General features: G+C 40.5%; 8 protein-coding genes and 1 long non-coding RNA gene across 15 annotated transcripts; 5 read left to right on the top strand and 4 right to left on the bottom strand.

Moving 5' to 3' along the window:
• The first annotated feature begins 14,064 nt into the window (after positions 1 to 14,064).
• lyz (lysozyme) lies at positions 14,065 to 16,100 on the top strand. Its single transcript, XM_046375873.1, has 4 exons — positions 14,065 to 14,273; positions 15,158 to 15,316; positions 15,706 to 15,784; positions 15,871 to 16,100. The coding sequence occupies exons 1-4, from the start codon at positions 14,147 to 14,149 to the stop codon at positions 15,935 to 15,937; spliced, it is 432 nt and encodes a 143-aa protein (XP_046231829.1). The 5' UTR covers positions 14,065 to 14,146; the 3' UTR covers positions 15,938 to 16,100.
• A 4,678-nt stretch (positions 16,101 to 20,778) lies between these two features.
• mbd2 (methyl-CpG binding domain protein 2) lies at positions 20,779 to 43,387 on the bottom strand. 2 transcript variants are annotated; one of them, XM_046374993.1, is made up of 7 exons: positions 43,255 to 43,387; positions 39,035 to 39,194; positions 36,068 to 36,208; positions 35,372 to 35,462; positions 35,116 to 35,293; positions 29,793 to 29,920; positions 20,779 to 21,538 (listed from the first exon to the last, which is right to left on the bottom strand). In XM_046374993.1, the coding sequence occupies exons 1-6, from the start codon at positions 43,365 to 43,367 to the stop codon at positions 29,803 to 29,805; spliced, it is 801 nt and encodes a 266-aa protein (XP_046230949.1). In that variant the 5' UTR covers positions 43,368 to 43,387; the 3' UTR covers positions 20,779 to 21,538; positions 29,793 to 29,802. The 2 variants fall into 2 exon arrangements, with proteins under 2 accessions (XP_046230949.1, XP_046230950.1); XM_046374994.1 differs by having other exon boundaries at positions 29,784 to 29,920.
• A 235-nt stretch (positions 43,388 to 43,622) lies between these two features.
• On the top strand, positions 43,623 to 53,133 carry c20h18orf54 (chromosome 20 C18orf54 homolog). 4 transcript variants are annotated; one of them, XM_046374990.1, is made up of 16 exons: positions 44,003 to 44,375; positions 44,804 to 44,923; positions 45,242 to 45,377; positions 45,861 to 46,017; positions 46,541 to 46,708; positions 46,849 to 46,996; positions 47,102 to 47,171; positions 48,828 to 49,032; positions 49,980 to 50,068; positions 50,586 to 50,694; positions 50,786 to 50,908; positions 51,643 to 51,745; positions 51,841 to 51,895; positions 52,160 to 52,339; positions 52,509 to 52,564; positions 52,920 to 53,133. In XM_046374990.1, exons 3-16 carry the CDS (start codon positions 45,243 to 45,245, stop codon positions 53,068 to 53,070), a joined length of 1,749 nt encoding a protein of 582 aa, XP_046230946.1. In that variant the 5' UTR covers positions 44,003 to 44,375; positions 44,804 to 44,923; position 45,242; the 3' UTR covers positions 53,071 to 53,133. The 4 variants fall into 4 exon arrangements, with proteins under 4 accessions (XP_046230947.1, XP_046230948.1, XP_046230946.1 ...); XM_046374991.1 differs by lacking the exons at positions 44,003 to 44,375; positions 44,804 to 44,923 and adding an exon at positions 43,623 to 43,730; XM_046374992.1 differs by lacking the exon at positions 44,804 to 44,923 and having other exon boundaries at positions 43,999 to 44,375; positions 47,108 to 47,171.
• A 2,884-nt stretch (positions 53,134 to 56,017) lies between these two features.
• LOC124051997 (sperm-associated antigen 16 protein) lies at positions 56,018 to 58,692 on the bottom strand. Its single transcript, XM_046375844.1, has 3 exons — positions 57,678 to 58,692; positions 56,922 to 57,026; positions 56,018 to 56,805 (listed from the first exon to the last, which is right to left on the bottom strand). Exons 1-3 carry the CDS (start codon positions 58,629 to 58,631, stop codon positions 56,158 to 56,160), a joined length of 1,707 nt encoding a protein of 568 aa, XP_046231800.1. The 5' UTR covers positions 58,632 to 58,692; the 3' UTR covers positions 56,018 to 56,157.
• A 439-nt stretch (positions 58,693 to 59,131) lies between these two features.
• wdr91 (WD repeat domain 91) lies at positions 59,132 to 70,428 on the top strand. Its single transcript, XM_046374560.1, has 19 exons — positions 59,132 to 59,250; positions 59,387 to 59,447; positions 60,195 to 60,331; positions 60,459 to 60,638; positions 60,721 to 60,928; positions 61,034 to 61,116; positions 61,491 to 61,600; positions 65,189 to 65,360; positions 65,772 to 65,969; positions 66,686 to 66,882; positions 67,009 to 67,063; positions 67,192 to 67,287; positions 67,535 to 67,629; positions 68,250 to 68,403; positions 68,497 to 68,605; positions 69,281 to 69,393; positions 69,571 to 69,678; positions 69,814 to 69,903; positions 70,074 to 70,428. The coding sequence occupies exons 3-19, from the start codon at positions 60,209 to 60,211 to the stop codon at positions 70,236 to 70,238; spliced, it is 2,256 nt and encodes a 751-aa protein (XP_046230516.1). The 5' UTR covers positions 59,132 to 59,250; positions 59,387 to 59,447; positions 60,195 to 60,208; the 3' UTR covers positions 70,239 to 70,428.
• On the bottom strand, positions 70,180 to 71,511 carry LOC124051314. Its single transcript, XR_006841802.1, has 3 exons — positions 71,279 to 71,511; positions 70,430 to 70,472; positions 70,180 to 70,318 (listed from the first exon to the last, which is right to left on the bottom strand). It is a non-coding gene; the product is annotated as an uncharacterized LOC124051314 (long non-coding RNA).
• Positions 71,512 to 71,733: 222 nt separating this feature from the next.
• On the top strand, positions 71,734 to 76,437 carry ccdc82 (coiled-coil domain containing 82). The gene is made up of 2 exons (XM_046374561.1): positions 71,734 to 72,614; positions 72,992 to 76,437. The coding sequence occupies exons 1-2, from the start codon at positions 72,069 to 72,071 to the stop codon at positions 73,178 to 73,180; spliced, it is 735 nt and encodes a 244-aa protein (XP_046230517.1). The 5' UTR covers positions 71,734 to 72,068; the 3' UTR covers positions 73,181 to 76,437.
• Positions 76,438 to 77,400: 963 nt separating this feature from the next.
• thap1 (THAP domain containing, apoptosis associated protein 1) lies at positions 77,401 to 81,412 on the top strand. Its single transcript, XM_046374563.1, has 3 exons — positions 77,401 to 77,574; positions 78,644 to 78,836; positions 79,479 to 81,412. The coding sequence occupies exons 1-3, from the start codon at positions 77,504 to 77,506 to the stop codon at positions 79,878 to 79,880; spliced, it is 666 nt and encodes a 221-aa protein (XP_046230519.1). The 5' UTR covers positions 77,401 to 77,503; the 3' UTR covers positions 79,881 to 81,412.
• A 28,487-nt stretch (positions 81,413 to 109,899) lies between these two features.
• june (JunE proto-oncogene, AP-1 transcription factor subunit) lies at positions 109,900 to 121,741 on the bottom strand. Of its 3 annotated transcripts, none has more exons than XR_006841909.1 (2): positions 116,124 to 119,631; positions 109,900 to 115,484 (listed from the first exon to the last, which is right to left on the bottom strand). XR_006841909.1 is itself a non-coding variant. In XM_046375868.1 (2 exons), the coding sequence occupies exon 2, from the start codon at positions 118,204 to 118,206 to the stop codon at positions 117,166 to 117,168; it is 1,041 nt and encodes a 346-aa protein (XP_046231824.1). In that variant the 5' UTR covers positions 118,207 to 118,361; positions 121,688 to 121,741; the 3' UTR covers positions 109,900 to 117,165. The 3 variants fall into 3 exon arrangements, 2 of the variants coding, with proteins under 2 accessions (XP_046231824.1, XP_046231825.1); XM_046375868.1 differs by adding an exon at positions 121,688 to 121,741 and having other exon boundaries at positions 109,900 to 118,361; XM_046375869.1 differs by adding an exon at positions 121,688 to 121,736 and having other exon boundaries at positions 109,900 to 118,293.
• Positions 121,742 to 125,576: the final 3,835 nt, after the last annotated feature.

Here is a 125,576-nt window from a genome sequence, read left to right on the forward strand (position 1 = left end):
TATGGCTTAGAGTTTGAATTTGAAAACTATATAAATGGACCCCCCACTTCAGCCATTCAGGGGACTGAAACCAAATGGATATAGCATTATGTTATCAGCATCACACCTCTTCTCATCCCACACAGACAGAGACAGAGATGCAAATATTGACAAAAATAATAATAGTAATAATAATAAGAATAATGATGCCTATAATAACAACAATAAAGTAGAAATATTACTAATAATGATAGTAGCACCATATAGTCAGTCTGAAGAAGGAGATGGAATACCTCACAGGTGTGCCTTGAAGGCTCTGTCACGCTGATGGTTCTCTTTGTTTGGACATTGGCCCAGTAGATTGAGGATTTGTGTAGCGTATCTATAGACTAATGTTTTTGTCTTGTCTATGATGACAGGGGGTATTCACATCTAAATCTACCCTCTCTGACTTAGGATCATCACCTCCTTGTTTAGATCAAAGGTCACTTGCCTGTGGGCTTTCTTTCCCCCTCTGCACATCAACAGGGAGAGGGAGAACCTTCACATTTTGTACCCTCTGTGTTCCCTCTGCTTTCTGGTGGAAAGCACAGTGGTTTTCAAGGGGTCCAGCCAGTTGTTCTTCTGCCGTCTGTGCAACACCTCCCTGACTGGATTTGAAATGCAATCAGTAGGAGTTATGAGGTTGTGTATCGTGCTCCTCCAGCTAGCGTAACGACATACACCACGAGGGGTTTTACGTCCTTCATGGTACTTTTCAAGTTTGACTCAGTGGAGGACATCTGTATCATCTTCTCCTTTGACCTTTGGGTAGTCATGTCTCATGGATATAACCACTGGGGTCTTATTTGTTGTTTGTTGGACTCTTGGACCTCATCTACAGCACACTAGGGTTCTTTTTGATCCAACATCCAGCTTTTGTTGGCATTTTTCAGCCCAATGCAACAGACAGCCTTGCTCTGTTGTTGAGTTTCAAAAGTAGATAAGCAGTACATGCTCTGGTGTTTTATGGAGGTGGGTGCTACCCCTGACTGGGCAGTGAGTGTAAAAATCTTTGCCAAGCTTCAAGCAGGGCAAACCAATAGCAAAGGATGTCCTAGGATGCACAGACTGTAAGGAGAAGAGAGAGATGTAATTATGGATTGTAAAAATAAAAATGACATATTTTGTTGTATTTGTACAGATAGCTAAATGAGATGAGACTAATTCAACAGCAGCTCAGCAGAAAAAGCCTTTTCTTCATTGCAGAAATGTGAAACACTGGAAATTTACAGTTGTATCGAGAACCTGAATCCCTGCTCCATTATTGTTTACTCTGTTTTCAACACCTCCTCAGGCTCTCTCTCTCTCTCTCTCTCTCTCTCTCTCTCTCCCTCTCTCTCTCTCTCTCTCTCTCTCTCTGACTCAGATGAATCTCTCCCCTCTTTGTGCCACTTAATTGATCCAACTGCCTTCACTCGGCGAGTTGATTAATTGCATTCTCTGCCTGTGTTTCAGGTTTGAGATGAGGCAGAGAAAGAGGAGAGCCAGTGAGGACATTTTGATGATGAAGAGTCTGAAAAACAGTGCAGTGAGAGAATGGAGAAAGTTCAGTGCAGTAAATGGAGTTCAGGAACTCCATTATGAGTGTGATTACAGTTCTGTATGATAAAATGTCTCACAATGGAATGTGTAGTGACAGGCAGCTCCTGTCCCTTTCTAACTTTGTGTAAAGTGTTGATGCCAGTTGAAGCTCTGGAGAACAAGCAGCACGGCTCACAATAAGAGATAAAAACAAGTTAATGAAAGTAGAATTGAAATCATCTTTGATTCAGTAAACAGTGATATCACTCTGCACATTCACACACATGCACGCACAGACTTTTGTGCTTTTAGGTGCAAACAACATAACAATATTTCTCCTCACAAAGTTACAGTTCCTCTAACATCCAATATCCAAGAAAACGGTTTGTATTGAAGAAGAAGGAGGAAATCTCCAACCTCTCGCTACAAAATCACTTATTCATGACCAGTCCAAGTGTCATATCCAATACTTTCTTTTAATGTGAGTCTGAGGAGAAATGTTCCGTTAAGGTTGGTTATTGAAGGTTAGAATTATTACAACTATATACCAAAAGCAAGCAGTGAATGCATCCTGCAAATCACTCGTGAAGTCTCAGACTGACATTCCTCTATGTCTGATCAGGACCACTTAAATAACTATATAACTGTACACAGTTCAGGTAAAATCCAGCATGAGGTATCTGTTGTTCAGTCCAGCAGAAATGATTGCGGCTACTTTCTCTATCATATTTATTCAGCATGCTACTTGTTTTGAATGTCAGCCAGTTAGAATAAATATTATGAAAGAGTGGAGTTTTCACTTTTTCACCATAACAGCCTGGTAAAATGAAAAAAAACTCTGGCATTTCTCTGCATGATTTAACCCATCTACCATAGATGCTGTGAATTTAAAGTTTACATGTTTAAGTGGTGTTATTGTTAGTGCAGCTGTCAGAAAGCCAGTCAGATGTCTTTCCATTTTAATCAGAGTAGCAACTCCTAACTAAAAATACAGGATAAACATGTCATTTTAGTCTACGGAGACATGATAGCAGGTAGAAATGGAACCAGGCTGGGAAATCGACTGCATCATCAGTCAGCCCTCATTTTCCTGGGTGATTTCATGCCCTGTGGCAGACAACACTGCATTAACATTTCTTTGTAAAAGCAAGGTTTATAGGGAATCAATCTGAGGCATCGTTATTTTTTAGCTATTACATTGTGCAATAGACATTTACCTCATAATGATATATTAATGCAAAAAACTTGTCTGGCAGTTTATGTTTTAAGACTGATCTCAATTCATTTCTATGAAAATCAACCCACGGCTTTGAAACTGCAGAAAGATCATTTATAATCACCATCTTAATTTAGCAAGTTAGCATGGTAACATTTGCTAATTAGTGCTAAATCCAAAGTGAAGCTATTGCTGAGGGAATGTCAATCATGTAGATAAAAGTTAAGGGACCATTTATTTCAGTTCATCATCCAGAGAACATAATTGATTGCACAAAATTTAATCTGGACCAAAGTGTTAGACCAAGTGACTGACTGACATTGCTGCGTGTATGGAAACTTTTTCTGTAAAGTCAGCTTTAAATTCTGCAGTGGGGGAATGGAACAAGAAGTAACAGTTACAGAAACACACTGAGCAGCAGGTCTTCATTTTGCCTGGATTGTGCACAGTTTGGGGGCAAGTTACTCACAAAGTGCATTTAACTACTCTTTCCAAAATTAACTCATGTAAAAACAGTGCGGTACTAATTGCTCAACAGCAAAAAAAAATTCTTACATTTTTAAACACTTTACTTCTGACACTGCTATAACTGAGTGGTACCTTTAAACTGCATGTCCTACACACCTACACATCTTCTGTACTAAACAGATGTTTAATAGGGTTCACATTACGTCCATTTCTTCACAGGAAAACAAAAGACATTATCATTTAACAAGCAGTCAGCCTACAGTTTGGATGTATTTACTGACAATCAACATCTACCTTAACCTAATTTTCCCTCGGGGATGAATAAACTCATCTATCTATCTATCTATCTATCTATCTATCTATCTATCTATCTATCTATCTATCTATCTATCTATTTACCCAGACGTCCTGTCTTCACAGTGAATTTTTGGTGTTTCAGGAATATTTCAGCTCTGAACAAAATGACTCTTGAGTGTAACAGCGGTATACATTATCAAGCTGGCCAAGGAGATGCAATAGATAACTAGAACTACTTTGAACTTACTGAGAGTTTCCTCAAGTCCATTGCCCAGCACCAATGACACACATCCACACAATCTGGGGCATCACCCTCATTTGAAGGAAAACAAATAAGCCAAATGAATCATTAAATTGACAGGAAGTGAAAGTCGTTTAGATACAATCACCTCTCTCTTCTGTGTCAAAGAACACGCAGACAACTTCTTTGAGACAAATGAGGACATTCATTTATAGCTAATAACTGAATTCTTGAACTCTTAATTGATCTTAAAAATTCATCTTAACCTTATAACAACTGATTTAAAAACAAATCTTCAGGGTACAAGCTTCTTCTAGAGTCCGACAGGTTTTATTAGCGAACAAGCCTATTATGGAAATAGCTGGCTGCTACCTCGCAGGTTTTGATGCTCGAAGTTGACATTTCAGACAAAGGTCATCCGTTCCGTGGGTTTTGGTGCTCAGTGTTATCAGTTTTGTTTCCCCTGCAAGAGAGTGTCTGTCCAAGAGAGAGTCATCCTACAACACTAGAGCTTCCAAACACATCACTTACTACAGCATCTTCCAGATCTGCTAATTTGGAGTGATTAGATCTTGCAGGTTTGGTGAAGGAAAATCACTTCCCCAGCCCTTTTACCAAGCTGAACCACTGAAGGCCGAGCACACTGACTGACCTCCATCTGACTTCCATTAAGACAGCAAACAAGCAGGCACTAACTTGTTGAAACTACAAACCATCACTTGGATTAGTGACTGAAATGTGAGTGCTGAATTTCAAATCAGAATTCTTTATACTACTTGAAAAATGTATTCACATACACTGCCAACACCAATGACACACATGCAAACAGGATACACATGTCTGTCAGTTTCACGTTATTCTACTGGTTGACAGTGGTGATAATACACACAAAAAAACAATAGTGGCAACAAAGGTAGTGAAGATGAAGACTTGCAGAGAATAAAAAACAAGTCAGGTTGGACATTTAGACCAATCATGACTGTAATTTCCCATCAGCTTTTCTTTCTGGACTTGACCTAGCAAGATCAGTTTGTATTAACTGATAACACACTCTGCCTGGAAACAAACAAATCAAGGTTCAAACACAAAAACAGGATAAAGAAAACTTAGCAGCGGTGGTGAAAACGAAAGAAGAGTCCATCATGAGGAGTCTGGTGTTTGTGTTCTCTGTGGCTTTAGCGAGTGCTAAAGTCTACCAGCAGTCGTTAAAGTTAACAGGAATGTCATAACAGCAGGGTCATTTAGGAGCATTACTGTGCACACAGAAGCTCCAGATAAGACTCTAATTACTCAAGTAAATAATAAATGGAAGTGACAGTAATAATGAAGAAAATTTTGTTTGAAGGAATACTGAAATCTCCTTAGGATTGTCTGGTTCCAGGATTATTGCTACCTCAGTGGCTTGTCTGATAGGTCAGATGAGAAAATGCAGACGTTCCAGTCAAATTCTTGATTATTTCATAGAGACAGGATAACAAACGATGGTAATCTACACATCATAAACTAAATCAAACAAAATCTTGAATCTAGAAATGTAGAAATAACTTTGCAACTACGGCTTCTGTTATTACTTGCTGCTTCATTGCATAGCTGTGTTCTTGTACCCTAGCTGAATTTAGGCTTTTACAGTCTGTGTTTCTGAATAAGTATTAAACCTAAAAGCAAATGTCAAGTCAGTGAGATCCAAAATGTGAGCCAAACTCCATGCAGATTTACAACTAATACCGTGTCCTGTCTTACAGAAATTATGTTTATATACAGCTAACTTGCAACATCAAACAAGTTTACATGGAAAACATAATACCGACCAATTATGTTTTCTGAAATGGGGAACTGTAATTGATTGGCAAGTCACTAAACTTGCTACAATATTCCCTGTCAAAATATTTCCTTAGTTTTCTATAATATTTCATTTTCTCCTAACCTTAACCAAAGTGTTTTTGTTACCTAAACCTAACCACAGAACAGAGTCTAGAGGGAGCCCCTCCAGGTGTCAGAGTCCTGCATTTTGTATGCCCACTATCCACCCCGTCCTCCTTGTGAATATGATGCTGCACATAAACATTTTTATCCAGTCAAATAATTGTCTCAGAACATAACTCAAGCAGCAATTACTTTTCCCTGATAAATGTATCTGCTGTTGCAAATATGAGCACGATTTCTAAGGGTTGCATATTGTGTTTGCCAGAGTGGTACCTTTAAACTCCATGTCCTACACAACCACACATCTTCTGTACTAAACAGATGTTTAATAGGGTTCGCATTACGTCCATTTCTTCACAGGAAAACAAAAGACATTATCATTTAACAAGCAGTCAGTCTACAGTTTGGATGTATTTACTGACAATCAACATCTACCTTAACCTAATTTTCCCTCGGGGATGAATAAACTCATCTATCTATCTATCTATCTATCTATCTATCTATCTATCGATCTATCGATCTATCGATCTATCTATCTATCTATCTATCTATCGATCGATCGATCTATCTATCTATCTATCTATCTATCTATCTATCTATCTATCTATCTATTTACCCAGACGTCCTGTCTTAACAGTGAATTTTTGGAGTTTCAGGAATATTTCAGCTCTGAACAAAATGACTCTTGAGTGTAACAGCGGTATACATTATCAAGCTGGCCAAGGAGATGCAATAGATAACTAGAACTACTTTGAACTTACTGAGAGTTTCCTCAAGTCCATTGCCCAGCACCAATGACACACATCCACACAATCTGGGGCATCACCCTCATTTGAAGGAAAACAAATAAGCCAAATGAATCATTAAATTGACAGGAAGTGAAAGTCGTTTAGATACAATCACCTCTCTCTTCTGCGTCAAAGAACACACAGACAACTTCTTTGAGACAAATGAGGACATTCATTTATAGCTAATAACTGAATTCTTGAACTCTTAATTGATCTTAAAAATTCATCTTAACCTTATAACAACTGATTTAAAAACAAATCTTCAGGGTACAAGCTTCTTCTAGAGTCCGACAGGTTTTATTAGCGAACAAGCCTATTATGGAAATAGCTGGCTGCTACCTCGCAGGTTTTGATGCTCGAAGTTGACATTTCAGACGAAGGTCATCCGTTCCGTGGGTTTTGGTGCTCAGTGTTATCAGTTTTGTTTCCCCTGCAAGAGAGTGTCTGTCCAAGAGAGAATCATCCTACAACACTAGAGCTTCCAAACACATCACTTACTACAGCATCTTCCAGATCTGCTAATTTGGAGTGATTAGATCTTGCAGGTTTGGTGAAGGAAAATCACTTCCCCAGCCCTTTTACCAAGCTGAACCACTGAAGGTCGAGCAAACTGACTGACCTCCATCTGACTTCCATTAAGACAGCAAACAAGCAGGCACTAACTTGTTGAAACTACAAACCATCACTTGGATTAGTGACTGAAATGTGAGTGCTGAATTTCAAATCAGAATTCTTTATACTACTTGAAAAATGTATTCACATACACTGCCAACACCAATGACACACATGCAAACAGGATACACATGTCTGTCAGTTTCACGCTATTCTACTGGTTGACAGTGGTGATAATACACACAAAAAAACTATAGTGGCAACAAAGGCAGTGAAGAAGAAGACTTGCAGAGAATAAAAAACAAGTCAGGTTGGACATTTAGACCAATCATGACTGTAATTTCCCATCAGCTTTTCTTTCTGGACTTGACCTAGCAAGATCAGTTTGTATTAACTGATAACACACTCTGCCTGGAAACAAACAAATCAAGGTTCAAACACAAAAACAGGATAAAGAAAACTTAGCAGCGGTGGTGAAAACGAAAGAAGAGTCCATCATGAGGAGTCTGGTGTTTGTGTTCTCTGTGGCTTTAGCGAGTGCTAAAGTCTACCAGCAGTCGTTAAAGTTAACAGGAATGTCATAACAGCAGGGTCATTTAGGAGCATTACTGTGCACACAGAAGCTCCAGATAAGACTCTAATTACTCAAGTAAATAATAAATGGAAGTGACAGTAATAATGAAGAAAATTTTGTTTGAAGGAATACTGAAATCTCCTTAGGATTGTCTGGTTCCAGGATTATTGCTACCTCAGTGGCTTGTCTGATAGGTCAGATGAGAAAATGCAGACGTTCCAGTCAAATTCTTGATTATTTCATAGAGACAGGATAACAAACGATGGTAATCTACACATCATAAACTAAATCAAACAAAATCTTGAATCTAGAAATGTAGAAATAACTTTGCAACTACGGCTTCTGTTATTACTTGCTGCTTCATTGCATAGCTGTGTTCTTGTACCCTAGCTGAATTTAGGCTTTTACAGTCTGTGTTTCTGAATAAGTATTAAACCTAAAAGCAAATGTCAAGTCAGTGAGATCCAAAATGTGAGCCAAACTCCATGCAGATTTACAACTAATACCGTGTCCTGTCTTACAGAAATTATGTTTATATACAGCTAACTTGCAACATCAAACAAGTTTACATGGAAAACATAATACCGACCAATTATGTTTTCTGAAATGGGGAACTGTAATTGATTGGCAAGTCACTAAACTTGCTACAATATTCCCTGTCAAAATATTTCCTTAGTTTTCTATAATATTTCATTTTCTCCTAACCTTAACCAAAGTGTTTTTGTTACCTAAACCTAACCACAGAACAGAGTCTAGAGGGAGCCCCTCCAGGTGTCAGAGTCCTGCATTTTGTATGCCCACTATCCACCCCGTCCTCCTTGTGAATATGATGCTGCACATAAACATTTTTATCCAGTCAAATAATTGTCTCAGAACATAACTCAAGCAGCAATTACTTTTCCCTGATAAATGTATCTGCTGTTGCAAATATGAGCACGATTTCTAAGGGTTGCATATTGTGTTTGCCAGAGTGGTACCTTTAAACTCCATGTCCTACACACCCACACATCTTCTGTACTAAACAGATGTTTAATAGGGTTCGCATTACGTCCATTTCTTCACAGGAAAACAAAAGACATTATCATTTAACAAGCAGTCAGTCTACAGTTTGGATGTATTTACTGACAATCAACATCTACCTTAACCTAATTTTCCCTCGGGGATGAATAAACTCATCTATCTATCTATCTATCTATCTATCGATCTATCGATCTATCGATCTATCGATCTATCTATCTATCTATCTATCTATCGATCGATCGATCTATCTATCTATCTATCTATCTATCTATCTATCTATCTATCTATCTATCTATCTATTTACCCAGACGTCCTGTCTTAACAGTGAATTTTTGGAGTTTCAGGAATATTTCAGCTCTGAACAAAATGACTCTTGAGTGTAACAGCGGTATACATTATCAAGCTGGCCAAGGAGATGCAATAGATAACTAGAACTACTTTGAACTTACTGAGAGTTTCCTCAAGTCCATTGCCCAGCACCAATGACACACATCCACACAATCTGGGGCATCACCCTCATTTGAAGGAAAACAAATAAGCCAAATGAATCATTAAATTGACAGGAAGTGAAAGTCGTTTAGATACAATCACCTCTCTCTTCTGCGTCAAAGAACACACAGACAACTTCTTTGAGACAAATGAGGACATTCATTTATAGCTAATAACTGAATTCTTGAACTCTTAATTGATCTTAAAAATTCATCTTAACCTTATAACAACTGATTTAAAAACAAATCTTCAGGGTACAAGCTTCTTCTAGAGTCCGACAGGTTTTATTAGCGAACAAGCCTATTATGGAAATAGCTGGCTGCTACCTCGCAGGTTTTGATGCTCGAAGTTGACATTTCAGACAAAGGTCATCCGTTCCGTGGGTTTTGGTGCTCAGTGTTATCAGTTTTGTTTCCCCTGCAAGAGAGTGTCTGTCCAAGAGAGAATCATCCTACAACACTAGAGCTTCCAAACACATCACTTACTACAGCATCTTCCAGATCTGCTAATTTGGAGTGATTAGATCTTGCAGGTTTGGTGAAGGAAAATCACTTCCCCAGCCCTTTTACCAAGCTGAACCACTGAAGGCCGAGCACACTGACTGACCTCCATCTGACTTCCATTAAGACAGCAAACAAGCAGGCACTAACTTGTTGAAACTACAAACCATCACTTGGATTAGTGACTGAAATGTGAGTGCTGAATTTCAAATCAGAATTCTTTATACTACTTGAAAAATGTATTCACATACACTGCCAACACCAATGACACACATGCAAACAGGATACACATGTCTGTCAGTTTCACGTTATTCTACTGGTTGACAGTGGTGATAATACACACAAAAAAACAATAGTGGCAACAAAGGTAGTGAAGATGAAGACTTGCAGAGAATAAAAAACAAGTCAGGTTGGACATTTAGACCAATCATGACTGTAATTTCCCATCAGCTTTTCTTTCTGGACTTGACCTAGCAAGATCAGTTTGTATTAACTGATAACACACTCTGCCTGGAAACAAACAAATCAAGGTTCAAACACAAAAACAGGATAAAGAAAACTTAGCAGCGGTGGTGAAAACGAAAGAAGAGTCCATCATGAGGAGTCTGGTGTTTGTGTTCTCTGTGGCTTTAGCGAGTGCTAAAGTCTACCAGCAGTCGTTAAAGTTAACAGGAATGTCATAACAGCAGGGTCATTTAGGAGCATTACTGTGCACACAGAAGCTCCAGATAAGACTCTAATTACTCAAGTAAATAATAAATGGAAGTGACAGTAATAATGAAGAAAATTTTGTTTGAAGGAATACTGAAATCTCCTTAGGATTGTCTGGTTCCAGGATTATTGCTACCTCAGTGGCTTGTCTGATAGGTCAGATGAGAAAATGCAGACGTTCCAGTCAAATTCTTGATTATTTCATAGAGACAGGATAACAAACGATGGTAATCTACACATCATAAACTAAATCAAACAAAATCTTGAATCTAGAAATGTAGAAATAACTTTGCAACTACGGCTTCTGTTATTACTTGCTGCTTCATTGCATAGCTGTGTTCTTGTACCCTAGCTGAATTTAGGCTTTTACAGTCTGTGTTTCTGAATAAGTATTAAACCTAAAAGCAAATGTCAAGTCAGTGAGATCCAAAATGTGAGCCAAACTCCATGCAGATTTACAACTAATACCGTGTCCTGTCTTACAGAAATTATGTTTATATACAGCTAACTTGCAACATCAAACAAGTTTACATGGAAAACATAATACCGACCAATTATGTTTTCTGAAATGGGGAACTGTAATTGATTGGCAAGTCACTAAACTTGCTACAATATTCCCTGTCAAAATATTTCCTTAGTTTTCTATAATATTTCATTTTCTCCTAACCTTAACCAAAGTGTTTTTGTTACCTAAACCTAACCACAGAACAGAGTCTAGAGGGAGCCCCTCCAGGTGTCAGAGTCCTGCATTTTGTATGCCCACTATCCACCCCGTCCTCCTTGTGAATATGATGCTGCACATAAACATTTTTATCCAGTCAAATAATTGTCTCAGAACATAACTCAAGCAGCAATTACTTTTCCCTGATAAATGTATCTGCTGTTGCAAATATGAGCACGATTTCTAAGGGTTGCATATTGTGTTTGCCAGAGTGGTACCTTTAAACTCCATGTCCTACACAACCACACATCTTCTGTACTAAACAGATGTTTAATAGGGTTCGCATTACGTCCATTTCTTCACAGGAAAACAAAAGACATTATCATTTAACAAGCAGTCAGTCTACAGTTTGGATGTATTTACTGACAATCAACATCTACCTTAACCTAATTTTCCCTCGGGGATGAATAAACTCATCTATCTATCTATCTATCTATCTATCTATCTATCGATCTATCGATCTATCGATCTATCTATCTATCTATCTATCTATCGATCGATCGATCTATCTATCTATCTATCTATCTATCTATCTATCTATCTATCTATCTATTTACCCAGACGTCCTGTCTTAACAGTGAATTTTTGGAGTTTCAGGAATATTTCAGCTCTGAACAAAATGACTCTTGAGTGTAACAGCGGTATACATTATCAAGCTGGCCAAGGAGATGCAATAGATAACTAGAACTACTTTGAACTTACTGAGAGTTTCCTCAAGTCCATTGCCCAGCACCAATGACACACATCCACACAATCTGGGGCATCACCCTCATTTGAAGGAAAACAAATAAGCCAAATGAATCATTAAATTGACAGGAAGTGAAAGTCGTTTAGATACAATCACCTCTCTCTTCTGCGTCAAAGAACACACAGACAACTTCTTTGAGACAAATGAGGACATTCATTTATAGCTAATAACTGAATTCTTGAACTCTTAATTGATCTTAAAAATTCATCTTAACCTTATAACAACTGATTTAAAAACAAATCTTCAGGGTACAAGCTTCTTCTAGAGTCCGACAGGTTTTATTAGCGAACAAGCCTATTATGGAAATAGCTGGCTGCTACCTCGCAGGTTTTGATGCTCGAAGTTGACATTTCAGACGAAGGTCATCCGTTCCGTGGGTTTTGGTGCTCAGTGTTATCAGTTTTGTTTCCCCTGCAAGAGAGTGTCTGTCCAAGAGAGAATCATCCTACAACACTAGAGCTTCCAAACACATCACTTACTACAGCATCTTCCAGATCTGCTAATTTGGAGTGATTAGATCTTGCAGGTTTGGTGAAGGAAAATCACTTCCCCAGCCCTTTTACCAAGCTGAACCACTGAAGGTCGAGCAAACTGACTGACCTCCATCTGACTTCCATTAAGACAGCAAACAAGCAGGCACTAACTTGTTGAAACTACAAACCATCACTTGGATTAGTGACTGAAATGTGAGTGCTGAATTTCAAATCAGAATTCTTTATACTACTTGAAAAATGTATTCACATACACTGCCAACACCAATGACACACATGCAAACAGGATACACATGTCTGTCAGTTTCACGCTATTCTACTGGTTGACAGTGGTGATAATACACACAAAAAAACTATAGTGGCAACAAAGGCAGTGAAGAAGAAGACTTGCAGAGAATAAAAAACAAGTCAGGTTGGACATTTAGACCAATCATGACTGTAATTTCCCATCAGCTTTTCTTTCTGGACTTGACCTAGCAAGATCAGTTTGTATTAACTGATAACACACTCTGCCTGGAAACAAACAAATCAAGGTTCAAACACAAAAACAGGATAAAGAAAACTTAGCAGCGGTGGTGAAAACGAAAGAAGAGTCCATCATGAGGAGTCTGGTGTTTGTGTTCTCTGTGGCTTTAGCGAGTGCTAAAGTCTACCAGCAGTCGTTAAAGTTAACAGGAATGTCATAACAGCAGGGTCATTTAGGAGCATTACTGTGCACACAGAAGCTCCAGATAAGACTCTAATTACTCAAGTAAATAATAAATGGAAGTGACAGTAATAATGAAGAAAATTTTGTTTGAAGGAATACTGAAATCTCCTTAGGATTGTCTGGTTCCAGGATTATTGCTACCTCAGTGGCTTGTCTGATAGGTCAGATGAGAAAATGCAGACGTTCCAGTCAAATTCTTGATTATTTCATAGAGACAGGATAACAAACGATGGTAATCTACACATCATAAACTAAATCAAACAAAATCTTGAATTTTAATCTTGAATTATGTTTATATACAGCTAACTTGCAACATCAAATAAGTTTACATGGAAAACATAATACCGACCAATTATGTTTTCTGAAATGGGGAACTGTAATTGATTGGCAAGTCACTAAACTTGCTACAATATTCCCTGTCAAAATATTTCCTTAGTTTTCTATAATATTTCATTTTCTCCTAACCTTAACCAAAGAACCACAGAACAGAGTCTAGAGGGAGCCCCTCCAGGTGTCAGAGTCCTGTATTTTGTATCCCCACTCTCCACCCCGTCCTCCTCCTTGTGAATATGATGCTGCACATAAACATTTTTATCCAGTCAAATAATTGTCTCAGAACATAACTCAAGCAGCAATTACTTTTCCCTGATAAATGTAGTTGCTGTTGCAAATATGAGCACGATTTCTAAGGGTTGCATATTGTGTTTGCCAGAGTGGTACCTTTAAACTGCATGTCCTACACACCCACACATCTTCTGTACTAAACAGATGTTTAATAGGGTTCGCATTACGTCCATTTCTTCACAGGAAAACAAAAGACATTATCATTTAACAAGCAGTCAGCCTACAGTTTGGATGTATTTACTGACAATCAGCATCTACCTTAACTCTACTGTAAAATCAGTTTATCTTAACTGTTGACACACTTTTCCTAAAAACAAACAAATCAAAGTTCAAACACAAAGATAAGATAAGAAAATCCTTTATTAGTCCCATAACTGTGAAATCACAGACCCAATTGGAACAGTTTCAACTGAGCTTCTCAGCTATAAAAGGACATTTAGCAGCAGTGGTGAAAACAAAAGAAGAGTCCATCATGAAGAGTCTGGTGTTTCTGCTCTTGGTGGCTTTGGCAAGTGCTAAAGTCTACCAGCGCTGCGAACTGGCCCGAATTTTGAAGCGCAATGGGATGGATGGCTACCGAGGCAACAGCCTAGCTGACTGTAAGTACCAGTGTGCAGATACTGTATGTGGAGTAGAAAATATTTCTGATTACCAGTATTTTTTCAGCAGAACAACCTAACACCAGTCTTAAGGACCATACCAGCAGCGATAGTTTCAGCATCTGTTGTATTTTCTCGATGTGGCGGGAAAAACACTGATAATCTTTTAGAAACAGCATCACTGTTCTTTGTGATTGTGTTTTTACGTCCCACATATTTGTCAGTTGTGTCTCCCTCCAGACCATCATGTAAGGCGACGGTCCTTTTCACTTCATTGTTGCAGAAGAAGCAATTCACCACTCATCCAGGAGGACATTGAAAGACTATGAGTTATAAAGTCACAGTCACCCTTCTGCTTGAGCGTGACTGCAGCACTTTGCAATGCTTTTACATTTCTGGTTATAATTCTGTCTTTGCACTCATTAAGTCTGAGGCGCCATCCTCATTTAAAGGAAGACAAATAAACCAAATTAATCTGGTTGATTTGATGAGGCTCATTAAAGAAAGTGGAATTATTTTAGATACATTGCCCTCTCTCTTCTGCTTCAAAGAAAGTGGAGACAATTTCTCTGAGATAAACGAGGACATTAATTTATAACTAAATGTCTAATAACTGATGGAGGCTGCAGGTTATTTCCAGGTAACCAGCTGAAACCAATAGATTATGCATCTCAAACTTTTAATTTTAAAAAAGTACCTTAATTGATCTTAACTTTGTAACAATGGACAAAAGAAATCTTGTTTTGTTCTATAGTTTTTAGTCACATCTGACAGGTTTTCTTGGCAGAAGAAGACGTTGCAGTTACCACATGGGTCATGTGTGAGGTTTGATGTCCAGTCCTTTCACATGATTTATGTATTAATCAGTTCTGTTTTCCCTGCAGGGGTTTGTCTGGCCGAGCATGAATCAAGATACAACACCAGAGCCATCAACCGAAACACTGACGGATCCACTGACTACGGCATCTTCCAGATCAACAACCGCTGGTGGTGTAGTGATGGTCAGATTCAATCATCAAATGGGTGCAACATCAGGTGCAGCGGTCAGTAAAGAACCACCACACCCAAAAAAAGCAGCAATATTAAAAATAAAAAAGTCCTTTTACACTACCTGCCAAGCATAGTAGAGCATTTAGTAGCTTAAGAGACAGATATTCCCCTCATGAAAGCATTAAAACTGAACTTTTGAGATACTTGTTTTTCACATATTAGGTTTTACATGCTTTTCTCGCAGTTCCATTGATGTTCACACTGTAAAAATCCATTCATCATTCAATTTTCTATATCGCATATCCGTCTGGGTCACGGGAGGGCTGGAGCCTATCCCAACTGACCACGGGCAAGATGCAGGGTACACCCTGAACTGGTTGTCAGTCAATCACAGGACTTGAATTCCCATTCAAAGACAGTTTTTTTCTTTCTTTTTTCGCAGAACTTCAGACTGATGATATCACGGTGGCGATCAATTGTGCAAAACGCGTCACTAGGGATCCGAACGGCATTGGTGCCTGGTAAGATCTGATCATGTTACTCAGATACAGACTGATGAGATCAAAAACCTTCGCAAGATGAGTTACATCCTTCTGTTTGTTTTCAGGGTGGCCTGGCGCCGTTATTGCCAGAACAGGGACCTGAGCTCCTACGTTGCTGGATGTGGTGTTTAATTAACAGATGGATGTGGGATATTGCAACCAGCATGAAAAAAATTCCACTTCACCTGCAGTAGCAAAATGTTTCTATTGTGTGTCTGACGTGACAGGAGTGAAACACACAGACGTACAGAAGCTTCAGGCAATTCTTTTCAAATAAAATGAACTCAAATCTTCACTTTCATTATATTCAGTTTGTGATTTATGTGATTCAACAGAGCTAGTTAGTGAGAATTGTGACAATTTCAGCTTTTGTTGTTACTGTGTTCGTTTTAAAACCTGATTAAAACATTCACTAATAACAGTGGTTAAGTTGAAAGGAATGTCAAAACAGCGGGGTCATTTGGGGGCATTACTGTGCACACAGAAGCTCTAGAAATGTAGAAATAACTTTGCAACTACAGCTTCTGTTATTACTTGCTGCTTCATTGCATAGCTGTGTTCTTGTACCCTAGCTGAATTTAGGCTTTTACAGTCTGTGTTTCTGGATAAGTATTAAACCTTAAAGCAAATGCAGAGTCAGTGAGATCCAAAATGTGAGCCAAACTCCATGTAGATTTACAGCTAATACCGTGTCCTGTCTTACAGAAATTATGTTTATATACAGCTAACTTGTAACATCAAATAAGTTTATATGGGAAACATAATACCAACCAATTATGTTTTCTGAAATGGGGAACTGTAATTGATTGGCAAGTCATTAAACACTGATACAGAAGATATCAGTACAATTCAATTCAATTCAATTCAGTTTATTTATATAGCGCCAATTCACAACAAAAGTTATCTCATGACACTTTCCAATTTGAGCAGGTCTAGACCAAACTCTGTAATTAAATTGTAAAATACAGAGAGCCCAACATTCCCCCTTGAGCAAACACTTGGCGACAGTGGTGAGGAAAAACTGCCTTTTAGAAGACAGAAACCTCGGAGCAGACCCCGGCTCAAGATGGGCGGCCATCTGCCTTGACCGGTTGGGTTGAGAGAGAGGGAGAGAGAGAGAGAGAGAGAGAGAGAGAGAGAGAGAGAGAGCAGGAGAGCGAGAGAGAGAGGCAGAGGGGGGTGGGGTGTGAGAGAAGGAGCACACAAGCAGAGATGCATAGCAGCAGTAATAATACCAGAAGGATCGGAATGTAGATAATGATAATGACAATGAAGTATACAGAAGGTATTATGGTGATTTTGATAACAATAGTAGTAACAATAATGGTAGTAGCTGTACTGAGTCGTAACAGATTTAAATCAGATTATGACTAAACAGTAGTAATTGCAGTAGGTTTTGGGCAGGACGACAGCAGGACCGCAGCAGGAGGTCCAGTCATGATCGCTAGGAATCTGCGGGACAAGAAAGCACAGGGACTCCAGGGAAGAAGTTGGGTTAGTAATATGCATTAATGGGACATGAATGTGTGCAGAAGGAGAGGGAGAGGAAGAAAGAGCTCAGTGCGTCATGGGAGGACCCCCGGCAGTCTAAGCCTATAGCAGCATAACTAGGGGCCGGTCTAGGCCAGCCCTAACTATAAGCTTTATCAAACAGGAAAGTTTTTAGTCTACTCTTAAATAGGGTGTCCGCCTCCTGGACCGAAACCGGAAGTGTACCGGAAATGTATTTGCTGTTGCAAATAAGTTGTGTATGAACACAATTCCTAAGTTTGTTTTGATGGAACCAGAGGTGGAAGAGGAACTCAGCTCCCTTGCTTAAGTAAAAGCAGCAACACCACAGGATAGAATTCATCATGCAGAATGGCATTTTTCAGAATAATGTATGTTATGTGATTGGATTATACTGATGCATAATGTGTTTGTCACTTTAATACTGAAGCTAATAAAAGGTGGTTTAACTAGCTGATGTAGTGTATCTGCTCTGCTATGATTTCCCCCTCAGGGATCAATGAAGTTTTATCTTCATCTACAATATTACATCATGATTCATTTGTTGATTATATTTTGCATAATTAACTAAATCTGTAAAATGACTACTCACTTAAATTTTAAAATAAATGTAGTGGAGTAAAACCACTATATTTGCCACTGAAGAACACAGAAGTATAGAGTAGCAATAAATAAAACTACAAGTACTTAAGTACAGTCCTTGATTCCTTTCCAACACTGGATGAAACCAAACAGATGTGACGTCTGAAAATAACAAAAAGAACAAATTATAGTTACATACACAAACACAGTGTTTGTCTCATGTTTTGAAACCCTAACCGGACCTTTAAAGCTGCTCTAACAATGGTTGAACAGGGGTGACTCACAGTGAACCATCACATGGATAATTGGCTCAGTTCTTCTACGCTTTGTATTACGTTTTAGTGTTAGCTAGTTTTTGCTTGGCTATCATTACCTTCGTCAAGGAGGTTGTGTTGGCTTATTTGTTCTTCTGTCAGCAGGATTATGAAAAACTACTTAACTTCACTAATTTTCATGACATTTCTCGGAAGCGTGTCAGAAGAACCCATTCAATTTTGCAGCGCTTCTGAATGTGAATTTGAAGCAGATCCTTCATTAACATTGTGAGATAAGGCATTTGGCCTTTGAATAAATGGTGGAATAAAAACCATGCAGTTTTAATTCAGCAAATGAGCGGAAAGTTTAATAGTGATAAAACAAAGACTCCTGTAGAAATACCATGGCTTCATATCACAGTCCAAATTGAGCTTAAAAAGAAACAGCTGATCATTATTACCAATATTAGAGTGCAAATGGAGTTGGACTTAACCCAGAGATCAAGTGTAAGATCACTCTTCGGAAAAGATTTCATGATCAGCAGATGGATTTCTTTATAGCTTATTTTTTGAAATTGTGATAAAAATGTACTGTCAACACATCCTGTAGTTGGTTTGTTTGCTTTCACACCACTAAAGCAGAGCTCGGTTAGAAGTGGAGACCCGTCCTTTCAAGCAGTCTCATTCGGAATGTGTGGTCCACACCAGGGTTTGAAACAATGCAGTCAAGCTCCAGTCTGCAGAGCTATTGCCTCCACCAGCTCTTCCAATATGCCTTAACTTAGTCGTGGTGCATAATTAAATCTAAATAAAGTTGATTAAGTTTTTGGTAGTTTTTTTCAGGATCTCTATTGCTGCTTGGACTCTAAGAGCCTGCTTAAAGGTTGACGCTTTTTAACAAAATGTATAACTGTCAATTCCATGATGCAAGTTTCTCTGACTTCTTGTATTTAAAAGAGAAAAATCTTGACAGTCAGGAATCCAAAATCTGGTGGAATGTCTGAAACCAGAAAAGTAGCAGTGGTAATTAGAATGACATGTTTGCAAATAAATCTAAAAGCTTTATTATGACCAAGTAGAGCATCGTTACCAGCCTCATGTCTCCGGTTTAAACTCAGCTGGTGCATTCTGATGCAGAACACGAACAGAGCTGCTGTTTCAGGATGGAAACAGGAATCCCCGGACAAGAGAGAGAGAGAGAGGGAGAGACAGAGAGAGAGAGAGAGAGAGAGAGAGAGAGGGAGAGACAGAGAGAGAGAGAGAGAGAGAGAGAGAGAGAGAGGGAGAGACAGAGAGAGAGAGAGAGAAAGGGAGAGACAGAGAGAGAGAGAGAGAGAGACAGAGAGAGAGAGAGTACTGTGGGTGGTGGTGGGGCATCTGGCAATGAAGCTAGGAATTTAAATGTGTAGTTGCAGTGATCAGAAACTGGCATCATAGAGCCATTAGCAGATGCAAATGAGGGCAGAGCTGGCAGGCTGGTTTGTCTCATTCTGTCTTTAACACACACAGATACACAAAAACATCACACACACAGTGCACACTAAGTCATACAATCACACGTACAGAGTCCAACATCTGGACTGAGCCCTATCTGTGCCAAGTATCTGACAGAATAAAGAACATACTGATGGTTTAGCTATTCATAGAGACTTACCAACAGTGGCAACAAAGTCTGTCCTGAGCATGGCACTAAAAAGACAGCTCATGTGGGGACCAGGAATAAGATCAAGAATTTATACAACAATCTGGACAGTAGATGTTGAGATGGCCAGATGTATGTGGACAGTCTAACATTCAAGCCAAATGTGACTGCTGAACATGTCATCTCAAATCCATGGTTAGTTTTCTTCTGCTATCTACAGACAGCTCAACACAATGCAACTTACAAGTTTGGGTGTTCAGTTGTGAAGGCTTGAGTAAACCTTTACCTCTGCCAGTGACATGGACATTCCACCTCTGGGGATTTTTTTTTAATTATTTTTATTAGTATTATTATTTCAAAAATTGTCCTGCATTGTCCTTTACATTTTGATGAAATTTTCTTTCTTGGTTTTCCTCTCAGATGTTGTAGTGATTGATTATAAAGAACATAAATTTAAACTCCTATTAATCTGTGTATAAATCAGTATAATGAAGGTCTTCGTTGTACCTGCTGCCCTTTGGCCACATAACTCCTTGCTTTGATATTGGTTATTTTTGCTACACATAAATACATGCATTTATTATTCCAGCTCAGAACGACTGTGCTCCTTAAGGAAACCTACAAAGGCTAAATTCCCTTTCCAAGTTCTTGTTAACTTTGACAGAGAAGCAATAGAAAGCACCTTGACTTGAAACATCACAAACTGGCATGGTTTATGCACAGCCCAGAACAGGACAGCACTGCAGCAGCTTTTAACTACCCAGAACACAACTGGTACGTATCCACGAAGCGTGAGTGATGTTCTGACTCCAACTCCAAATTCAAAACACAGACATAAGACTGATGGTGATCTCATTCTCAGAAAAAGAGCAATGAAGTGTATTTCCCAAAATGTTGTTAAGCTGTGTGTAGAGTAGTGATGGTCAGCTTTGTCAGAGCCACAGTCATCTCTCAGCAATTTTTTTTTAAAAAGCACCAAAGGACGATTGTGAATATAATCATTTATTTACTCCAGTCCAAGAAATGTACACGTATGTTCTCTCAAGGTATAAAATTTGTCTTAAATAAGCAATTATTCTATTTCATATTTATGTAAATTCTCATTATTTAATTAAAACCCCTGAAGACTTCTTTAAAACCGACGACAATTTGACACCACAAACAACCAAAATCGTCAAAGAGCTCATTAAGAGTTAGTAGAGTTAGCAAAAGCCGTCCAGCAGTTTGCAACCTGACTTTGGGTTCAATGAGGGCATTGTTCTTTAGTATGTTTTTTAAATTATTATTATTACCTTTATCACATTTATATTGAAAAGAAAAGTGACACAAGATAAGCACCTGCTGTAAAGTTTGTACAGATGACAGATCACAGAGATGATTAAAGGCTTTGGTTGCTGTTAGAAACTGGAAGGTGTTCAACTTATTGCTGCTGTTATATTGCTGTGTTGCAGAGTCTGTCATTGCAGATGTTACTGCAAGAGTTGTTTGTTGTCATATTGTACATGTTGCTGGTGTTTTTGTCATTGCTTATGCCATTATTGCTGTTGCCATTGCTTCTGTGGTTGTTGTGGGGAATCACTTTTAGTTTCCAGATGTTGACAGATGTCCAGTGTGATGTCATCCTGAAAATGGTTTCTGTAACAGGAAGGTTGAAGCAATCGCCCACTTAGTCTTCAGTCTCTGTGTCATTTGCTTTTTTGGTTTGTTGTCTGGATTTAGATGAAGATGATGATGATAAACCTGAGGCTGGTGAGCAAACAGAGAGAGGGAGAGATATAATCACTGATAACGGTTACACTTACAGATTCACAGTTTGTTCCAACAATGAACACAGGAGACACTTTTAACAACCTTTTATTATTCAGCAGACCATCTGAACTGGAAACTCAAGGTTCATCTACTAGTTTGTTCTTTCAGTGGTATCACATGGAGCTTGCTCAGCTGTCAGTGCGATGGCTTTGCTGACATGCAAGCACAGTGATTTATTCCAAAGCACTTTTAGACCTTCCTGTCTGCCTTGGTTTAAAAGTAAACTCCATCACCCTGTGAAGATCATGTGATATCGCTGAAAGCTTGGATAAAGTGAGTAACTGGACCTTGAGTTTCCATCCGTCCATTCATCCGTCTTCTATACTGCTTATCCATCAGGGTCCCGGAGGGCCTGGAGCCTGTCCCAGCTGACTGCGGGTGAGAGGCGGGGTACACCCTGGACTGGTCGCCAGTCAATCACAGGGTTGACACATAAAGGACAATCACACATGCACACATGCACACCTCAGGGCAATGTAGACTAGTCAGTTCACCCCACGTTTTTGGGATTGTGGGAGGAAGCTGGAGAACTCGAGAGAACATGCAAACTCCACACTGAAGGGCCCAGACCGGAATTCATACCACCATGACTTGAGTTTCCATAGTCAAGAATGAGCAGTTTGCATTATAAAAGCTTTTTGCTTTCATGAAAAAGCACTTGAGTTACCGCATCAAAATTGCATGCCTCTGTGCACCAGTTAAGTTTGCATCCACGTCTGTCTAGACTCATATGATATACTATATAGACAAAAGTATACAGACACATCTCTTTATGGGGCTGTCTTTCAGTGGTTGGGCTCGGCCCCTTAATTCCAGTGAAGGGAAATCTTAATGCTTCAGCATACCAACACATTTTTTATATTTGGCATTTGGCATTTTGGACAATGCTGTGCTTCAAACTTTGTGGCTGGAACAAAGATTGCAAGCCAGTCCTTTTTTGTCCAATATCAGTGTCTGACCTCACTACTTCTCTCTCTTCTCATAAACAGACAAAAAACAACATCTTGTGGAAAGCTTTCCCAGAAAGCTGTTATAGCTGCAAAGCTATACCTGCAAAGGTGACCCATTACTTTTGTCTGTGTAATGTATGTGGTGACAATGTTGCAAATAACAATCACATGAAGCTCATTATCATTATAACCATTGAGCTTGTGGTGGACTACAATGCTTCAGATATGGATGTTGATGCAAAGAAGTTACAAATTCTAAAACATGGATGTTTCACACACACCTTCAACCTGGAAGCACAGGAAGATCTATACAATCAGTCTGAGGATGGACACTCAAAATTAGTGTCATCAATTCAGTATCTGATCAAAGGTGAAATATAGTCACAATCTACCCTTCTGTTCATGGGTTTTAGTCTTAAATAACAGACAGAAAACATTACATTGCATTACATTATATCAGAGTGAAGTTGACCTTCGAACTTTTGGACATAGAGTGTCAGCATTTATTCTGTTAAACAACAGTGAAAATTTTTGCCACAATTAGTACATGAATTCTTGAGTTATCACTCAATCACTTCATTCATTTTCAAGTGTATTTCTGTGCTAAATTTGAAGAAATGCCTTCAAAGTGTCCCTGACATATCATATTCACAAGATGGATGGACGGATGGATGGATGAAAAACCATAATACCTGTAGAATGGCTTTCACAAGAATGGAAACATAAAAAGCCAAAAGCCAAACTTCATCAGTGTTTAATGTAGACAAACTGAGTTTTAGATATTTTAATTTTAGAGTTTTGACTTCTGAGTTTAGGTTGTTTTAGTTTTGCTTCTCACTTTACGATTCATGTGGTGGTCTCACCTCCTTTGTCCAGCTTCAGACTGTGACAGCTTTTTTGAAAAAGGAGAAGATTTTTTAAAATTAGGACTTGATTTTAGGGTTAAGGTCAGATTTAGTGTTAGTGTTAATGGATTATATTAAAATGTGTATTCATAAGTAAAGATGTACCAACATCCATGTTAATGATCACTCACGTCTGCACTGATGTCTTCTCCTAATAGACACAGTGTGAACATAATTGTGACACACCCTGCAGAAACCTCTGAATAAAAACCCGCCCCCTACCGCCTTCCCCTATTAAACTCAAATTGACTAAACTTGTCTTAATAAAACCCACTTAATGAAACACTCCACAGAACAAACTGTCTTCTTCCAGCTCCCACAGAACAATAAACATCAGCCTTTGGACCACAAAATGTCCAATTAATGTGGAAAGCCTCCATGCTAATCATTAGCTTCTCCATTAACCCCTCGACACCTCCTCCTTCCTGGTGCATTAATGAGGTAGGCGTGGCTACAATTAGGAACGCTCATCTGCAGAGGCCTTTCGTTTGCACAGAAAACATTTTAATTATACATAAAACACCAGAGTGATGCGTTCACACAGGAAGAGAGCGGGAGTGATACATAATGTTACCATGTTCTCCTCCTCTCAGCTGCACAGTATTTCTCTAATATACATCCATTTTCTAAACCGCTTATCCGCCAGGGTCGCGGGGGAGCTGGAGCCTATCCCAGCTGACTACGGGCGAGAGGCGGGGTTCACCCTGGACTGGTCGCCAGTCAATCGCAGGGCCAACACACAAAGACAAACAACCACACACTCTCACACTCACACCTAGAGGCAATGTAGAGTAGCCAATTAACCTAATGTGCATGTTTTTGGTATTGTGGGAGGAAGCTGGAGAACCCGGAGAAAACCCACGCAGGTACAGGGAGAACATGCAAACTCCACATAGAAGGGCCCAGACCGGGATTCGAATCTGGAACCCTCTTGCTATGAGGCGACAGTGCTAACCACTGCACCACCATGCCACCTATTTCTCTAATATTTAAAACAAATACCACCATAATGAAAATGTCAGAATCAACATTTAAAACAGGCAAGGTTTCGTCCAAATGGCTTTGAAATGTCAGTTATTACGGTAGTCAAATAAAATGAGATGTTATGAATCTGTCTTTCCATTTTCTGTGTGCCATTTTCAGTCCTCCCCTTTCCATTTTGAAAATGTAATTGTGCCATTTTTAATCTATTGTAATATCATTACATTCTGAATCTCTCACCCATTTTCTTTCAATTTTAAGTCTTTATTATTTATTATTATACATATTGTTTTTTATTCCCCCTCCTATCTATTTTTCACCTTTATTTAAACAAATCTTCCCATGTGTCATTTGAATCTTTCATTGTGCCATTTTGAATCCCTTCTTTCTGATTACCGTATTTTTCGGACTATAAGTCGCACTTTTTTTCATGGTTTGGCTGGTCCTGCGACTTATACTCAGGTGCGACTTATATAATAAAATATATACGGTAATTTCACATGTTCACGCTGACAGTCGCGAGGGGGCGCTCTAGGCTGGTGTGCCAGTATCTGCTACGCTCCTGTACCACCGAAAAATTTAAATTTAAACATAAACTTATAAAGACAACTGAGAAAGACTGAACACAAATGCCCCAAAAAGAAAATCATACCCTGCAGATTACAAGCTGCAAGTAGTGAAATATGCAGCCAAAAACGGTAATGGAGCAGCTGAAAGAAAGTTTGTAGTTAGCGAGAAACTTGTGAGGGACTGGCGAAAAGCGGAGGATACTCTAACTGCAATGAAGAAAACCAAAAAAGCTAATCGTGGGCTAAAAGCTAGGTGGCCACAGCTAGAGGAACAGGGTTTGGTAAACTTATGTTGTTTATGTTATAGTTATCTGAATATCTGTTGATGTGTTACATTAACATACCAGACACCCATTCAGCCCGTTGTTCTCTAATCTATTGTTATTACTATAATTTACCGTTCAAGATGTAATGTCTGTTCTTGATCTCTGATTTTATAAAATAAATTTCCCCCCAAAAATGCGACTTATAGTCCAGTGCGACTTATATATGTTTTTTTCTTCTTCATTATGCATTTTTTGGCTGGTGCGACTTATACTCCGGAGCGACTTATAGTCCGAAAAATACGGTAAATCCTGGGAAACTCCATTTTGATCATCCTTTTTTTTTTGCAATTTTCTTCTCTCCTTCTTTTGATGTTGAATCACTCCATCTGTGCTAAAAGCACCCATTTTTTTCATTTTCGTTTCAGTTCCTCATTGTGCCATTGTGAATCCCTTAGTCTTGCACTAGGAGAAGGCAGGTGTTCCTAAACCCACCAAACAGATTTAGTAATAAACTCCTTCACTGTTTCTTGTGCTTTATTGTTTTAGTGTTCCAGTGTATTAATGTGTCTGTATATCAATGTTTTCTTCCTTCAGTGTTCCTTCAGCATTTTCATGTTTCAGTCTGATAATCCTCAGCTCAGTCTTAATTACTCCCTAATAATTAGAAAATCCTGATAATCTGCTGCTTAATCGGGGCAATTCAGCTGACTGACAGCACGCACACACACACACACACACACTCAGCAGTTATCAGCCTGGTGAATGACTTTGAAGCAGATAATTCTCTGTGTCTCAACATCCACTAATTACCAGCAGTTGAAAAATGCTGCAGGAGTCTGAATCAACTCCTCTGGAAATTACAAGCTAATAATCTCACACACACACACACACACACACACACACATTGTGTTTGCATGTATCAAGCAGTCAGAGTCTTTTCTCAGTCAGCCATGTGAATCTTTAGTCTCGATCAGATAAAAACATGTCTGCACCTTTAAAGGAACAGTCCATATTTAGTGAAATCCTCTTATTCCCTTATTCCCCCATTGTGCTGCCAAAACAGCTCTGAAAGGCCACAGGACCTCTAAGGATATTTTGTGGTCACCGGCATCGGTATGTTTCCTCAGAGAATATTGCATTGTGGAGATATGATTAATTTTATTCACTTCACCTGTCAGTGGTTTTAATGTTGTGGCTGATCAGTGCAGACCCAGCATTCCACTATGAGCAAGCGCTTGGCAGTAGTGGAGGGGAAAAACTGATGATGCTAAATTTTCCCAATTCCAATTTTTACTTTACCAAAGGCTCTAAACATTTCATCTACTACTGATGAAAATTAATTTTAACAACAAAAAAATTGTGCTGGACCGGCTTTCCCTGTCTTGTTTTATGTCTCAGTGCAGAAGTAGTGGAAGGAGTGTTACTGCCACTTTTTGTGTCGTGTTCCTAAAGAAAGAGAAGAACATAGAGTCACGGAATAGAAAGAGAATGAAAGAATTTAACTCAGACGTAAAACCAACATGAATAAATTAGCAGGAAACAGCAACAGGAGTCACAGCGGCAGAAAACAAACTAAACACTGAGATTTCCGCAAAGATTTATAACGGTTGTTTCAACAGCTAGAAAGCAGCCCAGGAGACACACACACACACACACACACACACACACACACACTATGTGCTGGTCGCTGCCTTCTCTGGTCCAGCTATAAAAACCCATTAGTAATCACTCCTCGACTCTCAGCGGCTTTTTTCGCCCAAACGACTTCCATCCAGCCAATCTGCATAAATCTGCATTAATGGCCGATTTTCTCTCCGCAGAAAACAAATGTGCTTTAAAAAACGTCTCCTTATCCGTCAGCAGTTAGAGGAAACATCAGAGTGCAGAGACACAAACACACACACACACAATTGCAGCCTGTGTTAACAACAGATATATCATGACAGATATATCAGTACAGCAGCACTTACAAAGAAACTGTGAGTGCTTGACTTGACAAACAAATGCTGATGACTTAGCTATTCTGAGACTCTTGCCAGCGCTGGAGTGGTTCTTGCCAATTTTGCTCAATCAGCCCCCCCAGTATAGCCTCTGTGCATCCTCGTACATTATTGAAAACAATTTGCGAATTCATGCAAATGTCCCTGTAATTTTTTTAAATCTGCTTTTCCTCCCCTCTCGAAATTCAGCTCACAGAGACTTGCTCAGTATAGCTAATGCAGTCCTAATGAAAATTATTTTTTGCTGACTTGGTTATTGAACTCAGATGTGCACTCTCATTGGACGATCAGGGCTGGAAGACACACACACACACAAGTTGGAAAACAAAGTGGTTGTTAGAAAAGAAGTCATGCATTCACTAAAAGATGTCACACAGTGAAAATCATAAGATGAGGAGCTACTGCAAGAAGACAGTTATACTTTATGCAGAAAGACTGTTCATCAGTTTCAGGAGCCAGACTACAGTGGGGAGGAAACGGTGCAGAGGAGGGTGCGAGGTGGTGTGAGGAGACACTGCTGCTACATCATCTGATCAACCAGAACCAGAACGCCAGTCTCTGGAACCTCTGGAGAGCTTGTCCTGCTTTGAATGGGACATTTGGAGCTTCTGTCTGAGGACACAGCGATGCAGTGAATGAACCTACACGTTTGACAAACCATCCTGATTTCAGTGCTGTCTCGTAAGGAAGCAGTAAGGTTAGCAAAGTTCTTTATCTCTTTCATCCAGAATGAATTGCTCAAACACATCCAATCAGAAATATGTGTTAGCCGCCCAGTCTGAATTACCACTATATAAACGAGTCGTAGAATGAAATGATTTTTACATAAGCAAAATTATAGTTACCATGAATTATAATTGTCAACATGTGTTTTACTGGGCTAAGCACTGAATTTTATGATGGATGCTTCACTTGAACATTTTATTTTGAAAATTCTAAAGTCATATGGCAGCAAAAGCTAATGCAGGTAGCAGTCCATCAGATTTGACTTTGAGATGACTTTGTGGGGGAAAAAGAAAAAATACTTTTGCAATGTATTTTATGTAGATTTTGAAGTGTCACATTGGAAACGTTTGATGGAAATGGCATAATCCTTCAAAATCCCAGTTTGGTTTGGTCCCCCCCCCCCCCCCCCTTTTGGCAACATTTCAAGAGTTCATTTCAGGTTTGCTTAACAATTAGATGGAAACCCAGCAACTGAAAGTAGTCTGTAGCCTGCTGCGCCGCCCTGTTACCACAGCAGCCCTGACCTGGATAAGTGGCTGGGAAATAGAGGGATGACGGTTGGATATGTGAACTTCTGAAAGTAAATATTTTTAAATTTGGTTTTGTTTACGAGCTCTGCAGAGTGAAATGTGAGCAATAACCAAACAAATGGTTATACAACACACATATGTGCACACATATCACATTAACCATTAACACACACACTCACAACAACAAGTCCACAGCTCATCAATCACACACACACACACACACACATAGTCTGCTGCATGGCTGAGTTTCAATCAGATGCCAACAATTCCATAAGCATTCACAACAAGTCCGTCCCCTCACACACACACGCAAATGCACACACACGTATACACACACACACACACACACACACACACACACACACACACGGTCAGATTGGTTGTACTTTTGCATGATTCAATCTGCAGCCCAGACATTGAGTAACTCGTGTCCTATCAGTGGTACATTAGGAGTTCAGTAGTTCTGCTCTTAGTTGAGTAGTTAAGTAGTAAACTGATTCAATAGTTTGGTACTTGTTGCGTGTTACTCTCTCTTCCCATTTCCTGTCTGCCTCGTCGTCTCACTCTGTCCGATAAAAGCAAAAAAAGTTCCCAAAAAATGTTAATCTTAGCTAATATTAAGATTAATCTTAAAATCAAAGAAAACGTGAAGCAACAATCTCATTTCCTGAAGAGACCCCTTGTCTAAAGTTATGAATTATGTAACTACGTCCATATACTTCAGGACTGAAGCCCTGCACTCCCATAGAAAGCAATGGTCCCTGTGGTCCACATATCCAGGTACTGGATCTGTCTGTGCACGAAGCTGCTGTGTGGTTAGTAAATGTGCGTGGCATGATGTCAGTTGTGTGCTACTCTGATAATAAAACCAAAACTAGAACCCTTTTGTTATATTATTGTAGTATTGTAGTGAACTGTAGAGGCAGACTTTTCAAACCACCTGCTCTTTTCTTTTTCGTCCTTACTCTGACAGATTGTGTTTCTGACTGATGTGCGCCTCATCTCCGCCCGCCTGAAAGCAGGTTGTGTTACCATGACAACCAGCTAATGTTAGCTATCATATCTCCAAACCCATCTGCAGCTCAGTACAAAGTACAAATCTTGTGGAACACCTGTCCGGCCTTGTCAGCAGGCATGAAGAATTAACTGAAGTCGAAGCCAAAGAAAGTGCAGAGGCCTCTATTTGAACAATAAAACTAAAAATAGATGTGTCTTTGCACTGCTTATAGACACACTTAATAATAATGCAGTTCACCTGTCCCACCTGTCCATCTTTAAGCCGTCTTCCCCTCCAGCAGCTCTCGGGTGTTTTCGGCGGCCCGCGCCAAACTGTCTGCCATCAGTGCCTCCTCTAGACTCCTCCTGGCCTGGTAAACTTTCAGCTCCTGTTCCCTGCACACACACACACACACACACACACACAGGTGGGAGGGAATGTCTTATTATGAGCCCAATATCCACAGTCTACTGATACACTGTCTGCACAACTATTTTAGATTTTTTTCACAAATCAATATATTAGTAAAGTATTGCTTAATGCCAAGGCCAAGCACAATATAACCATTTCTCAGTCAATGGAAATTAAATTCTGGTTAGCGTGTGTCATTTAATGTCAGTTTTGTTTAACAGTAAAAGACTATAGCCAATAAACATGAGAAGAAAGAAACATAAACACCAACAAAGACTCTTTCCTTTACAATCTTAATTATATTGAATGTTCAAAATAATAAATACATACAGTCTGTAAAATGCACAGTTTATCAGGTGGGTGGTGCTAGAGGGGTGGTGTCATTTAAATCTCATACAGATTCCATCCACCTTTTTTCTGGATTGGGCCCCTTAGCTTAAGTTAAGGGAGATTTTAATGTTATAACATGCAACTTTTATCTGTAATAGAGTACTTTTACTCTGTAGTATTGCTCTTTTTACTTAGGTGAAAGATCTGAGGACTTCTTCCACTACGGCAGGAAACAAATTAAACTTATCATGTCTGCTTTTAAGGTTATTTAGTTTCACACTGATGTGTTCATCTATAAGAGGAACCCAGAATAGCAGGGTGTCCACATACTTTTGGCCACATGGTGTATTTGCAGTGAACTCAGACGACTCCCTAAGAGTCAACATTAGTCGGGTGTTTGTTTCTCCTTGCTGTCACAGACTCACAGAAGACGTCTGCCGTCTCTTCTCAAAACCAATGAAAGACAAAGACGCACAGAGAAGAGACAGAACTGGCTCTGTCATCTCAGACAGAATCTGGATTAACCAACAGCCTGACAGGGATGCAATCAGACTCGGTCATGTTATACAAGGCTGTCTGCTTCTTTTAAGAAAACAAACATAAAAGTGAAAAATTTAGAGGTTAAATCATGAAATTGAAATCATGAACACAGGAAAAGGGAAATTAGAAACAAAATAAAAAGAGACATGCCAGTGTGATGTGACAGAGGAGCGAAAAGGAGGAGGGAGAATGAAGTGGAGGTGGAGGGAGAGGAGAGGAGAGGAGAGGAGAGGAGAGGAGAGGAGAGGAGAGGAATGAGAGCGATTTAGGATGACAAGCACATTCAACTGGAGAGAGAGGGGGAAGAGAGAGAGAATTGGAAATTAATGGAGGGGAGAGATAAGAAAAGACGGAGGAGGAGGAGAGGAGGGAGATAGGCTGGAGGGAGGGAGGGAGGTATCGGAGGTATAGAAGAGGAGAGGAGACACAGGGAGGAAGAGTAGGAAGGGGTAAAATGAAATGAAAGAGAAAGAAGGAGATGGGAAACAAAGGAAGGAAAAAGACAAGAACGCAGTACTGGAACATCGGAGCAATGAAGGAGGGATGGGAAAAGAAGAGGATGAAAGAAAGACTAAACTATTAAAGGAAGGAGGAAAGGGTGAATGGAAGAACACAACAAGGAAGGAATGAAAATAAATGGGATGAAAAGGAAACTGAATAGGAGGGGAGGAGATATTAAATGAGAGCGAGGTGGATGGAAGAAAGGAGAGGACTGAGTAATAAGGGAATAAGATAGGGAAGGAGGAAAGGAAATAATAGAAGAGAAGACAAAAGTAAGGATGGAGGGAAGGAAGAAAAAAATACGGACACGTGACCGAAAAAGAGACAAAAGGTGAGGAGACAGACCTACGGGAGAGGAGAAAACAGGGGGACAAAAAAAGGAAATGAGGGAGTAAAGAAGAGAAGCAATAGAAAGGAAGGTCAGGAGAGGAGAGGGAGGATGTAGTGATGTATTCCAGTGATTCTGCTGTAATGGCTTCGGCCAGCTGTTCTCTACTCAGTTTTATACTGGACCCACACACACACACACACACACACAGTCAGTCAGTGTGTGTCCCCACAGTGCCTCCTGCTGTCAGGTTGTGGTAACTGCCTCTGCTTACGGTGGTTTATTCATTTAATTAGAGACGAGAGAAGAGTGGAGAGCACTGAAAAAACAACAACACTGGACAGGATTATCAGCTCTTAAACATTTCTTCTGTCCTTTGTGGAAACAGACATGATGTCAATTCATGTTGGAAGAGTTCTATCATGTCCTTCATTACTTCTCAAAAGGGGCAACACAAAACATGCCAAAAAGTATTGGTTATACACACTTTAGCTCTTTAGTTGTACATTTTAAAAACAACATAGTAAAGTTACAATCCATAACCAGTTCACTAATCATCTTTGAGTCCAGGTGGGCGTTTGAGCCAAATTTGAAGAAAATTCCCTCAAGGCGTTCCTGAGATGTCGCATTCATGAGAATTGGACAAACGGATGTATGGACAACCCCCAAAACCCCCAGAGCTACTCCAGCACAGAGTAGCAGCAATAATAACATAATATCAACAACGGCTGTCCGGAAAAGCAAAATCAATCTTAAAGCTGATTGGATAATTGAGGTAAATGTAACCTGTAGCTTGTGTGTCCTCTGATGTCTGTAAATAACAATCATTTTTGACTAACTACTGACTCAGCAGCTGTTTCAGCAGCCACCTGGATGTTATTTTGAATCACAAGTTTGTTGTAAATCCCCAAATGTGACTGTGGTGACGGCTGCTTTTCTTCATCCTCCTCCTCCTCCTCCTCCTCCTCCACTTTCATGCAACATTAGTCATCATCTCTCATCGTCTGTCTCCTCTCTCATCACACTCCCGTCCTCCTCTCTTCCCTGTAACTTATGACTTCCACTACCCAGCATGCATCAGTCATATGCACACATGTAATTTGTCCCAGGCTGAAGAGGGAGAGGCTGGATTCATCAATTCAGGGTTTTATCAAGGGGGGGGAAGACATGTCTTTTTACGTGTTTCTGTGATATTAAATTGTTTATACACGCAACACTGCTTAGATACTCATGACAATTTGAAAAGAAATATATGTCTGTAGCTGTTGGTGAGCTCCGAAACACATGGAAGCCACAGCAACAAGGCCAGACGCGTCCTGTTCTAATTATGGAGATGGTAGCTCTTAAACTAAAACAAAAGTATTTTTAGGAGGACACCAAAGAAGTCATTTTGGCGTTACACCCATTGCTCAGCCTTACAGCCTGCCTGACTGGCCAATAGTAGTCAACATGTGGCCTTGTTTCTGTTGTTTACGGCCATATTGAGAATTCAAAATCGTTTGGGCTCATAGAATCTTGGGGGGTTGTGTTCTTTCAAGAGATGTGTAGTTAGTCACAGTGATGTGAGTATGCTACGGGGTACTGTGCAGTTTGCGTTGACCAAACTTGGACTGTTTCACATTAAAAGACAATGTCATTTCGCTTTTGAGGGCATAAGTGGCAATAACATGATACTGCTAAAGGCTAAGTCACAGTGCAATAATGGCACAAGTAAAGAAGAGTCATTAAGTCAGTGAACTGAGCCCTGTTTTGCACCGAATATCATGGCGTTTCATGGCTTATGAATTTGATTGTCTTCATTGTTTTTTTTTAGAAGTGAAACAGTTTCACACAGGTTAAAAGTTTAAGAAACCATGAGTTTCAAAGCCATCCGATGCAACACGATGTAATGTACTGGTATGAATACTTCTGAAGAAGTTACAGGGACAGCTATACCACCAAAGATTAGTCCAAATCATACTGCACAATACAAAGGTTCAAGGCTCACAGTAAGAATCTCCAGAGCAAAACAGCTGAGAGTTACAGCAGAAACCCAGTTACATCCTGTTAAACTTAATAGTTTGGGAAAAAACAAATGCGACTGAAGGTGCTGATGCCACCCATTAAGCAAGAGCTTGAGATGAATAGACAATTTCTTGTGATAATTGGCAGCAGTGGTGGCAAAACAACATCAGTACTGTTCATTAACATACTAATGATTACTTTGGTCAGAAGGAGGAGGGTAGTTAAAAAGACCAAAGGGACAGCACACTAGCCTCATTAGCTAGCACTGCATGTCATCATCAGGCTCTTACGCAGTCTGTTCTTAACAGGACTGTTGGGCTGTTGTTTCGCTTAGCTGTCTAGCAGAAAAGGTACAACCATGGAACTGGGGGACAGGGGATACAGTTCCTCCTCTGATCTGACAGTGGAGGTGGTAATAGGGCCTAATTCATGTCTGCGTAACAGTGTGAGCGTGTCATGTGTGTGACAAACCACTGGGGGGAAAGCAGCTAGCAATTAGCAGCTAATTCAACAGCAACCAAAAATGGCAGCAAAATGGGACAACAGCGAGGTCAGGGAGCTCCTTACCCTCAGAGCAGAAGACGAAATCAACCGAAACACAAAAGGGACAGCAAATGACTGTTATTGGCAGGTTAGGCTTTTGTTACTGTTGAGAAAGTGCTGCCCTTTATGTATGCCATACATCCCACTACATCATGCATCTTTTGCTTTCAGAACGCTGACATGTTACCTAAAAACACACACTGGGGTGGCATTATGCTGCTTTTTGGTTAAGCGTAAAAATACAAAGCCAGTGTAGCAAAGGCTCCTCAATCGCTGCAAAAAATAAATAAATAAATAAAATAGAATAAAAGAGCTACAGTCATCCAATTGGCACCATTAAAAGCATGCCGAATTACCAATTAGTAGTTCCAGATTGCAGTGTAGACGGACTGGATTACTTTAAGACTGAAGAAGACTTCAAAAATGTGATGATTAGCAGATAATAAGGAGAAGTACAAATTTTGGCCGAAACTGCGACAATCGTGCAATAAGAGTTTTAAATTACGAGTCGATATGTGGAACAAACTACAATAACTGACTTCCTGTCGTTTCACATCCCCCCATGTTGATGTCCCATACCCCTCAGAGAGCTCACCCACAGTTTAAACAGCCCTGCTTTAAATTCATTCCGAGAGCTCAAACCTAACAGTTTCAGCTGTTATAGGTCACAGCTCCTCCTACTTGGTTGAACTATGAAAGTAACATTCATTGCAATATGTTCCAAGATTGCCATAAAGAGTGACAACACAAACACCAAACTCTCCCAGAATGTTTACATCAACATATTAACATGCATTCAGCCCTGAAGTTTCTTCTTTAGGTTAAAACACCACTACATGCTGAAGTGAGTTTCAAAATAGTCACTTTTCAAATAAAGCAGTGAAAATAGTGACCGTGGGACAAAAACGTAAATACGAAGGCCGCGTCTCTCACCGGATGTGTTCGTCAGTGACGGTGAAAGCTTTGCAGAGCGGCTGGGATGTGTTCAGCCAGATGGCTGGGTTCTTCTCAGCAGCCACAGACGTCTGTCCCGTTATTGGAGCAGAGCTCATATGCAGAGCGCTAGCGATGGCCGAGAGCAGAGTGTCGTCGCTGGAGTCTGGACCGACACCTGCAGACAGAGAGAGGCCAGAGGTCAGACGGCAGAGCTGGAGCAGGGTGTGCATTCAGGTCGATGATGGAGACTCACTCTGCAGTCCTTTGGGCAGGTCCATGGTCCGCAGGACTTCCTCTGTGACGTCTGATGACCGTAGACCTTTCAATCTCCTCTCCCAGAACAGCTGCAGGCAAACAGACAGTTACGTAGTGTGTTGACGGGTTACACTGTGCCTGCAGCAGCTGCATGTGTTGATATGCCCTTTAACATCTGTCTGCATACCAATACTTGTACCCACTCCATCTTTTATTAGACCTGTCAGTGAAAAGAACAGCGTAGAACACCTGCACCACTAATTCATTACATGCACCTGCAGACCATCATTACTGTATGATTACTGGCATACACAGTCGCAGTCATTAATTTACAGAGCTCATACTGAAACAGATTTCACTTCACTTTTTCTCTCCTTTTGACAACATCCTCCACTTCCTCCTTGTTTCCATTCGGGGTTTTTTTCTCATTTCTCTTTTTCACTGTATTCACACTGTCTTTCATACCTATACAGAACTAGCAGTGCGCTGCATGTGAATGTGTGTGTGTGTGTGTGTGTGTCATGTGCTTTTCCCATGACATCTCAGCACCCTCTAGTGGCCACAGTCACTATGACAACTTGATTATTTTCCATCATTGCTTGTGTAACAGACTGACCTCAGCCTCAGGTATTACTATGCTGATACCTGTGTATGTGTATGTGTGTGTGTGTGTGTACGTGTGAGTGCTTCTCACCTGTCTAGGCTGCTCGGACCCTCTCTGAGGGTCTGACTTCACCTTGTTGCCGGGGTGACTCGTAACCTTGGTAACGGGCTGTTTAAAGATGGATGCCGTCTGTCTGATTGGCAGAGCTGTGTTCAGGTCTGGTTTACCTCCCTGGAGAAGACAGAGACAGTGTGTTGTTGACATGTTCTCTTATACTTTCCTTTTAATTGCACCTCATTGCATCATTGCATCCATCTTTCTTTCCTTCCTTCCTCAAAATGAGACAGAGAGTGATATGCAGTTGAGCTTAAAGGGTTAACTCTAAGCTGAGGTTTCACAAATAACAACAGGAGTTGTGTGTGTGCGTGTGTGTATATGTGTAAGTCTGTCTGTACTCCCAAGTAATGATGTGTGAAGAGCAGCAGCGCAGAGTTACAAACCGTGTCAATAAAGCATGCACACATACACATACACACATACACATACACACACTATCACATTATTTCTGACCTACTGAAGCATGTTGATGTTGGTTGTATTTAAAATAACGCATCTCAACAGCTATTCAGCTCTGATGGGGCTGGTGGAGCTGGGAGGATATTAGTTAAGCTTAGCGCAAAGACTGGAACCTGGAGGAAGCCACAAGCCTGACCCTGTACCTAAGTGACAATCCACTGTATCTTGTTTGTTTAATCCATACACAAATAGAAATGTAAACACAGCAGTTCAGTTTGTGGGGAAGTTTTGTGCCCGAAGAACATCGCTCACTTTGGATTGAGCCATGCTAACAGTTTGACCCTGCATTCAGTGTTTAGGAGAAGCTAGGTTTAACACACCCTGACTCTTTCTCCATACAAATACGTGAACACACAAATTAACCTCAACTCAAAGTCCACTTCGTAACTTTCCTGAACGTCCAGCCGTATCTTACGTTTTCGTCAGCGACATTTGGTAACACCAGATATCCTGTGCTGCTGGTCACACCAGACTGAGTAAGGCTGCAAAAAGCACCAAAGCCCTGAGTGTGCTGAACCAAGCAAGGATGCATGTTATTAGTTTATTTTTATTTGAATTCAGCCCAAAATGAACCCGTCAGCTGGTTTGCCAAATGCAAATAAGTCCAAAGATGAAGAATGTGACTTTTCATTTATAGCAAGAACGTGTTATTTTTTTTTAAAGGTTTCAAACTCTCGCCTGGACTATAAGTTTGCACTGGTTATAAATAAACATTGACAAACCGCTTGGTGGCCTAAAGCATAAGTCCATATATAATCCTTTAGCAGAAGTGTCTGGAGCTGTCCTAAATATGTAAACAGATAGGGATATTTTCCACAGGTTACCAAAGTTCAGCAAGCACTCTTACTTCTAAAAGCATCACTTTGAAACTTTTTGGCCTTTGAAGATTGATTTTTCTGTTGTGAGACATTTCGTACCCAGGGGATGAACTCTTTAAGATTTGAATGAACCCGTGACCTTTCCTCAGAACAAACGTTACATTTTCATCAGTGTGTTGTTCTTCCTGTCCAGTACTTTCATATTGTGGCTGTAATGTTCCACAGATGTTCTGTGTTCCTTATGAGGGTAACAAGAGTGTGTCTAAGGAGGAAATTACACCTGATGCTCATACCTGCTCGTCCTCAAGCTTCCCCCTTTCCTCCATTCACTCTTCATTTCCTTGCTTTCTTCATTTATTAATTACTCCTGATTTTTTGTCAGTGCACGTGTGTGTGTGTGTGTGTGTGTTCATTTGAAAGAGCTCTGAGAAGTTGTTTGTTTCCACATAGTGTTGTGTGGGAGGAGTCAGTGCTGCTGTTATCTTTGGTACAAATGCTGCTGCACAAACACAAAACAACACACACAGACATGCGCAGAAGCATGTCAGCACACACACTTGACCTCTCTCTCTCTCTCTCTCTCTCTCTCTCTCTCTCTCAAACACACATACAAAAGCACACACACAGCAGTCTGATCTGTGTGAGCGAAGCATATTACCGCAGCAGCACTGGCATGCCTGTTAGCATAGCTCAAACCATGGAAAATCCTGCTTTCTGATAAGGAGTTCGAGTCTGTTGAAATCATATAAACAAACACCTCAGACATGGTTCTGGTCATCGGTATAATCACAATCAGAGCTCAAGGTATATCAAATATATGGTTACCATAGCAACAGCACTGATGCTTTTAGGCTCATTAGAATCTGTTGGTATTGGGGGAGGATTTATCCTCGCTGAGTCAGGTTTGATACTACATGTGGTGTGTGTGTGTGTGTGTGTGTGTGTGTGTGTGTGTGTGTGTGTGTGTGTGTGTGTGTGTGTGTGCGTGCGTGTCAGCTGACCCAGGTTGGATGATCATTCAAATTTAATTAGATGGATTCCAGAACATGTTAATGAGTCCCATCTGCCCACAGTGAGGTTTGTTTGGAGATAAATGTGACGCGGTCGGTTGGAGGACTGTGGAAATAATTTACAATAAATACACTGTTTACCAGAGCTGTAGTCATGTGCACGACACTGGGACAAGTCCAAGTCAAAACACTCATGAGAGCTAGAGCTGATTAGTTGATTGATCGATTAGTTGATCAGTTGATTTAGAGTCTTAAGTGAAAGGATCTGCTTTGTTATTTAACAGTAATTGAATCTTTGAGTATTGGACAGGTGAGTCGGGCAAAAGGACCAATCTGAAGACGTCGCTTTGGCTTCAGTTTTTCTGACCTTTTATGAGTGTGAACATAATCAACAGATTAATCAGTACTGAAAATAATCATTCAAGGCAGCTCTGTGGTACAAGTTAACAAGACCAAATCACATGAAAGATGAGAGTCTGTTTGAAGACAGACTCATCGCACTCCTCATCTTTACTGAATGAGTGTTTGCTAACTGACCTGCTGAACTGTGAGCCTACTGCAGGACCTGCTGTTAATCTGATAATCTGATAACACAAAACTCAAGCACACAGAACCACAGCCCTCCCCCCACAGGTGGGATCCATCCGTGTTACCTTGGACAAGCTGAGCGGGTCATGTCGCAGCCTCTGTTTGTTCTTCTGCAGTTTTCCAGGCATCATCTTCCCCGTTCGGAAGTCGAAACATCCCAAATCCACAGTGTTTCCAAGGTAACGGGACAACTGAGGCTTACTCCTGAACTTCTTCCCTGATGGACTGGAGGAAGCAAGGAAGGAAGAGTAGAAGGAAAGAAGGAAGGAAGGAAGAGGGAACGAAGGAAGGAAGCAGAAGAGAGATGATTATGTGAATGATTAAAGGAAATCTAATTTTGAAACAGCAAAAAAGATCATTTACAGATGTTTGATTGGCATGGAGTAAAGTTATCATAACAGACCCTGTGACCACAGTGAAAACAGCTACCGAACTGTAGAAATCTTAAAGGTCTATAGGTCTATAGGCCGCAGCAGCAGCCAGCTAGCTTAGCTTAGCACAGAGAAACGCAGGTGAAACAGATGGCCTGGAAATTCATTTACCAGATCCTGTAAAGCTCACTAATTAAAAAGCTATATCTCATTTGTTAAATAGAAAAGCAGAAATGCAAAACAAACGACGTGCCAAACAACTTCTTGGCCCTGAGCCATTCCCAGACATCCAGCTGAGACTCCAGGAAGTTACTGCTCCACTTGCAAACATAAGCTCGAACTTACTCTGTACCACGCATGGTGAACCTGTCACCTGCAAGCTGTAAGCTATGATATCACACCTGACACCAGCAGCAACTGTCAACAGTGACAACCTCATTCACTGCCCTGCACTAACTCATGTGTGTAACTGAGGAGCCTCAATGGCACACAGTAAGGCACCTCCAAGTCCCTATCCTGATCTGAAGCCTAATTCCAATCTTAAAGGAACAGTTCACCCAAAAATGAAAACTGAGTCATTATCTACTCGCTTAATGGAAAATCAGGTGATATTTATTAGTCCACAAAACGTAACTGGGGCCTCACAACAAAACTTCAGCATTCAGCATTTGCATTCTCCTCCAACAGCTGAAACAGATGGAGACTTGTTTCAAAATGTTTTTTTTTAAAAAAAATAAAAATACAACAAAACATAAAATGGCTCTATACAGACAAAAAGTCATTGTCAGTTCCATGACCCCAAATTGATATGAAGATATCTACACCACATGTAAATGCACTTGAGCTTGTGCACCCATTACAGATGGCGGAAGAGCTACAGTGAGGATTTGGGCTTAAAAAAGGTTTAAATAATGTCTTTTTTAAGTTACTTTGAGATCTCTGTGCTTCTGGAGACGTATGCCAAACGAGCAGTATGGATTCATTTTATGTTTGTTTGGGCTGGTTTGTTTTTTTGGGAGGGTTTTCTGTACTTTTTAAGACAAGTCCCCTTCTTTTCCACAGTAGATAATAACATAATTTTTTTTTTATTATTGAGTAAATTGTTCCTTTAACTATAAAACAAGGCCTGAATCCTCAAACAGCCCTTTGAAGAAGCTGATGAAGTTTAGACCAGACAAAATGTCCTCGCTTTGTCTTTAAACATGTCTTCCAAGGTCTCAAAAGGTCTATAAGTGTATTTGGTCCCCACAGAGATAGAAGTACAAGAGAGGACACCACACACAGTCATTCAGCTGTGTCTGACATGTAGGTCAGCAGCAACGAGGCAAAGATCAGCGGCCGTGTGCGTGTGCGTGCATGTGTGTGTGTGTCATACATATTGTGTTTCATCTTGCTCCAGCTCTTGACTGAAGCTATACGACTACGCTGGCTGAAACATTCGAATCGATCCGTGATTAGTGAGTGTATCGCAGATGTCACGTGAATCCGAACTGAAAATAAAATGTGTGTTTGAAGAAACCACACTGAGCCTGCAGAGGCCCCAGCAGGGTGTTGCTGCTCTTCCAGTAAGTCAACCTGCTGACTGGTCTCCTTACTGGAACTGATGAGTCACATTACAAAACAAACTGAAAGTCAAGTCCCAGCTCTGAACTGTTGATCTCCTTCATGTTAAAGGTTCAGGATGTGACGACGCTCAGATGTTTCTGACTCTGAGCTGTTAATCTGATTGAGCCGCGCCTCCACCGCTGATCAACAGGAAGTGAACGCAGCCTCTGAAAACAGCAGACGGCTCTGCGGTGTCGCAGCCTCACCACAGACCTGCGCTGGGAGTGACATCATTTCCTCTACAATCAAATGCAGCAGTGGCTGGTGAAAAGACGGAATAAGGAAGAGCACAGAAGCTAAAACAGACTGAACTTTTATCCAGTTCAGATAAGAGATGGAATGACATGTGATGGTTACTGAGGCAGGGAAACACAGACAGACAGACAGAGAAACAGAAGGGACTTAAATGTTAAATGTCGGTGCCTAAGTTCTCATTTCTGTGGGAACTGAACAAACTTTTTCTCAGTTTCACAGGACAAATGATATGTATGGGAAAAGTGCATAACAAATTTAACAGAACTGACACTGTAACTTACTCATTACTGATAAATTTCTTTTACAAATGAAAAGTGAAATAGGGTGAACAAAATATGAACCGTCTGTCAGTAATACACAACACAGTTCACCACAAACTACATCCTCCGAAATCCGAAACAGTTTGAACGAGACGTGAGCGTTACGGCCGTCAGAAAGGCATTTTACTGCAGGACTGTTGGATCAGACTGCATGAGCTTTAGCTGAGTGGACCTGATAAAGCGGCAGTTAGATTCAAAATAGAAGAAAAAAGGAACGCAATAACGCAAATAACAGAAAACAAATCATTTAGCCTCAATACTTCAGCTGTAAGTTAGAATGTTAATGTATTTTCCAATTCAACAGAACTCGTTTAAAATAAATACAATCACTGGAATGACCAGTTTGATAACGTGACTGGTCATCCATGTAATCGTTTAGTTAAACGACAGACACTTTACATGTACATACACACAACAACGGCACTCACACAGCTTTCTATGAGCACTGGCCACCGGCAAGTAGTCATGAGTTACATGCCTATCAGTGTGTTTCAGTCATGCCCCACATGCTCTGTATGAACGTGTGTGCGCGCTCAGCTGGGATGTGACTAAAAAATAGCAAACCAAATGATGGCTAAACACCTTAAGGATTGTATTGGTTGCACTGCCAGAGAACATTGGTGGCACAGACATGACAAGTGCCACAGTAAGCAATAAAAAGTCCAGTTCAAGTGCGGCTTTTTTCCATTCACCCCAGACAGATGTTTATGGGCTCAATGAATGTAAGGTAATGAAAGGTATGAATGAATCATTCTTTATATGCATCGCACTTTTTACAGCAGAGCCATCTTTAAGACGTATTGCAAATGCACAGCAAAACAGGAAATGTTGTCTAACTAACAGGCCGACGGAATATGGAGAAAATGTAGACCAAGCTTCAGCCACACACTTAAATTTGTGGGAAGTTTTTTTTTTTTTTTTTTTTTGCTATCAACCAATTATGGAAACTAATTTCAGATGGTCAAAATCATGCTTTAAAAACCAAACTGAACTGCATCATACATGTTATCCATGGCTAAACTGCACAAGCAGCACCGTTCTCCTTTATAATAATTCACTACATGTTTACGAGGCTGACCACGCAAACTCATGTAAATGTGAAATAATCAAGATCAGGGTAGAAGATGGAATAAAGAGGACGACCAAATTTGGGATTTTACAGCCCAAATTTTTCTGCAGGTCAGGTGGGAGGTGATGGCGTGCCCCAGAACCCCCCCCCCCCTTCACTGGCTTGTTTATCCTCACCGGCTGGCTACTTCACATCCTTGTGCAAAGCCACTTTTTTTATTAGTATACATCCGATTTACACACAGAGTAATTGAATAGTCGAATAAAACAGGAGGGAGGCATCAGGACCTCAGGAATCCTGGCTACTGCGTTCGATTAACCGTCAGCGCCAGTTGTTGACAACCACAGAGCCACAACGTAAAGCCGTACAGGTATATGAATTAAACATTTGTGGAATACGATGAGGATGAACAGTTTGCGCTTCACACTGTGCTGAGCACCACTGTGGAGACGCTGTGAGCAGCTACACACAGATGATAGGCTGTAACGTTACGCTACATTGTAACTTCTCTGACAGTAACTGAGTCACTTCACAATTTTAGCAGCAGAAGTGCGTTCAGAACTGATGATGACAGCCAAAGTCATTAACCACAGGATGACGATCGATCACCGGTTTACTGTGGGGCTGGACTGATCAGTGACTGATCGATGAGTGTGACGGAGTACCTGTAGTAGTAGACGTCGCTCTTTCCAGCGCTCAGTCCGGACTTCCTGATCACTTCTTCTTTCTTCCAGCCGGGCGGCAGAGCAGGACAGTCCGTCCTCTTCCTCTCCATCATCACACGCTTATCGATCCCACAAGTAGGCGCCGATCGGATCAATCGATCACTCAGTAAACACCGATAAGAACCCCGCTTACAAACAGCGTGGTAGTAAACCCAGCGGAGCAGCAGCCCGGGCGGACCGACGTCACGGACGTTACGTTAACGGCGGCTCTCTCTCTCTCTCTCTCTCTCTCTCCCTCCGCCTCGGCTGCTTGTGGTGGTTATTTCGGGTTAGGTAAAAACTAAAACTGTCCCGATTCAGACTGTGAGCTGGGATGTCCCGAATTAAACTGCCTTCGGATCCGGATTTAAGTTCAGTTTACCTCCGTAGCAAACCAACGGCTCATCTGATCTGAACTGAACTGGACCAACGGCAGGGTGTGACGTCTGTGATATGACACACATACACACACACACACACACACACACACATACACGCACACTTGCACACACACGCACACACACACACATACTCACACACACACACACACCATACGGAAGCCGAGAGAGGTCGAGGTCGAGGGTGTATTTTTTCTTATTGTCTGAAGATCATAACTTTAATAAAACTGTTTTCTATGGAAAGCAATTTATTGCTTGAGTTATCAGGATAAATGTAAAAACAAACAACTATAATTGTGCAAGTATACAAATTGCCCAGTTTGCAATTCGTAGTGGAACAGAAAGTAGCATTTTGGCGGAATAACCCTTTAAAACTATAAATACGTAGTTAGACAGAAATTTATATTTGTTTGGAATACACCTTTATTAAGTACTTGGACAGAAAATAGTATTTGAGGGTTTTTCTGCGGTCATCCACTGTGCTAGGTGGCGCTGTCCTAGAAATGAGGAGCCAGGATTGAGGTTCTGAAACCATAGCTGGGTTAAACTAAACTGACTCCAGACCAGCTAACTGTGAGTTAGCTTTAGCCGGGAGCCTTGAATTTTCTGTTTTGTACAACAATCACTGTAAACAGACGGATGGACACGAAATATACTGAAAATAAGAGATTTTGGAGTTAAAGCGTGAGTGTTATATTTGCGTTTGTGACAGATTGGCAGGTGTAACTTAACGATAGAACATTTAGATTCGAATTATTGTTTAGCCTGGGAACTTAACTTGGTGCATCTAAGTTGAATTTTAACGCCAGTAATGCGGCATTAGTGCTAACGCTAACTTTTGAGGTTTTGTCAGCATTTTCCAGTGAGCACAGTTGGGAAATTTGCTATTAACAGTCCATGTAAGTTACACTGAACTATTGTTTCGTGAAAACCTAAAATTAGTTTAATTAACGTTACTGAAACCTTTTTGGGTATGGTTTGGTTTGTGTTGTGGTTGTTGTCTGCCTGTTTAACTGGGTCAAATACAAATCGACATACTAACCTCAGTCGGTTTTCTAACACACAAACAAACAACTTGAACTCGATACTTATTGAAACACTTTTCTCAAAAGTCAGGACTAGCAAACGGGCCAAGATCACTTGACAGCATACTGACACGTATTCTGAGATCCTGTCAGTTCATGAGTAGATGTGTGTGTCTGAAGATTTCAACCCTAACATGGGAATATCTGGTATGTTATGTGTCTGGTTAGGATACCGTCAGACTGTCTGACCTGATGAGGAATGTCAGTTGTAGGATCACAAATTTTGATAGCTGTTATTCAAAGGTCGTACACACAAGCAATCGATCCTAATCTCTTTTTTGCGTTTTATTTAGCATCATGTTTTATTTCTAAGTGCTAATTGTGAGAAAGCAAGTATAAGCAGCTTCTGTGTATTTAGACTTTCCTCCATGTTTGAACATTTCACATTTTTTTTTGTTGTTGTGATTAGTTTTTTTGAAGTGATTAATAACCCCAGAATGTACTTAACGTTGTTGTTTTTGTCAGCATGGAGTCCAGCGGCTTGGTTGGTGATTTTCTGTCTCCAGAGTCGACAGTAACCTCCCTGCTGTCAAGCTCAGGCCACCTGAGGAGCAGCCTCCTGGCTCCTGAACGCAGCCTCACCTTCAGCTACAGAGACAAGGTTCCCTCTCCTTCTTTTCTTCTGTTTTTACAGCAGTGATGGGGCACTGTTGAAATTTGCCTGTCTCTATTTCTATGATAACTGAGACAATTTTGGCAATCATCCATTCCACCTGGCAGTGATGTTACTTTTTTTAGACCAATATGGAAGTTAGCTCCTTAAAATTTAAACAGCAGATTTTAAATTGAAGTTCTGCATGGTATTTTTGATGGAAAAAAATGAGCTTTTTAAAGGTGAAAGGATGTATTATCATTAAACTATTGATCATTTCTGAATGATTTCTGTGTTTCAAGTTAAAAGCATTCTATCTCCTTCACGGCAAGCACTTTGCAGTTGTGCTTTTGGCCTCATATGATCCTTTCCTCATATTGCCTTTCTGATGTCAGTGATATAATTCCAGACAAGATGTTTGCTGAAAAAGTTTTGATGGTGCTGGGCTTGTGAACAGTAAGTCAGACTTACTTATTTATTGATTGGTTTCAGAACTATGACTCAGCCTCTGCAGCACTGGATGCCTACATCGCAGACTTTGAGAGCAGTTGTCAGGAAAGCAAGTCATTGACAGGAAGGCTCGTTCTGCCGCACAGTCCGCCGTCTACGCCGAGTAGACCCAGAGTGAGCACGCTCAGAAACAAGGATGGTAAGTCACCACACAGAGGTGCTGTCAGTGAACAGCAACAGAGAGACCTTAAATGGTCCACTCAGTCAGGTCAGGTCCAAATTCTACTCAGTCATATCTTGTCTGGTAGGATCCTGTTTTATGGCTGCAGGTCTCAGGTCTGTGTTATAATACCCCAGCAGATCCAAACAAGCTTTCTATCATGTGCTCTGGCAGCATTCTAGATGTGTATCGCTAAATCAGTGGAGTACTCTTTACTGTTATTGAAGAAATGGTGAATCAAAGGGGGTGGAATTGATTAGTGGATTGAAACATTTGTGTTTAAAAACAGAAAGTGAGAGCAAATAATAACAACAATTGTGTGATGTCATGAAATCATGATATTTTCTGAGATACAATGAAGATCTCGTACCTACATCTTTGTCTAGGATGTTGATAGTATTACTATCATATTATTATAATTATTAATTCATCAAATAAATAAGTTTCAGTGTCTCTGAATGCCATTGTTTGTATGCTTTGTTTTGTTTGTTTCTACCCATAGTTCTCAGGGAGCATTTGACAGACAGAGAGGTGGACTTCCTGAACCTCCCTGTCAGCTCCCTTCATCACAGTGACAACAGAGACAGACTCTCCATGACAACAGACGAGCTGCTGTCTATCCCGTACGACGGTTCAATGCCTGTCACCCACACTTCCGCCTTCATCCAAGGTCTTCAAATGCATGACTTTGGAATAATTTTTCTGCATTTCAGACATTTTTGTGATAAAAGAATGAATAATGACATTAGTGATTAGTTGCCATCTTTGTGTCGGTCTGCCTGTCTCAGTTCTTCTGCTGTCCTGATGCAGGGCTCTTGTCTCAGTCTGGAGCCTCCCAGCCCCTCCCCTCCTCTTCCAGACTAATTCACAGAGACTGGGGCAGACTCAGCAGCAGCCATGCTGCCCCTCGACTCAGCCACCACCAGCCCCATTCAGCCAGGACTATCAGGACCTCCAGGTTCATACTGTTTGCACTTAATCATGTTTTCTAAAAGATCTCTATTCTGTCTTGTAGAAGGCCTGCATCAAATTTTGCATTTTATTTCTTTCTACTCCTCTCAAGGAACAGAGGAAGACCAGAGGCAGCCATGTTGAAAGCAGAAGTTGACGTCTCCTCAGTCAGCTGTTATAGGGTGACTGTCATTTAAGTTTTATTTTCCTCTTCAAAGTCTAAGATACTTTTTTGTTTTTGGATCTGATGCACCGCCTGAAGGCAAAACGCAATAAGCACTGACATTTTGACATCTGTTCTACTGTATGAAAAGAATATTACATCCTAATGTGTAATATATATCCAGCAAGAGTATTTTGTAGCAGCTGTACCAGGTTTGCTTCCCACTTGTCATCTGATCCAACATATTACTCCCAACTTCCAGTTCCCACCCCTCAAGTACAAAGTCCCACCCACTGTGCTGACTGGCTGTTCTTTGATCCATAACAGTTTGTCACAGGGAGTTGTGGGTGGCCTTGTTATCCTCTGACAGTCACAACAAAGACTGTTACTTCTGGGTGTAAAATGAAAATATAGTGTAGGTTAGGCTGACTTAAAAAGCAAGGGTGTTAAAAAGGAAAGGAAGCTGAGTTGAATCACATATGTCAGTCTTATTCAATCATATTAATGTTTATAGATGTGTTTTGACAGTTAAAATGATTAGCAAATTAATATGACATTTGTAATTTGATGCCCTTATAATTGAAGTTTTTCTGTGTCATAATGTTTGTTTTTGCTCTCTATACCCCTGGGTCTACCCCTCTTTAGCTTTATCTTCCCTGTTATCTTTAGCTAATGATAATGTAACTGTTGCATGCTCACTGAGATTGGGGCCATGACATACAGGGTCATTGACAAGAGAAGAGAGTTCACAGGCTCACTGTTCAAAAATTTAAGCCCTGTGTAGTCTGTCTAATGCTGCTTCTGTCCATCCTCCAAGGCCTCCATGGACTACCAGAGCTGCTAGTCAGGCCTTCAGGGTTTTCTACAAAAAATTCAGATTACGGTCAATGCCAGATAATGCCACACTTTTCTTATGAACATGCATGAAAGATGTGTGAATTGCCCAAATCATTAGCGTCGATGTCATTGTCATTCGTTATCCACTGCTAACCGTTTGTCTACAGATCCAAGCAATCCATACACAACTCTCTACAGCAAACATTTCTATGGTTATCAGTGTATCAGTGAATAACCAGTCAGGGTCTTGAGAAATGGGAGCTATAAGGAGAAGGGAGCTGGGAGGCAAAACTAAGAGGGAGAACAGTGTGCCTTCAGTAGAAAATTTCAGTAGAAACAGCTTTTTTAAAAAAAATTTGCTGTAACTACAAAACAGACCCAAAACCAAGATAAAACACGGGATCTGCTGGGTGGTTACTCCATTCTGGTAATGTATTGCTCCTGGCCTGTGTACCATAGTACTCATCAACACACTCGCTGCACTTTCTGCTATAGAAAGACCGCTAACTCCAGAGCAGTTTGTGAGATAGCTGCAGCTAGCCTAGCTTGCTAGCTAACCAAGCTTTCAGATTAGTTTCTGATTTTCCCCTAGTCATTATCTCTATATGAATATTTCTCAGAGCATCTTGCAGAGTGCAGTATCAGTAATGTGTAGATATTGTATTGGTTCTGTGGCAATAATTTTCTTTAAAACACAACAAATTTTACATTTTCTGTTATACAGTTTACTGTCCAGCCTGAAAAGCCTTTTTTTCCCTCATCTTCACAGCTTTTGTAGTTGCTGCCTTTGTTGGTCATTGTAGCTAACCTCATTGTTCCTTCTGTCTGACTCCATCAGTCTGCACACAGGGCAGCACGGTCAGAGTGGGCAGGGCCTTCCTCATCACTCCACCTTCCTCATTGGTTCACCAGCAACAAGACTGACATGGACTGTTCTGGAATCACCAGCGTGCCGGACTTGAAGTATCCAGCCTGGATCCAACACTGTGACCTTAGTGAGCCGCTGCCACCGCCCACTGAGTCACAGCTGTGGAGTGACCACGGTACAACACGCCCTGCATGGCGCCAGCACTGCCAGGGTCCATGCCACTCCATGTTGCTGAACCCACATGGCTGAAATACTGCTTCATGTATTCAGCAAAATAGTGTAAAATGAAAATACAGGAGTTTTAAAACAAAAGTGATGCAGATTCTTTCAAAATGATGTCACTGATCATGAGAGTTTTTCATGGAAAAACATTCAGTTTCTGATGGTCAGCGTTAGACCATCATGAAACACTGAAATGCTATTTAAACCCAGACTAAGCAATTAAGAGCATATTCAGTAAACTATAGCAGCTGACTGGTCGCTTAACCACAATTGTCCAGTCATAGCTTAGCAACTGTTACCAGACATGGTAGGCCTGGACTTCCCCACATGTGGTGAAGTGATGGACTGTCAGATGTATTTAAAGAGTGTGGACGGCGGTGGTCACTTTTTTATCCTTTTCTTAGAATTTTTCACTTGCACTCAGGGATCAAATGATTGTATTTTGATGGTCAAAGGTCACTGTGGCAAAGCACATTTTTAGCCATAAGTCAAGAATTGATGTGCTAATTATGACAGACCTCAACAGAAGGGCAGATTGGGACCATATTTCACATGCGGTCAGATACTGAACTGGTTATACTAATCTTGGGTGTCCACGTTGAAACTGAGCCGACTGTATTGATCTTCTGTGCTGCTGGGTTGAAGATGTGTGTGAAGCATCCACATTCTAGAATCTGTAGCTTCTTTGCCGCAACATCCATATTGAAAGTATTGCAGTCCGTCACAAGCTCACTAGTTCTGATGATGTGATGAAGCTCTCTATCAGTCACTACATATATGAGGGTGGACAGACATGGATCTAAACTGCAACTTGAGTGGTGCATAGAGGCGTGCAACCACGAGGCAGTAGTTGCTGTTGTTGTTGTTGTTGTTGTTTAAGTTATATTTTTTTTATTCCAGGTGTTCTTCCACCTGCAGCTCGCAAACCCGGAGTGCCATCCTGGGTGGCAGAGCTGGAGGATGATTATGGCGAACATACATCTGCACAAGTGAGAGAACTCTGTCAAACTCCTTTGAAACTTTGCGTTTGATCAGTCAGCAGTTGATGTTGTCTGATATACTGCACCTGACCTGAAGAAGGATCCATTGCTGACATGAGCTGAAGGGTCCTGAGTCAAGAAAAAGTGTTTACTAGTCTGTGCTTCCTCTCAGGCTGAAGATGGGAGATATAGCTTATTAATTTAATGATGTGCGACAAAATGATCTCCTCTTAAGGTTCCTTTACTTGCTGTTACACTCCTCATTAGTGGATGGCGCTGGCCGCTGTGTTATTGTGCAGCTCGAGTGTTGAACTAGGTCTGCATGATAACAGGTGATAACTGCTGTCTCCATTCACTGCAGAAGACTGTGAGATCTGGTTCAATACTCAAAAAAAGCTAGAAAGTGGACCTTTGAGTAGATTGTATTTTGTCACAAATATTGTTCCTATGGTTCCTAAGAATGAATTTCCACCCCAGATAATTTTAGTGATAATCTGTCTGTGGTATATTTTGTGTGTGTTGTCAGGCTGACAGCCAGCAGACTCTCAGAGATCTGAGGCTTCAGTTTGCTGAACAGATTTCTCTGCTTGCTGCTGAAAAGAAAAGCTCTGACATCGTGGAAACTCTGTTCAGAGGTAAAAAAAAAAATAATAAAATAAAATACAAACTTTTGATGCAAAGTCAAATGAAATGTTTCTTCTAAAAATAAGTTTTTCCTCTTGTCAGATGACAGGATTGAGTCTCTGATCCAGAAGGCAGACCAGGTATTGAACTCTTTGTCTCAGAGTTCTGGAGGAGCAGACAGTCCTGTAGACCCAGCTGAGACCAGTACTCAACCTAAGACACAAGGTTTCTCAGTTTCCCCTCTTGCAGTTATAATTTTAGCTAACTGATACAACAGACAGAGCAAAAAATCAAATTATCATAAACACAACTCAGATAACAATACAGTCAAATAAATCAATGTAATTTATACAGTCTAATTTAAGGAGTTACAGCTTAGCTTTAGAGTCCCAGCTAGTTGACAGGTACTTCCTCAAAAGATGAAACACATTTGGACATATGACATGGAAATGGAACGAGCTATGATTGGTTAGCTTGAGTGAATAGGCGGAGTCTGCACACCATTTAACGTCGCCTTGGCCAGCACATATTTACCGCATCTGGCAGAGTCTGTAGCGTAATCAGATTCATCAGGCAAATTCTGATGAGAATTTTTCACTTTTTTTGACATTTGACAGGCTAAAAAAATAATTGAAGAATCATGAAGAAGATCGGCAGATTAATCGATAATGAAAATCACTAGTTGCATAATTCAGTTTTGTGTTTAAGCAGTTTTGTGACAGTTGTTCTTGGATCAGATTACAGATATTAAAAATATCAATAATCTGATGTTAATGCTTGAGAAGAATTGGGAGCAAAAACAAACAAAATTTTCCATATTTGTAGAGTTTCTGCTACAGTCAGAAAGAGAGTATCAGTGAAATCTTTATCTCATAAAACCATCACTGCATTAGAGAAGATCATCACATATTTTCTCTACATGGTGCTGCTTGGTTCTCATTAAATAACTGTTGTTGTAGTCGTGCCGGCTGACTGTGTTGAAGAAGATATCGGTCTACTGAACACAGAGGAGCGGTCGCTCTGCAGCTGCTCTGAGCGGCTACACTGTCATCCCGTCACTCTGTAAGACTTATTTACGTTCTCTTTATCCTTCGTTCTGATGCACCATGACTAAGCGGTCTGTATGATACAGTGTGTGACCTGTGTTGAACATGCAGGGAGTCAGCAGGAGCGGGAGGCACCGCAGACGCTATGGCTAACAGAGGAACTCGGGTAGCTGTTATTCTGTATTTCACTCCATTCACCTTTCGCCTTCATGTTAAGTTTCATTCGACTTGGAAGCTACCAACAGTCGCGTAATCCATGTTTTGTTTTCAGTCCTACATTTAGATATGCGGTGTAAAAACACTTGATTAATGATTATAGAATTCAACTGGATTTCTCAGTGGTTGCTTTGACACATGTACCCCAAAGTCTAAAAGATCTTCTGAGATATCCTGGATCACAGTGGCCCCTTCTTTCTGCTGTCTCACTCAGGCTCTGTTCTGCAGTCTACATGGGAACAGCATGTTTAAGCAGCCTGGTCCAGTGGAGGCTCTGAAACAGATTTTGTTCAGACTGCAGGCAGTGGAGGCAGAGCTTCAGCGGAAACAGCAGGCATCAGTAGCTCCAACACTCACTGACAGTCTACAGACAGAGGAGACTCCAGTGAAACAGGTTTGAACAGTTGCACTGCAGGTCGGAAGTGTGTTTCAGAACAAGTGAAACAAAATTCATCAATCGTATGGAGTTCCTGGAAACACCTCAGGACTCTGTCAACATAGCTGTCATCATAATGTAGGGAATGTAAAGTCTCAGGTTAGATGTTGTTGTGTTTGTGTTGCAGAGGCCTGAAGCTGAAGCAGAGCTGGAAAGTTTTCCTGGCGGAGCGTCCCTACAGAGGTAACTGCAGCTGCACGCACGATACGTGAATTTCTCACATCAGGATCAACAAGAAAGAGTGACTGAGTAGAGTGAGCTGAATTTTGAAGCTGAACCCCACATTGCCCCTGTTGTTGTGTGAGTGTGCTTAAATGGTTATCAGCCCCTTGTGTCGTAGCCTCAGCCACCAGTGTATGAATGTGTGTGAATGGGTGAGGGTTGACCTGCACTGTATTTAGTTTAAAATGAATCATAATTGGGTTCAACCTAATTTTGTAGTTTGTATGTCTATATAGTTTGTAATTAAATTGTTTGTATTAACTCTGTCTGGGTGTGAATTGGGAGCAATATTTTTGATGAATATTTCCATCCTCAGAGCCCTGCATCACCTGAGCCGTCTGAAGGAACTGGTGGAAGAACCCAGGGAGAAAAACTGTGAGGAAGAGGAGGAGAAGGATGACGATGAAGGACGCTACTCCTCTTCATCTATTGACGGACTCATCTGTACGCAGCAGAAATCCTCCTGAAACTAAAGGGCTTTATATTAAAACAAGGGACAGTGTTCTCACTGTCCTCTTCTTAGTGTTTGATGCGAGGGAACTGCAAAAGATTGAGATATTATTGAAGTCAGGTGTGGTATGGGCCTGTTTTTCAGGGGTTGATTTAGACCTCCTACTTCCTGTGAAGGGAAATCTTAATGCTTCAGCATACCAATACAGTTTGGACAATGCTATGCTTCCAACTTTGTGGCAGCAGTTTGGGGAAGGTCCTTTTCTATTCCAGCATGACTGTGTCCCAGTGCACAAACCAAAGCTCCATAAAGACATGTTGGATGAGTTTTTGGTGTGGAAGAACTTGACTGGCCCACAAAGAGCCCTGAACTCACCCCCATCAAACACCTTTGGGATGAACTGGAAGGGAGATTGCAAGTCAGGTCTTTTCGTCCATCAGTGCTTGACCTCTGCTCTATTTCATGAATGGATAAAAATTCCCACTGTAACATTCCAGTATCTTGTGGAAAGCCTTCCCAGAAGAGTGGAAGCAGTTACTGCTGCAAAACAGAGGCCACCTCTGCTCTCAAATCTGTCCCAATACTTCTGTCTACAGAGAGTGTATTTTAAATTCAAAGCTGCCATTCATTTAAGCACTAACACAGCACAGAGACCAAACCAGACTTGGTGTTGTTGAAGGTGGATTTTTTTTCCCAACAGTTTCCCCTGCCTCCAGTCTTAGTGCCAAGCTAAAATGTCCAGAACCTTACACTATCTGTACGCAGGGATGGATCAGGTATTTGTCTTCTCATCTGACTCTGTGGACGACAGAAACCAAGAGGACCTGCTTTAATGTCAGAGTGCCTATTGAGAATGAAGCTTTTGCACCATCTCATGGATGTCAGCCATACTTAAACTTAGAGATCAGCCAAACAAAATATCAACATGTCTCAACAAAATCCAAGTATCTGTTGACACAAATGGTGTCAAATTTTGAATGTGCCAATATGAATGGGGGATATAATGTCTCAATGTTTGTTACTGCACTGAAAATGTCTAATGTTTTAATGATATCTCTTTCTATTCATAGCCTGGCTATGCTCAGCAAGGCTCTGGAGTGGGCAGTGTCATATTGCTATACACATTTAATATGCTGTCAAGCATGCTAATATGCTAACGTACTAGTACATACATCCAACATACTTTACCTTCACCAGTGTGTTAAAATATGGTAGCATATAGACTTGTTCAATTTTAGTATATCATTTTTAGCATGTCACTTATTAAAGTTAACATCCAACGTTGCTAACGTGGATGTTAACATGCTAACTAATACATGCTGCATACATACATGTTAGCCAACAGTTTGTTCCCATTTAACAAATTAAATTTTAAATGCTAAACCTCAGCATGCAACATGCTGACTGTAGCCACATCAACATGCTAACATTAGCATTTCAACATGCTGCTGTTACTGTATTAAAATGCTTAATGTTACATGTTTGAGTTTATCCCCATGCTATGTGCCAAGTGTTACATGTTAAATAACACGATCTAAACCCCAACAGGGATGTTGACCTGTAAATAAGAATTTTAAAACTATATATTATAATTTATTTAGGCAATGTTCTTTATTCAAAACTGATTTAATCGGCAGTTTGGCAGAATTTGTTGAATGAAAAAAAAAATCACTTAAAATATGTTTTATCCTGCAAGCTAATTGAAAGATTTGGCATAAACACTCAGGTATTGCACTGGTGCCAGAGTTTTCAAACAATGCCCAGCCCTGCTAGCTGTTGACATGCTAATGTGATATAATCAGCATGTTACTAAGCCTTAATCTCAAAGCAGAAATCTTTAAAATGTCCAGCTTAATAATACAAAAGTGCCTGAAAACACACACAAAATGTGGAAACTTCATGTCAGCCAGTGTTTTGTTATTTCAGTATCAGTACACCTAACTGTAATATATAGAGTGCTGCACTGAATGTAGACTGCATTTTTAAGTGGCTCTGTCCTTAGGACAGCGTTTAACAACTGTTTTTAGACTTTTAATTTTGTTCCTTCTTTATGAACTAAATTCAGTATTTGGACAGGAAACCAAAAATGAGATTATTCATCCACTGGTGTTTTTCATCTCTCAGCTGATGAAGACAGAATAGGGTTTCCTCTTCTTGCTTCACATCAAATGCCAAATAAGATTCAGACGGGCAGGTGACCTGAACATGAAAAGGTATTGTTTTTAACAGGACTGTTGTTATTTCCCTGTCAGCGGTCTGTCTCCAGCAGCTCTGGTCTGTCCTCTAACAGTTCACATTAAAGCACGTTAGTTTCCAAATGTGATGATCTCATCTTTATTTTTAAATGTATCAAGCATCATCTGGAAATTAATGAGAACTGGACCTCTTTCACAACTTCCCTTAAACGGAATCTCTCTTTAACTATTCCCAAACCAAATGATGAATTTCAAAACATGCAAGTCTTTTTAAACCCTCTTAAATGTGGTTAAGATGACAGTGACAAATTTACAGACTGTGGTCTCTGTAAATTTGGGAAAACTTGTGAAAGATGGATATTAAAATGAATGACCAACATCAAAGCAGAAGGTGAGATACCCTAAATTTGAGTCTTGAGTGTTAGTCATGTCCTTGTTTAGACCCTCCTTGCTTGATTTAAAACCCATGTTTTAAACTCCATACCTTCAGTTTGGTAGTCTTAGGCTTTGAGTTAAGAAAGGTCTCCAAACATTTACATTTAATTACATTTAACATCCAAGTAATCACCTCCAGAGCCACAAAGGACATTATACAACTGTTGTATTGCTCTTTTAATGTTGACTCATGTTCTTAATTACTATTTGACCATATAGTTCCCAAATTAAATTCAGACAATTGTAGATACTAAGGTTTCTTCACAGCTGCTAGTGTTAGGATGATACTTAACATTAAAGACCTGTTCTTTTTTGTTCAACGAAAAAGAAAGATTTATTAGAAAATGTTTATTTTTGGGTGACCTAAACAAAACAATATTCTTAAAAACCACACTGACAGGAGGATAATAAGATCAGATCATCATCTAAAATATCCTCCACTGGCTTCACTTTAGCAGTTTGTTCATGTTATGTCACAACCAGATGTTAATCAGTCCATCACTCCCTGCTGAAATCACAGTCTCCCCCTTGTGGTCGAACGTCACACTCTGCACACTATCGCTGTGTCCCGACAGGCTGCTCGCCACGCGGGAATCCACCTCCACCAATCTGACCAGACTGTCACTGCTAGCAACAGCCAGTGTCTTCCCCGATGGGCTGAACGCCACCTGGTTGGCGGCCAGCGGCCCAGCATTTATTGTCGCCACAGGCACCACAGGTTTCCTGATGTCCCACAGGTTGATGCTGCCGCTGGAGTCACATGATGCCAGGAGGCTCCCCGCCAGGCTGAAGGCAGCATGGTTGCAGGGGTGCTGGTGTCCACGGAGAGCAGCGGTGCAGATCCCCAGCCGGGCGTCCCACATTGCGAGGGTTTTGTCAGCTGAGGCGGTGAGGAGCAGGTTAGAGAATGGCAGGAAGCAGACGGTGTTGACGGAGACGGTGTGGTGACGCAGGGTGAGGCGGCAGCGCTGGCTGTTCAGGTCCCACAGCTTGGCTGTTCTGTCCGCAGAGCAAGAAGCCAGAAAGTGACCACAAGAGTGGAAGGAGCAGCCCCAGGTGGGCTGGGTGTGACCTGACAGCGTCAACACGCAGCAGCCAAGAGAGAAGTCCCAGAGCCGCACCTGGAGGAAGAACGATCCAGTCAACCACAGGAGAAGAGGTTCAGGAGAACAGAGAAGAGCACAAACTTCATAAAGTCACTGGATGCTGGGTTTTTCTTTAATGAAGAAGAACTTGCCATAGAGTCGCCACTGGTTGTTGCCAGTTTTGTTCCATCGGGGTGAAAACTGCAGGCAGACAGCCAATCAGAGTGACCCTCACCTGTCAGTACCATCTGACCAACCTGAAAACACAAATTATGTGATGTCAACCAGAGTGACCCTCACCTGTCAGTCCACCTGGTGACGCACCATGTCACTCATTCGTCTCATCTTGTGTGTCAACATCTCCAAAATAGTATCTCAGCTCAGCTTCGATCTCTACAGCTGACACTTTCTAGTTTTCAAATCGGTTAATACTGTCTCATCCCAAGTAATCTCATAGCATCTTATGAAGCGGCTCATCTCATTTTAACTTGCCTCATCTCAGTTTGGTTTATGTCAAAGGTAGTGCTCATACCATAATACACCATTGAAATTATTTTCACTTTTCTCATCTTAACTAATTTGCCCACATGTCATATTATATTAATAATATCTCATTCTATTGGGCATTTTGTCTAAATAAAAACTGAACTGAAATTAATTTCAGCTTGCCTTGTTTTATAAATAACACTATCATCTTTTTATTTTTTTTCTATTTGTTTTGTCTCATCTCACATCTCAATCCACTGGACATTTTATTGTATATAACATCTCATCTCCTAACTATCTCACCCATCTCGTTGATTTTTTTTTTCTCATCTTAATCATTGACACAATCTCATCTCATGGGTCATCCCACCTCATCTCATCTCTCTCATAGATTTGAAGACAGGCGCACACCTGTCTGTTACCTTTTCTCCGTTGGCTGGCAGCGCCCACAGCTTCCAGGTGCAGTCATCACTGGCGGAGGCGAGGATGCGTTTCCGTGGGTGGAGGTCGATACAGCTGATGGGAAGCTTGTGGGCCCTGATGGAGCAGGACAAGCTGAATGAACTGAGGCTTTTCACTTTTTCAGAATTCCCCTGAGCCAGGTGAGAGTTGACCAGCCTGCTGCAGACGGGAAACTCCGTGTCCTTTGGATGCCTGTCTGTAGGGCTTTTTGCTTCTGATTTATCTGCGCTGTTGCTCCTTTCGATGCTTCTCTCTTTCTTTATTTGTGATTTTTCCCGATTTAGTTTAGCTCCTGTTGCGTTTTGAACTCGTTCCTTTTGTAAACTGATGAGCATTTTCTGCCTCAGTGCCGCTTGGTATTTGTCGTCCAGCTGTCTCAGAGCCGGCTCGTAGGACTCCAGGTGCGTCTTCAGCTGTTTGAAGTCCTCGATCAGCCTGTTTTTGTCCTCCGCAACTCGTCGGTACTGCAGGCGGTGGAAATCTCTCTCTCTTTGCATCCTCACCAGGCTCTCCCCTGCGACCAGCACCTCCTGTTTCAACAAGCCCGTCTCCCTCCGGACCGCCTTCAGCTCACTCTGGAGGAGCTGGTTGTGTGTGAGAGCGTCAGGGATGAAGAAGACACCTGTCGCTGCCATCGGTAGACTTTCTGCCAGGAGTTTCTGAGCTGAACTGTACCACTCCGTCTCAAAGCAGTTCAGAGTTCGGCTTAGGCCGGCTCTGCGCAGAAAGTTCCTCAGGAAGTCGTCCACTGCCTCGGGAATTCTGGTTATGATTCGTGGTTTAGATGGTCCAGGTTTGCTTGTGGAAGCAATGGAGGAGGCAGCCTCCCTCATCGCCTCCTCAAAGTCCTCCTCCTCCTCTGAGAAGGTCTCCTTGTCTTCCTCCTTTGCACTTTCATTTCTCCTTGCTGACATTTTCCCTCATCTGCCCGCGAGCTTCTTGTTTTCGCGTTGCCACAGTAACTGTACTCAGATCGGTTGCGTCCTACGTGCCTGCGCTGCGCCCCTGCCGTAACAACTCTGTGACACCTCAGCCCGTTTTGTAATGAGCACCATACCGAGTTGTTCACAATATTTGCATTTCAGTTTATACTCTCCTTTTCTGTCTTTTTTTTTTATTGAGTTCACTTTTTCTGTTATTGAACAGTGATATTGGACAACAACTAGGCCTACTACAACATCCATCTTGCAAGCCTACACTGTCTCAAAGTCAATTAGCTTAACAAGGACAAATGAAAAATAATAATAATAAATTAATGACAGCAGATTCTAGGTATGTTCTTTTTAGTTAGTAACAAAGTATTTTCCTGTCAGAGATAAGCATTTCTTCTCACCAAGTATTACCACGAAGTTGTGTGTGTGCATTTCCTAATTATAATCATAACTTTCGCAATGAATTGAGGTTTTTACATTGAAAATACAGTGCGATGTGTTGGCCAACAGATGGCGCTGTGTAGCTGTGTACGTCACATAAAGTCGTCACATGACTGTCGGAGGGGAAACACAACAGGAAGCGAGTTATCGCTGTGTTGTTGTAAGTATTTTACATTTTAATGCATTCAGAACACGGCTGAGGAGCAGTTTTGTGCCCCTTGTATTAAATAACGTCGAATTTAGTTTTTTCGGGTTAAAGGTTTTGTTTCACGGGTATATGTGCTGTTGTTTTGCAGGAAGAAACCAAACTTCACTAAAAATTCTGCCAATTGAAGATAATCTTGAATCTCAACCCAGGTACGTAAATATGAAGCCACTACTTAACACATTTTTCTATAAACGCAATGGGCAGGTTAACTCGGCATATGTCTAATCTGCCAAGTCGTGAGAGTATTAAAAAGATGGCCACGTCTTGTGTCATGGTTTTGGGACACATTGTTGCGCAAATAAGCAAGTAACTGGTGCTTCTGTGACTATTCAAATTTAAATCAGATACCTTGAATTGGCCTCATCGTGCTAAGTTGTTTGCTGAGGTGTAGAGGGAAGCAGTATTTTGTTCGCTCTGTAGATGAAGAATGTTAAGGTCGTTCGTGTGATTAATAAATGCTGCCACTGTGAAATAAATAGCTCAGGTGAATCCATATTGTGGTGTTGGGTTGACTATAAGTTGTTTATGGTATTTTCAGTTTAATTTTGACTAATGGTCGATGTGAATATGATGAATGAACATTTAGAGATTCCAGTCTAACCCATAGAGTCACAGCCATTGTTTCTGTCTGAGTGATGATAATGTTTGTAGATGTATTTTGGTTTGTTTTTTTAGAACAACTTTAAAATAATTTCCGAAAGACAGTCAACATCAGTAATACAGGGAACCAAGTTGGCCACACAACAAGTTGGCTTTCCATTATAATAAACAGTTAACTGAATGATCACAGAATACATAGACTATGCTGGTATTTTTTTTCCCGGCTTGGTCGTAAATGAAGAGGAAAACAATATCATGTAACTTTATGATACACTGTATTGTACTGTAATTTGAAGGGTTAGAAGTCACCATGGGGTCGGCAGTGGAGAGGACAGACGAACATGTGAGAGAGTATCTGATCTACCGTGGCTTCACCAGCACTCTGAAACACCTGGACAATGACATCAAAGCTGACAAGGAGAAAGGCTTCAGGGTACGAAGAGGAAGTATTTTGTTCTTTTTTCTAACCTAACAAAGGGATACTGTAGAGACAGATTTAGAGATTCTTTTTCAAAACATTGTTAGGTTTGTCTCTAACGTAAACCATCCCCCATCTGCAGGTGGATAAGATCATTGATCAGCTACAGCAGTTTATCCAGAGCTTTGACCTGTTTGGTCTGAAGGAATACTGGCTTTACCTGGACAGACGTCTGTTCTGCAGACTGGAGGATGTTTACAGATCCACGGTCAACAAACTGAGAACCAGCCTCTACAGATACTATGTCATCAACACCATCCAGGTAGAATCCCGGAGAGAAATCAAACGCACCAGACTGTTTCTGAAACAGAGCAACAGTTAAGTCTCTGTTCTCATCCTTGCAGAGAGGAAACCTGGAGAAGACTCAGGAGTTTTTCCAGAAGCAGGCGTTAGAGCTGCAGGGTCAGGCCGAGTGGCGTGATTGGTTCATCCTGCCTTTTATTTCCTCCCCTGAACAGAACCCCGCTTTCTCTCCTTACTTCTCTCGCCAGTGGGCCGATACCTTCCTGGTTTCATTGCACAACTTCCTGTCTGTCCTCTTCCAGTGTATGCATATCCTTCAGCTGATGTTACATGTTTACACATTGTAATGGCTTACGCTGTAAAGAGTACTGTGTCATTTCACCTGCTTTTGAATAAACCTTAACTGGTTCTCACCCCAGCCGGTCCTACTGAGTTTTGATGCCGAAGTCCAGAAGATGATCAGCTTGACAGAAGAGAACGAACAGCTCCGCCAGCTGGTGAGAAGAAAATCAGATTAATATTTTATGGAACATTTCTCCAATTTTGGCTCAAAGGTTCAGTTGAGATGGGACTGGGTATTGTAAAAGTTTATGATAGCAGCACATATACCAGTTCCCTTAAATTCATACTGATACCAATCAAATACTTCTAATACATATCGTCAATTGAAGCATTGCATAAAATGCCACTGCCCCCCCAAACATTTAACAAAGTTTGATATTCAAACATTTGATCTAAACAGCCCAGAGGTTAAATGATTTAAATTGTTTTGTCTCAACAGTCTCATGCTAACTTTTGAGTAGATGGTATTGGGAGATACATTTTCTCGTTGCTGTATCTGATCTGTCGGTCTCCTCTTTTTTTTGTCCAGCTGTTTGCCCTGCAGACAGAGAGTCGGGACCAGAGAGATGGAGACGAGGTGGTCCACCACAAGCTGCCGATGTATGTCCAGAACATGGACCGACTTGGAGACACTGAGCTGTGAGACATTAACATCACTGTCTTTACTGATGTCTGCCTACAACCAAGATGGCTGCCATTCTGTCAGTTTTTTCTTCTTTATTGTGTTCAGTCTCTTGATATAAACCGAGATACTACATTAGCAGGTAGTAACTGAATTCCAGGTTTATGTGAGTTTACACACTGAAAAACAAAAACTGAATATATACAAAACAAAGCACAAATTCTGTATTGTTACAGATGACAGCCATCTTAAATCTTTTCACTGACAGGTCATTTGAAAGGTTTATCCAAAGTTCGCAGTATGATGTATTTTTCTTAACCCCAAACACAGAACAAACATCTGAAGTATTTCTGATTTTAGCCCTTTAGCATGCTAGCTTGTTCAGTTTTACCTCACTGCATTGACTGACTGCGTTTCTTTTTTTTTTTTATCATTTTATTTTAAAAGTTTCAAGATGAAGTCTAACATGTTGATTGTATAGAATAGAGTTCTTTGTTTGCTGACTTTTAGAAGCCACCAAGGCCAACCTCCTGCTAAATGAAGGGTCAGATTCTTTTGCTAATGCTACTGAAAAGCTAAAAATACGATTTCAGTCCTGAGATTTATCTCTGAATTCGTAGCATAAAGTCTGAAATTCTGTGTAATGCTGGAGAAGTTGGACACGTGAGACTAAAACAAGAATTCTCTATTATTTCTCAGGATGGTTAATTGGTGATTTCTCATGTTTTTGGCGTTTGTCTTCCATAGAGGTTTAAAACGTGATGAGGAGGGAGGAATGTGAGGAGGTTTTGGGTTTTTCAGGCAAGCTTATATTGTGTATCTTTATTGCAGAGTCACTTTAAGAAAAATTTTGTGGCACTTTAAAGTAGACAAAACTGCTGAGTTATTTTGTGATTCTCTTATGAAATACATATTTAAATACATTTAAACAGCTTTTAACTAACTTATTGTTAATGATACAGTATTTATGGTATTTTTACACTGTGTGCTGTGATGCAGTTGATGGTTACCAAATAAACAATTCACCTGATGAATTGTTGTTTCTTGTCAGTACATCCGGTTTTCATCTCGGGTTTCACACGCTGACAGGGTTCAGTAGACTGACTTGACAGATGCAGTACACCCTGAAATTAATACTGCAGCACTAGATTTTCAATCAAGTTAAGACACCTAAATAAAATTGAATGGGACAATTTGTTCATCCATTTTTTACATTTTTTTTGTTACTCAGTTGAAAAGAATGAATTCCTCAACAATCTGCTCTTGCTTAAAATAATTTGCTTGACCATTTTCAGCTCATATTATAACTAATCCACTTAGTCTGTCTGTCCCAATATAACCAGTCCACCTATCTGTCCTACTGTACTCCTCAGAGTTTTCAAACATTTTGAGCTGAACGGGACTATGCCGTCACGGCTTTGACAGAAATAATCAGAAACAGCGGAAAGGCCTCGCACGCGACACCGAAAGTAGAAGTTCCTCAGCAATGTAGAAAATGTAGAAAGCACCGCTGGAGGATCCACCATGGGCGTTTTGACATTTAGCCAAAGTCAGCATACACCTGTTGGTCATGTAGCATATTTGGTGTGTTTGATCTGAGTCACTTAACGTGCTCACCAGATGGTGCTTCCAGTCATGGATTAAGAAGGATGCAACCTTTTTCAGCTATTCTGATGGAGGTTAGGGTTGCTGCGGTATACTGGTCTCACTATGTTTTTTTGACAGGTTGCATAGCAAAATTTCAGCTAATCTTTGAACCCAAGTAGGATGACACATTAAGTACCCAATGGGATTAAGGCCTTGGCATGAGAGGGTTACTTTCCTCTCTTGAGCATTGCAGTATACATCAGAGTAAGTGAGGACACCGGATTACAAACTTCATAGATGAAATGTCAGGTGATCACCAGAGTTCACAACAATCAGATATCTGCATCAAAGTGCATGGTAATCCAGTTCACTCTGGACCGCATGTGTTGAACTGCTGGTGGTGCTAGATGAAACATTATACTCCAAAGACAATAGATTTCGTTCTGTGGGAACCATGAATGTCTGGTGAAATGCATGGCTTTTTAAAAACAACTGTTTCCTGACTGATGTAAAATCGCAGCTGCTTTGCTAACCACAATTCAAATTTGTTGTCACTGTCTTCATCTGTGTTTTGTTTTATATGACAAAATTGGCTCTTGCGGTTGTGTTTGCTTTCTTTGCTGCTATTTCACATTGCTGTTCTCTTGTATTGCTGTTGCACTGGCTGTTCTTTTCAACTTGTTCGATACCGTCATCCTTGTTGTAGAACTTCAGCTTCACTGTCTGGTAACATAAAGCATAGTGCTGGGTTGAGCTTTTCATCTCACCCAAACATGCTATTGTCTACTAGCTGTCAGACAACGCTTCTCAGCTTCTTGTGGCTGTAGATCCACACAATATGGGTATATAGGCAGTTTTTTGTTAGCATGTTAGTTTTTGAACCCACTTAAGTGAGCTAATTAGATGAGTTGTTTGGGCCAGCATCAAACCAGCACACCATGGAGGTAAGTGACACCTCTGACCTGTTATATGGAAAACCGCAGGTGCCAACTAAAATCTTCAGCTCAACAAGCCATCAGACGATCACACAGCAAGGGAAAACAAAACAAAACCATGTTATTTTTGAAGCAATTTTACACCTTTATTACAGAGTGAGCAGGGTGGAGGAAACAGAAATTGAGAGGAAAAAGCGTTGAGGAGCGAAACGTAACAAAGCAGAGAAATTGCGGTTCATGGTTGACACCTCACCATGACTGTCTTTGTTGTCTGTGATGTGAATCTTCTTTTTTGTGTTTGACTTTCATTGCTGCTTGGCATTGACTTTGTGTTTTACATTGTAAGCACAATTGCTGTCGTCTTCTTGTCCCACTGACATATTTGTTAGTGTTGCATTTAGGGACAGAAATGGAATATAATATTCATGATTTTGTTTTCACTAGCGTATAATGACCTGAATTACCGGAAACTAAGAATCATTTGGCAGTTTTTTGTAGCTTAACATCAGCCTTTTATGCATACAGTCTTCCAAAATATAACATCTGTGTGATGGGGAGACGGTAACTTTTCTCACATTAATTCATGAAACATACATAAATGTGATATTTCCATCACAATTTCTGTATTGTTTGCCACTGGTTGAGGTTAAGTGGCGACTAAACTAAATTACATCTTTTCCATCCCTGACGATTCTCATGACAGTATTGGATTTGCATTTTCTTAGACATTTTCAATTTCTGGAAACTTTAATATTTATGCTAGATTTAGATGGAAAACTGGCAAATTATAAGGTAAATGCACACCGTCTGCTCTTTTAACTATACGAAGTCTTCATTACTCACACAATTGGAACCTTGACATCTTCAGTCATAAGTGTGTCATGAATTTTAGTTGATTTGTCTCACTTTTTAGAGAGGGTGACTCCAAATGAGAGAAAGTTTTAATGGATAGAACAGGGAGTTTTCCTTCTTCTCTTACCCGTCCGTCATCCTCCTGAATCCTGAATTTTTTTTGTTTGTTTTCATTCAGGGCTCATCAGTCAATTTCCTCTCTTTCTGCTCTTTCTTTCTCCACCCTCTTAGGGACTTGGTTTCGAGTCAGCGCACTGTCAGCACTGCCAGCACTCCTTCCAGAAACTTCTTCTCTACATTCCTACCGCAGGGCCGACGCACTCCTGGGAAACCGACTCAGTTCATCACCGGGTCCTCACCAAACCAGGTAGCAGTGGGCAGGAAGGACCTACCAGCCAATCTGGTGAGTGCAGACCAGGTTCTGTGAGACTAAAACAAAAATGAAAGCTCCAAGGGTCTGAAAACCGTAAATTTAATATAGATGAAAGCCGGTCACAGCAGCTGTTAAATTCAAAATTTCCAAAAGAGTTTGATTCCACAGTTGGTTGGATGTTTAAAAAATTGAAGCAAGTACAGCTGCAGTTCTTCTAATGTCTACTAGTTGCTACTCTAAGAAAATGGTCACTGTATTGAAGTGAACAGGGAAACCTCCAACTTCTCTGTTCTAATACAAAGTAAAACCTAGAGTTCACCTAGAGTTTCTGAGGGGACTTTTCCACAAGTTGTCTGTAATCTTACCCTGGCAGCCATATAGAACATCCTCCACATTGCAAGTTGTCCCCTCCTGTATCTAAAATGAATTTATCTTTTCTAGCCTGCAAAGTCAAAAGAGACAGTCCAACCTAAAGAAGTGAAGCCCGTTTCCTGCCAGGCATCAACCAGTGAACCTGCAAGCTCACAGCCCCAGCAGTCAGCAAACCAGCCTTCAAACCAGCTGACACATCCCAGACACAAGAGACTGCAGGATCATGAGAAAGAGAGGAAAGAACTTTTCTCCAAACCACCATCACAGGTACCTGAAGGGTGGATGCAGTATACAGGATCACCAGAGTTTGAACAGGAGACAGTCTAGTAGTACAGTAGTACAGGATACACTGGAAGCAGAACACAGCTAGCCTCCATAGATTAAAAATACATCTGGCAACACTTTTAAACCTCACCAATTAACATTTTATCTTGTTTAGTTAACTTGTAGGGTTGTGTAAAAAGCTGGATTGGTCATAGATTCCAGAAGACATTTCACCTCTCAGGTCACTGATGTCACTTGGGTTGCTGACATGTTGGTTCTCTCAGCAAAGTCGAAGTTGCATGCTAGAGATATTTGTTCACTGCAACAGTTAGTCATAGCAAATTCCATGCTAAGAGTTCATGCAACTAATGCACTCCATTGAATAAACTGTTTTAACTTATTGTCTGATTGTGAATGAGCTGGCCATCTCACTAACTGATAATTAGCTACAAGGTAGCACAGTAAGACAGCTAGTTTGGCGAACAGTTTTGGCTGCCCAGTGTTAGCATGTTGCAAGCTTGCAAATGGTTAGCACCACCTATTTTCACAATTAACACAAATAAATGTTTTAGTTTGAGTGGGCTCATTAAACAGTGTATATAACCATGAGCAGCTGATGCATTTGGGTGAACTGAATTAGGTTTGAAGTTTGGCTGTTGCAAATGCTTACTGAGACTGGATGTTGATTCTTTTGGCATCCATGTATACGTTGTCTTCAGACAACAGAGAAGAAGGGGGAAGCAGGAGAAGCAGAACACCTTGCTGAGACTTCCAGCGAACCTCCCGACTCATCCTCCTCAACTAGCAGGAGCAGCGGAGGAGGAGCAGAGGGCGGAGGTCTGTCAGCGGAACAGCCTTTCATCAAACTCAGCCAGGAGGAGTATGGAGAACACCACTCCTCTATCATGCACTGCAGGTCTGCCTTCACCGCACTGTCAGTTCAGTTTAACTGGTCAAACTGAGGAGAGTAAAGATGGACATCTGCTTGGTTTCTGGGGGGAGAAAAAGCAATTTCTCATCCATCCTTTGTTTTGTTTCCCAGGGTTGACTGTTCTGGTCGCCGCGTTGCCAGTTTGGATGTTGATGGAGTCATCAAGGTAATTTTCCATCATTTATCTTATGGGGTTGTATGAACATTAAGAAGAAAAATAAGTAAGTAATTCCTGGGTATAACTAACTGAAACAACAATAAAGCATTATTCCTCCTCCTTCCTCTCTTCCACAGGTGTGGTCATTCAACCCCATCATGCAGACCAAAGCGACCATCATGTCTAAGTCTCCCCTGCTGTCTCTGGAGTGGGCCACCAAACCCGACAGACTGGTAGGAACAAGAACAAGAGGCTGCATATGAACTGAGCACAGACATATTTATCAGCATTAATCAGGTTTCTATGAAAACATTAACCTGGCCAAGTAAAGAGCATTTACATGATTATATTCAGTTGTCAATAAACCATGAAATAAATAGCTTGGTTATATTCTGTCTGTAAACTACTCATATTAAACATGACATGAAAAAAGAAAAACCAATACGAAACGTGTGTGTGTGTGCGTGTGTGCATGTTCAGTTGTTACTAGGCAGCGGGGTTGGCACAGTGCGACTGTATGATACGGATGCCAAGAAGAATCTCTATGAGATGAACATTGATGAAACTCATCCACGGTAAATTTTTGTGTCTGTCTGATAACAGTAACTGAACTATCAGCTGATTATCACAAATAGAAAAACGCAGCCTCATACAAACAGGTCAACATTTTTGGAAATCTTGTCATTTGCTTTGTTTCTGAGAGTGCATTAAGAAGATGTATGAGAGACAGAGCTGGAGTCAGAACGTGGTTAGCTTAGCTTGACATAATGTTTGGAATACACCCACTAACAACTCTACAGCTCACTCATTAAGATGCTGTATCCCATTTACATATGTGAAATGACATCTACAGTCCTGCTAAGAGCTCTGTGAGGCTGTACTTTGGCACAGGGACAGTTTGTTCCAAATGCTAATGACGGCTTGCTAATAGTCTTACAGTGACTATATTAACATATTATGTTTACCATGTTCACCATCTTAGTTTAGCATGCTAGCATTTTCGAATTTGCACAAACTGCAAAGTACACATAGAGCTGATGGGAATGCCATTAGTTTTGCAGGTGCTTGGTTTAGCTGACAAAAGAGACTAGAATAAAGTGGAGCACTACATGAGATTTTCATTTTGTCAAATATTAGTAAATATTTGTTGTAGTATAAATTGTAATAATGTTATGTCCCTTCCTGTGTCTCTCAGCATCTTGTCTCTAGCCTGCAGTCCCAGTGGCTCGTCATTTGTTTGTTCAGCTGCAGCTCTCAGTCGATCTGGGAGCTGTGATTCTGTTCCTCGACTTCCTATCCCGGTGTCAGGACAGCTGCTGCTCTGGGACACCAAGACTGTCAAACAACAGGTAATTACCCAGCCAGTCAGATCAAGTAATTATGAATAAAAGCTGACTACTTATTGTAGCTGTGGTATAATGACTTTTCTGTCTGTTTCTCAGCTCCAGTTCTCTTTGGAACCTGAACCAGTAGCCATTAACTGCACAGCCTTCAACCACAATGGAAATTTGCTGGTCACTGGAGCTGCTGACGGAGTCATCAGACTGTTTGGTGAGTGCTTTGCTCATGGGGGAATGTTGGCTCTCTGTACATTAACGAGTATAGTCCAGACCTGCACTATATGGAAAGTGTAATTTTGTTGTGATTTGGTGCTATATAAATAATTGGAATTGAGCTGAATAGTTTATTAGGGCGCACTGTAAATTCTTCTGTTGGCAATGTATGATCACTTGCGTTGTAGAATCTCAAAATTACATCCATCCATCCATCCATTTTCTATACCGCTTATCCATCAGAGTCATGGGGGGGCTGGAGCCTATCCCAGCTGACTATGGGCAAGAGGCAGGGTACACCCTGGACCAGTTGGCAGTGAATCGCAGGGCTTCGCAATATTACAAATTACTTTAATCCGATCAGAACTCAAAGGGACATCTGTCAAAATATGTATACAGTCAAAAATCAGAGATTCATTCTTCTCAGCAAAGACCACAGCAAAGATCAGTCCTGAGAATTTTGATATATCACGTTGGCTATGTGAGTAAACTTACACTTGGAATGCCTTCCCAGAAGAGTAGAAGCTGTTATAGCTGCAAACCTGTCTATGTATGTAGAGTGTGATGTCATTAAAGGCCCTGGTGGTGTAATGGTCAGGTGTCCATTTAGTGTAGTTCTACTACTATCTGTAGCATTAATGCATGGACACTGTATTCTGATCTCTTTCTATAGATATGCAGAGGTATGAGAGCGCTATGAGCTGGAGAGCTCACGATGGAGAAGTTTACAGTGTGGAGTTCAGCTATGATGAAAACACTGTCTTCAGCATCGGAGAAGATGGCAAGGTGTGTGTGTGTGTGTGTCTTTCTGTTGGTTTTGTGCAAAGCAGTGCTGAGCTTGTGTAAAATATAGTGACAGAATCATTAAAATGTCTCTCAAATCTGGGACTTTTTAAAACCTGTTTTAATGTTTCTGGGCATGTTTTGACTTAAGTGAATAAATGTGTGTGTGTGTGTGTTCAGTTCATCCAGTGGAACATCCATCGGTGTGGCGTGAAGCAGTCGGAGCAGGTTTTGCCTCAGGATGCCACCGGGCCCTTCGTGCTGTCAGGGTACAGTGGATACAAACAGGTGAGTGAAGTAGGTTTGCACTAGTTAGAAAACCACAGTGACATCAGCTACAGCACATGAGGGCAAAGGATGATAGGCTGAAAAACATGAACATATCAGATGGGTGTCTTAACTTATGAATGAATTCTTTTTCAGGTTCAGGTTCCTCGAGGTCGACTCTTTGCCTTTGACTCTGAAGGACAACATGTCCTGACCTGTTCCAGCACTGGAGGACTCATATACAGAGTAAATACACCTTCATCCTTATTTGTCCATACTCTGAATTTTACTCAGTATATATTTTTTTGCTCTTATATTGTATGTTGAATATTTTGTCATATGTGATCATTTTCATTTGTCATATCTTTTGTTCTTTGATTTGCTAACATGTCCCCCCACCCCTACCTCTTCTCCAGCTGACCAATGGGGAACCAGCCCTGGAGAGCGTGCTGTCACTAGGTGGCCACAAAGCGCCTGTTGTGACAGTTGACTGGTGCTCGGCAGTGGACTGCGGCACCTGCTTGACCGCCTCCATGGATGGGAAGATCAAACTGAGCACGCTCCTGGCACAGAAGTCCTGACAGAGGACTCCCGAGGGATCAGAGGTCTTTGAGTTTAAAATAAACAGATTCAGTTTGCTTGATGGAGGTTATTCCGAGATCTGAAAAATACAATATGTCATCTATTTCATGAGGTGATACAGTGAAAATTGACCAATCTGTTATAAATTGATATTAACAATAAAATTCCACTGAAAGTTCAAATGAAAAACCTGTGTCTTTCTTAAAGCTTCATTCACTGATGTCTTCAGGTCTCTAGGGGGTCAGAGAAAGTCCAAAACAGTCAGCATCAAATTATCACCCTATAAAGTTGTTGTGGGCTTGCATCTTAGCAAGCAGCATCTTAATGCTACATCAAGCAGAGCAACATTATTATCCGACTGGTGTCATGTTTCTGGCCATCTGGACAATATTTTCTCTTTTTGCTCTCATTTGGCATCCACCAATTCATGAAAAAAAAATATTTGGCTCTTTTGCTAGTTTCTTCATCAGCTAGTTTTAACTTTGTTTGGTGCTCAGCATGCAGTGTACAGTAGCTTTAACAGGGCTTGTTGGCTGAAAACTACACTATATAAGCAAAAGTACTGGGAAAGACCTCTTTATTTTTGAATTCAGGAGTGGTGTGGGCCTCTTAATGCTTCAGCATACCAAGACATTTTGGACAATGCTATGCTTCCAACTTTGTGGCAGAAGTTTGGGGAAGGTCCTTTTCTATTCCAGCATGACTGTGCCCCAGTGCACAAAGCAAAGTCCATAAAGACATGTTGGATGAGTTTGGTGTGAAAGAACTTGACTGGCCCACACAGAGCCCTAGCTCAACACCATCCAACACCGCTGGAATGAACTAGAACGGATATTCTGAGCCAGACCTTTTCATCCAACATCAGTGTCTGACTTCACAAATGCTCTACTGCATGAATGGACAAAAAAATCCCACAGAAACACGTCAAAATCTTGTGGAAAGCCTTCCCAGAAGAGTGGAGGCTGTTCTAGCTGCAATGCTGTCTATGTATTTAGAATGTAATGTCATTACTTTACCAATACAATATTTAATGATTTACCTGATGCTGAAAGCAAGATTGGTGAGGTCACTGAGACTGAAACAAACAGTACATTTGTGATAAAACAAAAATTATGAGCCAAAAGAGGCTAAACACTGAATGTGGTATAGAGTGCAAAACAACAATTTGACAGTCAGGCAAATCAGGTAAATTATATATTAAGTGATTGAGTGAGTAAACAATGAGGCGGATAACATAAATTATGCTGCTGGTCATGCAGCCAGTGTCCTGGTAGTGAGCCAGAGCAGACAGTACCAGGGCAATGAAATGGAAGCAGCTCCATGGAATACAGCCATCATTACTTTGATTATATACACCTGTGTTTCTTCTACTGTCAGCTGTCAAGATGTGTTGTCTTGTGTTGGCAGTTGGCAACAGCAGTGGCTTCTTTCCGCCGTAGGGGACGCACCAAAACTGTATGCTGGAATTTCTTCCAAAGAAGAAGAAGCTGGAGCTTGGCAGTAGTAGTAGCAGCAGCAACAACAATAACACGGCTAGCAACACTGGGGAGAACGATTGAGAAATGTTCCCTTTGTAGCTCGTAAATAATGCTTTAACACATATAGACAAAACGTTTCCACGAACGGAGTCAAAGCATAAACCTAGGAGGAGGCGAATTCACGCGTCATATTTTGTTTTTAATACAGAAAAAACATGTTGCCTTTGCTGTGACGCGCAGACGATAGAAGCTAACTAGCTGCACTGTTAGCTTGTTTAACGCTACACTCAGTCAGGTTCTCTTCTTGGGTTTTCTGTTTAATGTCACTGAGCTCCGGTACCGCGTGCAGACATGGAGAGCTTGTACAAGCGGAAAATGTTCGCGTCGATGCGGAAAACCAAGGTGGACGCATCGAAGAAGCGGCAGATTGGCCTCCCCGCCTCCATCCTGGACGACAGTGACGAAGGCTCTTTCTCCTCATCCTCCTCCTCCGGATCCCAGTCCGACTTCCAGAGCTCCCCCGAGGAGGATAGCGAACAGGAGGATCGGGACCGGAGCGATTCCGGGGCGACTTCCAGCGACGACAGCCGTTCTGTGACTCGCAGAAAGCGCTCGTTTCTGGGAGGTGATGACAGCTCCTCGTCTTCAAGTCCCGGGGAGGAGGAGGACGAGGACGACGACGATGAGGAGGACAGGAGTCAGCCGAAGAGGATGGTGCAGCCCAGGAAGCGGAGCAGGCTGCAAAGGCAGGACGAGTCGGACTCCGACCATGCGGAGGAAAAGAGGAGAGAGGAGGCGGAGAAGGCAAAGAGGAGGCAGAGACACAACAAGCTGCTGGCACTGTCTCGCAGGATGAAAGCCAGAGTCCCGAACCGGAGGAGAAGCCGCCTGAAGCAGGTACATCACACGCTCTCCCTCAAACCTTAAACTTTCCCTTCTAAACTTCTCTTCTTTCATGAGTTAAGTCTTAATCAACGCGAAGTCAGATGGACTGATGAAATCAAGGTCCGCATTGTCTGAACTGAAGTTTGGGTTAACGAAAGTTCTGATTCCAATTATTAAAAGCAAAATCGAAACGACAGCAGCGTATCATCACATCAACTAATCAGAAATGTCAGCTGGGATGAGTCCTTTTTGAAGATTGTCTCTAACCACCTTCGCTGCAAGTTTTAGCTTAATCTTTGTTTTATTTCTGGAAGAAAAACATTGACACTGCAGCACATTTCAGCAGCTGGCTATCAAATCAAAATCTAAAATGTATCGTTTATTTACAGGATGCAAGTGACGAGGAAGAGTCTAAAGAAGCTGAGGATGAGGCCGGTGGTGACGAAGATGGAGGCGGAGGAGAAAACGGCAGCAAGAAAGAGGCTTCAAAAGGTGATAATGGAGGCAGAGAGGAGGAGAAAGACAAAGAAGAGGAGACAGATGGACAGGAAGAAGAGGATGAGGTGGGGAAGAAGTAGACCCACACCACAATATAGGACAAAGAAGCAGTTTTAATATGAATAACTAAAAACTTAAACTGTCTGAAAGCTCATAACTGTTAGTCTATACAGTTTTTTTTCCTCCATAGAAAGTGGAAAACAAGCACCAAGAACTGGAGTCTCAAGGGTTTTTTGTGGTCATATCTGTTGCTATAGAAACACCATAGTGACATGCAGTGTAAAAACATATATCATTTGGACAGCTATGTTGACTTGTTATGTGGTTTTTGTGAAAAAGGTGGGGTCTGAAATGGGACACAACCTTAGAGCGAGGCTGAGATGGAAAAGTGGCTCGTGGATGTTTGTCACACCTGGTTCAGTGTCCTGTGATGATTTTTAGTGATGCATCTCTGCTGATCTGCTGGCATTAGTCGAGTCACTTTTATTTATCTATTTATTCTTATGTCCTTAATCCCTGTTGTTGATCCCAGATGCCACTCACGATCCACAGACAGATGCAGCTTTTCACCAGCAGTATTGTGTAATGCAGGTAGCTTATAATGTACGGTGCAAGAGTAGAAATCTTTGAAGGAATCTGTCACTGATGCAAGCCTCTACTTTTGTGGTTGTTAATGCTACATTCACATCATATGGGATAGATGGTAAAGAAGGATTCCCATGTTAACGACTTTCAGATGTTCACGTCATCAGACAACTCAAGATGTTTAATGATTACAGCGTTGGTCAAGTACTAAAAAGTAGTAAAAATACTGTGCATTTACTGTATAACATTGTATCCTTTAAATTTGGGGTTAATCACCTACAGTGATGTTCTTTGGCTCCCAGATGTTTTCCAGAGAGTTTCCCAGTCGTGGTTCCAGCTTGAACGTTGATGTTAATGTGCTAGCTGTGGCTACATGTTATTCCCTTAGAGCTGACATAGTGAATGTAGCCTGTTGGACAGTTGGACATGTTTTGAATACCATCAGAGGCTTAAGCTGTACATATATATACAGCAGTGGCAGACTCAGAATTGACAGATGACACAAAAAAAGAGTCATATACCATCGGTGCTGCTGCAGCTTCAGTGTTAATTTGAGTAGAGGCACCATTTCTCTTCCTTTAGTTTGTATTGTGTTTCTGCTGGAGGAAGAAGGACAGTTCACTGAGTGAGGCCTTTATCAGTGTTGGTTGATTGACTGTGGGACATGAATCTCACCGGGCTGAAATATCGGAACAACGAGAAGCTGAAATGTTCCTTTTTTTAATAAAATATCAACCGTGTGCATAACAACTACAAGAGAGAAGCATTGCGATAAGAAACACCCAATCAGAGATTCAACTTGTTCTGTTCCTGTCCTGATTGCAGTGACGAAGCATTCTGAGTATGAGGAAACTGATTTCACAGTTGTGAATGTACAGTGGCTGCTGAGGCTTCTGGATACTGCAGTATTTAGAGACATTCAATATACCCAACTGACAGTAAGCAGATTCTTTTTTTGGTGCACTTTTCTTCTCTTTTAGAACATGAGATTTTGTTTGCTGGCTGTTCCTGCAAAGCAGACTTGTTTCTTTGTTTTTATTTCTCACTCTCTGACAGGTTCCTGGCTGATGTCAGCAAAGGATTTAGGCTGAATGATTTCAGCCATGAGCTGAGCACTTGTCCATTTTATTGTACAGTAGCTTCTTTTTAATTGTTTCATTTTTAAAGCAATGGTTGAAGAATTATCTGTATCTTTGGTAGTTCTGTTCAGCTCTTCTATGAGTTAAAAGTACTTTTGACTTAGCTGCCAGCCTCTGGTTACAGTTGCTTCAATGTGACGATTTGCTGTTTGTTTCTGTCTTATGTAAACTGAATATCTTTGGGATTAGTATTGACTACGAAGACTTCTCAATACACGACCTTGGACTTGGGAAAATGTGACATTTTTCCTAACATTTTATAGCAAAAACAATTGAAAAAACAGTTAAAAAATCAATGAATATCCAGTTTTAATCATTCATAGAAACTTTTCCTGTAAATTTTAGGTATTCACTTTTGGTTTTCCCTCCAGAAGTAATTGATGGGACTAAGAGTTCTGATAAACATACACAAGGAGCATATATATTCATTCTTAGCCTTTAGTCGATAGAAATTCTGGTAAAATGCTATCACAGCTAACAGGAAAGATGGAAAGAACTATCAAAATAAGGTTCAGACTCAAGAGAAGCGGTCATTTTTTATGTCATCTGAGATTCTGGACATTTTTTGTAAATGCATAAAATGGACTGCAGCTCACTTTTTGCACTTGCTAACAGCATTTAATTTGGCTTGGTGAGTCATTTTTAGATGGTAACATAAACATGTGACAGGAGACAAAATACTGTCTTTCCTGTACTGTATATAAAATTTGTGCTGCCCACCCAAAAACTTTCTATGTACTTTTCTATTTATTTATTTCTGTCTAAAGTCTGTCACAGTGATGCATTCATGGGCTAATATATAAACTGGACAAATAATGTCCCTAATCACAATTTGCTCTTTACAAATATTCCCTTCATTTCTTCTTTCCTTCCTTTCTTTTCTATATCTGTGTTGGTGTGTTTAAGTACAGTTGTACAGATCATACATTTAGACTGTTTTGCATAGCTTTCTGAGCTTTTGACAAACCCAAACAAGCTTTCGGCTGTTGAGAATGTTGTAAAGAATGTTTTTTTATGTCCAGTGTTGAGTCTGAGGCTGCTCAAGCAGAGCAAAAGTTCTAGAAAGTTAGAAAGTGTTGAAGAGTCCTGTGGCCTTTCCTGCTTTTCTCACTCAACTACATAACGCAGATTATATGTACATGTATATACAGTATATACACATATACTGTATCTCATTAAGAAGAGTGATGACACACACATGTCAGAGTTACATATCAGTGCTGTATATTTAGTTGTTTTCCAGTGTAGTGTACTTCTGGTCTTTTGTTGCTGTATAAAGCTCTTCAGACCAAACTGCCCTGTTGAAAACACATCTTTTATTAATAAAGTCTCTTTTTTTGACCAACAAATTTTGTGTTGGAAATCATCACATCTTAACTTTGGTGGCATATAATTGCATTTTGATGAATTAGTTTGTCCTAGTTGTAAAATATTGCTCCTTTATTGTTACATGTGAAAACCTGCAAGATAAACCAAGTGCTGAAACCTCAGGACAGTAACATCAAAACACTCGTTTCAGGTCTCTCAGTTTGGTTACCACATGCAGAAAAACAGTTCCCGTGATGCATTGATAAAGCCTTCATTAAAGGATTTCATTCATTCATTTTTTTTTTTATTTTAAAAAAAAGGTCAGGAAAAATTTGTGAAATGAAAAATATTTTGGTTTTTATTTACATGTGTATTTCTTCCAACTTGCTTGTTCACATTTCCTCTGTATTACCTTTGCTAGTGCCAGCTAGCTTAAAGAACAACACACCAAATGATATTTGTAAAAATTAACAGCACAGACAGTGCTGGTGTCTGTGTTGCCATATATATATATATAAAGCTAGAAACTACACACTACAAATCTTTATTTTTAAACCAAAATCTTAAATCATTTACAGAATAGCTCTTTCAGTCTTACCGAAGAAACTAAATCCAACAAATATATACGTAAAAATGAAATAATACTACATTTATGTAGATACTCATCAAGTGTGGGTGGGTGGAGAGTTTTTTGGGGTAATTTACATTTGTGTAAAAAGATGTTTTCCAAATAAAATCCTATTTTTAACAATAAATTCAGTCTCCTTGTTCTTCACAATTATGCCACCTTGAATATTTAGCACAGAATGTTACACATTTATGTCGTAAATATACAAATCTGAATCTGGGTGTGATGTATTAATTGGAAGGATATAATTAAAATTGGGTTTCTTTACATTCTTCACATTCATTCTTTACATCATGGGAAATAACTGGTATTAGGGTTATAATCAATGTTTATTGTATAAAATCTATTAAATTACGGCTTCCAGTTCTTGTTGACCTATAGGAGCAATACTTTTATGATAGAGCTTCTGTCTGTGTATATTATTGTTATCCATTAAAACAAATCCTAATGATCAGTATTTGAATTACCTAAAATTTAATTAAATCATGACTAAAACATAAAAATCAGTGCAGCCTTTGAATTTATCAACTGACAGCCGTTATAGAAACCTTTGTTTTTCCCTGGTGGACATTGACAGATATTTCAGGAAGGTGGAAGTGAGCTCTGCCAATCAGATCCGAAAACGTAGGTCACGTTACCAAATCTTCGTCGCCATCATTGTTAGTGGCAGTGAAGCCTGTGTGTAGGGTGACAAGAAGTGAGTGTCAGTCGGGATTTCGGTGAATGTCCTCCGGGCAGCAGCCATGGTTCAGACGTGCTCAGCGTACGGCTGTAAGAACCGCTACCACAAAGACAAAGACATTTCCTTCCACAAGTAAGTCATATAAACTGTGTGTGTGAGAGAGAGCTAGTTAGCATTAGCTGTCCAGACACGATGGATAAGCGCTGTGATATAAATTAGTGTACAGCCATGGTGTTCAGTACCAAGAGTTTACCAGGCTGCGTTTTCTAATCTGCCTCATGAATGCTTCATGGCTCAGCGTCGACAGTGCATGGATGGTGGAACTGTCGCATGACATTTCTTGAGTCGATTTAGTTTACTGGTAAAACCGGATAACAAACAACTTGTCAAGCACCACCAATTGACTCTGATAAATTGGAAGTCTCGTGCCAAGTTGGCCGGCCAATCGCGCAGTCCCGTTCAGGTTAACCTTCTTCATGTATATGGTAGCGATAACTAAACGTTCCAGGTTAGATAAAATTAAAACTTAACTCAATTACCGTTTCATTGGTATTCATGCGCCGTATTTACCATGACATAATAACATTGTCGTTAAAACACGTAGTAGTGTGTTATTCAGTGTGTCCGCCTTATCCAGGAATACTCTACTAAACTCCATCGTTTCCGACTGGAGTTACAGTTCTTCGCTTGTTGACAGTCAAGCTAATGTTCGCCTGAAGTGTGCTTTGCGGGAACAGGACAAACATGTGGCGACCCTGCAGTCACGAGAGACAAGTTGAACCAGACTTAAGTCTGCTAACAACACGTTATTTTTTCAGTTTAATTTAGTAGTCTGGAGCCTGCTTATTGACACACTGTCTGGGTGAGAGGTTTAGTTTCCTGTTAATTCCAGCGGGTTGAGCAACACAATTTAGGCGAGAGTTAAAAGGTGAATTCACTGTTATAGTGAAGGATTATTGAACAGAGTTCTGTGTGTCCTCTTGACTGATTACCAGGGCAGATTTTCTGACCAGGACCAGACTGTAGCTAAAAATTTTGACATTAAGATATCTTAGTGAATTATTGACAATCTCACAAGGAACTGATTAATATCTTAATGATGATGTTGATGAAATAAATCCAACAGAAGGAACAAATCCTGAGGTGACTGAAGTACATTTAGATTAATTTTTTTTCTTCATTAATTGATTGATTCTGTCAGGTTTCCTCTGGCACGTCCGGACATTTGTGGTAAATGGGTGGCTGCGATGAGGAGGAACAACTTTAAGCCCACAAAGTACAGCAACATCTGCTCCCAGCATTTCACCAAAGACTGCTTCAAGACGGAGTGCAACAACAGAGTGCTTAAGGAGAATGCTGTGCCGTCGCTCTTCACCTTCAACCTAACCATCAAGGTGAAGGAGCTCAGACTATTTCCATCCACTGTCCACACACTTTTAATCCAGACCAAGGAAAACATTATACACAGTACTGTGAACATTAGGTTCAGGAGTTGGTTGCACCAGCTGTGTGCTTTTAACTATGACAGCTTTACAATATTTGCTCAAAAACTGCAAAATATCACAATGTATTGAATCGTAACCTTTGTATGGTATCACCAGCTGCTATATACATTACAGCTGTACAATACACATCCGTAATTCTTAATCCCAGCTACTAAGCTCTGATTGGTTGACTGTTTCTCCAAGTGGTGGCAACAGCTGTGAATTTAGCATTAAAAAACTCCAGAATTTTGTGATAATTCATCCAAACCCCCATAGCTTCTCATCATTTGAGCTGGAGGACATTCTGGGGTTTAGAGTGATAACAAAAAGAAATTTAACCCCAGTTACAGTGTTAGAAAGCTCTGGTCCTCATCAAGGTCTCCAGTCCTGTTGTTTTTTATTTCAGAATAAGAATATATTATTATAACAAACAAACCAATCCTTCACTTGAGGACGAGCGTTAATCAGATAATTACATCTGTTAATCTTCGTGTTATCCTGGATCAGATCAGCATGCAGCATCAGAACTGCTGTGTGTTTTCTGTCTGACAGACGGAGCCACTGGAGGATCCCTTTTCGTCCGACATCCATTTCCCCCTCTCTCTGCCTCTGACCTCTGACCTGGCGATGGAGGAGGAGGAGCCGGAGGAGCCCGGGAGGAGCCTGCCCGATACCTGGGGCGACACAGTGGCGGTCTCCTGTGACCACAACTACACAGCGGAGGATTCTGCCCGGCAGAAGAAGCGCATCGAGCAGCTGGAGGAGCAGTTAGGGAGACTGAGGAAGAAGCTGAAGACGATGCAGCAGAAGTGTCGGCGGCAGGAGAGACAGTTAAAGAGGCTGAAGACGACGTGCGAGACAGCGAGGACCGGCCGCGAGCAGGCGGCGGCGTTCGGAGAGGGATACGTGCTTTTACCAAAACACATCTACCACACGCTCAAAGGCATTGAGTAAGAAGGAGCAGAAAGAAAAAGAGAGAGCAGTGTGGTCGAAGTGAGCTTCAGATTCGAATCTGTTGCAGGTTGAGTCTCACATCTCTCAGCAGCAGCCGGGCAGACTGTTGAAGAGCTGCTCAGCAAGGCAGCAAACCCCTGAGCTGAGGGCTGAACCCCTCGTTTGACAACATAAATGCAGGATGTGGAAAACTCCAGTGTGATAAGATTTTTTTTTCCCCCATAATGAAATGACTTTGAGTTAACTTTCACTTTAAATAAATAGTTCAGTATTGTGCATACAGTTTTAATGGTAGTTCCATACTGAAGATTGCTTGACATATAACAGCTGGGTGTTGTGACTGGAGTCTTATTGTAACCACATGGTACTGGACGGACAGAGAAACTGTTGTTCTTCCAGAAATACTGCCAACATGAAAACTGCCCAAAAAAACTAAAAACAGAAGGTTTTGCTTGTGTAAGAATTAAAAAAAACATGTTGCAGCACAGTGGTGCAGTGGTTAGCACTGTCGCCTCACAGCAAGGGGGTTCCAGGTTCGGATCCCGGTCTGGGCCCTTCTGTGTGGAGTTCGCATGTTCTCCCTGTGCCTGCGTGAGTTTTCTCACAATCCCAGAAACATGCACGTTTGGTCAATTGTTGCGTGTGTGGTTGTCTGTCTTTGTGTGTTGGCCCTGTGATTGACTGGCGACCAGTCCAGGGTGAACCCCGCCTCTCGCCCGTAGTCAGCTGGGATAGGCTCCAGCCTCCCCGCGACCCTGACGGATAAGCGGGATAAAAGACAGATGGATGTTGCAGCCTGTTAATTGGTTAGCTTCACAGGTGATAGAAGGTGTAATTTTGAACTTCAGATAGAGAAGGGCTCACTGTTTTCCCCTGCTTCAAGCCTTTGTGCTAAGCTAAGTTAAGCACATCCTGACTCTGGCACCGTACTTGACACTTCAACATGACATTTCTGTGGATCTTTTCTCTCAGTTCAGTCTCAGAAAGAAAACAAAATGATGTTGAACTAGTTCCTCAAAGATCATAGCGTGGGATTTGGACATACAGCACAATGGGTTGCAAGAAAAGTTGAAACACATATTCCTCAAGTGTTCAGAGAGGAGCTCAAAAGACTACTAATTAGCACTATTCGATATTAAATCATCCACATTTGCTCACTGTCTCTTAGTCTTTTATCCTCTTCTTCAAATGTGCATAAACTGCATTCAGTGAACTTTGCTTATCGGTGAAATCTGCATCACGCATCTCTAGAAAAAGCCTACAATGAACAAAGGGCTTATCTTTATTTTTCTTCACCTAAACATGATGCAAACATGTTGAGTGTGGGAGTGTGTATGTGACGAAAGCTGTGTCACACACATCCAATTGGAAAACAGCTGATTTTTGCCTCGACGGTCAGTGTAAGACTCAAAGAAACAAGTGAATGTCATTTCCCCCAGAGTGACTGAAGAGTGTGTGTGCGTGCATATTTGAATCACTGAACAGCTGCTAATGTGCAATAAACTTGAACGACACTGAAGCCATAACAGTTACTCTGCGTGTTCCCCTCATTTCACAATGCACTCCAGTGTTTACCGCGTGACCACAGTAACCAAAGATGAAGTGACTGACAACTTAAATCCAGAGAAAGAATGAAAATGAATGAATACAATTCTTCTCCTCACATGCAAAGCCCTTAAAGGTCAGGTCCCATCATATCCTAGAGAGCTCATAGATATCTGTTATCTGTTTAGAACTCTAAGCTCACAGGATGCAGGGTTTCTTCTTGTTCCTAGTGTGAGCAAAAGTAGAACGACAGCCAGAGTTATCAAGTTCTGCTCCCTCCTCTCTACATTTAAAAGAACACTTAAAACCTTCCTCTTGGATAAAGCTTATAGTTAGCGCTGGCCCCTAGTGATGCTGCTATAGATTGCTGAGGGACTTCCCATGATGCCCTGAGCCGCTCTCTCCTTCTTCCCCGGAGTCTTTGTGCGTTCTCAGCTCGCAGGTTTCAAGTATCATGGTTAGACCTCCTGCTGCGGTCTTGCTTGAAACCTACTGCTATTATTTCTGTCGCAGTATTCTCGGAAATATCAATCTCTTAAAAGCAACCACGCTGTGTGCCCTGAGGTGCTGTAACGCTTGTTTCAGCTCAATGTAAGCTCCCCCAAAAGTCTCCGGCTGGCAAACTGCCACATGCGTTTGCAGCATAACCGGAGCACAAGGCACATGTGGAGAAACAGCCAATTGAGGGACCTACCTGAGCTGTAATTGATGATTTGTTTGTATTTCCAGCTCTTGGAGTAAAGTATTTAAGCCTCTTTAACCGTTAATATCTGCACACGTGTTTATTTACAGACTGTTTACACATTAACAAAGCTAAATACATGTATGAATATATGAATGCAGGTTTGTAGATATTTATTTACACACTCACTACTCTGATTATGGATTTAGAGGTTCTTTCACACATTTACAAATGTGGTTATGCACACACAGGTTGAGATACAGTTACACAACCCTCCATTCACATTTGTATATAGTTTTGCTACATTAAGGGTCCCCATATACAGCTGCAGCCTCCCTCTCTTCTGTGGTGTACAGTGACTTCAACTATTTAACCTAACAGTTATTTAGCTGGTTTGATATTTTATGGAATTAATGGTGCTCTGTGGACCAACTATCTGCAAGAAGAGCTGATCCAGCGGCTGCTGCATGACCCACCTTGTTAACATGCCGGCGTAACCAGGTTATCGCTCACAATCGTGTAGCCTGTTTTTTTCTTTTTAAATTATGATGGACAGTTAGACTAGTCTCAGGCAACGCCATTACAAGCTGTGTCAATGAAACCAGTACAGTGTCTGTGCCACAGCTGTTCATGTCACAGGTGTGTGTGTGTGTGTGTGTGTGTGTGTGTGTGCGGAAAAGCCAGCTCACCTGAGTGAGCACATGCTGCACATATTCCCTGGTCGTTGACTTTATGAGAGATGTCTAACTTCATCCCTATCAACATACAAAATCATCTGGTTTAACATTCTGTTTTTTTTTTTCATGTTTTTTGGGGGGGTTGCTACTTGTGGTGCTCAAACCCAAGTCTATGCTGTATAAAATATATATTTTTGAACAATTATTTAGTAATGGAACAAAATTACCAGTTTGTTCCTATGCATATTCAGCTTATTCACATTAATTCTTAGCTGATAAAAATTAAAAGTGAAAGGAAGTGTGAGACAAACGAATTAGTTAATATTTTTGTCTATTGTCTCAGTGAGTCTAAATCCTCCCACCTTACCTTGCTTATTTTTTTTTAATTCTTCCAATTTAGTCTCACACAGAGGAAGACTGCATCTACTTTCTGTTTCCCCTGTTATCATTCATTTACCGGCACATGTAATTTTGCCACAGTCATACTTTCCCATTCAACGGGCACAGAAGACAGCAATGATACTTTTGGCCAGCTGGTGGTGGTAGAGAGCTACAGAACACTGTATGTTTGTTTGTCCTGGTCTCCTCTCGTGTGGTTTTAATTGTTGATCACCGCGAGATCAACAATTACTCACTACTAGGTGAGCAGACAGATGGACACAGATAAACATTAGCTGTGAATCACTTTAATTTAAATTAACCTGCACAAAATGTGCCACATAGATGAACTTGGTGATTTATGTAATTTTGTTGAGTGTGGTAGGGGTATTGTAATTGTATTAATTATGGCTGTACAGCGGTCACCATTTGGACTATTTTTAGGTGCCCTTTGATTACCTTATCCGATTTTTTGGGAACTACCGACGTGGTGTAAACGTTTGTTGATTATAATGTCCTTTTGTGTGGACCCAAGGAATGTTTTCTGTCAGTAACTAATGTCGATATAAATAAAAAATTAGCAGTGCTTTTTCTCAAACCCACTCTTACTCCCCAGATGATATACCCTTCAGATTTTATTGACCCCATGACCTATATTCTAGCATTGTTCATGCTCTGGGTGTAACGAACACTACAGCCACTAGAGGGCACTAGCAGGATTTTAGTCCTTGATGTTTCTCAGCGGTTTCAGTTTGGACAGTAGACGTCACCTCTGTGACCTCAACCCTCCTCAGGTGAACAGACCTCTGCAGGGCTGAATCTGATCCAGGTGGACGTGTTTTGGGCGGAAGCTCCACCCTCCCGGGGGTAACATCAAGGTCAGACTGTCCAAACTGTAATGCTCCCCAGGCTGCAGTCTGACCGCTCTGATTAAACAACACCTGGATGACCTGTTCACAGCATGCTCTGCTGCTGTTACAACCAGCAATCAAAAACCAAACATAATGTTGAGTATAGTACTTTATATATGCGGACAATTTCTTAATATAATTCATTTACAATTGATTTATTTATTACTGATTATTATTATATGTACTTAAATATGAAAAATATCCAATGTTTTTAATTTTTTCAAATATTTTGCTAACTAAACTGAAAATGGCATATGTATATGCCAATATAAAGTGTTAAAGTCTGTCAAATACATACTGCATGTTGATTACATGTGTAGGCACTGATCAGCCACAACATTAGCGCCACTGTAAAATTAATTTACAATGCAATGTTCTGTGGGGAAACCTTGGGTTTTGGCAATCATGTGGATGTTCTTTGACACACACCACCCACCTAAACATTGCATTGTGTGTGTGTGTGAGCAGGATATTTGTTAAGGGAAATTAGGGCCGCAGTAGTTAAAGGATCAATGAAGTGAACAATGTGTGCACACTTTCTTCTTCTATCAGATCGTTTTCTTCTCTTCAGACTCCGCTGATGTGAATCTGCTGCTGATGAATCTGTTCGTCTCTGACCCAGATAGAAACTACACAGCTTCACTTTTTATTCTCTTCAGTCTGGACTCAGAGCACTCAGCCTGGAGCACTGAGCTGAGGACTCAGAATAAATGGAGGTTAGCAGGACAAACATGATGATAATGATAATAATGTATATAAATATAAACACTGCCATAAATCTAAACTCTGCCCGGCAGCATCTATCAGATCTATAATGCTGTCTGATCTTTCTGCCAATGATCTGCTGTTTCCTCAAAAACACAGGAAAAAACGCCTCAGGGGAGGAAACGGAGCGGGGGAAGACAACAAGGGGAAGAGGGTGAAAACAGGCTTTAACTGCGAGCAGAGAGCTGTCGGTTCAAATCCCAGAGAGAAGTAAGAGGATTAAAGGGTGAATGAATCGATGATGATGCTGCCGAGGTGCTGCTGAGCAAAGCTTGAGGATCCCAAAACCAGACGGCAAACTGTGTGAATATGATGCCTGTAGATATATAACATGATTCACATTAAATGTAAAATTACTGAACATATTTTTATAAAATAATTAATTAATTATGATACAATAAAAATTAAATGATGCTTTAAATTTCTGGCTTAAATTATTTAAAATTCCTGAAAATGTGGGGTTTCGAAATTTACATATTAGTAGGTTTAATTTTTGCTCTAGAACTTAGAAATTTGGAGTTTGTGGTATGTAACTATTTATATGAGCAAACTGACATAATTTGAGCTCTAAAATTATATATATGTTTACATATGATTGAATATGTGCTCACTCTTAATTCATTTGTGCTCCAGAATTACTTCATTCCTGCTCTTGAAGTTCTCAAATTGCATGATCCACTGCCAAACTTTTCATCAATGAAACCTCAAAATGACTGAAGTGTGGCGACCTGATGGTTGATTAAAAAGCTCTTTAAAGAGATCTTTTCTCAATGCAGAGGTTACCTGAATCCAGTGTCCTTGATCAGGTGTGTGAGTGTGTGCGCACACACACTTGTGTTATGTTTTTATTCCTTGTCAGACCAGAAAGTGGCATCACAAAATTTCTTTAACATGAGTGGGACTGGAAGCCTGGCGAAGAAGCGTCTGCTAATTTGGGCCTACTGTCCAAGTTGCTACACAGCCAAAACCGTAACAACTAGCTAGCAAAGTTACTGCTGTCAGCTAGCTAGCTAGCAAGCCCCGTAGCTAACAGGACAAATAAGTTCAAAAGTTTAATTTGATGGAGATGTACAGTATTTGCAGCACAGGCTCTTGTCTGATGGCTGACTTCAGACCATGCTGCATCAGCAGACATGCCATTTAGTGATCTTTACAATATGACTTTGGAAACCATGAAGGTTTAAACATGTACTCATAAGAAGCTATTTCCATTTGCATTTCAAGGTAATCTATGGCAGCAAATAATGGCCTGGCCTACTCAACTAAAGTAAATGCTCCATTGATGAAAATTCACATCACAATGATTACAGCAAGTTTATGTGAATCTGAGACAATAATAAGGTTCATGAGTCATATCATAAGCGATTAGTTGATCGATCGATAAGTTGATCTGAAATCTGAAATAAATCTTTTTAAATCTTTCTAAATTGAATATCTTTGGGTTTTGGAGTTGACCAGGCAAAACAAGGGAGACGACATCTTGGACTTTGAGCACAGCTATGAACATTTTTCACTTTTTTCCCCTCAGAAATAAACAAAACAAACAAACAAACAAAAAAAAAACAAATGGGTTAGTTGAGAAAATAACTGACATCTATTAATAATTTGTGATTTGTGCCTGAAATAGTAAGAGGTGGCCAAAATCCAGACTTGGTAAACAGAGTTTAAAACACCTTCAGATATTAGCGTTCCCACAGAACATGAAATGCAACCAGCAGTAGCAAAAGGTGCAGCTGGTGATTTACTGATTGTTTTAATCCCGGGCTTCTCAAAGGCCACATGCAGTCTGCCCTATCTGGAAGTGGCTGGGGCTGTATGCAGATTAATAGGAAGACTGCAGCTACTACTCAGGGCTGAGATCAGAACCTCCACCAGCACCACCGTCTCCATATTCCTGTATGAAAAGGCGTTTAGTTATGTTCTTATTCACATTTATCATCCTCCTGAAAACATACTCTCATTAAGCATCAGTCAAATCAGTTAAGTGAAGTTAGCTTTGCATTAAAGCTACAAATACAACACCATCAAATACATATAATTTACAAAACATTTCTATTTATACTATCATTATTACAAAAAGTGTGATAGTCCAACTTCATTATGAGTTTGAAGATAAAACAGGCCTCACAAATCTGTCTCAGCTCAGTGCTACAGGATTTGGAGCTCATTTAGAAGTTTTCTCTTGTAAGAAAGCTATAAATTTCTTGTTCCAGTTGGAGAATAAATTCTGTTCCATTCCAGGAGACAGATTAGTATTAGTATTAGAGTTTATTTATCAGTTCACTAAACACAAACCTGTTATTGTGTCTGTGTTTCTGTCCGTTGGTGTCGCCGTGACACACACCAGGGCGGAGACCATGTGACATCACTCCTCTGGGGTTAAAAGGCGGTGCTGTGACGCACCGTAACCGTAACAACGGGGTTTCACCTCCTCTATACGTATTTGACTGTGTATGTGTGCGTGTGATTCAGTATTAACGCAATCGAGGTGTGTGCTGTGGGTTTGAGTCATGTCTGACAGTTTAATTCCTAACTGATGTCATGAGAAAGTTTGTGTGTGAGAAAGCAGGCAGCAGCTTCAGCACAGAGACTGGATATCTCACAGCACCACAACAGACTGATTTATGCACACAAGGGTTTAGATGTCTCAAGATTAAACTTTTATGCAGAGGTCACGGCAGCAGTCTGACAAGGTTCTACCTGTAACACCTCCAACATGACTCAAGTCTGAAATGAATAATATTAAAGGGACAGTTCACCCCAGAATCAAAAGTGTTATGTGTCCCGCCCCCCCAACCCACCTGTAATACTATTAATCCATCCAGATTGTTTTGGTGTGAGTTGCAACTATTATCTTTCCGCATGCAGAAGGAAGTGTGCACCTGCTCATGGAGGAGAGGCTAGTTAACTAGGCTAGCTAATATTACCTCACAGCTCAGCTGAGGAGGACGCCATTAATGTTTACATCCTGCCCTGTCACCAGCACGAGTCTCTCGGCCACGAGTAGAGTAGTTCGGCAGAAATATCTGTGATGATCTGGTCATGTTGAGATGTCTGGAAAGAGACATTACTCGTGAGCTTTTTTTGTTTTACCATCTAGTTCAATTCAATTCAATTCAATTCAGTTTATTCAGTATATTCAGTGATAAGCATTAATGGGACATAAATGTGTGCAGAAGGAGAGGGAGAGGAAGAAAGAGTTCAGTGCATCATGGGAGGACCACCGGCAGTCTAAGTCTATAGCAGCATAACTAGGGGCCGGCCTAGGCCAGCCCTAACTATAAGCTTTATCAAACAGGAAAGTTTTTAGTCTACTCTTAAATATAGAGAGGGTGTCCGCCTCCCGAACCGAAACCGGAAGATGGTTCCATAGTAGAGAAGCTTGATAACTAAAGGCTCTGGTTCCCAATCTACTTTTGAGGACTCTAGGAACCACAAGTAGTCCTGCATTTTGGGAACGCAAAGCTCTGGTGGGATAATAGGGAAGTATTAACTCTTTAAGATATGATGATATCTGACTGTCCAGGGTCAACCTCCTCGGCTGGTGTCCCGAGGAATGTGAGTGTTAATATGACTGTAGGGAGTGGATTCATTTAAGCGGACATATTCTTCTTGCCAAAGCCAGGTTTCGGTTAAACAAAATAAATCGAGTCCAATATTAATTCATTTACTGGTACAGCTTTAGATGAGAGAGATCTTACAGTCCACATTTAATTCTCCTATTTGTTGTAGCTATGGAGGTGTTGGTGTTGATCTTTATTAGATTTTAACTCCTCTTTTTGTATGTGATTTAATTAATTTAAGTGGCCGGGGGACAGACACAGTCTTTATGGGATACTGGGTGGGTAACTGTCCTAATGGAAGCTCAGAGAGGCGTGTAGGACTGCATTTCTGCCTCATGGCCTCAACTCTCAACTGTAGTTCTATTATGTTCAAGAGAGGGCAGACATCTCTACAGCTGATATCTCCATAAATCTGCAACTCACGCCAAAACAGTCTAAATGGATAAACAGCACTACAGGTAAGACGAAAAATGTGCATTTTTGATTTTGGTCTAAACTGTCCTTTTAAGACTTAATCAGCACAATGTTTAAATGCGCAGGGAGATTGTGATTGCACATCTTGTTCTGCCTTATTGTGATCAATGTGATACTTGCATCTCTTAATTATCTCATTTGGGCACAAAGACAACAAACTCAATAAACCAGAAAACTCTGTAAGTGAACTAAGGGTGGAAATTCTTCCCATGCCAGAACAATCTATAAAAATGATTTCTGAATATTCAGCAAAATGCTTCGCAGAATGTGAGTGTGCAGGTAAATCCAAACCCATACACTATGAAGACAGAAGTATTGGGGCACCTGACCATTACACCAACAGGGACTTTAACGACATGACATTCTAAATACACAGACAGCTTTGCAGCTATAACAGCTTCCACTCTTCTGGGAAGGCTTCTGGGAGGGTTTTTGAGAGAACTAGTGAGGTCAGACACTGATGTTGAATTAAAAGGCCTCTCCAGTTCATCCCAAAGGTGTTGGATGGGGTTGAGGTCAGGGCTCTGTGTGGGCCAGTCAAGTTCTTCTACACCAAACTCATCCAACATGTCTTTATGGACTTTGCTTCGGGCACAGTCATGCTGGAATAGAAAAGGACCTTACTGTTGCCACAAAGTTGGAAGCATAGCATTGTCCAAAATGTCTTGGTATGCTGAAACATTAAGATTTCCTTTCATGGTTAATAAGGAGCCAAGCCCAACCCCTGAAAAACAGCCCCACAAAGAGGTGTGTCTGGATACTTTTATCTATATAGTGTATTTGCTGATGATGTAATAATAGAGTAAATAAAATATATGAAGAGCATGATGACACAGGTGTCATGCTTGTTCAGCTCTTGTCTTCTTCTTTTTCTTCTTCTTTATAATTTATTGTGTTCGATAAAATCATTGCACTGTTTAAAAAAAGGTGGAAAAAACAAGAACAGAAAAACAAAGTCATTAATATATAAGTAAATATTAAAGAAATCATAACAGAAGGAAATAAACAATTAAAGGCAATTAGGGTCAAGAAAAACCCAAAAACAGTCCAACTGAGTTTTAGGATTAATGTAAATGTATGTGAACAAAAATAATGAATAATTCATATGTGTGTGTGTATGTGCGTGCCATCCTAAGCCTTGTGGCTAATAATAATCTGAAGGTACAGACAGTGTAACAAATCAACACTGAATATGTATGTCAACCACACACACACACACACACACACATCTGTGTCAGTCAGTGATTTGGGATTTGTCAGATTTAATTCAGGAACATTAATCTCCTGCAAGACAAACTGTGGACAAAGTTTGCAGAAGTAAAAATCAGAAGTCTCCTCAGCTCAGTCGCACTTACAGCTGCTGTTCCTCCACCGTCCATGAGATGCTGCTTTAAAAACTCTCATCGCATTGAAGTGAATGGGAAACAAGTCTAAGAAGTTTTTCACTTCAGCTTTTCCAGAGGTCATTTACCTCCCTCTGATGTAAATCTGAGGGTAGATTTTCACAATAAAAGTTCCCTTAAGGACACATTAAAGCTAAAAGTGATGCTTGTTCAGATTGACAGGTGTAAGTCATGTGGTGCATTCACCATTTAGTAAGTAATATGTTAGGTTGTTTTAGACTAGGACCCCAAAGCAGAGACAAACTCACTGGTGAGAGGGAACAAAGGTTCTTTTAATAAACTCCACAAACTAAACACAGGAACTAAGCAGGCTGTGGAAGCAAGGCGCTGGCTGACTGAAGGATAACCTCGACAGGAGAATCCAGGTAACTTCTGATGAGCATGCATGGGTAGAGCGAGCAATAATCTGGCAGCAAGCAGGAGTGAAGGCCAGGCTTAAATAGAGGAGAGAATGGGCTGATACACATCAGGGGTCCGTTTCATGAAGCAGGTTCAACAAACTCTGAGTATGTATGTTAACTCTGAGTTGACAAACCCTGAGATGAAAAACTCAGAGTTTCCTGTTTCAACAAAGCGGATTCGCATTAGTTTTGTCGACTCTGAGTATGTTGACTCTGAGTATGTTGAGGCAAGCTCGTGCACCGCGACTCTACAAAAAGCCCTCATCAATGGAGCCCCGATTCACTGATTCACCACGGAGGCCGGAGGGGAAAGAAAGCGCTCAGCATATTTTTCACCGCTGGAGCTGGAAATTTTGATGGAGGCGTACGGTGAATATCGGTATGTAATCCGGAAAAAGTAACACCTGCGGCAAAAGGAAAGCGAAAACGCGTGGGGAAAAAAAAATCACTGCTCGAGTCAATGCGTAAATTTTGTTTAATCACTCATAAAATATTGCATGTAAAATATGGTATTGACCCTCTGTTCATGTAGGTGCAACCCAGGGGGTGAAAAACGGGTGAAATAAAAAAATATAATTCAGTCAGGTGAGGCTGAAACATAACATGCCTGGTTGTATCTCACTTTGCTAACATTTGACATGTCAAACTATTTAAATGATTTAATACTGTACAACTCTTTCATCCCCACATGATGTTTTCACACATTCTGTTCTCTGTAATGTTTCATTAATTAATGTGGTGAAGTTAACATTTGACTCCTGCCTGGCCAACAGAAAGAGGGCAGACTCCAGACTCCAACCTGTTGTATGTAACTCAACACACCAAAACTCATAACCAATAGTGGTGTAAAGTTCACAGAATAAAATGCTTGTCTTCAAAGGATAATGAAGATGAAGACACTGTGTCTGCTGTCACAGAAAGGCCTACAGAGGTATCATATCAGATCAGCTTTACATGTATGTGACATGCTTGTATGGATTTATATTAACATATTATCCTTTTTTAACAGAGCGTAACTGGACAGCATGAAGAGCGTCCATCAAACTCTGCAGCACCAATGAACACAGTGAGAGTTTCAGTAAACAACACAGTTTAATTCTGTACAATTGTACATGTAGAATAATATATAACAGATAAGGAAATGGTGCACTTGGACCGCCAGATCCAAAAGGCAGATCTGGAAATCGAGATACTTAAATACAACTTAGAGGTGGGTGTGCAGTCACAGGTAAATTTAATTTATTATTGGAACAATATGAAAAACTAACAGAAAAATGTTCTCTTTGTCTCTCTCTGTCTGTAGGATATAAGGAAGACTAAATAAAATCAATGTGTGACAGTGTGGTCGTGCTTTTATTGATTTAACCTGGAAAATGATTATTGCATATGAGATCTCTGATTGCTCTTCCATCCTGGTTTTCTGGGAGGTGGATGGGGTCCTCCTCATGGTCTTCTGTTTGTAGGGCAGGGTGTTGCTCTCCTCTAATAGTTGCAATATTATGGAGAATAACACATGCCACACTTATGTCACAGGCTCTCTCAGGGGTTACTCTGAGATGATGCAAGCCCTGGAAACAGGCTTTCAGCAGGCCTACAGTCATCTCTACCCTGGCTCTGGTACTGCAGTGTGCCACACTGAAGTGCTGCTGGGGGCCTGGTTGAGGGTCTGGGTAAGGAGTTATGAGTGTGGGTTAGCAGGGGTAACTCCTGTCACCCAGAAGGAAGCCTTCAATCTCTCCTGCAAGTAAAGTCACATTTATTTAGTACAGATATTTTTCAAAGCTCTTTACAGTGACAAACAGCCACCAGTGCAGTGTTTCAGGCCACTTGCCACAGTATATTCTGTTGCTCAGAGTAGACTCTTGATATATACAGGAGTCGTGCACAGACCCAGGCCACTTGGCTTCCACATTTGTGATGATGTGAGCTGCATCACAAACGATTTTAACAGTACAGAAAATGAGACTTCCTGTTCACATAATATTCATTTTGTGAAGGAGCAGTGATAGGAATGTGAGTGCCATCAATGCGGCCAGTCACATTGGGAAATCCTAAAAGACATTCAAATCTTTGCTCCCAGAGGTCTCAGCAACATGTTAACAGAAAAATTATTATTCATTTGATGGCTCCCACAGGCTTGTGGCCAGGAAAAACAAGACAAACTGAGAGAAACCGTTTCAGAGCGAGGCTCACCTTTCGGACAGCTCTGCAAACAGCTGCTTTACTTATGTGCTCTGCATGTTGTATAAAACACTCCCGTTTGCAGAAACGTAGAGCAACGTAAAGTATCTGTTCAGTGGTGAGTGCACGGCCACGGTGGGTGATGTGAGTGATGACAGGACGGATGAGGTTGTGAATGTATTGCAGTGACTGTAACGAAAAACGATAAGGCTCATATAAAAAGTCGGGACAGGATGAAAAATTACCCAGACGTGCGAGGAAAATCCTCGCCCGACGCAATCACATTTCTCTGTGAATCAGTATTGCTTCTTCGTCTACAGGCTCCTCCAGAAACACACACTCGATTTTCGTAAACTTAGCAGGTTCGACGGAGACTCGGTGAATAAGGAAACGGTTCAGGCTTATGTTCCGTAAAGGGGAGGAGTCGGAGACAAACTCAGGGTTTCTGGGATAAAACCTGCTCCCGACCAGGTTATGTTCACAGACTAAGTTACCGCGGTAACAGACTCTGAGTATGAGTTACCTCGCTTTATGAAACGGGCTTAACTTACTCCTGAACTTACCCCGATCTCAGGGTTAACTTACCTCGCTTCTTGAAACGCTTAACTCAGGGTTTCGCTGATTTCAGGCTTAACATACTCAGAGTTTCCACATAACCTGCTTCATGAAACGGGCCCCAGGTGTGTCTAAGCTGTCAACAGGAGGAGTCAGCCACACCCCCTGCCACCACAGACTCTGCGAAAGGAACAGAAAATGGAAAGGTAAACAGAGAGAACACAAAAAGAAAAGCACGACAGAAAACATGCAACGCCAAACTATAACATAATATTCATACTTCTAATTAAAAAAAATTTAAAAAAAAGTCAATTTAGACAGTAGCTGGGTGACTAAAAAGACCTGAGGATGTGAATGATTTGGAGTTAATGTATAAAACAAAAGGTATTTCTGTTGTCAGTTGTATCTCTCAAGTCTGTATTATTCCTGCTCCTTTCTGAAGTTTCAATGAAGTGTGATGATTCTGTTGATCTGACCTTATTAATAATGATAAGCAGCTATTTATTTTCAGCTTTTGGCCCAAAGTTTTTTTGTAAATATCATCTTCAACCTTGACTGACTAATTGCAGCCTAGTTGGCTCGAGAAGCTGCGTGATGACCTTTGACCTCAAGAATGAGACCGACTGAGCCTAAAAGCACTTTGATATTTTCTGATTTTCATAATCAGTACAAAAAAAGATGGAAAGTAGATTAAAATGAAACAAAAGGTCAAAAGGACATTGTAAGTGGAATGTAGATATAAAACTGATGAAAGGTAATTGATCAAAATTACAAAAACAGTGCGATTACATTATGCTCCTGTAGCTCCCGTCAGGATCTGAAAGCTGCTGCTGATTCCAGTTTCAAGATAAAACAACATGTGAGGCGTTAGTATTTTTAGACAAGCTGCGACCACGACTCTGGATGAAATTAGTTTATGGCTCCATGAACGTGCCCCCCCCTCCCCGCCAACACACATACACACACACAAACCCAGAGTCTGCCCTGCACCGCTGGCCTCGTCCTGAGCGCGGCTCTGATCAAATCTGATCAGTTTCCGCTCAGCTTACTCTCTCACATCGTGAACACAAAGAGGCAGCAGCATAAATTTCCTTGCCGTGTTTTTCTCTGTAATTTCATGCAGCAGAGCAGCTGCAGGGCCATTTCCTCCAACATTCGACTGTCTGAATGTCTGACCGCACTTCCAGTCCCAGCCGAGCAGGTCGCGAGATGAACGTGAGGTTTGTCCAACGTGAAGCTCGGGATGTATGACATCAGAGAAAAGAAAGTGGCGTCAAGCACAAGTTTTGTCAAAAAAAAGCGCAAAAAAAAATGTACATAAATTGACATCAGCTGCTGGGATGTCTTGTCTTAGCAAATATCTGAACAGTTGAACAATCTAACATACAGTGTGAAGAAAGAAATGCTAGACTTTCCTCTCCAGCGGGTCGGCCCTCATACACAGCTCTGGGATCAACTGATCAGTTTACTGTTAGCATTGTAGCATTGTGGTGACTGCTCGGAATGTGTCAGTATTTGTTTTTTATTATGTGTTTATAATCATAAAATAAGCTGTCTCATTATGCTTGTTGAAAAAACAGATACACTGTGGAAAACTCCTCTGGTTGGATACACCGTTACACACTGTGTACTTTTAGTTGACATGAGCTTATTAATGAGCAACAAGTTGATTATTCCAGATTATATGATTAATGAAATGTATCTATTATATAGTGGGGTGAAGGGATGTGTTCTAATTGTTGTTGATAGCCTACATACTGATAAGTGAGCATCAGAGCAATTGAAAATTTTTTTCAGTCTGATTTCTGTGGTGGCGTCAGGCTTTATAACCAACTTTAACATGTGGACGTGTGTTCCTGATTCATTCAGGACTGCAGCTTTTTACCTATAGCTTGGTATGTCCAGATACAGCAACCAGAAGCCAAGAGACAAAAAAACACCAACCAGATTATTATTTTCTACTGCTATAATGAGGAAGTATTGTTAATTGCCTGGCAAGTCACAAAAATGTTGATCTTGAACATAATAGTAAAATGTCCACTCAGCCGTTTCATTTGTTTTACACCAAAATGTCCAATCTTGCAATGCAATATTAGCTTTTAGCAACCACAGCATTGCCGAACGTCACAACATGTGTGAACAGGAAGCATGCCGGCCAAGTTCTTCACTTGACATGTTTCTTGGGTCTTACAGAACAGATGTGCAACTGTTAGAATTCATTCAGCTGTCTATTTGAGCCATGTTCACATATCACTCACGCCAGCACATGTACATACATACACACGTTTTACGCTTCAGATCTATTTTCTTTCGTTTCATGAACTTAACTAATTTATACTATACTATACTCAATACTGTGACTCAACACTGTGCTTTTGCTTTATGTTACTTTCTTTATATGCTTTTTTTCTATTCTTTCATCCGGTCTTTTTTCTCATTTCCATTCTTCATTTTTTGTTCCTTTTTATTTCCTCTTGAATTTCTGTCTTTCATCCCTCATTTTTGTCTGTCTTCACTTCAATTTCGATTCAATTCGGTTTATTTATGTGGCGCCAAGTCACAACAAAAGTCATCTCATGACTTCACTTCTTCTTGGATATGTATATAGCTGTATATTGTACAGTGTTTCCTTCAGTACTGTTCATTTATAAACTGTTTATATTTTTTTGAAACTGTTTTGCACACTTTTTGCTTTTTGCACTCTATTCTGTTCTTGTGAGCTATCACGACAAGTGAATTTCCCCGTTGTGGGATCAATAAAGTTCATCTTATCTTATCTTCTCTTCTCCCCTGTCCCCTCCCTTCTTCTGGCCTCTTAATGTTTTTTATGTACTTCCTACTTCCTCTTTCCCATCAGACATGCTGTCGGCAGTCACAGTCTCCTGGAGGATTTGAAGGTTTTGGCGGTTAGAAGCTCCTGGTGGTCAGAGGCTCTTGGGTACTGGACCCTTTGTTTTGGTTAGTAATCCATCTTTGCCTCCACTGGTTGCCTCTGGGAAACTGAAGATTTAGTGCCTTGCTCCAGGGCTCTTCTGTGCTACTATTGGTGGTTCAATTCCTTCACTTTACTCCTGTTTCCTCCTCACAAGTTTCCAGCCGGTGTTTGGCTCGGCTGTGCAGATTTATTGCAGATTGATCGCACTGGTTTGTGTTTAACCTACTTAGGCAGAGAGCGAGTGCGCTAAGCTGAGCCCCCTGCAGGATTTAACATTTCCAACTGTCAGGACGAATTAACCGGCACTAATACCACTTTCATCCCTCGCTGGGTTCCTTCAGTGGAGTGACTCACAGCTCTGTAACGCCAAGCAGGGGGATGTTGGAGCATTTCTGAGAGTGATTCCTTTAAACATCCGTGTTGATTAGACTGTGATCTGCTCCCAGGGGCTTCCAGAAGAAAAAAAATATATAAAAATAAAGATCAGGCATTGATTTTGAAAAAGACGATCATTAACCTGAAGTATTTTTATTTACAGGATCTAGCATGTATTATCTTACATGTTTGATCATTCAAAGATACATTCTGTTCATTAAATTTGACTGTAAAGAGACAAAATCAACAAGTGTTCTCCCATAAAATAAATCAGCATTTTTATAATTTGCTGTCTTGCACATAAAAGAGCTGTATAGTACATTATTATTTTGGAAACACGAGGTATAAACCTGCATGCGCAAAACAACAAAACCATATGTTGTACAGGCAAGAATTATCTTGTGATCATTAGCAGTCATTGTTATTTTATTTTTATTTATTTTATTTTTTTTTTTTATAAAGAAATATCATCCTTTGGAGTCAAAATATAAGAAAGTTCTTAAAGGTATCGCTGATGAATATAAATTTAGTTAACCACGAGGACATTATCTGAGTAAAAAATTATTGATTATGTACGCTTGGTTTACTGTGTGGTGCAGTGAAGTCATCATCAGGCTGGGATGCACTTGTCCAAGCTTCTGTTTTGTGCCATTTTGGAGCCAGATGAACATTATTGTAAGGCCAGTTGTATGTTACCAGAGTTGGTCCTGACTTCCCTGGGGTTCTACAAACAAAACACACCAGTGCTCCCACTACAGTCTTACATCCTTTAAAATACTTCCATCTGTTATGAATCCAATAAAGAGACACATCTAGGACATGTTTAGCTTAGCTTAGCAAGAAGACTGGAGGCAGAGGGAGAGAATGCTAGTCCACCTCCATCTAAGGTTTGTATTCTCTTTTTGCATTAAAATGTATTAAAAAACAGATTAAATTCTCTAACAGTTTGATGCCAGCTTCATTTTACAGCCATCAGATCGATGTGAAATGAATGGCTGTTTTAATTCAAATGTATAAAAAGGCTTTTGGATGTTAAAAATGGACAAAATGAAAGGGCTAAACACTGAGGATTTTGTTGCTTTGCATCAATAATCGATCTCAATATTAACTGTCTCATTCTTGTACTTTCTGTTGTTCTGACTTGGACTATTTTTTACTGGTTCCCCTGCTTTCTGAAGGATTAAAGGTTACAATCACCTTTTCCCCACAGGCCAGAGGCATGCAGTGGGGGAAACATTAAGATTAAAAAGCAAAAATTAAGCATTAAAAGCTTGTTAATTACAGAGACAGACACATACCACCGCCACCTTATTTTCATCAAACTGTGTCAAATTTAAATAAGCTCCTCTCTCTCTTCCAAATCCAAAAAAAAAAAACACCTCCATGAATTATAGATGAGCGTGAAAAGGATTAATTATAGCGCAGTAAAACCTGTAGCTAATGTGCTGCGTTCAGACCGACACTAATGCTAATGACAGAGACCAGAACCTCGTATCTCCACACAGGGAACTTAAATATTTTCAGTTTTCTCTACAGGGATTTAATTTGTGCTTGTATCTGACCATACAGCCCAAATTATGGACATTTCTTTAACAGTTTGTTAAAGTTAGTGACAGGAAGATCCAGTTTCCCCTCAGATCTGCAGGCTGCCTGCTAGGCGTCACCTCAGCTTATTCACTTAACTTGACCTGTGTTTGTGGTGTTGGCGCACAAATAATATGGCTTGCTGTGTGGTAAAATTGCACAACTCGACTCTGTGCTTCATCTCTTTGTCAATATTTGGATTAAGTGGGAGTTAGGGGGAGTCGAGAACTGCCAAGATGGCATCAAGAGGAGCCACCGTGCTCTATAGAAAACCTATGGATGAGACTATGCCCATGTTGAACACACAGTGGTACTGCTGGTAACTTCATATTTACCATAAAGCCACAAGAGAGGAGTTGATTGTCTGAGAAAATCTATTTCCTCCCAAAGAATGTTTGCTTTTATCAAAAGTCTCTCTTAAATAAGAAAAAGGTAGGACTGAATCAGGTAGAAGCAGTCTGTTTTTTTTTTACTAGTCTTTGGCATTTTTTTCTTTTTTTTTTTTTGTTTTTACTAATCCTATAATCAAGTCACAATCAGTTGAAGTTGTTTTCAGTAAGTGTTTCCATCCAAATCCAAATGATGTTATTTTGTTGTTGTACTGTGTTTAGTAAAACACAGTACAACAACAAAATAACATCATCAACAAAAGGCCCATCATAACGTTAAACTCACTAATCTGACATTTCTGTTTCTGTCCCAAATGATCACACTCGTCCGTCACCACGCTGTTGTTAAATTACTATTTGTTATTTCCCTTTTTATTTTTGTCCTTCTGCAAAGATGGAGACATGTTGACTGCAACATGCACGTACTTCATTAAAATCCATACCACACATTTGAAATTAACTAACAAGCAGAAACCTTCTGGAGATATCTGGCCACAGCTCTCTGACTGTAATCAAACTTAGGAAATTGCAGGTAACAACAAATTTGCAGAATGCAGAGTTCTGTTGTGATATCCGTTCAGCACAGCTGGCTGGACATGACTACTACATGGAGTGTCTCTCCACATCAGGTTTAGCTGAGTGTTGTTGTTTTCCCTCATTTCTTACACTGAACTGATGCTGTTAGCTCACACTGCAGGGAAGGAATAGTGACAGACCTTGTCCGGCGTAGGAGCACATAAACATATCTATATATTTATATCTATATCTATATATCTTTATATTGTTTATTTTTAAGATTTGTCTAACAGTGTGTTTTACAGTGTAGATGCAGTGTCTGATCACACACACTGTCAGACCCACATACAGTATATAAATGTGTGTGTGTTTGTCTGCAGGCATGGACCAGTGTGGCCGTGAGGAAACGGCAGCTGTCTGAACGCATCGACACACGCTGCTGTGAAGAACCCACACACGCGCGTGTGCGCATACACACACACACAGTAAATTTATTGGTTTAATGAGGTTTAATGTATTCATTAATGTGTTCATTAAACCTCATTCGTTAGTCGTTATTTTCTCCTCTGCATTTAAATCAATTTCATATCTTCATTTTATTTTATTTTCTTGTAGTCTGTTCTGTAGTTAGTAACTTAATGTGCAGTTAGGCTTTCACAGCCAAAACAAATCTTATTTACCTGGAAAAATTCATGAGAATCCAACAAACACATTTTGAGTACCCTGCAGATTGAAAAGTGGTTGTAAAGAGCTTGTAGTTTCCTACTTCTCAGAACATTTCATCACTCCACTTGTTCCGGTGGAACATATGGAGATTTTCAAGACAGAAGGATTAAAAATGTTCATATATGAACTTGTCAAACCACTGCAGCTTTATCCACTTTTCCGCTGTCCTTTGACAGACTCAGAAAGATATGGATAAGAGCACTGTTTCTTATTCTGTTCTGCAATGTTGGCTTTAAGGGGAATTTTGAAACCTCGGTCGGCAGCAGTGACACAGCTGCAGTGGCTGCAACATAATCCTGTGGGGCAACTCCAAAGTTTTCAAGGCTACGCCCTGGATCTCCAGTGGCCCTTGAGCTGCCCCTGATGTACTCACTTCAATTTCTCTGGGCATACAGCTTGTTGCGTTATTAAGTATTACTCATTTGTTAGCCTGTGCTTTGCCTTTCAGGTCTTATTGGTTGATGCTGGTGGAGCCCAACGGGAAGATTTAATTTAATTTATTTGTTTAAGGACAATGCACATTAAACAAGATTTCTGTGTACTCTTTGGCTGTAGCTTCTAACTACTGTTAGCTAGTTAGCTCAGTTAGCTTTGAGGACACCTTTCAGCACCTTTCAAAAATGTGGTTATGTTGCCACAAATACAGCTTCAGAAAATACCAAATTTATGGCCTGAATGGTCTTAAACAGCCGTCTCTCAGCTAGGTGACAAACCACCACCATACCTTTCCCTTCCTGACAAGAAAGTTGGCTCAAATACACGTAATCTAAACATAGCATGAAATATGTAGTTTGAATGTCGATGTAATACATTTGAAAGGCTACTGGCAGCAAAATATTTTAAGGCAAATGTGCTTCCACTGATGATCAGAGTAAAACCAACTGAGGACTGCAGGTAAATCCACTGCAGGCTCACAGCCTTAAATGAGAAGTCCATTTACATCTCATTAATATTTTCACAAGACCCTCAGGTACTCTGGGTTTGCCTGAAGGTGACATTTTCCTCTGCTAAATGGACTCTTCCTCCAACATGGACGCACAAAGTTTTGGAAGCAAACTGTGCTGGAGCCCGGAGGTCAGAGCTAAAATGAGATCGGACCTCAACACAGTTTAATCCAGACTGACATCCCGGCAGTTCCTCCAACTGAAGAATGAGCTACTGTTGTTATTTAGAGAGAAGAAAAACAAACCAAACGCCTGCAGGAAGTGATGCATGCGGACGGATCGAGGACGAGGAGGAGGTTGAGGTGAAGGGTCATGGTCTGCTGTGACCTCCTGACCTCTTGTCTCGGCACAAGGCTGGGACAGTCCAGTTCAGATGTTATTCTTCAGTGGATGAAACGCCCTCAAAAACCACGCTGTACAATATATCCATCTTAATCTTTTAAAACTTAACCCACTATAAAAAAAAATCCATCTTGTTTTCTTTTCTTTCCAGTAGGTGATGGAACTTGACTGCAGGGATTTGCTCCCACTGAGCCCCAAGAGAATTATGTGTAACAGTGATGTTGAATAAGAAGGTCTGGCTCACAGGTTGGTGTCGCAGTTAATCCCAAAGGTATTGGATGGGGTTGAGATCAAGCTCTGTTAAGGCCAGTCAAGTTCTTTAACACCAGGCTCGGAAAATCATTTCAAATTTCCGATTTTTCAACCTCTATCATGGAGCTGGGGGGTGACATGATCACCAAACAGAACCTGGTTGGTCCTGTTTTCTTCTAAGATGACCATTTGATGCAGGTACAATTAGCTATAACAGTTTCTTGCCTTAGTAAGTTTAAAGCAGTTTCACGGCTGTCTTTTTTACAGCGTGGTAAACAAGTCATTGCATCACACGGTGGCAGAATTTGATGAGCTGTGACAGCCGAGGAGCGTACCTGTCCGGACCCCTTTGTTAGAGTCTCTGAGAGACATAGGCTTTATGTAACCTCAGGATATGAGCTCACTAAACACAAGGAAAAACAAACAACAGCAGCATAAATGCTGAAGAGAACCACAGAGTCATTTTGAAAAGGTTGACCGATTCAGATTATGAAAGTTTATTCTCAATCTGTGGGAACTCTACGTGTGACGACATCACCGCCGCTTACAGATACAACATATGGACAAACAGGTAAGGTGTAAACACAAGTCTTTTATCTGAAGCGGGCTGAGATGATGAGACTGGCTAACATGTGAACTGAAATGGAGGGAAATGCAGGGGTAGACGTTGCAGTGGGAATCCCAGTGATGTGAGCTGGCTGGTTGGTCTAACAGATTGCAAGGCTGGCAAGTGCGGAGGGTGGGGGGTGGAGAGTGGGGGGGGGATCCAGGAGACTGGGAGGACTGGCACACAGACAAGCAGACTAACAATAAGGCTGAGAAGGCTAGCAGATAAACTGGCATTCAGAGCTAGAACTGGCAAACTGTGAATGGCACAATGGTCCTACAATGACTGGCTTGTTGGTGCAAGACTCTTACCGCAAGGTAATGATGGCTTGATGGCAGACAAGTGTTTTGATTCCCAATGATGAGCAGGTGTACAAGGAGAGATGGACAAAGCCCAAACACAACAAGCACTCTCTGCTCATACCACACTCCTACTGCAGCTTCAGAGAAGTGTACGTACATGTATAAGCCTGGAAGCTTGGAAGGCAGGCATTGCATTTTTAGTTGATGTCACTTGCCATGTGAACATGTTAAACATTAACCCAAATGTATGCAAACATGAGACTGAGCTTTGACTGCTGCACAACTCTTTCCTAAACACAGAGATTTCTGTAAAAATTGGGAAACCACAGAATTGAAGCAGGACTTTTGAGATTTGGCTGCCTTTCAGAAGGACATTAATCCGCCTTTCTCTGTCGATGTGGAGGGAGTACAGATGGAGGTGCAGCTGGAGCTTATTCAAACGCAACGCGATGATACTCTCTGAAGTTGCTAGAAGCAGCTCGAACTGTCAGAGTTCTTCAGGTGTTTGGAGGACCAGATTTCTGCAGATGAGGCTCCATGCCAATGAGATACTCAGTTTATTTGGATCTACATACATATTTGATCAAATACAGACTGAGCACAAGATGACTGGCAGTCACCTCTGTGATGCACTGAATCTTGATAAACATCTCTTCTCATTTCCAAGTTAGTGCCTCCTTGATTCTTTTCCTCGCTTCCTCTCCTCTGTGAGCAGAGGAGGCGAGGAAGAGACACGGGGAGCAAGGAGTTGAGAGAACGGGTGTTTAACAAAATGAGACATCCTTGCTTTGGAGCCAAATAAACATGATGTGTGTCACAGCTGCAACATGTGTCCATTGTTATAGCCTACCACTGTATTTCATGATCTCTGTCAGATGAGCACAACAACATTCATGGCGAGTTATGTACTTTGAAAGCAGTTCACAGCGTGGCATAATGTGACATACGTAAGATAAAGATGAAATGAGGAATGCATTTAGAACAGAGAACGGCAAATAAACGGCAAAGGCATACATTTGAACATGTATTCCCTTAAATAACAAATACCACTGTGTACTCCAGCTGTGTGTCACACCTCTTTTATGTCACGGGTGCCGAAAAGACTTCAGCAAGAGATACACCTGCGCATCCTCGCTCGTAGCTCCTACAACAAGTCTCCTCTCTCACTTCGAGATGAATTTTATGAATTGAGACGTCCTTCCAGATGGCGTGCTGAGATTGGTTTCCAGGTCACAGGCGGGAGGACGGAGGAGAAAGGAGACGGTGAGGCACAAAACAGAGAAGTGAAAGTCGCCTTATTATTTACACCTGACCTGACAGTAGTCCTCCAGTCCAGCGTCAGCATCACTACTCCCATCAGGGTTTGATTGTTTGTTCTGAGATAAACTCATCTTACTTCAGATTCAAATATACATAATGTGTCAAAAACACACTCACTGGACCACTTCAAAGACTCAGGGAACTATGCTTTTGTGTCCATGTTGTCTCCTTTATGGAAGGCTTGAACACCTCTGATTTAGGCTGCAGAGAAAAGCAGGTAAATCCTCACCTGAGAGCCACAAAATGACAGTTTATCATTATCAGAATGAATTTTCACTTGACTTACCAATAGATTAAGCAACCAATTTCAACTCAATGAGTGTCTAAAAAAACTGTGTCATGAACAGTGTTATTCCAAAAGTCATAAATCTAAAAGAAATGAGTGATGAGTAGAAACGACCAGCAGGGTTTCTGGGAAATGGAGTCTCACAGACTTCAAGGCAGACAGCTAAAAAGCTTCTAAACACTGCAACAGCACAGAGGTAAACGAGTTTGTGCCTCGTTATGTTTTCCATCATTTAAGTCTGTGTTTCTGCTGTAACCTCTCAGAGTCACATCTTCCAATCAGAAGACGAAGAAAAAAACTGTGAGAGAGAGTCAGATTCTCACTTTACTGACATTTAAATCAGGTACATCACACACACATGCACACACACGCACACACAAACACACACACACACACACACACACACACATATACACAGTACTTGGCGGTTCACGGTGACTCAGCGCATCTGTGGGCGGAGCATCTGAGTCACCCTCAAACAACTACAGAGCCAATAATACATTCCTCCATCCATCCCTCCTTCCATGCACACCTCCCTCATCCCTCCATCAGGTTCAGGACAAGGCTGATTATAAAAATGATTTTCTCAAATCTTCCCTGCATGTTTTTTCTCATCAAAGCTGCACAGTTTCTTGTTTTGGTTTTGAAGAACAAATTGTTGTTTTCTTCATAGAACAAACAAACATTTGGTTACATAACACATCAGCTCTTCACCAGTGTGATCTTTCACACGGCGAGCTTCACTTCCATTACCACAGATTCATTCATTCACTTCATTTAGCTGTTCCATTGCTGCAGTCATTCATTCATTTAATTGAATGAGTAATTTCCATCTTTTCGTTGTTGTCATTTGTTCAAACAAACAAACAAACCCTCTCTCAGCATGCAATGAGCTGAAAGGTGGAGTGTTCAATCACGTAAACCACAAAACTCATTCTCTGACTGGTTGAATAAATAAATGGTTCACTTTCTGAATGTTTACAGATGTGTTTTACAGTCTCCTGTCATGCTTGCCTTTTCATTTTCTACCTCTGTTTTTGTTTCTGGACGGCGTCACCATAGCAACATCAAACCCAAACACCAAACAAAGGCACAGCTGAAAACTTTCACTGTGTGTGTGCGGGTGTGTGTGCGTAGTTATGTAACAGGCGGTAACTCTTTGAGTCAGCCAACAACATCACCAGAGAAAGAACGAGGGAGAGTGAGGACAATCAGGCCAATCAGAGGGCTTCGTCTCAACACCTGCTCTGCCGCGGAGGACGCAGCTCACAGACATGTCAACCAGTGGGACTAACATCATCTGGTAGCGCCTGTATGATTCCTGAGTTGCTTGTGTGAGGGTTAACAAGTGTAGCACATTCACAGTACAGCTTTGTATCTGTTAAATAAAATCATTTAATTAACTTCAGTGGTAGACGGCTCACATGAGGTATCCATATTTCTCTTTGAATTGTATTCACCAGCTGGAAATCGGAAATAACAAAACAAGACAAGACAACTTTATTTGTATAGCCCATGTTTACAAACAGTTTGTCTCAAAGGGCTTTACATAACATCAGCAACATCCTCTGCCCTTCAACCCTCACATCGACAAAGGAAAAACTCCCAGAAAAACCTTTAACAGGAAAAAATGGAAGAAACCTCAGGGTGAGCAACAGAGGAGGGATCCCTCACCCAGCAGTTAACAAGCAGTTAACAACATGAGATATGGGATAGATGGGGAATGTTCAGTCAGGGTAGTGCTGATGGAGGCAGCTCCTGGTGGGCAGGCTGGGTCGTGAACAGGGGAAGCAGGAGCAGCAGGTTGGTTGATGTGCAGGGACAGCAGGTCAGGTAGAAGCAGAGGGAAGGAAGTGATGCAGGTGGAGGTTGGTGCTGGTGGATGGAGCACTGGAGAAATCCGTGAAGACACAGAGAGAGCGAGACACCAAAGAGGAGAGGAGAGCAGAAGAGAGGAGAGTAAATAGCTCCTTGTATCCTGATGAGTCCTCCAGCAGTCTAAGCCTATGGCAGCATAGCTATAAAATGGTTCAGTTACATGAGCCAGCCCTAACTTTAAGCTCTATCATAGGGAATGTTTTTAGTCTGGACTTAAAAGTGGAGAGAGTGTCGGCCTCTCTGACCCATGGAGAGAGTTGGTTCCACAGTAGTGGAACACGGTAGCTGAAAGCTCCACCTCCCAGTCTGTTTTAGAGATACTGGGAACCACTAGCAGACCTGCATTCTGGGAGCAATGTGTTCTACTGGGGCAATAAGGAACAATGAGGTCCTTCAGATGGGACGGAGCTTTGTTTTTGAGAGCCTTATAAGTCAGTAGAAGGATTTTGAAGTCTATCCTATATCCTACAGGAAGCCAATGGAGTGAGGCTAAAACAGGTGAGATATGCGCTGTCTTAATAACTCATAGAGTTCAGAGAGTTTTTAGGACACCCTGATAACAGCAACTTATATTTCTATAACTTAGATTTTTCTATGTAAGTGAACAGGCATGTGAGCAGTGATAGGAGTGGTGTGATGGTCCAGGGTAAGGCAAGGGAAAATTTTCCTTATTTTCAGATCCAAATATTGACAGGATTGAATTTTTATTGAATTGAATTTGAATTTGAATTGAATTTTAATCATTAAAGCACAAACTATCCACAGTTTTTATAGAAAAACTGCTATCGTGTATTCTTTCCTACCTACCTAGCCTCGACTACTTCATGTGTAGTTGAAGCCTCAGAATCAAGGATCACACGCACGATGCGAATGGGTAACCTTCATCCCTGGAGGTTCTGCAGCCAACAGATCCTGGAGTAGGACAGATCCTACAGCTTGTCTGGCCACTCAGCCGATGACCATATTAGTTGTGACAAGGGGAGGTGAAGCAGACTCTGCTGTCAGTCAGCTGCTGTCAGACAGTCAGATCTCCTCTTTCCATCAGATCCTCACTGACGTCCACCATGTTGTATCATTTAATCCCCAGAGACCCGCTCACATCAAGAAAACCACCATCACCTCAGTGTGACATGGTGGCTCAGGGCAGTAGGCGGGCTCTGCAATGCCTCAGGTGAGTCTCATGAATATTTAATGAGGCAGAAAGAAGGGATGAAGGAAGACGTCTGACTGAACTGGACGACTTTTTCCCTCCGGGTGGAGCATGGGGCTCAGAGCTGGTGTATACCAGCAGTCTGACCTGAGGTCAGCTTTAAAGCAGGAGGCTAAAATTAATCTTATTTACATATCTGTTCCAGAACTATTTGATTTTCTCCCCAAAATCTGTTTATTCATGTTGCAGCTGCTAATTCCTGATCTCTGCCAGTTCATCTTCAGGTGGATTCTCTTTTGACAGATCAGACACTTTCAAATGGCCACACAGAAAGGAGTGTTACAGAGGCTTTTTATACATCTATATTATACATTTATGTACATCTTTTTCATACATTTACATCTATTGTGGGTGACGTGATTGTAAGTGGAATTATACTGCATCCCCACGTGGGATTGGACCTCACTTCTTCTTCCATATAAACATGAAGTCCAACATCCATGGTGGGTACACATGTAAAAGTATCTCCTGCTATATTCCACTGATTTTAACATGATTTACCATGTTCTGCTGTTTCAAAAGTGCTCACTCCTTAATTTGAAGTTGTAGTCGAAGAGCATGTCTGTCACTGTCAGCCTCTGACTGGGGTGGGGGACAGAGTGGGTGTGTTTGACTCTGCTAATGCCTTCACCATCCTGAGAAAAAAAAACTGGCTTGCAGCACACTACTGAGTGATACACATCAGAGAGGACTTACAGTAGAAGCGCTGACTGAAAATTAAGCAGATACACAGGATATACCTCCATAGATTCTTTCTCAAAGCCCAGATGAGTTCTTGGCCCAATGGTATTGGTCAACAAAAGTAGGTTGCTCACTGTGTACTGTATTTGTAAAATTTGGTGCATTCATCATCAATACATGCCTTCTTTGAAGTCAGTTGAAGTGTGTTCAAACAACTGCTAAATGTTAGCAGGAAAGAAACACTTTAGACAAGCTGGTCAAAGGTTTTAATTTATTTAACAACCTCTGAAATGACACGATTTCTATGATGTTGCAGTTTCTAGCTCACTAGTGAAATCAGCTATCAGTCTCCAGTCATCTGCTGCTTACCTTGGCAGGTGAGACGGCAAAAACACAAAATATGTATTACAGTGAAAAACTAATGGTGGCTTTTTGTTGTGCAGGGTATGTCAATTGGTCCACCACACATTTGCCAACAGCATGTGGCCGAGTATCCCAGATCACAACCAGATCTCAGTGCGTCCTCAGTACATCTTTGGCATTTAGGCCTGTGCTTAAAGCCTTGGCCTTGTGATCGGGTCACCTGATGGATGTTACTGTCAGGTGTAAACGGAGCCAGAATGTTGGAATCAGAGATGACTTTTTTGAAGCTTTAGTCAGTTTAGTCCTTCAATATATCCTGTATGGGTCCACCAAATGTATGTTCATGACCCAAGTTATGCTGGATGTTCAGATCTGAATCTTATTGTTGACTGAATTTGACCAAGACAATTTGAGCTACCAGATTTTTGACTCGACTTGAACTTTTAGTTCTAAATTGAGCTTTCTGAATTAAAAAAAAAAAAATGTAGCTTTGACTGTTGGTCGCTTGAATTTTTCCATTTGAATTTGTGAATCCTAAAAATAATATGTAATGATAATAATGATTTTGAAATTGCATGACCTTGAAATTGACTCCTGAAAACTCCAAAGAGGAGAATGCAGACCATAAACATTCAGATGGATGTTTTTCAGAGTAAAATCTTTATGACCATAATTTAGCATCAACAGGATGTAGATGTAACTGATTGAATAATTCAAAATGAAATTGACATTCAATCTGAAGTTACCATTTAAATTATTTTAAATTAATCTGAACTCTGTGTACTTGATTGTAACTGAGAAGTTGCAGTAAAAGATTTAATAGTAAAAAGCCCTCAAATCTGATTTAAAGATCTCAGTGTTTTTATCTGAAAAGTGACTTTAAGCAGCAGTGAGTGTTGGGTTGAAAAGGTTTCTGAGATGAAAACATGTAAAACTACAATAACAGGCGCCGACGTTCACTGTCAACACTCATTTATTCACAAACGTCTTTATTTTTAACAAACAGAATCAGCAGAGAGCAGAAACACAGAGAAACAACAAGACGGCGAACACACCAATACAGCTCTGTGTGTGTGTGTGTGTGTGTGTGCGTGTGTGTGTGCTGAGGTGTGGGTGGAGGGGGTATTAGTCACCAGAAATGGCACAGAGCCTCTCTCTCTCTCAGTAAGTGGGTCACTCCATCTGGAGCAGAATATGGAAAAGCAGCAACACAACGATTTCTAACAGTTCAACACAAAAAATCTGTCAGTCTGAAGTCAGCACCAAGTAAAAACAGTAAAACGTGAGCTGATCAGCTGCTTGGACAACTTGTTACTCTTTCAGACTTTAGATTTTCCCTAAGTCTGAATAATTACAAACCAAAACGCATACTTTCGTTTCCTGAAAGTCTCTAATGTTTGTTTAAATCCAGACATCCTTAAAAATAGAAGAGCTTCAGCTTCAGGGTTTATTCATGGAGTCTCAGCTAATTAAGAGATTTTCAAATGTGTGCAGGCTAGCAGGGCTGTTAATGTGAAAAAGTCATTAAATTGATTGAGAGTAATGGAAGATCAATTCATTAATTAGTTGATTAACCGGTTGATTAGTTAATTTATTCATAGGTTAAATGTCCAAGAGCTTTAGTGTTTTCATAAAACCATAAACTTATCAGTACTTTGAAGAAAAAAATAATCTTAACTTAGGGTTTATTTACTGGCTCACTAGCTGTCTGAGAGGTAGAAACAAAATATTTTTTTTGGATTATGCAGTGAATCATGGGGAAATTTAAAGGAGAGACTAAACTGGTGTGTGAAATAATGTAAATGTAAATGTAACGAAACATCCTGCTGTGATTACGAGTGGAAAATCTTACCTTGATTTGCATGTTGAAGCAGTCTATAGGGTTATCAGAGACTAATCAAAGGTCCATTAAATGACTCATGATTCCCAAAATCCACCAGCTACTATATCCAAGGCTATATCCTGAAATGATCTGCTGACTGAGAGTAACTATGCAGTGTGTTTGCTTCGCTGTTCAGTGATACAGACTATTTGAACGTTTAATTTCTCTGATGAATAAAGACTTCGTAACATACATAATAAGAAATTTGTCTTTATTTGACTCAAACCTGCATTAACTGATTTTTGGGCACATAGAGGGACAATATCATCACCAACACAGACATATTACCTCATAAAACTAATAACATGTTAAGAAACAGCGGCAACATTAGCATTTGGAGTGTTGTTTCTGACCACCCCATGAATCATGTTCTCTCTCTGTTTTGGTCTCCACCAACTCTTGGTGAAAAATCTCTGTGACTGTCTGCTGTTTTGTGCTGGGCGGATCAGTGGTACAGTGGTTTGTCAGAGCTTTGCTTCTGCTGAAAAGTGAACCAACACCAAAATAAAGCTCTTCAGAGCTGCGAGGAACTGCACTATTAAAAGAAAGTAAACACAGTTCCTTTTTGTGTTGATAAATCCGTGGCATGCCTTTTGTTAAAGTCGCTGTTCCTGATTAGCAGATTGCATTTGAGAAGAAGGTTTTGGTGAATTAAATGTCCATAACCCAGTGGGCATTTCATAATCATGCATCACTGAAAATACAGAACAAAAACATGTGAAAATATTTCCCCGGTGTAAAGCAGTTCAACAGTGTAACCTCTGTGGAGGTCTGTGTTGTCTGATTAAAGGTTTCACTGAAACGTCTTACTGCTCCTGTTTTCCTCTGAGCGCAGCTTTTCTCGACTGACCTGTGTGTGTGTTTGATAACAGCCTAACTGATCTGTCATTGAAGGATTTCCATAAATACTATCATTAACATAGGTGATTCAGTTTGGCTCCATCCTCAGCAACAAAACAGAGGTAAGGCCAAACTTTCACCTGTTGGGTCTCAGTTCAGTCTAATTTATGAGAGTTCCGTTTAGATTGAATGATTTGGTATTTGCTACTAATCTTAATGATTTATCATTAAATCTGGTTAGATTTATGGATAGCTACAAACTGGAGTTTGAAATTGAAATTTTCTGTAAAAATCCCCTGATCAGTGTGAGTTCCTTCTTAACTGAAACTGACGCACGTGGACCTCATCAGTGTGTCACCATCTGATCAAATGCTATTTCACCTCACTGTCTCATGGCTAATCAACATGTTTATACACACAAGGGCTGTTTATATATGTAGAAAACCTCCATATAATGTGTTCACTTGAAAAAAAAAACAAAAGAAAGTTGACTGCTATCAATCAGTTAATAACCCAGAAATATAAAGCAACAATTAGTGTAACAACACATCAATATAATGGAATATGTGAGTGGAATCTCTATGCAATGTATTTATGTACTGTTGTGATTAATACATAGTGAGGAGTATAAAAGAGCTGCTTCTGTTCTGCTGCTCTGATTCACTGAGAGAGAAATCACTTCAATCTGATGAGTCATCGATGAGTTAAACAAGTAAAAGCCTCAGAGAATAAATGGACAGATGAGCTACAAGGACAAAAGTATGTGGACAGCCCTGTACATATCCTTTAATCGGAGTCTGTTCATCCTAATTTGGACAATAGCGAGCTCCTGACTTTGTGCCAGCAGTTTGGAGGAGGCCCTTATCCGTTTCACATGGCGTGTAGCTCCATAAGGAAATGGTTTTCTCAGTTTGGAGTGACTGACCAAATGTATCCAATTACATTTCTCCCATAACATTTACAGATCACACTAAATTGGTTCTTTCATGCTTCATTCCTTCATCTTCAGCTGCTAAATTCTTTGCAGTCATCATAAATGATAATATGGAGAGACAACACTGATCCATGTCAGTGATGCATCTAGAAGCACTGTATAATTAAGAAAATAAGTTGTATTGGGTATAGTGTTTCTTCAGTCTTTGTTACTGCTTCATCTGGCCTAACATGGTGCATGCAAGTATATTTATAAGTCCTCGTAAAACTCAGCTAACTCACAGTCTTTTGCCCTATCAGTTATCAAACTATTGTATTCATGTATTTTAATATACAAGACTAAGATCAAAGATCATTTCAAATCTTATTTTCAAACAAATTAACAGATTCACTCTTACTCAACCATCTGATAGTCATTTTCCTAAACATCTTGCAATCAAACATCAACATTCAATCCAATAAAGGAATTCCTCGACACCTTTGGCTAAAATGACATTTTCCTGAATCTACTACACAGCATATTTTATCATCTTGTGGTTGATGTCGTGACATGGATAATTTTTTGCTGGAAGGTTTTTTGCTTTAAGGTGTCATTATGCAGTAAATGTTGATTGCACAGTGTGCAGTGGCTATAGAATAATGACACCCTCAGTGTTTAGATTGGTTCCCTTTAAACCTCAATTCACTGTGCGTTTTGTTTGCCAACAGGCAGGAAATCTCCTAATAAAATAGTATATAAATATAAAATAGAATATAATAGTATTTAGGTAGAGGTAATAAATAAGCCCTTTTTTCCTCTACCTGATGAAATGGTAAAACAATAACTTAATGTGGTGGTTAATGTCTGGTTTAAATGATACGGGTTAAAAAGGTAAATGATAAAATGTTAAAATATCATGTCTAATTCATTATTTGCTTAAAATGAATAGGTTATTTAAGCAAAGAAAGAAGCGAGCTAAATAATAATTTCATATCTTGTCAATAAAAGTGAAGTACATATTAGTAGATATCATCATTGATTGATTGGTGATGTCTCCAGCTGTCCAGAAGAGGGAGACCTAACTACGGTTGCTTGCTTTTTGATAAAGATCTCGAGGTGAATGTGCTATGCGGACGTAATCTTGGTCCACTTTTACTTCTTATTGAATTAATGTTTTTTTGAATAATGACAAAATAACTTAAATCAAATAGTGCAAGTAATGGCGGCACAAAGAGTTTACAGTGTAGCCATTAGGAAAACAGCCATTTAGCCAGTGTTTTTTAAGTGAAAGCTCATGTTTGGAAATGTGACTTGAACTTAAAGAGATACATTTATAAGTGGAATTATATTTTCATAAGTTTTAAGTTTTCATTGGGAAGGGAAAAGTTTTACGTTAATTTGAGATGGTTTTGCCTTTTTGAAAAGAGTTATTGCTCATAGTGGGAGATGGAAACACCTTTTCCAAATAGATTCTTAAGCTGTGAACATTTACTCACTTGATTGATCCCCTGATGCCACTCCAAGAGAAGAACCTTCCCTCATAGACAGCCAAAGTGACTTTGGTGGCTTTGTTTCTTCTTTTTCTTCTTTTTTTTTTATCTGCGGTTAACAAAGAACTGGTTTTGTTTCTAGATCGCAATCTCTACATCGTCTACTCAGCATGCATGACTCCGACACCGACACCTTCTGATCTGACTAAGCTTTGCGTAGCCTAGTTTATTTGCTCCAAACCAATTGATGGAAACAAGTCTAATTTAAATCTAAAGAATTTCCCCTCGGGGATAAATAAAGGAATTCTGATTTTGGTTCTAATTTGATTTTTTTTTCCTCCTGCAGCATTTCAAAATCCATTTAAATTCATGTGGCAATTAAAAGGAAGCAGATACTGTAGCTATAAATACATACAGTTGTGTACAGTATATGTACGCATGTAAGCTGAGACGCACAAGTTGTTGTTACAAACTGTTGTGCTCACATGATGCATTTGTTTACTGACAAAAAATAAAAATATAAAAAAATATATACTTTTTTAGACGTAATACTTTTTAACAAACTTAATTCTAAATTAGTGGTGTTTTAAGTTGAGTTAAAGCAATGCTTTAGTCAGTGTTTTGTAAGGATGATGTAGAAAGTAAAGTTTAGAGAGTTATTCCTGTTCCATTTAGTAGATTCACTTAACTGTCAGCACTCATAGGAAGTGTATTACCATGTTGTATGGTTACTGTGGACACCGTAAATAGATTCTTCTTCTGACACAATCTGTGTTTTGGTCTACTGGGCATTTAAAGGACCTGCGTGGACTAATATAATTCAGTTAGAGGGAAAACCGAGTTATTATTTTGAAATGTTTTTCTGTTCAGTCATACATTCTTTAGAAAGATGATTTCAACATTGTGTCTCAGTACACAGTAAAAACAAAACTAGGAAGCTTCCTGATGGGGAAGTGTGTGATGTACTTTGTCACTACAATAATCCCCAAATTTCTCAACATGAAACCAACATCTGTTTTACCTGAATTCAGGGCATTTTCAACACAGATTGTCTGATTGTCTTTCATCTTCTGGTGTGAAATGTCTGACACACACTTAGGACTGTGGTCCAACTCTCACTTTACAAACAGCAACAGCAGCAGCTGAATATTTCACCACTGATATATTGACTCAAACATCTCAACACAGCAGAACAGCGTGAGGGAAATAAACACATATATGTAGAACAAAGGATATTCATAATAAATAGACATGAAGTGTTTGATTAAATCAAACTCAGCTCATACACGCACATCATTTTGGAATGTCAATAACAACAATTTTATACAATTATACAAAAATAGAATCATTAGAGACATCAAAAGCCTTGTTCAAGTTCAAAAAATAAATATTTGCTCGATGATCATCAACAGTATTTTTGAAAGTCTCTCATTTGTCAAACAGAAAACACATAACTGCAACTGAAATGCTTTGTTTTGTTTTTTTATTTCATACTTGAGAATTAATGTTCTGTGAAAACTTTGATGTGATGGTTTTAAAGTAGCAGATCTTTCTATTTTTTGTCACCCTCAAGAAAAATGTTTTTTGCAGTTATATGTTTTTCTATCTGGTGGCTGCAATTTACCAACCATAACATGACACAGACGTGCTGACTGGACAGTAATGTCTGTGGTACACAACAGTCCAAAATAAGAAAGCGACCATTTGTTTGTGAAAATATCAATCAACACTGCATAAACAACAACACACTTACTTTATGTTTTGTTTAGTAAATTTTCCCTTGAATATTAAAGGCCTAATCTGTCATTTTTACACCTTATACATCTGAGGTGTAGTCACACAAATAACTTCAAAACAAAATGTGCAGTCATCAAACAATAAGCTGGCAAATGTTTGTTAAAATCTTTTTTAAACATATTACAGTTCAAAACAATGTTCTAAATAAGATCTTAAGGTATATTAAACTGCAGGTAATCACGGCAACAGCACTCCTGGTTCAGCGTGCTTCAGAGACCTCCTCAAGGTCTTCTGACAAAGCTTCAGACCTCTCAAGGACCCCATAGTCCATTAGGATTTGTAGCAGTAAATAATAGTAAGTTATTAAGTAATTTAATGAGAAATTGAGTCTTAAAGGTGTTTTCTTACCAAAGCAGGTGGAACATGTGATATTCCCCTAAGATCATTTTTGTGTAAACCAAATCAACTTCCTTAAGGAATGTTCTGTGCACCAGATCCTGTCAGGGAGGAAAAGAGCAAGATGAAATGTTAAAAATGACAGCAGTCAAGTATAAAAAATTGTGATACAAAGTTAAAAATAGTTGCTCCATTTTAAAGTCAAAAGGACATAATAACAAAATGGTATCTCACTTATGAGATATAAGATTATGAGATTATATTATAAGATGATGAATGTTCTTCTATCATTCCTAACATTTCATCTTTTTTTTCTCTTTTCCTGGCAGAAATGTGCTCCCATATAAATCTGCAAAAACACAACTGAATTAAATGACTTATGTGAAATTATACTTTTTCTGGTTAGAAAAGGTAAAAGAATGACAGTTATTGACTTAATTATCAAAATAATAAATATTACACAATATCCAAATCATTTTTCTTAAGAGACTGGAATACATGAAATATTAAACACTTTCATCTTCATTTAAGTTCAATAATATTTCTGCTGCTGTAGAAAATATTAATGAAAAGTCAAACACAAGTTTGAAAAGTTCTCTACCCACATCAGGATTTTACTTCACTAGTTAAAGAGAAAAAAATATTCTTAAACTGAGAGATGGAAAGTAAATATTAGTCAGTGATATACGTCGGTTCCCAGACTCTAAACATATGCAGACGTCTGTGCTGGCAGATCTTACATTGATCATTTCCTTCAATCCTGATTAGTGAAAGATCCAGAGAAACTGAGAAAAGCAGCCAGAAAAACAGCAAGATGGAAGTTCAAACTGTTTCCTGGTCAAAACATATAAAAGTTTTCAACTTCCAGCAGGAACAGACAGGAAACATAAACACAATTGAAAATGTGAAGTCGCTGGATTATTACCAACCGCTGCTGAGTTTTGACACGTAAAGTGATTGTAGTAATCAGATTACATAAATCCCTCACAGTTACTGTTGAGCTGTCGAAGTGAAAATGCGTTTCCTAACGTGATGCTCCTTTAGCTGTGTTTGCACACAGATGCTAGGAGAGAAAGTAAAGAGATGACTGCAGTGAAATTACTAAACAAAGGGCAGCATCAGCCGAGGCGAGGCGTTCACTGGATCAGAAAAGGTGGGATGAAACTGTCTCTTTGAAGACACTGATTATTGTAAATTATGACAAGAAAATGAAAATTAGTGAGCTCACTCTGTACCAAAAGTAATCATGTGCAATCTTCGCCACCTGTTTCAAATCGTAAAAGATCGCTGCAAAAAACAATTTTTTTCTTATAAATGCAAAACAAACATTTGTGGAAAATAATTTCCACTGTTGAAGTTAACAAAACTTCTTGCACTGGAAACTGAATGATGAATGTGTTGTGTCTGCTCACACGGACACCTATGAGAGTGTCTCGTGTCTCGTCACGTCCTGCTTCTTAAAAGTCAGAGTCAATCACCATCTCTTTAACCAGAAAATGAACCAGCAAAATTCAAATAGTTCATATTTGAACTTCGCTCACATCAGGGAATTATCCCTCCTTCAGTCTCCTCTCTTTCGTCTAAGTTCACAGGATGTCTGACAGTGGTTTAAGGGGCTGCAACAGTCCCGTTAAACATGTAGCTGTCCTGTTTAGGTGTCGCTGACACTTTGCTCTCTGCTTGCTCTGGCTGAGAGTGCGAGAGTAATGCCAAAAATGTAAAAGTAAACCTTCAGCCTCTTGGCTTATTTTCACACACTGATTCTCCTGGTGTCCTGCCTCCTCAGCAGCTGGAGTCCTCGCTGCCAGTGCCTCCTCCTCCTCCTCCAGACTTGGTGGCGGAGGCTGATCCAACAGCGATCTGGCAGCCATTGGTGACGTGACTCATGACCTTTTGTTTGAGCTGAGCGACCTGCTCTCGCAGCATGGCAGCGGTGGAGGCCAGGTCTGTGTTCTGGCTCTTCAGGACTTTCACCTTCTCTTCCAGCCGGGAGATCCGCTCCAGCTTCCGCTTGCGGCACTTGGATGCAGCGATGCGGTTGCGGAGCTTCTTGCGCTCTGCTTTGATTCGCTCCTGCGTCTCCAGGTCGATTGGAGAAAGCGAGGGTGGGGACGTGGGGTCACCTGGTGGGTGAGGCACCTCAGGGACAGTCTGAGGGGTGTCCATCCCTCGAGCGTGGTGCTGAGGGGCTCCACCCCCGCCATGGCCATGGCTACTGTATGCCATTTGAGCTCCAGAGTATGCCATCTGGCCTGGATTGTAGCTGCCGAGGTTGGTGTAAACGGGCATGTCCCCTCCAGACATCAGGTTTCTCTGGTAGGAAGCCTGCAGGGAGACAGAAGAGGATGAGGACGGGGACATGGGACCACTTCCCACCAGCTGGTTCTGCTTGTGAAGGTCTGCAAGCGCTTTGACAAAGCCATCGGCAAATCCTTCTTGTTCATTGGTAGCTTGGTTGCGGTAGATGAAGGGTGTGGTAGAGTTGGACACAGGGCTGGTAGTGACCAGTCCCTGATTGGATTGGATGATCAGATGCTCCAGGTCGGGGGACGCCAGCTTCAGCAGGTTCATGTCAGCGGATGGTGCCGCTGATGTCATCAGGGAGCTGTTGCTGGTGAGCCCCAGGTTGTTAGGGTTTCCACCCCGCCCCCCAGCTTGACCGCCACTGCCGCCACCAAAGTGATGGCTGCCCGCAACTGACATGGCCTTCTTACTCATCAACATCTTGTTTCCCGGGTAACGTTCGTATTCTGCGATCTGACTGAAGCCGGGGACGGCAGAGGAGTCGTCATGGTAGAAAGGAGTCTCCATCTTGGCCGTCATTGACGAAGAGGCGTCTCAGAGGGAATCTTCATAATCAGATTAACCTGAATATCACAGGGGATTGAAACGTTCCACTGAGGTCGGCGGCTGGAGGATGAAGGCAGGACAAAGGAAAGAAAAAGAGATGAAGAGAAGAAGAATAAGAAGACAAGTGTCTGCAGGGGAAAAAAACATGTCTGTAAGAGGAAGAGGAGGACCAAGAAGACTAAAAGATTACTAATGAGTAAACTGGAATGTGGTACTACTGCTGCATGTGTGTGTGTATGTGTGTTGTATTTTAATGTGTGTTATTTACAGACTGAACACAAGCTCCTATTGCACAATAAAGCACTAATACTGTTAGTTCACTGTTACCTTGATACACTCAAAAAAAAGGCTTTAAGTGGACCTTATGCTTTCACACCTTGAAATCTTTATGCATTATAATACATATGAATTTTACACAATTCATATATATTCTAAATGTATTTGCTTTTGCAAATTAGTTGTATATAAACAATTTCTCGGAGACTGACCTGGTGCTGGCATGAGAAATAAAGCAACTGGCTTCATCATTATTATTATTACGTTAGCAGTATATGTGGTAGTAATAGGCCTAGTTTAAATGTGTGCTCTAATCATCAAGTCTTCAGTTCATCCGTATGTAATAAATATGATGTTTAAAGACCCTGAAAGCTTGATTTTAATTATTTTAATTATTAAAGGTACCCTGTTAGGTTTTAAACAACAAACATAATGTGTCCATGCAGTGTTTCTCACCAAGACACAATGTGTGTATCCTTGAGGTCAAACAAATGTGTCAAATGCATTTCCTTGAATATAAAACATATGATGCATTTACAGGGAACCCACTCGTAAAGTGGTAATTGCAGTCAAGGACTGCACAAGGTACCTTTAAGTATTTATAACATTGCATGTTCATGATTTAATACAGTTCAAAGTTAGAGTTTAACAATTCCAGAGCAGTGCGGAGAGCACAAACAAACACAAAAATGTCGTTTGCACAAAATTGTGTGGTTATGTAAGGACTGTACTGCTCATAGAAAGTTTGTTTTCAGGGCATATTTAAGTATAACTTTGGGACTAACCCATCTGATATCTGACAGTTTAAAAAATGTAATGAACTGAGAGCACGGTATGTGCTTGGCAGTAAATTTTACAGTGGAAAAATGAACATGTAAAGGTGTGTGTCATATCATGTCGTTCATGTTTATACTGCTGTTAGCGATGCACAATATGGATGTTCGATAATTACCTGCTTCCCATGGTCAATAATCAATAAGATAAACTGATAATTTAACATTTTTTGCATTTCAAAAAGAAACTCATGACCTGTAGTTTACACACACTCAGAGGGTAAGAAAGGTTGAAATGTGACTTAATATTCCAGAGCTCTCATAAGATTTGTTGCTTGAACTCATAGACTTTTCCCCTCCTCTCTGAACCCTAGTTGAACATGTATTGCAAATTGCAATCATGTTGCCTTCTTCCGAAACTGTTAAAAAAAAAAAAAAAAAAGTCCACACCAGTGACCATGTCTGGCTCTCTGGTCTACAGGTGCAGCAGTTTCACATCATTAGCACAACAACAGCGTATTGTGCTCCTTCTTCTTCTTCTTCTTCTGTGTTTACCACCTTAAAGTCTAAGCTAAATCACACTGTACTGGAGTGTGTAGACGTTGCCCTTGTTATGTCAATAAAAGTGATTTGGCTTCATCTCTGTTTATTGGCTAGAATTTAACAGGTACTAATAAAATGTAGATCATACACATTGTGCATCCCTAACTGGTATAAATATGTTGACATATGTCTGTCATAACTATGTAGAGCAGCAATACACATGGCTGGATGCAAAAGTATCACCGCTGCTGGCTCTATGCGGAGAGCTTGGCTCCAAGTGCTTCGATAAGATTAAAGAACAGGTTCACAGTTTTTCATACACTGTATTTTAATGCAACACTCAGATGCAAATAAGTCCAGTGAAATACTTATTGATTTCTGTAGTCAGTCCTCGTGTTCATATTGGCTCACAGAGATGCCTTCCTAAAACATGAAAGTGAAGTCCCTCTTTGTGTTTCAACAGCGTTTGCTCGCTCCCACGACAGAGGGACGGTACCACAAAGAGGGAATATTGTACTATAAAGGCAGTAACTAACTCTTTGTGGTCAGAACGAACAAGAGAAACAAACACAGTTACCAAAAACAGTTCCAAAAGAACTTGAAAAATGTCAACCTTATCCTTTAACCTAGAAGGATAAAAGAGCAGAAGCTTACATCACAGGACAAAGACCACATACTCCAGCATCAAGTCACAAAAGTGACCACAAGACAAAACATGTGCGGGTGTGATTCAGCCCGGGTAGAGCACCTTGCACAACCTCTTCCTGATTTTTCACGAAAACTGCAGGCAAATGGCTCATCAGTAGTATTTAGGAGCGGATGTATGAGCGAAATATGACGGCGCTGGCGGCAGAGCACAAGCAGTCTGATGCATGGAGCCGATGAGCTGAACTTAACATCAGCACAGCTGGTCTGTTTGGATTAATGATCAGTGAGTTGTTTGAAAGAACTCTGATGCTCTCGGTTCCTCCAAAACACTGTGGGTGTCCGCCGTGTAACACCAACACAATACAGGAGCTGCTTGTAAACAGATGAATGCAGCAGCAGAAAAACATATTTATGTTTCGCATAAGATTTTTTTTCATATTGACATGAATACTGTATTAATTAAAAGGCATGTTATCCATCATTTGTCAGTGCTCTCTTGTGGACAAACTCTGTACTGGCTAAACTGTCTCTAAAAGACCAGCCAACACATGCACCAATTGTGATATGAGGCAGCATATGCCTTAACATAGCCTGGTCAGTATATCATTGTAGTTCTGAGTTACTTTACTCGAGTATTTCTATTTTCTGCTGCTTTATACTTCAACCACACCTCAGAAGGAAATGTCCTGAACTACATTTATTTGACAGACACTTTTTAGTTACATTTTACATGCAAAATAAATGATGCCTTCATAAAACATGAGGAATTTAACAACACAACAGTGTGTGAGATAGTTCAAAGCATCTCCACTACGTTAAAATGCCGCTTACGGTAATACTAAACATCGTTGTTAAATTTGATTTAGCCTACATCATCGCAGTTATTGCTGTTTGAAACAATAATGAAGTGGACAGCGGAAACATTAGCCTCACATTTAGCCGTGCTAACCTCTAACTATCGAAGCTGTCTTCTCCTCTGACCTGTCAGGACGTTCAACCCGCTTTAAACCCGTTAAAGTTCCCGGTACGGCCGTGAACTTCACACCGCGAGAGAGGAGCGCGAGGCAGCGCTGTTGGAGCTGATGGATGAACAGAAGCACGCGGAGCACGAACCGAAGCGGCGGACTGATCCGTCTGAAAGCGGCGTTACGGCAACACGCAGCGGCTGGACGGTCACTTAACTATCATAATGTTTGATAAAGGTTCATACTCACAGAGAGAAGCAGAGAGCTGCTGAACGATCCGAGAGCAGACAGAGTGAGTCAGATAGAGAGAGAGAGAGAGAGAGAGAGAGAGAGAGAGAGAGAGAGAGAGCCTGAACGCGCGCGCACCCACGCACGCACACACACACACACACACACACACGCTCGCTCCCTCGCTCGCTCTTCATCATAAACTGACTCACTGACGTTTTCTTCATTAGGTGATTAACACATTTGACATTTTCATGTGATAGGCTGTTAATATATATACTAATTTGCTTTGATTAACGTCGGTATATTCAAATCTGCCAATGATAAATACTCAAGTTTAACTAAATGACCTAAACTAGGCCTAAATTGACGTTTTCCGCTGGAAAAGAGAGCGACAAACTAAGTTCATAATCATAATAATAAGGCCCAGTATGAAAATTACTGAAGTGCAGAAAGGGGTTAAACACGATGATTCTCTTTATAAAAGGGACAACAACTAAGACCTCTTATTCATATTTTATTTGGGCCCTGTGCTTGACAAAAGGACAAAAATAACACTTTTTATGGGAAGCTATCATTTCCCCAGTAAGAACGCCAAGTGCAAAAAGAAGTTAAGAAGGTCAGCTTTCATCTAAATCTAAATCATATTATGTTAATGTAACAACAATCTCACTGCTCCCTTATTTTATTTAACCGTGAGGTGTGGCCGTCTCTTCATACCACACGTTACTCTTTACACATTTTACCTTCGCTTTACTGTACTTCTCCCTTTCGTTAATATGCAGAAGGAAGCGAAGGTGGGAGCAGCTGTATCTAGTGACCATCACCTGTGAAGAGATATCCTATCCTCCTCCTCCTCCTCTCACCCCTACTCTCCCTTTAACAAGAAGAACAAATTAGATATTAACTTTACAGTCCTTATTTATCGCCACCATCAGCCACCATTGGTGCTACAAGACTATGAGAACAACAACAATGATCAAAAAAATACTAAGTTCAGGAAATTCCTACAACCCCTCGTGAAATAAAAACCGTCTCACAGTATAATTATTATATATTGAATACTTATATCATTTTTTTCTCTTCACATGAAGCACTTTTGAACAATTTTCCGCATTGCTAGGAAAATCATTCTGGTGTGGAACAAAAAAAAACACATGTTTAAACATAATGCACTCAAACAAATATCAGACACCATGTAGGCTCGTTTATGTGTAACAATCTTCATAGAAATAGAGGACATGACCTCTGTGACCTCACTCAGTCTGTGACTCAATCACTCAGCTGATAGATAATTCATCATATCAGACCTGATCAACTGATGTTTTCATCCGTCATCTGTCGGTTTCAGTCGTTTAGCTGAGAGACTTATTATTGATTGTCCAAATGTTAAAAGGCTGAATGAGACCAACCAAGAGATAACCACTGTGTGTGTGTGTGTGTGTGTGTGTGTAATGACAGATCAGTGTGTTTACTTTGGCAGGGCAAAGTAATTACAGTTCTTTTTGCAGGTGGAGCAGCCAACACAAACACAGCAGATGTGTTCTGTGTCTATTCAGAGGGAGATGGAAATAAAAATCATCCTTCAGTTGAGGGAAACGTGTTGGAAAAATAATAACTGAACAAAACGACACTGTTAAAAATGTTTTTTTAAAAAATGCATTTCATTTGAGTTCAGTATTACGTTCATCGTTGTTGATATTCGACGTGAATTTGCGTAATTTCATGTATTTTAAGTTTGTAAGGCATTTTTAACAGAATTCACATGTTGGGAGACGAGAAAAATGAGGAAAAGTTTTAACCAGATCGCTTTGTTTGAACTCCCACTTCAATGTGGAGAGCGGCAGACCATATTCACACACAAGCATTTTCTTATGACGTCACCATCAGGGTGGGAAGCTCAAATGGCACATTGCTGCGTCCCGGGTTGCCAGGTTGGTGTCATACAGACATAAAAAATCAGCAAGTAAAAAGACAATGGATTGTGACTGTGAGGACAGACATTGGGCCATAGTTCAATGTAAAATAACACGCTTAATGACCCATTAGCTATAGCTAACATTTTAACAGATTTACCAAAGTGATAACAAATCCTCCTGAGTGCAACAGAAATACCTGAGCCAAAATCAAATATCCAGCAGTTGAGATATTTCTTCCGGTTCTGAAACGTTACACTGACCAAGACTGCCATCCCTTTTACTTTTAGCTTTAGTGTAGTGCATAAGCATTGCTGGGTTAGATGTGATTCGACCAATCAAGAGCTAAAGCAGGTGTGAGCAGAGCAGGAAGACAAGGAGCGAGTACCACTGCTATATGGTGTAAATAACAATACTATGCTATACCACCTCCACGAATTTTATACTGTATTAATAATGTACTGCTGCTACCGCTAATGATAATATTAACACATCTGCCAAACACCAGACATTTAGAGAAATATGTTTTTAGTTTTCTCAGCGGAACTCGAATCAAAGCTAAGTGTAGAGCGGAGAAATTGTAGTTTTTTGGGGGGAGTTGTGCGTTGGGTGTAGTTACTTCCTGGAGTCCTGGCCAGTTGCCTGGCAACCTCACAGTGATGACAGGATGACAGTGACTGTGCCCAGGCAAGAAGTACTCTGAATCTAACCAGAGCAGTGTTAAAGTGTGACACACTGTGTGTCATACTGGAAATTGACTTTTTTTTTTTATTATTATTGGAAACTCGGTCCAAGAAGGCGGCCTGTTTCACACAGCATATACTGTTTATATCCAAAGTGAAACTGACGTCACTCCGAGGTTATTTGGCTGTTTGGGGCAGGAGTCCACTGAGTGTAATGGAAAAAATGTTACTCTCACATCTGAAAGTTATCAGCTGCCACGACATCATCCGAATAAACAGGCGTGATGACATCATACCGTGCGAGAGACAGAGCGAGACAGAGAGGGAGACATAACATAGGGCCGTCTAGAAGACAAGAAAAGAGAAAAAGGAAGGAGATCGAAAGAGTTAAGTCTTCACATTTGAAACCACTTTAGGTCTGAAACATCCGAACAGAAAGTCATTTTAATCTAGGCATGTTGCGAATCTAAAAATATGCAAGCAAACTGAAAAGGTCATGCTCAGGCTGTATGACTGTGTGGAATAATGACTGAAACCTGCAAACCTGAAGCAAAAGACAACCTGAGATTTATATACATGCTGTTAAGACACACGTTGCCATGACAATACCAGAAGTCAGAATGCACCATTTCTTTTTATGATTGTCAAGTACTTTTTCATATGCAAGTACAATATGTACTGTTTAGTTTAAATGTGGGTACTTTGTGAGTTTTACTAATTATTGTATTGCTTTTGTTACATTCATGATGATGACAGGAAGACGAAGTTTATGCAAAGCTCACAGAGACGAGAGAAATGGCAGGTAAAAATCAGGAAATTGCGGTCTTGACAGTTATTTTATTGCGGGTAGTAATAAATAATAAGCAATAAGTAATAAATGACTATAGCTGTGCTTGTTTAGTACAGTTCAAGTTGGTCTTGTAAAACAATGAGAGACACAAAGTATTTGTTTCCAGGTTGTTTATGATCTTTCAGCTTAAAACTGTTTTGTTTATCTTCTAGTTTTCATAGTGTTCCATAATGCGTAAAGGAAGAATGAATGTGAATGTGGACATCAGTAAGAATCCGAACTTTTTTATGATCAGAGTAAATGGCTGTAATCAATTATCCATACTTACTGTTAAAGGTCTAGTAGGATTTGGTGCTATCTAGAGGATAGCTGAACACCCCTCATCTCACCGTCCCTGTGGAGGCAGCTAAGAGCACGAATGGTCCAATCAAGGGCCAGCGTTTCGTCGTCTGGTAACATGAAACTACACGTTGGTTAAGTTCGGGCACAAAAACTTTCTCACTTTGAAAAACTACTTGAAA

This window comes from Scatophagus argus, chromosome 20 (assembly GCF_020382885.2).
Source record: "Scatophagus argus isolate fScaArg1 chromosome 20, fScaArg1.pri, whole genome shotgun sequence".
In the NCBI taxonomy this organism is placed as follows: Eukaryota; Metazoa; Chordata; class Actinopteri; family Scatophagidae; genus Scatophagus; species Scatophagus argus.

Bases quoted from the DNA above. Each gene is read 5' to 3' on its own strand.
- LOC124051997 (XM_046375844.1), bottom strand. From the start codon at position 58,631: ATGTCAGCAAGGAGAAATGAAAGTGCAAAGGAGGAAGACAAGGAGACC. The intron at 57,027-57,677 runs GTAACAGACAGG...TTGTGTTTTCAG, and splicing joins TGCCAGCCAACGGAGAAAAG to GTTGGTCAGATGGTACTGAC. The intron at 56,806-56,921 runs GCAAGTTCTTCT...TTCTTCCTCCAG, and splicing joins CAACCAGTGGCGACTCTATG to GTGCGGCTCTGGGACTTCTC.
- ccdc82 (XM_046374561.1), top strand. From the start codon at position 72,069: ATGGAGAGCTTGTACAAGCGGAAAATGTTCGCGTCGATGCGGAAAACC. The intron at 72,615-72,991 runs GTACATCACACG...GTTTATTTACAG, and splicing joins GGAGAAGCCGCCTGAAGCAG to GATGCAAGTGACGAGGAAGA.
- june (XM_046375868.1), bottom strand. From the start codon at position 118,206: ATGACGGCCAAGATGGAGACTCCTTTCTACCATGACGACTCCTCTGCC.
- mbd2 (XM_046374993.1), bottom strand. From the start codon at position 43,367: ATGATGGAGAGGAAGAGGACGGACTGTCCTGCTCTGCCGCCCGGCTGG. The intron at 35,294-35,371 runs GTGAGTCTCCAT...CTCTGTCTGCAG, and splicing joins CCTGCCCAAAGGACTGCAGA to GTGTCGGTCCAGACTCCAGC. The intron at 29,921-35,115 runs GTGAGAGACGCG...GTGTGTGTGCAG, and splicing joins GTCACTGACGAACACATCCG to GGAACAGGAGCTGAAAGTTT.
- lyz (XM_046375873.1), top strand. From the start codon at position 14,147: ATGAAGAGTCTGGTGTTTCTGCTCTTGGTGGCTTTGGCAAGTGCTAAA. The intron at 15,317-15,705 runs GTCAGTAAAGAA...CTTTTTTCGCAG, and splicing joins GTGCAACATCAGGTGCAGCG to AACTTCAGACTGATGATATC. The intron at 15,785-15,870 runs GTAAGATCTGAT...GTTTGTTTTCAG, and splicing joins CCGAACGGCATTGGTGCCTG to GGTGGCCTGGCGCCGTTATT.
- c20h18orf54 (XM_046374991.1), top strand. From the start codon at position 45,243: ATGGAGTCCAGCGGCTTGGTTGGTGATTTTCTGTCTCCAGAGTCGACA. The intron at 50,695-50,785 runs GTAAAAAAAAAA...TCCTCTTGTCAG, and splicing joins CGTGGAAACTCTGTTCAGAG to ATGACAGGATTGAGTCTCTG. The intron at 52,565-52,919 runs GTAACTGCAGCT...TTCCATCCTCAG, and splicing joins GGCGGAGCGTCCCTACAGAG to AGCCCTGCATCACCTGAGCC.
- wdr91 (XM_046374560.1), top strand. From the start codon at position 60,209: ATGGGGTCGGCAGTGGAGAGGACAGACGAACATGTGAGAGAGTATCTG. The intron at 61,117-61,490 runs GTGAGAAGAAAA...TTTTTTGTCCAG, and splicing joins ACGAACAGCTCCGCCAGCTG to CTGTTTGCCCTGCAGACAGA. The intron at 68,606-69,280 runs GTGAGTGCTTTG...CTCTTTCTATAG, and splicing joins CGGAGTCATCAGACTGTTTG to ATATGCAGAGGTATGAGAGC.
- thap1 (XM_046374563.1), top strand. From the start codon at position 77,504: ATGGTTCAGACGTGCTCAGCGTACGGCTGTAAGAACCGCTACCACAAA. The intron at 77,575-78,643 runs GTAAGTCATATA...TGATTCTGTCAG, and splicing joins AAAGACATTTCCTTCCACAA to GTTTCCTCTGGCACGTCCGG. The intron at 78,837-79,478 runs GTGAAGGAGCTC...TCTGTCTGACAG, and splicing joins CCTTCAACCTAACCATCAAG to ACGGAGCCACTGGAGGATCC.